The following is a 142229-nucleotide window of genomic DNA, read 5'->3' on the forward strand; positions in this document are numbered from 1 at the left end:
ACGTGGGTGGGGGGCGTGGGAGGGCGGGGGGGAGAACCAGTTCGGTGATGTCATATCTCACCGCTACTGGCTCGGCCGAACCAGACTGAACCGGGAGGAACCCACCACTGGTTAGAGTGCAGTCCTGCAGGCTACTTCAGCTGACTGCTAGCTGCCATTCAGCAATTCAAATCCCACCAGGCTCAAGGTTGCATGTGACTCTAATAACTTTGAGGACAGTTGTAAGTAGCTTTTTAAAAGTCCATCATAATTTAAAATAACAGCCACGGTGGTGCAGTGGTTAGAGTAGAGGCTACTTCTGCTGCCTGCCGGCTCCCTGCAATCTCACCAGGCTCAAGGTTAACTCAGCCTTCCATCCTTCTGAGGTGAGTAAAATGAGGACCCAGATTGTTGAGGGCAATATGCTGACTCTGTAAACTGCTTAGAGAGGGCTGTAAAAGCACTAAGAAGCAGTATATAAGTGCTATTGCTATATTCTAATTATCATAAATTGTCATAAATTTGCATTGCCTCCATTTATAGGTTAGCTAGGTTAATTCCAGTTCTATAAATAAATAATGGAAATATGGACTGGTCTCCACTTTTAAATGAACTCTTTAGAAAACCTGTAAGATTAATTTCTTGTAGAAACTTTCCTTTCTCCAGGATCAGTTATTTTCTGTTAGTTTAAAATGGGTAACTTGAGATGTTATGCCCGTGTTATATATTACAATGAACTGTGTTATTCATTTTCCAACCACTGAGATGAAAGCCTGACTTTAAAAAAAGATTTTTATCATGTATCTTTTACTTAAAATATACGGCTTCATACGCAACCTTATTTTAATATGGTGAGGTATATAAAAAAGCAAAATAATAAAAATATACGGTCATATTTTCTATTAGTTCTAATTGTCAACCCTAAAGTTGGCCGAACTATGGCCATTTTCTTTTTTGTAATTATCTCTAGGGAGGTTTCTCTTCTCACTGCTTCAGGGCTGACGCAGCTTGGAGTGAAGGGCCCAGGGAGGGGGGTATAGAGATAGCTGGATGTTGGTGCAGGTGTTCGAAAGGTGGAGACTGAGGTCACCTAGCAACTGGGCTGTATGCTGATTGGACCATGTGACTGGAGACTCTGTGGGGAAGTGACAAAGTTTTACGTTTAATTGTGTGAAAAACTGGTGGCAACTTAAAGCCGGTTTTCCACCAGGAATATGCCAATTTGATATGTCCTGATAAAATATTCTTTGAGGAACTTGCCTGCCTCAGAATTCTTATCAAAAAAGATGTATTATTTGGAACCCTGACACTAATATTTGTTAAATTAATCAAAGAGTTAATCTTAATTAAGTTAAATTCCATACAGACTATATTACAGAGGTGCTCTATTAGTGCCCTTACCATAGCTCAGGGGTCTGCAACCTTAAACACTCAAAGAGCCATTTGGACCAGTTTCCCACAGAAAAGAAAACACCGGGAACCACAAAACCCTTCCCATCCCTGACTATTTCTTGAGCGGCCACAAAACTAGCATGTGTAGTTGAATTAAACGTTCTGTTTTCTTCTGAAACTTTTCTCTTCTTGGATTTATCCATGATTGGCCTACCCGGGGTTGAAAAGCTCAATAAATCATGTGCCGGTGGGTGTCACACATTGGCGGCTGTGACGCATATTTTGAGTGACAAGGAGACGCAGCAGAGGTGTGAAAGAGCCACATGCAGCTCCAGAGCCACAGGTTGCTGATCCCTGCCATAGCTAATAAATCTCTAATACCCAGGAAGCCTCCAATCAAAGTATTAACTAGAGCCCATTGTGCTATATTCTTATTTCTTTCAATATCACTTATATCTTCATTAATAGAGTATCTTCTACATTGTAATAATAGCAATGTGTTCATTCATCTGTTTGTCCCTTAATTTTCACAGATACGGATGATTGTTTGCCATGTCCAGAAGGACAGTATCCAAATAAAAACCATGACTCATGTCTTCCAAAACATACAGTTTTCTGGTCTTATGAAGACACCTTAGGCATCAGTTTGGCCACTGCAGCAATTGTATTTGCTTGCATTGCCACTGTAGTGCTTGGGATCTTCATCAAATACCAGGACACTCCCATAGTCAAGGCCAACAACCGAAACATCACCTACCTTCTCCTCGTCTCCCTTGTGCTCTCATTCCTTTGCAATTTGTTATTCATTGGACAACCTGAAAAGGTGACCTGCCTTTTGCGACAAACTGTTTTTGGGATCATCTTCTCAGTAGCCATTTCTTGTATATTGGCCAAAACCATCATTGTGATTTTAGTTTTCATGGCTTCAGTGCCAGGATCCAAGATGAGGCGATGGCTGGGTAAACCATTGGATAATTACATTGTTGTTTCTTGTTCCCTTGTTCAAGTCACTGTTTGCATTATATGGCTTGTAACCTCACCCCCATACCCAGATGCTGATATAAACTTAGTGGCAGATGAAATCATCCTGGGATGTAATGAAGGCTCTACTCTCATGTTTAATTGTGTCTTACTCTACCTGCTTTTCCTTGCCATTGTTGGTTTCTGTGTGGCTTTCCAAGCTCGGCATTTACCAGACAGTTTTAATGAGACCAAGTTCATCTTCTTCAGTATGCTATGGTTTTGCAATGTCTGGTTGTCCTTTTTTCCAACATATCTGAGCACCAAGGGGAAATACATGGTGGCTGTGGAGATCTTTTCCATTCTCTCTTCCAGTGCAGGGTTAATGAATTGCATCTTTTCCCCCAAATGCTTTGTCATTCTACTCAAGCCCAATTTGAATAATAAAAAACAGCTGATGAGTGGCAAGAAATACATTATAATTCCATAGTATTGCTTCAGTGAAAGATACATTCTCTGAAGAACATTCAGAAATTCAAACTGGTTCAAAAGGAAGTTGTCACAACTGATGTTAATCCACCAATCTCTTCCAATTGTTCCAGGCACCCTCCAAAGTCCCCTCCATTGGTCCCCACCTAAGATAGTCACCCCAACTCTAATAAACAGAATATAAACAGTGAATGTCCTATTATTCTGACATTCTTATTTTCATTGTCTTTCCTTTCTTGTCATATTTAAGTGTAATAATTTTTATAGTAGATTGACATGCTGAACTTTGGCAGCACTGAGAAAAAAATGACCTCAATACTAAAATTCCAGTATCATATTTGTTGATATCCAATTTCTGTTTGGCCTGTTTTTCCCCTAAGCCATTCCTAATAATAACACTTTTGAGAAAAGGCTCAGGCCTATGGGTAGCTGAAGGTCCAGGTGTCCAGGTGTGCACTATCAGCCTTGAAAGAGACATACCTTTCGTACCCTCAATCCTATCAATCATTTGTACAACCTATCCGCTATGGATATAGTTAGACAGTCTTGGATATTTAAGACCGTGACTTCGGATCCTGAAGCTTCAATAGCTAATTTCAGATGCTCTTGAAAATTTCTTTTATGTTCTTTACATTTCTCCACTTCGTATTGGGATGTATCTACCTAGTGATAGGTGTTCAATCTCTTGGGCATTCTACAGTTTAATGAACAATTAGCCATAAGGAATTTCTATGGTTTCCTCAAATCTTCTAGCATGATTTGAAGAAGAAAGGGGAAATATAATCCTGTTGTGTTGTATTGTGTTGTGTTGTATTGTGTTGTGTTGTGTTGTGTTGCGTTGCATTGCATTGCGTTGCATTGCGAATGATAGACAAATGGTACTTGTTTAGCCACTGCCTCATTTGGTATTTTCTTTCTCTTGCACAAAATTCTAAAAGGTATAACTTTCACTTTGGATACAAAGATATTACTTTCACTTTTCAACAAGGAAGGCCTGAAGGTTGTCTAGCAGTGGGAACTTGATGTAAAGAAGTCAATTTTCACACAGTATTAAGGAAAGAAAAGTCTTTTATTTCTGCATATAAGCTGAACAGGGTGCCTCTGGGTTTTCTACCTAAGGAACACACCAGAACTTGTATATAACTTGCCATAACAAATAAAATTAAGAGTATTGCTGATTGGATATAAAGTTACATGACAGTTATGCATGCATTTGAGGCAAAGCCATCCCATAATATTCTATTAACTAGTTACTCCTACTTCATTATCAAATAACCTCTGGCTAGGTGGCTCAGTGGTTAAGATGCTGAGCTTGTTGATCAGAAAGGTCGGCAGTTTGGCGGTTCGAATCCCTAGTACAGGTCTCCTGTATGATCGGGGGTTGGACTAGATGACCTTCAAGGTCCCTTCCAACTCTGTTATTGTTATTACTGTTATTATTATTATAACCAAACAACAAAAATGTTTGAAAGAATGGTAATCTTAAACCACTTAGAGCGGGCTGTAAAGCACTGTGAAGCAGTATGTACCAGTAAGTCTAAATGGTATTGTATATGGATGTTTTGTTGAAAGAAAAAAAAAAAGATCAAATTTAATATTTCTAGAATTGAGGAATAAAATCGCCAAAGAGGATGGGAAAAAAAATGAGATGTTAATTCGTCAATAGAAAGATGCACAGGAGGGATTCGACTGGAAGCGTTGCAGCGAGACAGTCGGAGACTAGTGGCTCTGATGAGTCTCGTGAAATTCCAGGTTGACGAACCGCAGAGGGGTCTTTGGACCAGATCTGTCCTGCAGGGACAGAGCAGAAAGAGAGGCACCTCGAAAGACCGAGAGGAACAAGCAAGTTCCACGGAGGTCAGAGGAAATTCTCTCTGACTCTGCAGCAGGGGATGGCGGGGCAACTGGATTAAGAGATGTGCAAGAGCGGAAAACTGAGTGGAATATTGCTGCCGGGTGAGTGATATCTAACTCATAGGCAGAAAAGAAAAAAGAAAAAAAAGGATTTTTAAAATCACTGTAAATGTCCTGGTGACAGAATAGCGGCTAATAGGATGGAAGAAGAAGATTAAGGCGGAAGTTATAAAGTAACAGAACCCGTTTGTTTGTTTTGGATTTAAAATACTTGGAGAATTTTAAGAAAAAAAATTAGAAAAGCCAAGAACCCAAAAAGATTCTTTTTCAATTTGGAAAATTTAAAGGGAGTTAAAAGAAAATAATGAAGAAAAGTCTGTAATAGAAGGACTGGTTAATGACTCTAAATTTAAACTTAATTGGAATGTAACGCGGAATTTGGACTATATAAAGTTGGACTGAATTTCAAATTTTAGATTTAGATTTAGATTTTATTATACTTCTATACTGCCCTTCTCCCGAAGGACTCAGGGTGGTGTACAGCCATCTTAAAACACATATACACTTACAAAATTTAAAAACAATTTAAAAACAAATATATAAAAATTTGGCCCACAAAATTAAAAGCTAACAGACACCCAATTTAAAATTCCTATTAGGCCAGCCCGGCTTGTTGGAATAAAAGAGTCTTCAGGGCGCGGCAAAAGGTACGCAGGTCGGGGATCATATTTACTTATATGGCAAAATTGATTTGCCAAATAAGTAAAAACTGTTAAAAAAGACTGCAACTAAAATAGATGCCTTTTAAGTTCGTCAATTGTAATTGTGGACTGTAGAGAGCCATCTTCAGGAGGAAAAAAATATCATTATAACAAGAAAGATGCACAGGAGATATAACTCCCCCCACTTCCTTGTCATTCATGTTCTCTTTCTTACTTTCACACAAACACATACACAAGTATGCAACAGAGAATTCTTTCAAAGAAACAGATTGGGAAGATGCCAACTGAGGTGTCATCAACATGAGTTCTGAAACTTTTTGAGAGATCACCGAATTCAAAATTGATAAATATTCCCTGTCTCATTGTAATTATGAAATAACCATGATTAATACTGTATTGTAACTTCCTGGTTCATGAACATTCCCTTAGGAGAGGAGGATAAGTGAAAAGTCAAGTGTACTAATATCTCATGTTTTATTGATATGAACAATGATCTCCTGTTTATTTTTGTGAAGGATGAGACAGGCAGAACTACACTGCTAGGTTTATTGGTAGTTGATTCTGTATGATTCTGGCTTTCAATCAGCTGTGTGAAGCCACATGAATCACCAATATTTAAAAAAAAATCAATGAAGGGTCAAACTATTGCTGGAAGAAGATAGACTCTCAGTTAACATCATGTTATATTTGGCACTGATGATAGTTCTAGCAGTTGAACTTTATGGCCAGAGAAAGATTCCTCTGGTTAAATGTCCTATTAAGATACTTCTCCCAGTTCCCCTTAAGTATTACCAGCCTGGGGATTTTATCATTGCTACCATTACCTCTCAAATCTACATTTTCTCAAGTCCAGTAACATTTCAGAAACCGCCTTCTGAGGAAACTGTTGATGACCTTTTGTAAGTACCTTAGGCTGAAATCAAATATATTTTCTAATTAGCTTCATGTAGGGGTTTCATCTAAAGCTCCAACTTGGAGATAAGAAGAAAAGTATAGGATGGCACGAACAAAGCTTTTATTCAACACTTTTACAATATAAAAATGTCCATGTTCTTATCTTTGTTGAAAATTGCAAATTGCAAAAGATATAAGAGCATAACCAGCATTCAGACGCTTCCTATAATTATCTGTAGTAAGATGAGTAGCCAATAAATTTAATAAAACAAAAATAAAACATTAATAAATCTCATGACATGAATGTAAACATAATCACTAATCTTGTAAAATTTATCTTCTAATCTGAAAGACTGAAAATAAATAAAAGGAAAGGAAACTACTAAAATACATCTACAGGGCGGGGGGAAAGATACAGCTCTTTACACTATAAAAATGTCCATGTTCTTATCTTTATTGCAAATTGCAAATTGCAAAAGATATTATAGCATAACCAGCATTCAGAAGCTCCCTATAATTATCTGTGGTAATATGAGTAGCCAAGACATTTAATAAAACATAAATAAATCTAATGACATGAATGTAAAACATAATCACTAATCTTTTAAAATTTAACTTCTAATCTGAAAGACTGAAAATAACTACTAAATTGCATCTACAGGGGGGCAAAAAAGATACTCTGAAGAAATTTTTATCAATGTACATTTATATCTATCTATCTGTCTGTCTGTCTTGTCTTTGTCTATCTATCTATCTATCTATCTATCTATCTATCTATCTATCTATCTATCTATCTATCATCTACATAAGTTTGTGTGTGTCTGTGTGTCTGCGTGTTAATTGATAACATAATATACATAATAACACATGCAGATATCCCTGCAAACACAATATATTAAAATGGAAAAAAAGTTGGGCAAAACAAGTTTCACAACATTAAAACAAAAAAAGAAAATAATCAGAAAAGAAAGCAAAGGAAGAAAAAAAATATTATACTTCTGACTTCCCATTTTTTAATTTAAGTTAATTAAATGTTAATTTTCAGTATATTATAAAATTGTTCTTCATTTTTATTTGAAGCATAGGTAGAAGCCAGAATGACTGTTTTGTCTGTTCTTCTTTTCACATTTTTAAGACTAATATCCTCCCTGTTCCCTTTCAATGAATCCAATTTTTTTCAGGCGAGCTGGTATAAATTACTATTTCAATTTTTACTCTGTATTGCAGCTATATATTCTTTTCCCAAATTCTTGTGTGTGTGTGTGTGTGTGTGTGTGTGTGTGTGTGTACTTCATTCAAGAAAACAATACCTACATTTTGTCTTTTCAATATATGGAACATTTTGCTGTATTATTATGGAGAATATCAAACACTGACATGGATTTATATTATTAATGTATACCATACATATTAAAGAATAGCATGTTTCAAACTTATTCCATATAATAAAGTTCCTATTTTCCAGCAAGAAATTACAATAATGATGCTATCAATATAGAATTATTAATAAGATATAAAGAATGTGGTAATCTGGAACCTATTGTTCATAATTTAGGATGTTCACTCAGAATTACCAGCACATCCTGGCCTTGGTATTTGCTGTGAAGGAACTCAATGAGAATACCCAACTCTTACCCAATGTCAGTTTGGGCTTCCATATCTTAAATAGCTATTTTTCACCAATATGGACCTATCTTGGCTCAATGGAATTTCTATCAACTCAGGACAAATTCATCCCTAACTACAAATGTGATATTCAGAATACGATTATGGGAGTCATTGGGGGACCTACTTCTGAAGTCTCTCTCCACATAACAAACATCTTGAGCACCTACAAGATTCCACAGGTAAAACTGGTTTGAAATATTGAGTGTCATATTTAAGATATTTTTGTAAATGGGAGTTAGAAAATGGAAATTTTATTAGTTGATAGATGATGTGTTTCTGAAACATTGAAAACATAGTTGATCAATTTACAGGTGTTGAAAAAGCTGGCACAAACTTTTGTGTTCATAATACATTAGAATACAAGTAGTCTTCAAATTATGACTTTAATGGATTCTGGAATTTTTTTGTCCTAAGTAACAACAGGTGTACAGTGGTGGGTTCTAAAATGTTCACTACCAGTTCTGTGGGTGTGGCTAGGTGTGGGGGGGGAGATGACTGAGTGGGTGTGGCCAACTTGATGTAATTTAGCAGTCACTCACATGACACCCTCCCACCAAGCCATGCCCACTGAAATGGTGGCAAAAAATTTTTGGACTTTTTGACACTTTTTTTTTGACATTCTGGCCCCATATTCAGGTCGAGATGCAGTGGGGTGGCAGTGGTCATCTTGGCTTTCCCTCTGTTGCCCTTCCTGGCTGAAAAGTGCCCCTTCTTGCCTCTGACGGGCCTTCCCCATGGTTATATTATATATTTATATTTATATTTATATTTTAAATTTATATACTGCCCTTCTCCCTGAGGACTCAGGGCGGTGTACAGCCAGAATTAAAAAACATAAAATACAAATATTAAAAAACAATTAAAATATGTATAAATTTGGCCCAAAATTAAAAATACAAACCAATTAAAACATTTAAAATTTCTTCTTAAGCCAGCCCGGCTTGCTGGAAAAAGTGGGTTTTAAGGGTACGGCGGAAAGCACTAAGGTCTTGGATTCTCCTTATCTCTGGGTTGAAGCCGGTTGAAGCCAGAGCACCCCACTCCTGCTGGCGTGCTGAGTCAGGCCAGCCAGGTCCCATCTGCGAGATGAGCGTGGAGAAGAAAGGCTTCCCTCTGGACCTCGGGGTTGGCTTCACCAAGGATGTGCCCAGGCCCCCAGTCATGAGGATGACCCTGTTTCTGCGGCCCACCAGCCATGGCTTTTCAGCCATGAAGGACAATGGAGGGAAAGCACAAAGCAGCTTCCTTCTCACTGGCCGACTTTTTCATGTTGTTGCCGAGCTCCTGGAGAGCTAGCCTACATGAGCATGGAGCTAGCTGGGGGCAAGCCAAGCAGGCCAGTGGCGATGGCAACGGCAGTGTCCAGCACTTGGGGAGGGTTATCCCCAATAACAAGGTTATCATGCTCCCATCCACGCCCTGCATGGCCTCTGCCGGCTCAGGGCAGCGGATTCAGCTGCAGCCCAGATGAGCTTAGGAACTGCGGGGAGCATCCTGCATGTTGCACCCCCCCTCCCATTCTTCACTGGTGCCTCCGGGCCATTTTTGGACACCAGCTTACTGGGCTGCCCCTGTCCCTGTCGCGGCTCAAATGGCGGTGGCTTTGGGAGACATTGGCGGCACAGAGATGTGGACGAAGGCTGGGAGAGGGGTTCAACACGCAGGAGGCTCCCCAGAATTCCTTGGCTCATCTGAGCTGCAGCTGAGCCCGCTGCCCTGAGCCAGCAGACAGAGACACCCCTTCCCAGCCAGATCTTTCTGGATTTGACTTAGAGGAGAAGCGCAGCTCATGGCTGCTACATTTCACTGTGCTGCACTAGCGAAGGGGAAAAAACAGCCAGTGGAGAGCACACAGAGCTGCTTCAGTCCACTTGTTCAACAAGGTTACAGTCATACAGTCATAAGTGGGAGGCGATTGGTGATAGGAATGATGAGAAGATTAATAGTAGTGGAGATTTAGTAAATAGTTTTACAGTGTTGAGGGAATTATTTGTTTAGCAGAGTGATGGCGTTCAGGGAAACACTGTTCTTGTGTCTAGTTGTTTTGGTGTGCAGTGCTCTATAGCATCATTTTGAGGGTAGGAGTTGAAACAATTTATGTCCAGGATGTGAGGGGTCTATAAATATTTACACAGACCTCTTTTTGACTCATTCTCAATGGAAGGCAGGTTGGCGGTAATTGTTTTTTCTGCAGTTCTAATTATCCTCTGAAGTCTGTGTCTGTCTTGCTGGGTTGCAGAACCAAACCAGACAGTTATAGAGGTGCAGATGACAGACTCAATAATTCCTCTGTAGAACTATATCAGCAACTCCTTGGGCAGTTTGACCTTTCTGAATTGGCGCAGAAAGAACATTCTTGTTGTGCTTTTTTGATGATGTTTTTGATGTTAGGTGTCCGTTTTAGATCTTGAGATATGGAGAACCTAGAAATTTGAAATTACTGTTGATATTGTGTTGTCTAGTATTGTAAGAGGTGGTAGTAGGGTTTATCTTAAAGTCTACCACCATTTCTACAGTTTTGAGTGTGTTCAGTTCCAGATTGTTCCGGTTGCACCATGAGGCTAGTTGTTCAACCTCCCGTCTGTGTGCGGATTCATCATTGTCTCGAATGAGACCAATCACTGTTGTGTCATCTGTGAAGTAGTTTAACAGATGGATTGTTTGTAATGTAGTCATTGGTATATAGAGAGGAGAAGTGGAGAGAGCACATAGCCTTGGGGGGGAGGTGGCTGTGCTAATTGTACAGGTATCTGATGTGATTCTGCTTAGCTTCACCTCCTGATTCCTGTCTGTTAAGAAGCTTATGATCCACTTACAAGTGTGTTCAGGTACCGCTAGCTGGTTTAGCTTAGTTAGAAGAATGTCTGGAATGATGGTGTTGAATGCTGAACTAAAGTCTACGAAGAGGACCCTTGCCTAGGTCTTTGGAGATTCAAGATGTTGTAGGATGTAGTGCAGAGCCATATTAACAGCATCATCTGTTGATCTATTTGCTTTGGAAAGCTCTGGAAAGTCCAAATTTATACAAAAAATTGCAGTCAATGCTGTTCGAAAACAAAACGTTTTAAGAATACACAATATTTCCTGAAATATCTGTGGCATCCAAAATATATTGCTTTGGAGATTTGTCATAAGAAATATTAAGTGATCAGAAAAGTATATAAGATAAAAATATGAAATAGAAAAAATGAAATGAGTTCTAATAGTTTGTCTTTCTCCTGAACATATGACAAGATATGGGATATAAGATCAAGACTCATTTCTCCTATTTCCCAGAGATTTCCTGGTTCACCTGATATGTTCAGCCTTTATTTCCTACTCCAGGATGCAGACCCCAATATAACTCTAAAAGTGGCAATTTTTTTTGCTGCAATGGTGGCTGGAAAAAAAAGGGAAAAGAGACGGGTAAGCCCGACAGCAGAGGATCACTAGTATTGACAGTACAGATTGTATTTGAGGCAGCAGATGGTGTACTGTCCCATGATCTATCCATATTTGTAAAATACGCTCCCTTTCTTTGTCTATTTTAATTTGGTCTCTGACCGCAATAAAAGCTTACTTACTACTACTATGACAAGATACATTTTGATTTTTTCTGTCCTCTTCCCATGAATTTTTTCCCCAAGATCTTATATGGGTCTTCTCCAACAATAAATGACAAAACCAAAGAAGATTATTTTCACCAGATGTTTCCCAATGTGATCCACCACTATTTGGGCATTCTTGAGTTGCTACTGCATTTCAAATGGACCTGGATTGGTGTGATTGTGTATGATAATGACAATGGAGATGTCTTTATACAGCATGTCCTTCCCTTATATTCTGAGAAGGGAGTCTGTGTGGACTTCTTAGAAACAATGCCCAGAATATCTTTTTCCAGTAACATTGCTGAAAGTGGAATGGAATGGTTTGCAAGTTCACGTGTTGTCACAGGAAGTACTGTCAATACTGTTATTGTGCAAGGCGAAATAGAAACTGTTAGTGTCTTACGAATAGCTTTCCAATTCTTGCAATTTTATGATGTAAAGATGGAAAGCCGAGTGTTGATTATGACTGCTGAGATGGATTTTGCATCTGTTGGACTTCAAAGAGATTGGGACATCAGTTTTTTCCACGGAGCACTCTCATTTGCTGTTCATACAAATTACCCTCGGGGATTCCAGAAATTTCTGAACAGAAGAAACCCCCTTTCAGAAAATAAAGACGGCTTTATCAGAATCTTCTGGAAAAATGCATTTAATTGTGATTTCCCAAATTCCATTCCAAAAAAGAGAGATGTGCACATTTGCACTGGAGAGGAAAAACTGGAAAGTCTACCTCTGACCCTGTTTGACACAAACATGTCTGGCCACAGCTATAGCATCTACAATGCAGTTTACATTATAGCACATGCTTTGTGTGGAACAACTTCATCCATGTCAAAAGAAAGAGCAAAGATAAAAAACACAAGACAAGCAAAAGCCTGGCAGGTATCTTCCAAAGCAATGTTGAACAAAAACAGAATAATAAAGTTGAAAGAGAACTTGGAAGTTTTCTAGTCCACCCCCCTACTCTAGCAGGAAGGAAATAGTGTAGATCAGGGGTCTCCAACCTTGGCAACTTTCCGACCTGTGGACTTTAACTCCCAGCACATGCTGGCTGAGGAATTCTGGGAGTTGAAGTCCACAGGTTGGAAAGTTGCCAAGGTTGGAGACCCCTGATCCTCAAGATGTTGACATTCAATTTTGCAATCTCATGTTTGACCACATCCAGCTTACCTTGATTCATAAATCTTATATTGCAGGTTCCTATGCAATATTGTTCTTTACAGCATAGGACTTTCCTTTCACCACCAGACATGTGCACAGCTGAGGATCCTATGTCTTTCTGTTAACATATGATAAACATTCTCTATCAATATATTATTAGTTTTGAATTGTAAAGTTTCCATTGCCCAAACTGGATGGAAAATAGCTCATTTTGGTTGCATGTTTGAAACCCTAAGGAAGAGGGAAAGACAGCACACTTGAACAGAACAGTTTCTAGTACATTAAAAACCATTAGTCTCTCAAATATGTCTACAAAACATTTCAGATGGTGTCACCACTCTGCCTTCTCTTTTTCTCGATTTCTCCTTCTCTTTTTCCATTCTTTGTTAGATTTCCTCCCTCAAAATCATTCATCTTAGTTTTAAAGTGTGTTAGGATTGTTCTGAAGGTTCTCCTGGAATAATTTTCCCTCTTTCCAATTTAGCTCCACAAGTTTATAAGAAGTACATCCTTTATAAACAATGCTGGAGAAAATATTTCCTTTGATGACAAAGGGCATATAATCGCTGGATTTGATATTTTCAACTGGGTCACCTATGCAAATAACACATTTACAAAAGTCAAAGTTGGATGGATAGAACCCAGCTCTTCCTCTTCACTCAACATTCATGAAGACTCCGTTGTATGGCCTATAAGGTTTAACCAGGTACATATTTTGCACAGCTTTGGGAATGGTTTAATCTACATTCTGAATATACAAAAATGGGTCCTTTTTCTTCTACTGAAGTAGTGTACAATTATCCGGGTATTGTACTTGCATTGTGAATTGGGAGATGCTACATAGTTCATGATGATAGTATCTTGACACCTTCTGAATAAATTCAGAAGGGAGTTATGCTGCTTGCTTCTTTCTCACCAAAACTGGTCAACATTCTAAAGGACCCCACTGTATAGACTGGAAAATTTAACCAGATATTTGCAATATTTTGCATATATTTGAGGATAATTTAATCCACATTCCAAATACAGTTTGTTCTTGACTTACTATCACAATTGGGTCTGGAATAAATTGGTAGTAAATCCTTGTAATCCTAAGGAAAAGCACCACACAACCAGATTTGATTTAATTACAATTTTACAATGGAAGTAAAGCATGTTGATGCAATAATAAAGCAAGTCATGTGGTGGTTAAGCAAATACAAAACATCCAATAGCCATATTTTATCAGAAATCTAGAGGAAACTTCAGAAACTAGTAAAAAGAAACCCACAAAAATTTTGGTCATGTGACCACAGGATCCTGTAACTGGTTGCAGGTGGGCCAAAAATGAAACCATGTGACTGTGGAGTGGGGGCAGATGTTATAACTTTGAGGACAGTCATAACAGTGGTGAAATGCTACCGGTTCGCACCAGTGCGGGCAAACCAGTAAGGATAAAAACTACCAGTTTGGGCAAACCGGTAGTAAAAAAAAACATAACCTACTTGTTCAAAGGAACCAGTATTTCCAATAATCAGCTGTGCCACATGATTTAAAATCACTAGAAAGCAGGAATCCTGCTTTATATTTATATTGTTTTATTTGTTTCCTAGTATGATTTGGCTACTTATTAGTAACCTATTACTATCACTAAATGTTGTACCTTATGATTCTTGATGAATGTATTTTATTTTTTCTTTATGTACACTGAGAGCATGTGCACCAAAGACAAATTTCTTGTTGCCCAAACCCACATGGCCAATATTCTATTCTATTCTATTCTATTCTATTCTATTCTATTCTATTCTATTCTATTCTATTCTATTCTATTCTATTCTATTCTATTCTATTCTATTCCATTCCATTCCATTCCATTCCATTCCATTCTATTCTATCAATATTATAGTTATCTGAAAATGTATCATTCTGAGGTTCTCCCCAGGCAATGCATACAGAATATCTGTCTGTGTTTGAGTAAAACCAATGCCCCTGAGCATGCCAAAAGAACCAAACTGATCTTTCTTTTTTTTATCCTCTTTATTCAGAAAAGACCACGTTCCCTGTGTAATCACAATTGTCACCCTGGTTCTAGTAGGGCCAAAATAGAAGGAAAGCCATTTTGCTGCTATAAGTGTCATATATGTCCAGAAGGAATGATTACAAGTCAGAAAGGTAAGGCTGCTTCACTTTATAAATATTAACCTTTCCATGAAAACCTCTGTAGAATAAATTCAGTATTTATGTACCACTGTACACATTATGAGCAAAACGAAGGAAGATATTTTATCTCCTCCCTAATTACCTTCCCAGGATCAATGAACCTTGTCATCTCAGCCTTCAGACACCTAGCCAATTAATGTTGATTAAAAACCAGGCAAATACCAAGAGGAAGGCATAGACTCTCCAAACTAAAGCAAGTTAAACTGTAGGTCTAGTACGATATTAAATTCACGAAATACTGTCTACTTGTTCTTTAAAAACCAGCATTGCCTTTGTAGTTCTCTTCTAACTTTCTCATTAGAGGCCTGATGTTCTTCCCTCTCGAATGAAAAACTCTTCTGCTCTACCCAATCACATGCATTGTCATAAATATGCATCTCCTCTATTTACAGGTGAGCCAGGCTAACTACAGTTCTATAACTAAAGAATGAAATTGTAGTCTTATCGACACTGTCAAATGAACTCTTTTAGCACTTAGCACTTACTGTATATACAATTTAATGGTGCTTTACAGCCCCTGGTAGGCAGTTAACAGAATCAGCATATTGCTCCCAACAATCTGGGTCCTCATTTTACTGACCTCTAAAGGATGGAAAGCTGAATCAATCTTGAGCCAGTGGCAATCGAACTGCTGGAAGTTGGCAGAATCAGCTGCAATACTGCATTCTAACCACTGTGCCACCATGGCACCTTTAGGGAATACTTGAGATGAAGTTATTCCACTAACTTTTGTCCCCCATCATCTCCTTTTCTGTTATTTTGAAAATGATAATACAGTATCTTCTACATTGTAATAATAATATGTTCATTCAACTGTTCATCATTTATTTCTACAGATATGGATGATTGTTTGCCATGCCCAGAAGGACAGTATCCAAACAACAACCATGACTCGTGTCTTCCAAAATATATAGATTTTTTGTCTTATGGAGACACCTTAGGCATCAGTTTGGCCACTACTGCAATTGTCTTTGCTTGCATTGCCACTGTGATTCTTTGGATCTTCATCAAATACCAGGACACTCCCATAGTCAAGGCCAACAACCGGAACATCACCTACCTTCTCCTCATCTCCCTTGTGCTCTCATTCCTTTGCAGTTTATTGTTCATTGGAAAACCTGACAAGGTGACCTGCCTTTTGCGACAAACTGCTTTTGGAATCATCTTCTCAGTGGCCATTTCTTGTATATTGGCCAAAACCATCATTGTGATTTTAGCTTTCATGGCTTCAGTGCCAGGATCGAAGATGAGGCGATGGCTGGGTAAACCATTGGATAATTACATTGTTGTTTCTTGTTCCCTCGTTCAAGTCACTGTTTGCATTATATGGCTTGTAACCTCACCCCCATACCCAGATGCTGATATGAACTTAGTGGCAGATGAAATCATTCTGGGATGTAATGAAGGCTCTACTCTCATGTTTTACTGTGTCTTACTCTACCTGCTTTTCCTTGCTATTGTTGGCTTCAATGTGGCTTTCCAAGCTCGGCATTTACCAGACAGTTTTAATGAGACCAAGTTTATTTCCTTTAGCTTGTTATGGTTTTGCAATGTCTGGTTGTCCTTTTTTCCAACATATCTGAGCACCAAGGGGAAATACATGGTGGCTGTGGAGATCTTTTCCATTCTCTCTTCCAGTGCAGGGTTAATGAGTTGCATCTTTTTCCCCAAATGCTTTGTTATCATACTAAGGCCTAATCTGAATAATAAAAAACAGTTAATGAGAGGCAAGAAATACAGTATAATTCCATAATATTGCTTCAGCGAATGATACATTCCCTGAAGAATATTCAGAAACTGAAACTTGTTCAAAAAGTTGTCACAACTGATGTTAATCCACCAATTCCTTCCCATTGTTCCAGGCATCCTCCGAAGTCCCCTCCAATGGACCCCATCTGAGATTGTCACCCCAACTCTAATAAACAGAATATAAACAGTGAACCTCCTATTATTCTGAAATAGTTATTTTCATTGTCTTTTCTTCCTTATCATATTTAAGTGTAATAAAAAGGGGGGGGAATTTGTAATTGAAAACTTTTTCAATAAAAAAAAAACATGCTGAACTTTGGTAGCATTGAGAGAGGAAAAAAACTTCGATACTAAAATTCCAGTGTCATATTTGTGACATCCTATTGCGTTTGGCCTGTTTTCCCCCAAACCATTCCTAATAATAACACTCTTGAGAAAAGCCTCAAGCCTATCTGTAGCTAAAGATCCAGGTGTGCCCCTTGAAAAAGACATATCTTTCATACCCTTAATCCTATCAACCACTTGTAAAACCTATCCGCTATGGATATGGTTAGACAGTCTTGGATATTTAAGACCATGACTTCAGATCCTGAAGCTTCAACAGTAATCGTTTTTCAGATGCTCTTGAAAATTTCTTTTATGTTATTTACCTTTCTCCACTTTGTATTGGGATGTATCTGCCTATTGATAGGTATTCAATCTCTTGGGCATTCTACAGTTTAATGAACAACTAGCTCTAAGGAATTTCTATGCTTTCCTCAAATCGTCTAGCATGATTTGAAGAAGAAGGGGGAAATATAATCTTGTTGTGTTGTGTTGTGAGAGATAGACAAATGGTATTTGTTTAGCCACTGCCTCATCTGGTATTTTCTTTCTCTTGCACAAAATTCTAAAAGGTATATAAAGGTATTACTTTCACTTTCCAACAAGGAAGGCCCGAAAATTGTCTAGCAGTGGGAACTTGATGTAAAGAAAGCAATTTTCACACAGCATTAAAGAAAGAAAAAAAATATTTCTGTATACAAACTGAGGATGGTGCTGTTCTGTCCCACACGCACACATACCAACAGGCGTCCAAGAGTTAAAAACTAAACCAGCCAACAAAATCCTTTTCCTTATGATAACAGAACTTGGCAGCAACCTAGTGGCTGCCTGCCAAGAGTTTATTAGTTTATTACTTACGAAGGGAAGAGATAACTATCGTCACCTCCGCTCTCCAAACTTTTGGCCTCTGTGCATCCCATTTTCAGCCTCCTCGCACCTCATTTTCAGCCTCCTCGTATCTCATTTTTGGCCCATTCCATCTATCCCCACCAAAAGGCTGAAAATGGGGCACATAGAGGCCGAAAACAGGATGTGTAAAGGCCAAAAACGAAGCACATGAAGGCGGTGATAGGTGGCAGCAGTGATGGGAGGTGATGATCCCCACAGCCTGGAACAGCTGATAGGAGGTATTCTGGGAGGCAGATCCAACCACCAATCAGCTGCTCCTACTAAAACAGGCTGTACTGAAGATGACCACACTGTTTGCTGTTTGCTGCAAGGAGGCAAATTGCTGGGAGGCAAAGGCTAAAGGGCGGAGGCCAGTGGGTGGGCGGGGCATCAGCAACATTTGCTGTATAAGACGCACAGACATTTCCACCCACTTTTTGGGGGAGAAAAAGTGTGTCTTATACTCCGAAAAATACAGTAAGTCTAAATGGTATTTTATATGGATGTTTTGTTGAAAAAAAAAGAGATCAAATTTAATATTTCTAGAATTGAGGAATAAAATCGCCAAAGAGGATAAAAAAAATGAGTTGGTAATTCGATTGATGCAAACATACAAAAATCAACAGAGTTGTGGACATCCAAAACTGGGGAGTAACCTCATTACAGAAGCCAACAATGCAACTGAGAATTCTTTGAAAGAAATAGATTGGGAAGATGCCAACTGAGGTGTCATCAACATGAGTTCTGAAACTTTTTGAGAAAACAAGGAATTCAAAATTGGTAAATATTCCCTGTCTCATTGTAATTATGAAATAACCATGATTAATACTGTACTGTAGCTTCCTGGTTCATGAACATTCCCTTAGGAGAGGAGGATAAGTGAAAAGTCAAGTGTACTAATATCTCATGTTTTATTGATATGAACAATGATCTCCTGTTTATTTTTGTGAAGGATGAGACAGACAGAAGTACACTGCTAGGTTTATTGGTAGTTGATTCTGTATGATTCTGGCTTTCAATCAGCTGAGTGAGGCCATGTGAATCACCAATATTTAAAAAAATCAATGAGGGGTCAAACTATTGCTGGAAGAAGATAGACTCTCAGTTAACATCATGTTATATTTGGCACTGATGATAGTCCTAGCAGTTGAACTTTATGGCCAGAGAAAGATTCCTCTGGCTAAGTGTCCTATTAAGACACTACTTCCAGTTCCCCTTAAGTATCACCAGCCTGGGGATTTTATCATTGCTACCATTACCTCTCAAATCTACATTTTCTCAAGTCCAGTAACATTTCAGAAGCCACCTTCAGAGGAAACTGTTGATGGCCTTTTGTAAGTACCTTTGGCTGAAAAATCAAATATATTTTCTAATTAGCTTCATGTAGGGGTTTCATCTAAAGCTCCAACTTGGAGATAAGAAGAAAAGTATAGGATGGCACGAACAAAGCTTTTATTCAACCCTTTACACTATAAAAATGTCCGTGTTCTTATTTTTATGGAAAATTGCAAAAGATATAATAGCATAACCAGCATTCAGACGCTTCCTTTAATTATCTGTAGTAAGATGAGTAGCCAATAAATTTAATAAAACAAAAATAAAACTTTAATAAAACTCATGATATGAATGTGAAACATAATCACTAATCTTGTAAAATTTATCTTCTAATCTGAAAGACTGAAAATAAATAAAAGGAAAGGAAACTACTAAAATGCATCTCCAGCAGGGGAAAAAGATACTCTGAAGAAATTTTTATCTATGTACATTTCTATCTATCTATCATCTATCTCTCATCTTTCTTTCTTTCTTTCTTTCTTTCTTTCTTTCTTTCTTTCTTTCTTTCTTTCTTTCTTTCTTTCTTCCTTCCTTCCTTCCTTCCTTCCTTCCTTCCTTCCTTCCTTCCTTTCTTTCTTCTATCTCTCTATGTGTCTGTGTCTGCGTGCCTCTGTGTCTGTGTGTCTATGTTAATTAATAACATAATAACACCTGCAGATATCCCTGCAAATACAATATATTAAAATGGAAAAAAGTTTGGCCAAAACAAGTTTCACGACATTAAAACACAGACAGATAATAATCAGAAAAGAAAGCAAAGAAAGAAAAAAAGAAAAAAGTATTATACTTCTGACTTGCCCATTTTTAATTTATGTTAATTAAATGTTAATTTTCAGTATATTATAAAATTGTTCTTCACTTTTATTTGAAGCATATGTAGAAGCCAGTATGACTGTTTTGTCTGTTCTTCTTTTCACATATATCCTCTCTGTTCCCTTTCAATGAATCCAATTTTTTTCAGGCGAGCTGGTATAAATTACTATTTCAATTTTTACTCTGTATCGCAGCTATATATTCTTTTCCCAAATTCTTGTGTGTGTGTGTGTGTGTGTGTGTGTGTGTGTGTGTGTGTGTGTGTGTATACTTCATTCAAGCAAACAATATCTACATTTTGTCTTTTCAATATATGGAACATTTTGTTGTGTTATTATGGAGAATATAATATTAACAATATTATATTGTTAATGTATACCATACATATTAAAGAATAGCATGTTTCAAACTTATTCCATATAATAAAGTTTCTATTTTCCAGCAGGAAATTACAACAATGATGCTATCAATATAGAATTATTAATAAGATATAAAGAATGTGGTAATCTGGAACCTATTGTTCATAATTTAGGATGTTCACTCAGAATTACCAGCACATCTTGGCCTTGGTGTTTGCTGTGAAGGAACTCAATGAGAATACCCAACTCTTACCCAATGTCAGCTTGGGCTTCCATATCTTAAATAGCTATTTTTCACCAATATGGACCTATCTTGGCTCAATGGAATTTCTATCAACTCAGGACAAATTCATCCCTAATTACAAATGTGATATTCAGAACACAATTATGGGAGTCATTGGGGGACCTACTTCTGAAGTCTCTCTCCACATGACAAACATCTTGAGCACCTACAAGATTCCACAGGTAAAACTGGTTTGAAATATTGAGCGTCATTATATTTAAGGTATTTTTTTAAATGGGAGATAGAAAATGGAAATTTTATTAGTTGATAGATGATGTGTTTCTGAAACATTGAAAACGTAGTTGATCAATCTACAGGTGTTGAAAAAGCTGGCACACACTTTTGTGTTCATAATACATTAGAATACAAGTAGTCCTCAAATTATGACTTTAATGGATTCTGGAATTTTTTTGTCCTAAGTAACAACAGGTGTACAGTGGTGGGTTCTAAAATGTTTACTACCGGTTCTGTGGGTGTGGCTAGGTGTGGGGGGAAGATGACTGAGTGGGCATGGCCAACTTGATGTAACTCTGTCACATGATACCCCCACCAAGCCACGCACACTGAAATGGTGGCGAAATATTTTTTTGCTTTTTGACACTTTTTTTTTTTTTTTGACATTCCGGCCCCATATCCAGGTCGAGATGCAGTGGGATGGCAGTGGTTGTCTTGGCTTTCCCTCTGTTGACCTTCCTGGCTGAAAAGCGCCCCTTCTCGCCTCTGATGGGCCTTCCACGTGGTTGCAGCCAGAGCACCCCACTCCTGCTGGCACGCTGAGTCAGGCCAGCCAGGTCCCATCTGCGAGATGAGCGTGGAGGAGAAAGGCTTCCCTGTGGACCTCGGGGGCAGCTTCACCAAGGACACGCCCAGGCCCCCAGTCATGAGGATGACCCTGTTTCCACAGCCCACCAGCCACAGCTTTTCAGCCAGGAAGGACAACAGAGGGAAAGCACGAAGCAGCTTCCTTCTCACCGGCCAACTGGAGAACTTATTGGCATTGGTTTTTTTTTTTGTTTGTTTGTTTTATTAAAAAGTTTTATCAAGAATTACAACAATTTTTCCCATCCCTCCTCCCCCCAATCCCTCCTCCACCCCTCCCCATCCCTCATCCCCCCTCTCCCTTCACTACTTTTAATGTCCATTCTTCAATAGTAGGTAAATCTTCCTTCTTTCAATACTGTGCCACCAAAAGTCTGGCTGCTGTTATTAAATTTAAAATCAATTTAGTCTCTATGACCGTACAATCTGTAATTATACCCAACAAAAAGAACTGTGGAGTAAATTTTATCTTCTTTTTGAGAATGTTTTGGATAATCCACCATATTTTTGTCCAAAATGCCTTAATTTTTTTACATGTCCACCATATATGATAATACGTGGCATCATCACATTCACATCTCCAACACTTAGGTTGCAAACTTGGATACATACAGGCTAGCTTTTTAGGATCTAGATGCCATCTATAAAACATTTTATAAAAATTCTCTCTTAAGTTTTGGGCTTGCGTAAACTTTACATTTCTAACCCATATTTTTTTCCATGTTTCCATCATTATTGGTTCTTCAATATTTTGTGCCCATTTTATCATACAGTCCTTAACTAGCTCTGTTTCTGAATCTATTTCTACCAATGCATTATAGAACCTTTTTATATGCATTTGACTTTGGTCCCTAATTTGTTTTACCAAGTTCTCCTCATTTTGCAAGATACCAATTTCTGATCTTCTGTCCATCTAGCTTGCAGCTGTCCATACTGAAACCATGTTTGAATTATCCTTTCTTCTCTTAATTTATTCAAAGATTTTAGTTGTAGTATATACCTCTTTCCTTATTAAGAAGCTCTTTATAAGTAGTCACATCTTGTTTTTGCTCTACACTTATATTCTCTATCGCGTGTCTAGGTATTGCCCACATTGGTAAAGTCTACAAAGAGGACCCTTGCCTAGGTCTTTGGAGATTCAAGATGTTGTAGGGTGTAGCGCAGAGCCATATTAACAGCATCATCTTTATTTTATTTATTTATTATTAAATTTATATACCGCCCTACTCCCGAAAGGACTCAGGGCAATGAACAGCCAAAAGATAAAATACACATAGTACAAACATTAAAAAACCATTTAAAATACATTAAATACTTTGGCCCAAAACAAATTTAAAACACCCCAATGTATAAGACAAATTTAAAAAGCAATTTAAAAGAGAAGTTAGGCCAGGCCATCCTGCTGGAATAAAAATGTGTTGAGGGCATGGCGGAAAGTGCGCAGATCCAGGATCTTCTGTATCTCCAGGGGGAGCTCATTCCAGATGGCAGGTGCCCCCACAGAGAAGGCTTTCCCCTGGGCGCCGCCAGTCGACATTGTTTGACTGACAGCACCCTGAGAAGCCCCTCTCTATGGGAGCGTACTGGTCGGTGACAGGCTACTGGTGGCAGAAGGCGGTCTCATAGATACCCCGGTCCTAAACCATGGAGCGCTCTAAAGGTGGTAACCAAAACCTTGAAGCGCACTCGGAAGACCACTGGGTGCCAGTGCAGCTCGCCCAGGAGGGGAGTCACATGGGAGTGCACGTCGCTCCCATAACCACCCACGTGGCCGCATTCTTGACCAGCTGGAGCCTCCGGGTGCTCCTCAAGGGGAGTCCCATGTAGAGAGCATTGCCGTAGTCCAGGCGGGAAGTGACGAGGGCATGAGTGACCGTACTTAACAGTCTGTGGATCTATTATGACTGGGAGAGGTAGATATGGCAGGAGCCAAGGGCTAGGCCACTCTCGGGGAAGTAGGACTCCCTGCCTCAAAGCAATTACTTGTTCCGTCCCCTCTGGTTTTGGCTCACCTTGTATACCTGGCGACTTGGGATGTCAGGGCCCTGGCCTCAGGCTGTTGCTGTTTAATGCCAGGTCTGTAGTTAACAAGGCCTCCCTCATTTGGGACTTAATCCTGGAAGAAGGAGCTGACCTTGCAGATATAACTGAGACCTGGCTGGGCCAGGAAGGGGTGGGGGTTCCCCTCTCAGAAATGTGCCCAGATGGGTTTCACATATTGCATCAGCCGTGATTCCAGGGAAGGGGTGGAGGAGTGGCAGCTATTGTCCGGAAGAGCCTTTGTCCTCACAGGATCCCTGCCCCGGAGATTGTTGGATGTGAGTCTCTCCTCTTGAGGTTGGACTCAAGGGTTCAGTTGGGCTTGTTGTTGACGCACCTGCCTCCCAGCTGCATGACAACAGCCTTGCCTGTGCTGTAGAGTCAGTAGCCAGGTTGGTGGTGGAGTTCCCTAGGCTTATGGTACTGGGGTTCTTCAACCTACCGTCACTTGGCGAATCCTCAGAGGGCTCAGGAGTTCATGGCTTCTATGACAACCATGGACCTGACCCAAGTAGTTCAGGGTCCGACCCATGAGGGGGGATACACGATCGACCTGGTATTTCTCTCGGGGCAGTGGAGATATGATCTGGAATTAAGGGGTATAGAGGTCTTGCCCTTGTAATGGTCAGATCATTTCCTGTTGAGGCTGGACTTTAAGACGCCACTCCTCCATTGCAGGGAGGTGGAGCCGATTAAGTGGTTCCGCCCCAGATGCCTAATGGACCCTGACGGGTTTCAGAAGGAGTTGGGGAGATACCTGACTCCCTTGTCCACAGTCCGGCCGAGACCCTAGTGGCTGCCTGGCATAAGGCGGCGTCTGGGGCATTGGACTGGATTGCACCTTTGCGGCCTCTCAATGGCAGCGGATCCAGGAAAGCTCCCAGGTTTCCTGAGGAGCTCCGGGAGATGAAGCACCAGAAGAGATAGGTAGAGCGACGCTGGAGGACCAGTAAATCCGAATCCGACCGAACACTTTTAAGAGCCTTTGTTAGTACTTATTTAGTGGCAATACGGGTGGCAAAATGTTCACATTTTTCTGCACTTATTGCATCCGCTGATTCTTGCCCAACCGCCCTATTTAGGGTAACTCACTCACTCCTTAAGGTTGGGGGAACGGAGGAGTCCTTGCAGGGTAGAGCTGAGGAATTTGTACAGTTTCTGTTGGATAAAGTCGTTCATATTTGGATGGACCTGGACTCTGATTGGGCAATACCGACTGAGATGACGGGGCGGGTCTTAGTCCTATTGTGTGGGAGGAGTTTGAGCCAGTGACTCCTGAGGAAGTGGACAAGGCTGTAGGGGCGATGAGTTCCTCCACATGTTTGTTGGACCTGTGCCCCTCCTGGCTGGTTTCAGCCAGCAGGAAGATGACATGAGGCTGGCTCCAGGCTTTAGTTAACGCGTCCTTGAGGGAGGGGGTCCTTCCCACAGCCCTTAAGGGAAGCAGTTGTAAGGCCCCTCCTCAAGACGCCTTCCCTGGACCCAGCAGAATTAAAAAAAACTTTCATCCAGTCTCCAACCTACCCTTTGTGGGAAAGGTTGTAGAGAAGGTGGTGGCACTTTAGCTCCTGCGGTCATTGGATGAAATGGATTATCTGGGCCCTTTTCAGTCTGGTTTCAAATCTGGCTATAGCACAGAAACTGCCTTGGTCACGCTGATGAATGATTTCTGGTGAGTCTGAGATGGGGGTCATTCCTCTGTCTTGGTGCTACTTGACCTCTCAGCAGCTTTCGATATCATTGACCATGGTATCCTTCTGGGGTGACTAAGGGAGCTAGGAGTGGGAGGCACCGTGTTGCAGTGGTTCACCTCCTATCTCTCTGGTTGATCACAGTCGGTGCTGGTAGGAGGATAGAGGTCAACCCCTAGGCCCCTCGTCTGTGGGGTGCCTCAGGGCTCGGTCCTCTCTCCCCTCCTATTTAACATCTACATGAAACCACTGGGTGAAAGCATCCAACAACACCGAGTGGGATATTAGCAATATGCTGATGATACCCAGCTGAATATCTCCACCCCTCGTCAGTTCAGTGAGGCGGTAGATGTGATGTGCCAGTGCCTGGAGGCTGTGAGGATCTAGATGAGAGTCAACAGGCTCAGACTTAACCCAGACAAGACCGAATGGCTCTGGGTATTGCCCCCTAAAGACTATGTTGATTGTCCATCCTTGGTTCTGGGGGGTGAGAAAGTGACCCCCTCAGAACGGGCTCACAATTTTTTTTTTATTTGATTTATATGCCGCCCTTCTCCGGAGACTCAGGGTGGCTTACAGTACATTAAGCAATAGCCTTCATACTTTTGTATATTTATACAAAGTCAGCTTATTGCCCCCACAAACTGGGTCCTCAATTTACCTACCTTAGAAAGGATGGAAGGCTGAGTCAACCTTGAGCCTGGCGAGATTCGAACTTACAGTAATTGCAGACAGCTGGTGTTAAATTACAGTGCTTCTGTCTGTTGAGCTAAACCAGGCTCCTTTGGGTGTCCTTCTAGACTCACAGCTGAGACTGGAACAACATCTGACATCTGTAGCTAGGGGAACCTTTGCACAGGTTCATCTGGTTCACCAATTGCAACCCTACTTGGATCAGGAGGCTCTCCTCACAGTCATTCAAGCCCTTGTCACCTCACGGTTGGATTATTGCAATGCGCTCTACATGGGGCTATCCTTGAAAAGTGTTCAGAGACTACAGTTTGTCCAGAATGCAGCCGCACGAGTTTTAGTGGGTGCACCTAGATACACGCACATTACACCAATTCTCCACGAGCTGCACTGGCTCCCTATTATTCTCCAGGTGCAATTCAAGGTGTTGGTCATTACCTTTAAAGCCCTACATGGCTCAGGGCCATGTTATCTTCGAGACCGCCTTCTACCACATAGCTCCCAGCGACCGGTAAGATCCCGCAGAGTTGGTCTCCTCTGGGTCCCATCAGCTAAACAATGTCAACTGGCGTGCCCGCAGGGGAGGGACTTCTCTGTGGCTGCCCCGGGTCTCTGGAACCAATTACCGCCTGAGGTCCAGACCGCCCCCACCCTATTGGCCTTCCACAAAGCGGTGAAGACCTGGCTCTTCTGGCAGGCCTGGGGCCATTGATCTCATTATAATGATCTTGCGAGACCCGGCCACGAATTGGAGTGCATGTGTTTTAACGTTTTTAATGTTTTAATGTTTTTCTTTTAAACATTTTTTATGGGATTGTTCGCATTGTTTTATTCTTTGTTGTAGGCCACCCAGAGTCCCTTGGGAGTTGGGCGGCATAGAAATGCGACAAAATAAATGAACAAAATAATAATAAATATTTGTTTTGGAAAGCTCTGGAAAGTCCAAATTTATACATAAAATCACAGTCAATGCTATTCGAAAACAAAATATCTTAAGAATACATAATATTTCCTGAAATATCTGTGGCATCCAAAATATATTGCTTTGGAGATTTGTCATAAGAAATATTAAGTGATCAGAAAAGTATATAAGATAAAAATATGAAGTAGAAAAAATGAAATGAGTTCTAATAGTTTGTCTTTCTACTGAACGTACAACAAGATACATTTTGTTTTGTCTGTCCTCTTCCCATGTTGTTTTTCTCCAAGATCTTATATGGGTCTTCTCTAACAATAAATGACAAAACCAAAGAAGATTATTTTCACCAAATGTTTCCCAATGTGATCCACCACTATTTGGGCATTCTTGAGTTGCTACTGCATTTCAAATGGACCTGGATTGGTGTGATTGTGTATGATAATGACAATGGAGATGTCTTTATACAGCATGTCCTTCCCTTATATTCTGAGAAGGGTGTCTGTGTGGACTTCTTAGAAACAATACCCAGAATATCTTTTTCCAGTAACACTGCTGTAAATGGAATGGAATGGTTTGCAAGTTCACGTGTTGTCACAGGAAATACTGTCAATACTGTTATTGTGCAAGGCGAAATAGAAACTGTTAGTGTCTTACGAATAGCTTTCCAATTCTTGCAATTTTATGATGTAAAGATGGAAAGCCGAGTGTTGATTATGACTGCCGAGATGGATTTTGCATCTGTTGGAATTCAAAGAGATTGGGACATACATTTTTTCCATGGAGCACTCCCATTTGCTGTTCATACAAATTACCCTCGGGGATTCCAGAAATTTCTGAACAGAAGAAACCCCCTTTCAGAAAATAAAGACGGCTTTATCAGAATCTTCTGGAAAAATGCATTTAATTGTGATTTCCCAAATTCCATTCCAAAAAAGAGAGATGTGCACATTTGTACTGGAGAGGAAAAACTGGAAAGTCTACCTCTGACCCTGTTTGACACAAACATGTCTGGCCACAGCTATAGCATCTACAATGCAGTTTACATTATGGCACATGCTTTGTGTGCAACAACTTCATCCACGTCAAAAGAAAGAGCAAAGATAAAAAACACAAGACAAGCAAAAGCCTGGCAGGTATCTTCCAAAGCAATGTTGAACAAAAACAGAATAATAAAGTTGGAAGAGATCTTGGAAGTTTTCTAGTCCACCCCACTACTCTAGCAGGAAGGAAATAGTGTAGATCAGGGGTCTCCAACCTAGGCAACTTTACAACTTGAGGACTTCAACTCCCAGAATTCCTCAGCCAGCATGTGCTGGGAGTTAAAGTCCACAGGTCGGAAAGTTGCCAAGGTCCTGATCCTCAAGATGTTGACATTCAATTTTGCCATCTCATGTTTGACCAGATCCAGCTAACCTTGATTCATAGATCTTATATTGCAGGTTCCTATGCAATATTGTTCTTTACAGCATAGGACTTTCCTTTCACCACCAGACATATGCACAGCTGAGGATCCTATGTCTTTCTGTTAACATATGATAAACATTCTCTATCAATATATTATTAGTTTTGAATTATAAAGTTTCCATTGCCAAAACTGGATAGAAAATAGCTCATTTTGGTTGCATGTTTTAAAACCTAAGGAAGAGGGAAAGACAGCACACTTGAACAGAACAGTTTCTAGTACATTAAAAACCATTAGTCTCTCAAATATGTCTACAAAACATTTCTGTTGGTGTCACTACTCTGTCTAGGCAACTGACTTCAATGATTTCTCCTTCTCTTTTTCCATTCTTCATTAGATTTCCTCCCTCAAAATCATTCATCTTAGTTTTAAAGTGTGTTAGGATTGTTCTGAAGGTTCTCCTGGAATAATTTTTTTTCTCTCCAATTTAGCTTCACAAGTTTATAAGAAGTGCATCCTTTATAAACAGTGCTGGAGAAAATATTTCCTTTGATGACAAAGGGCATTTAATCACTGGATTTGATATTTTCAACTGGGTCACCTATGCAAATAACACATTTACAAAAGTCAAAGTTGGATGGATAGAACCCAACTCTTCCTCTTCACTCAACATTCATGAAGACTCCATTGTATGGCCTATAAGGTTTAACCAGGTACATATTTTGCACAGCTTTGGGAATGGTTTAATCTACATTCTGAATATACAAAAATGGGACCTTTTTCTTCTACTGAAGTAGTGTACAATTATCCGGGTATTGTACTTGCATTGTGAATTGAGAGATGCTCCATAGTTCAGTGTGCAATTAGCTGATAATATCTTGACACCTTCTGAATAAGTTCAGAAAAAGAGTTATGCTGCTTATGTCTTTCTCACCAAAATTGCTCAACATTCTAAAGTACTTCATTGTATGTCCAAGAAGATTTAACCAGATATGAAGTATTTTGCATAGATTTGAGGATAATTTAATCCACATTAGGAATACCGATAGCCCTTCACTTGCAACCATAACGGGGTCTGCAATTTTGGTAGTAAATCCTTGTAGTTCTAAGGAGAAACACCATGTTACTGGGTTTGATATTATAACCATTTTTATGATGTAAATGAAGTAGGTTAATATTATCACAGAGGAAATCATTTGATTGTTAACTGACTACAACACACCCAATAGGCATTTTTACCAAAACTAACCTGAAACATCAGAAATCAGTGAAAAAGTCACATATTTCGGTCGAGACTACAGGATTCTGCAACTGGTTATAGGTGAGCATGTTGCCAATCAACCAAAGTGGAATTAGTACAAGGGGAGCAGCAGCAATAATTTAGGAGATAGTCATAAGTAGCTTTTAAAAAGTTTGTAATAATTTCAAAAGGCCATTAAATGAATAGTTTCAAATCAAGGGCTCTCTGTATTCTGGGGGATAACTTACTGTTTCTACTGTAACATCAATATCCATAGTCAGAATGTGAAGTCATGCTTTGAACTGAAATTGCTATGAATTGTATGTGATTAGAAGACTAATTGAGAATTGGAATAGCTGTATAAGTTAAAATTCCAAGGATTAAGCTAGGTTGGTTTCAAAAAATCCTGGAAAACAATAGTAAAACACTTCCATGGTAAATTGTCAGTGACGTGAGCTTCATATTAAGTAGAATGAGGCTATTGCCTAGAATAAGTGACCAATGTATGCATTAAATTGAGCCAAATTGCTACCTGTTGGATACAACTCATTGCTTAGTAGAGTTCTTTCATTTCATTGGTCAACATTCTAAAGGACCCCATTGTATAGACTAGAAAATTTAACCAGATATTTGCAATATCTTGCATAGATTTGAGGATAATTTAATCCACATTCTGAATAAATTTCATTCTTGACTTACTATCACAATTGGGTCTAGAATAAATTGATAGTAAATCCTTGTAATCCTAAAGAAAGGCACCATACAACCAGATGTGATTTCATGACAACTTTATAATAGAAGTAAAGCAAGTCAATGCAATAATAAAACAAGTCATGTGATTGTTAAGCAAATACAAAACATCCAACAGGCATATTTTATCAAAAATGTACAAGAAACATCAGAAACTAATGGAAAAAAAATACAAAAATGTTGGTTATGTGACCACACGATCCTGCAACTGGTTTCAGGTGAGCCAAAAATGAAATCATGTGACTATGGAAAGGGGGCAGATCAGTGTTGAAATGTAAAATTTGTTGCTACCAGTTCTGTGGTCATGGGGGGGGGGGTCATGTGACTGGGTGGGCATAGCCAACTTTTTTTTCTTTTTTAAAGTATTTTTTAAATTACCTATTGCTGGAACCGGTAGTAAAAAAATGCTTTAAAAAGAGGGGGGAAGGTTCTGATGATTGCGCAGCACAGCTGTGATCGTCGGAACCTTTTTTTTTTTACTTTTTAAAAGCATTTCTTTACTTATTTACCAGAACCAGTAATAAAAAAAATGCTTTAAAAAAGTAAAAAAAAAGTTTCAACAATCGCGTGGCACAGCTGATTGACAATCAGCTGTGCCACACAATCATCGGAACCCTTTTTATTAACCTTTTTAAAGTATTTTTTACTACCGGTTCGCCCAATAAGTAAGTCATAAGTAGCTTTTTAAAAGTCCATCATAAGTTAAAATTGTCATTAAGTGACTGGTTTTAGCTCAAAGACTTCCTGTATTCCCAGGGATGACCTAATGTTTCTATTATAACATCAATAGCCCTATTCAGAAATGGAAGTCATATTTTGATTGAAATTGCTCTAAGGGGTGATATGTGATTACAAGGCTTATTGAGAACTGGAATGGCTTTGTAACTAAAAACTCCAAGAAGTAGGCTAGGTTGGTACAAAAGTATCCTATACGACAACAGTTGAATACTTCCATTCTTTGTCAAGGAGTTGAGCTTGCTATTAAGAAGAATGTGGGTATTGTTGTGACCCAGGCCCAAGTAGGTATTATCAGACGCAATCAGTTCGAAACAGACTTTATTAGAACAACTGAGAATTAATTTATCCTCAGCATAGTCCAAACTAATTCAAAACAAATTCTTCATATCACAATTCTTCAGCCTTATCACCAACCTTGGTCTAATTAGGCAACCTGCCAAAGGCTTTTCTTGGCAAAAGTTCAGAAGCAGAAGACGCCGACAAGAAATAAATGCAGCAAGACAAGAAATCAATCTATCAATGTTGTTTTCTCACAAAGAGCCTAAGAGCTGTTCCTGGTCTTTTAAGCCTTATGGGAGGAGCCAATCATCTCTTGGCCTTACTCCCGAGTCATCCTTTTTGCTTTAGCTGCTCTTGCCTTCTGGCAGCTCTTCTCATGCGTGCACTAGGAACAGGTTCCTTCTGTTCCTCTGTCTCTCTGCTGTCAGCCTTATGGAGGCTCTGGAATCAGCACATCACTCCCAAGTGGCCCTGGCCCCATCTCTGCCTCCAACTCAGAGCCCTCATCCGGGCTTCCCCCAGCCTCCAGTACTGGCCCATGTTCTTCCTCAGCCTCCTCATTGTTCGATTCTGCTGCCAGGTCCACAGGCTGCTGGCAGACTACAACAGCTATTGCCTTGGATAAGTGACCAACATATGGTTTAAATTGAACCCAGTCTCCTGTACCCTTGCCAGGTGGCCACTATTTGAGTGGACAGTCCGCTTTTTTCACATTATGTTCACTATTTTTTTTCACAAAATAGTGGACATTTTTTTTATTCAAAAGCTTTACGATGAAATGGTACGTAATCTAAAGCTGTACAGTCTAAGAGAATAAGGATAGGAGAATCGTGTTTTCTCTTTTTTTTCATAAGTTAGAATGAGACAAAGATCAAATATGCATTGAACTCAATTCTCCGAAAAAATTAATGATGAGATTAAAATAAAAATATATTATAAAATTATGTACAGTTCACATTTTTAAAATGGATTGTAGCTTGTGTCGACTGACCTAAAATGGCATCGAGTGATGAGAGTGACAGCAGCGAGATTTCGAATTCTTTAAAACGAAAGAGACGAGTGTGCAAATACACCAAAGACTGGGAAGCTACTTTTGCATGGATTACCAACAACAAAACCGACAGAACAAATACGACGGCCAACTGTAAATTGTGTCAGAAATTGTTCATAATTGAATATAATGGTATAAAAGCTGTCACACAGCATACAAGCACAAAAAATCATTTAGATAAGGAGAAAATAGCTTCCAGCAACAAGCGAATCAATTCGTTTTTCATTGTTAAAGACTCCTCTTTCAGTGAGAAAGTAACTGTAGCTGAAATGGCTGAAACTTACCATGGGATCAAACACCATATTTCTTTCCTGGCTCAAGATTGCGGTATTAAGTTAATGAAGCAAATTTTTGATGATTCAGAAATTGTAAAAAAGATGTCTTGTGGAAGAACCAAATCATCAGCTATTGTCAATGAAGTTTTGTATCCTTTTTCTATTGAGTTGGTTCTCAATGATCTTAAAACTGGAATTCCATTTTCTCTCTCCACTGTCACATCAAACAAGGGAAATCGCAAAATGTATCCCGTTGTTGCACAATATTTTACTTGTGAAGAAGGACTGTGTGTGAAAATTTTAGACTTTTATGAGGATTCTTTCAAAGATTCTACATCAATAAAAAATCAGCTGTGTCAAGTTCTTAGTGATAACGAATTGGAAATAAATAATGTTTCAGCTTACTCAGCAGATAATGCATCGGTCAATTATGGAGTGAACAAATCTGTTTACCAAAAATTATTGCTGGAAAATGACAATATTATAGCTGCTCATTGCAATAATCACATTTTACACAACAGCGCAAAAATGCATTAAAGCAGTTATCTTTTGATATCGAAAATGTAGTGCTGAAGGTTTTTGCCGAATTTTCAAATTCTGAGAAGAAACGAGAAGAGTTGACATCATTTTTGAGTTTTGCGAGTCAGAATTCCATGAAGTTTTGCACCATGTTCCAACACGTTGGTTAAGTTTGTTTAAAGCGGTCGAAAGACTTCTTTTAAACTGGATACCTCTAAAATCGTATTTTATTTCTCTTGGCTCTGATGAGAACCATAAGGTTATCTGGAACCTTATTTCGGATCAGGAAAATGAACTCGTAAAGGACGATGAACCAACAATTTCAGAATTGTATTTATATTTCACGCACTTCTTCATGTCAATAATGCAAGACACCCTACTGAAGCTGGAAAGCAAGAAAATTCTTGCATGTGATCTTCACATTATCATGTGTAAGCTGCGTGTTTCTTTGCAAAAAAAATACGATGAGCAGTTTTTTGGAATGAAAGTTTTATTTGCCTTACGAAAAAAACATTTGCCTGAGAATGCTGTGCAAAAGTTCAAGAAAGAAGCCATCAACATGTATCAAAGAGCCATTGCATACCTAGAAAAGTGGTTTAATTTCACCGATTCAGTATATGAGACTCTAAGTTGTTTCAATCTAATTGATCGCAATAATCCTCCAACTTTAGAAGAAATGACAAACATCTGGTTATTATCACCATGGCGAGAAGAACTTCCACCCAACACTCTCTTCGATGAAATTTCTGCCTTAGAAGAAGTTTATGTTCATCTGCAGGGTGATTCGTCCCTTGATAAGTGGGCGTACTTTTTCAAGAAAGAGCCAGCTCCGAGTTTACTGAAACTGTTCCAGTATTGTGCATCAATTCTGGTATCAAATACAAACATTGAACGAATTTTCAGCGTCATGGGAAATTTGTGGACTGACGAACGTAACTGACTGCTTGTACCATCAGTTCGAAGTGAACTTTGTATATTTTTTAATATTTCTCAACATTGTACTGAAATTAAAGAATTATTCCTTAAATACAAAGAATTGATCAAAGCTGCGCAGTCAAATAAAAAATACACACAACAGCAAAGTAAAATGTAATTTAATATTTTACATATTATTATACTATATTTGATGTTTTGAATTTTAAGTAAAGTTTTGAAGTGATTATTTTAATACGTGTTAAAATGTTTTTAAGAAAATTTAATTGTAATTTTTTTTTATTTTTTTACTACTTAACCCCTCCCCCCCCCGCTTGTCTGCTATTTTTGGGAAGCAGACCTGGCAACCCTAGTCTCCTGTCTGTTGCATACAACTCATTGCTTAGTAGATATCTTGCATTACATCTAAGATGCACAACACCCTGTAAATGCTTGCCATGATACCTAAGCAAAATGTTACCAACATAGATATCTACAGACCTCTCACATCCTGGACATAAATTGTTTGAACTTCTACCCTCAAAATGACGCTATAGGGCACTGTACATCAGAACAACTAGACACAAGGACAGCTTTTTCCTGAATGCCATCTCAGCTAAACAAATAATTCCCACAACACTGTCAAATCATTTACTAAGACTATATTACTATTAGTCTTCTCATCCTTCCTAGTACTCGTTCTTCCCACTTATAACTATAACCATGTTTCTTGTATCTTTACAATTTATATTGTTTTATGTGTTTCCTAGTTCAATTTGATTGCTTATTAGTAACCTATGACTATCACTAAGTGTTGTACCTTATGATTCTTGATGAATGTATTTTATTTTTTCTTTATGTACACTGAAAGCATATGCACCAAAGACAAATTCCTTATGTGTCCAATAACACTTGGCCAATAAAGAATTCTATTCTATTCTATTCTATTCTATTCTATTCTATTCTATTCTATTCTATTCTATTCTATTCTATTCTATTCTATTCTATTCTATTCTATTCTATTCTGTTCTATTCTATTCTTTATCTGAAAATGTATCACCCTGAGGTTCTCCTCAGGCAATGCATGCAGAGTATCTGTCTGTGTTTGAGTAAAACCAATGCCCCTGAGCATGCCAAAAGTACCAAATTGACCTTTTTTTTAATCCTCTTTATTCAGAAGAGACCACGTTCCATGTGTAATGACAATTGTCACCCTGGTTCTAGTAGGGCCAAAATAGAAGGAAAGCCATTTTGCTGCTATAAGTGTCATAAATGTCCAGAAGGGATGATTACAAGTCAGAAAGGTAAGGTTTCTTCAGTTTATAAATATTAACCTTTCCATGAAAACCTGTGTAGAATAAATTCAGTATTTATGTACCACTGTACACATTATGTGCTGTCGGAGATAATTTAAGGATGTTGGGATGAGTAAAACGAAGGAAAATATTTTATCTCCTCCCTAATTAACTTCCCAGGAACAATGAACCTTGTCATCTCAGCCTTCAGACACCTAGCCAATTAATGCTGATTAAAAATCAGACAAATACCAAGAGGAAAGCATAGACTCTCCAACCTAAAGGAAGTTAAACAGTACATCTATAAAGATATTAAATTTACTAATTACTGTCAACTTGTTCTCTAAAAACCAACATTGCCTTTGTAGCTCTACCCTAACTTCCTCAATAGAGGCCTGATGTTCTTCTCTATTGAATGAAAAACTCTTCTTCTCTATCCAATCACATGCATTGTCATGAATATGCATCTCCTCTATTTACAGATTAGTTCTGTAACTAAAGAATAGAATAGAATAGAATAGAATAGAATAGAATAGAATAGAATAGAATAGAATAGAATAGAATAGAATAGAATAGAATAGAATAGAATAGAAAAAATTTTATTGGCCAAGTGTGATTGGACATACAAGGAATTTGTCTTTGGTGGATATGCTCTCAGTGTACATAAAAAAGACAAGATACATTCATCAAGAATCTACATTAGTCAAGAATTATAAGGTACAACAATGATAATCATAGGGTACAAGTAAGCAATCAGGAAACAATCAATATAAATATAAAATAAAAGGGTACAAGCAACAAAGTTATACAGTCATAAGTAGGAGGAGATGGGTGATAGGAACGATGAGAAGACTAATAGTAATAGTAATGGAGCCTTACTGAATAGTTTGACAATGTTGAGGGAATTATTTGTTTAGCAGAGTAATGGCATTTGGGGAAAAAAACTGTTCTTGTGTTTAGTTGTCTTTGTGTGCAGTTCTCTATAAAGTAATTTTGAGGGTAGGAGTTGAAACAATTTATGTCCAGGATCTGATGGGTCTGTAAATAGTTTCACAGCCCTCTTTTTGACTCGTATAGTATACAGGTCCTTAATGGAAGGCAGGTTGATCGTAATTGTTTTTTCTGCAGTTCTAATTATCCTCTGAGGTCTGTGTCTGTCTTGTTGGGTTGCAGAACCAAACCAGATAGTTATAGAGATGCAGATGACAAACTCAATAATTCCTCTGTAGAACTGTATCAGCAGCTCCTTGGGCAGTTTGAGCTCCCTGAGTTGGCGCAGAAAGAACATTTTTGGTGTGCTTTTTTTATGATGTTTTTAATGTTAGGTGTCTATTTTAGGTCTTGAGATATGATAGAACCTAGAAATTTGAAGGTCTCTATTGTTTTACACTTAAATGAACTCTTTTAGACTTAGCACTTATTGTATATACCACTTCATAGTGCTTTACAGTTCCCTCTAAGCAATTTAAAGAATCATCATATTGCTCCCAACAATCTGGGTCCTCATTTTACCGACCTCTAAAGAAGGGAAGGCTGAGTCAATCTTGAGCCAGTGGGAATCGAACTGCTTGAGTTTGCAGAATTAGCTGCAATACTACATTCTAACCACTGTGAATCTTTGAGTTGAATTTCTTCCACTAACTTTCATCCCCCAGAATCTTCTTTTCTGTTATTTTGAAAATGATAATAGAGTATTTTCTACATTGTAATAATAAGAATGTGTTAATTCATCTGTTCATCATTCATTTCTACAGATATGGATGATTGTTTGTCATGCCCAGAAGGACAGTATCCAAATAACAACCATGATTCATGCCTTCCAAAACACATAGTTTTTCTCTCTTATGAAGACCCATTAGGGACCAGTTTGGCTACTACTGCAATTGTCTTTGCTTGCATTGCCACTATGGTGCTTGGGATCTTCATCAAATACCAGGACACTCCCATAGTCAAGGCCAACAACCGGAACATCACCTACCTTCTCCTCATCTCCCTTGTGCTCTCATTTCTTTGCAGTTTATTGTTCATTGGAAAACCTGAAAAAGTAACCTGTCTTTTGAGACAAACTGCTTTTGGGATTGTCTTCTCAGTAGCCATTTCTTGTATATTGGCCAAAACCATCATTGTGATTTTAGTTTTCATGGCTTCAGTGCCAGGTTCACAGATGAGGCAATGGCTGGGAAAACCATTGGATAATTACATTGTTCTTTCTTGTTCCCTCATTCAAATCATTGTTTGCAATGTATGGCTTGTAACCTCACCCCCATACCCAGATGCTGATATGAACTTAGTGGCAGATGAAATCATCCTGGGATGTAATGAAGGCTCTACACTCATGTTTTATTGTGTCTTGTTCTACCTGCTTTTCCTTGCCATTGTTGGTTTCTGTGTGGCTTTCCAAGCCCGGCATTTACCAGACAGTTTTAATGAGGCCAAGTTTATCTTCTTTAGCCTGTTGTGCTTTTGCAGTGTCTGGTTATCCTTTATTCCAACATATCTGAGTACCAAGGGGAAATATATGGTGGCTGTGGAGATCTTTTCTATTCTGTCTTCCAGTGCAGGGTTACTGGGCTGCATCTTTTCCCCCAAATGCTTTGTTATTCTATTAAGACCTGATCTGAATACTAAAAAACAGTTAATGAGAGGCAAGAAAGATGGAATATAGTTCCACGACTGTTCAATGAATGATACATTCACTGAAGATTACTTAGAAACTTAGAACTAGTTCTGCATGAAGCCATTGCAACTCATGGGGTTTTAATTTGTTTGAGCCAAATTGTTTAATTCGATTTTACTTTGTTTTTAAATTTTGTATCTATGTATTTTTACTGTTTGGCTGTTCACTGCCCTGAGTCCTTCGGGAGTAGGGCTGTATATAAATAAATTAATAATAATAATAATAATAATAATAATAATAATAATAATAATAATAATAGTCTTACTACTTCTGAGTGCTTTAGCAACATATCTTTTGAGCACAGAGAAGAAGATATAAGATTCTTTATTGGTCAAGTGTGATTGGACACACACAGGGAATTTGTCTCTGGTGCATATGTTCTCAGTGTACACACAAGCAACAAGTAATAATCAGAATCATAAATTACAATCATCATAAATCATAGATGCAACACTCAGTGATAGTCATAGGATACGAAAGCAATCAACATAAATCATGAGATACAACAACAAGTTATAGTCATAAGAATTTATGGAAATAAATAATAGGACAGATGAGAAGGATAATAAGTAACATAGTCATATTAGGTGGCTTGACTAGGGCATAGACAGTGTTATGGGAATTAATTATTTAACAGAGTGATAACATGGAAGAAAAACTGTCTTTGTGTCTGATTGCTTTGGTGTGCAATGTCCTATAGCAGACATGTCAAACTCAAGCCATGTGGGTCAGATCCCACTGCCTCAGACCCAGCCCACCACAACTAGGTGTTCCCCTGGGTGCATGCATAGGAAGAGGCAAGCGTGCAGGGGCTGATATGCCCAGTGAAAGGGAAGCGCTCATGGGCTGTTGGGCCACTGAGGTGTTGTGGTAGGTGTGGCACTGCTCCTGGGGCTCTAGATGCTGATCTACAACAACTTCATGGCAGCCACCCAGGCCAGAATGTGATCAGCCTTCCAGCCCTAGTAGCTGTCACAAAGTTGTTGTAGATCAGTGCCTAGAGCCCCAGCAGCAGCACTGCACCTGTCACCAGCACCTCCATGGCCCTGCAGCCCACAATAACTTTCCTTTCACCAGGATGGCCCCCATCCCGCCTCACACCCCTGCATGGGAAAGCCATAGCAACCGGCACCGCTGCCTTCCCTCTATCTCCCCTTATTCATTCCTGGGAGTGGAGGGAGGGAGGGAGGGAGGAAGGGAGGGAGGGAGGGAGGAAGGAAGGAAGGAAGGAAGGAAGGAAGGAAGGAAGGAAGGAAGGAAGGAAGGAAGGAAAGGAGGGAGGAAGGAGGGAGAGTGGAATGAGAGGGAGGGAGGGTTTGAGGGAAGTCCTGTCTTAGCACTTGGCCACCAGCAGCCCTGCTGCCCTTTTGCCATCCCCTCCTCCTGACCTCTCCTGGTGGTCTCCCATCCTATTATTAAGGGTGCTTTGCTTAAAAAGTCAACTATCTTTGCATGGATTGGGAGTGGGCCTTTCTCTGACCCATGCACTTTCGTCTCCTGAACTCACCATGAACAACCTGGCCAAGGAGAGTAAGCACAGCAGCAGTGTCATCCTCCATCTCCTGCTTTTTTGGGAGGTGACATTGCACAAGGAAATGACAATGATGTCTGGAATTGGAAGAAGAATGTCTCATTTGGTGTGTTTGTGCACATGCACAAACGCAAGCACACACAAGTTTGGAGACTTTTATCCACATCTGAGATTGCAAACTTGCAATTATGCCTGGGTTTGGGGAGAAGGCCCTCTCCTTCCTCTGTGGATAAAATTTCCCAAATTTAGAATGTGGTGTGTATAAGTGTGTGCACTTGCATGCACTTGACTGCCAGCAGTTTGGGGAGGAGATGAGTTTGTGGGGCACTGAATTGTCCCCATGTAAAGTTAGCTAGTGCGACTTGTTCCATCCCTACCTAGCCGACCCAAATCAGCAGTGCCCAGCAGTGCCTCAATGGCATTGAGCCAGCCATGCCAACCCAGCCACACCTACCTAGTCACGGCAACCCACCTGTGACTACCCAGCCATACCTACCCAGCCACACCAATCTGGCCCCTGTGAGTCATCATAATCTTACATCAACTGACCCTTTGAGGACAACCATAATGCTGATGTGGCCCTCAATAAAATTGAGTATGATACCCCTGTCCTATAGCATCATCTTGAGGGAGAAGTTGAAACAGTTTCTGTTCAGGATGTAAGGGGTCTGTAGATATTTTCACAGCCCACTTTCTGGCTTGTGCATTGTACAGATACTCAGTGGAAGGCAGCCTGTTTGCAACTATTTTTTTCTGCAGTCCTAATTCTCTGTTGAAATTTGTGTCTGTCTTGTTTGGTTGCTGTGCCAAACCAGACAGTTATAGAGGTACAAATGACAGACTCTGTAATTCCTTTCTAGAACTGTATTAGCAGCTTCTTGGACAGTTGAGCTTTCTGAGTTGGTGCAGGAAAAACACTTTTTGTTGTGCTTTTTTGATGATGCTTTTGATGTTAGGTGTCCATTTTAAGTCCTGAAATATTATAGAACCTAGAAACTTGAAGTTCTCTTCTGTTGATACTGTGTTGTCTAGTAGTGTAAGAGGTGGTAGAATAGGAGGGTATCTTGTAAAATCTACTATCATCTCTACAGTTTTGAGTGTGTTCAGTTCAAGATTGTTCTGACTGCACCACAGGATTTTAAGATATTTTTTAAAGATCATATTCTTTCCATTCCCACACATAGCATTTCGGACCCATCTCCCTGATGGTGGCTCTTCAATCTCTTGGGCATGCTATAGTTTAATGAAGCCATAAGGAACTTCTTTGAAGAAGAAATATAATTGGTGCAATTGGAAATTTTCCACTTGTTTTACGATGCCTGTAGTGGTATATCAATTATATGGGGATAGGGAAAAGTATGAGATGGTAAATAGAAAAAAGTGCAGAGGACATAACTGTGTTTTCTTCCATTGTCATACATTTTCTCTTTCATATTTTATTTTATTTTGTATATTGTACAGTATGAATAGACACTGTTTTTTGTGTGTGTGAGGAGTGAGTGCATACACACACACAAAGAAACAAACATGCAGGAGTCAGTTGCATACATACTATTATTACTTTACTTCATTGTCATTGCATTTTGTACAACAAAATTAAATGCCATCTTCAGTGTAATAGTGTAATATAATATAATTATATTATATATATACATATATATATATATATATATATATATATATATATATATATATATATATATATATAAATTATATACAGTATATAATTTATAAAATTATAAAATATATAAAATTATATATTTTATATATAAAATATAAATATATATTTATAATAATATAAAAATAAAACACAAACACATCCTTCACATTCAATACAATTGAATTGAAAACCCCTGATATTGCATTAATATTGCACTATACAGTAGAATTCAATATACAAAAATCAACAGATTTGGGGATGTCCAAAACTTGAGAGTAACTTCATTACAGAGGGCAGGCAGTGCTACAGAGAATTCTTTCGAAGAAATAGATTGGGAAGATGCCAGCTGAGATGTCATCAACATCAATATGTTGAGCTCTGAAACATTTTGAGAAAACAAAGAATTCAAAATTGCTAAATATTCCTCGTCTCAGTGTAATTATGAAATAACCACAATTATTACTGTACAGTAACTTCCTGGTTCATGAACATTCCCTTAGGACAGGAGGATAAGTGAAAAGTCAAGTATACTAATATCTCATGTTTTATTGATATGAACAATGATCTCATGTTCCTTTTTGTGAAGGATGAGACAGGAGCTACACTGCTAGGATTATGGGTAGCTGATTCTATACGATTCTGGCTTTCAATCAACTGAATGATGCCATGTGAATTATCAATATTAAAACAAAATCAATAAACGGTCAAACTATTTGGAATAAAGCAAAAAGACTCTCAGTTGAAGTCATGTTGTTTTGGGCACTGATTATAGTCCTAGCAGTTGAACTTTATGGCCAGAGAAAGATTCCTCTGGCTAAGTGTCCTATTAAGGCATCTGTGCCTATTCTTCACAAGTATTACCAGCCTGGGGATTTCATCATTGCTAGCATTACCTCTCAAGTCTATGTTTTCTCAAGCCCAGTAACATTTCAGAAGCCGCCTTCTGACGAAACTTTTGATGACCTTTTGTAAGTACCTTAGAATGAAAAAGCAACTACATCTTTTATGTGGCCAGATAGTTTTCATGCTAGTTAGCTCCATGTAAGGGTTTCATCTAAAGCTCCAACTGAGACATGAAAAGAAGTGAAGACGGCAGATTTTATTCCACACTTTAGTATATAAAAATTCCCATGTGTTTATTTTTTAATTGAAAATTGAAAATTGCAAAAATATAATAGAAGCTTCCTGTAGTCATCTTCCATCATGAATGTCAGGCAAATCACCTACTGTATAAAAAAATATCTTCTATATTGTAAGACTGAAAATTACTAAAATGACCACTATTAAAGTGCACCAGCATCTATGTACCATGTTTTCCCGAAAATAAGACTCTGTCTTATATATATATATATATATTTAACCCTGAAATAAGTGCTTGGTCTTATTGCCGTACGTTCAAAAGCCCAATTTGGCTTATTATAAGGGGATGTCTTATTTTGGGGAAGACAGAGTATCTATCTATCGTCTGTCCATCCCTTTATCTATCTATCTATCTATCTATCTATCTATCTATCTATCTATCTATCTATCTATCTATCGATCTATCATCTAACTATCTATCTACTGTAGCTATCGTTATTTAATTTTTGCCTGTATATATGTATACATTAAATTAGAATATAATATTCAAAATAATAAGTACAGATATCTCTGCACATGTATACATTGCACATATAATAGTGCATTTTAAAAGGGAAAAAGAGTTGGCAAAGCAAGTTTAACAATATTAAAATACTGTACCAAGAGATAATAATCAGAAAAGAAAGCAAAGAAAGGGGAAACAATGCATTACATTCCCCCCCCCATTTTTTAAATATTTGCTAATTTACAATATATTATAACATTCATTTTTATTTGGAGCATATGTAGATTCCAGCATGATTGCTTTACTTCTTTTTACTTTCATATTTTTAGATTAATATCCTCCTTGCTCTCTTTCGATTAATCCAAATCTTCCAGGGCAGACAGTTTGATATAAATTACTATTTCACTATATTTTTTTACTCTGTACAGCAGCTGTATATTTTTGTCTCAATTTCCATTGCTTTAACAGAAACTTGTGCCCTGTTGTTTATATATATATATATATATGTTTCTTGGAGGCAAAAAATATCTGCATTTTGTCTTTCCAATTTATGGAATATTTTGCTATGTAATGATGGTGACTTTAATCCATTGGGGTGGATTTATGCTGTTAATGTATACATAATGTATACTACCAAGAGCCTTGGTAGTACAGTGGTCTAAGGCACCCTGTTATTAAGCTGGTTATTAAGACCAGCTGCCTGCAATTACTGCAGGTTCGAATCTCGCCAAGGCTCAAGGTTGACTCAGCCTTCCATCCTTTCTAAGGTAGGTAAATTGAGGACCCAGTTGTGGGGGCAATAAGCTGACTTTGTATAAATATACAAAAGGATGAAGGTGATTGCTGAGCACATTGTAAGCTGCCCTGAGTCTCTGGAGAAGGGCGGCATATAAATCAAATTAAAAAAAAATAGTAAGCCTCCTATTTTCAAGGGGCAATTATGAGAATATTCATGTCAAAATAGAATTAGTAATAAGATCTAAAGATTGTGGTAACCTGGAACCTATTGCTCATAACATAGGATGTTTACTCAGAATTACCAGCACATCCTGGCCTTGGTATTTGCTGTGAAGCAAATAAATGAGAATCTCCAAATCTTACCCAATGTCAGTTTGGGCTTCCACATCTTAAACAGCTATTTTTTGGCAAGGTGGATCTATCGTGCCTCAATGGAACTTCTATCCACTCCGGACAAGCTCATCCCTAACTACAAATGTGATATTCAGAACAAGATTGTGGGAGTCATTGGGGGACCCAATTCTCAAGTTTGTGTCTACATGATGAACATCTTGAGTGCCTACAAGATTCCACAGGTAAAAAAAAAAAAGATATAAAATATACAAGTTCATTATGTTTAAGGTACTTTGATAAATTGGGGATAGAAAATAGAAATCTTATTAGTTTAATGAGTAATGTATTTATTAACCACTGAAATGGTAGTTGATCAATCTATCGTTAGATGTTGAAAAGATTGCCACACTTTATTGTACTTATAAATTAAAATACAGGTAGTCCTTGACTTATTGCTGGAATTTCTGTTGTAAGTTATAGAAAATGTAGGTTGTGGCACTTAAGTGACTGGCCAGTTTCCAGTAAGGAGCATTGTAAATTGTGTCATGTGATTGCAGAATGCTGCAATCAGCTATAAAATTGAGCTGGTTGTCCAATGCTGGAAATGCAGTCATGTGACTGTGGAGGCAGTGACACCATCGGAATAGCAAAACTGAGTTGTAAGTATTTTTGTCTTGCGTGTTGCATCACAGCTATCTCTATTTTTCAACAATCCATCTGTATGTCACTATATATAGGACAGAACAGAACAGAACAGAATTCCTTATTGGCTAAGTGTAATTGGACAGATAAAGAATTTGTCTCCGGTGCATAAGCTCTCAATGTACATACAAACAACAAAGTGATAAGTCATAGATCATAAATCATAAGATACAAAAACAATTGATAAATCATCTACCTACCAACCTACCTACCTACCTACTTTATCTATCTATCTATCTATCTATCTATCTATCTATCTATCTATCTATCTATCTATCATCTATCTATCTATCTATCTATCTATCTATCTATCTATCTATCTATCATCTATCTATCATCTATCTATCTATCTATCTATCTATCTATCTATCTATCTATCTATCTATCATCTATCATCTCTTCTCTCTTTCAATCATCTCTTATCTATATCTATATCTATATCTATATCTATATCTATATCTATATCTATATCTATATCTATATCTATATCTATATCTATATCTATATCATCATCTCTGTTTGTCTGTCTGCCTGCCTGCCTGCCTGCCTACCTGCCTGCCTGCCTACCTATTATCTATCTATCTATCTATCTATCTATCTATCTATCTATCTATCTGTATTTTTCAACAATCCATCTGTATGTCACTATATATAGAACAGAACAGAACAGAACAGAACAGAACAGAACAGAACAGAATTCCTTATTGGCCAAGTGTGATTGGATATACAAGGAATTTGTCTCTGGTGCATAAACTCTCAGTGTACATACAAACAACAAAGTGATAAGTCATAGACCATAAATCATGAGATACAAAAACAATTGATAAATCATAATATACCAGTAGGACAAGGAAAGATGAGAGGTGAGAAAGATGAGAAGGATGAGAAGGTGACAACGATAATAGCAATACAACTTACTATATAGGTAAATATTTTTGCCCAGAAGACAGTGCTGTAGGAATAAAGTATTTAGCAGAGTGATGGCATGGGGGAAGAAACTATATTTGTGTCTAGTTGTTTTGGCATGCAATGTCCTATAGTGGCATCTTGAGGGGAGAAGTTGAGACAGTTTATGTCCAGGATGTAAGGGGTCTGTAATTTTCTCAGCCTCTTTCTGGTTCATGCAGTATACTGGTCTTCAATGGAATGCAGTTATTTTTTCTGCACTCCTAACTATCCGTTGAACTCTGTACCTGTCCTGTTTGGTTGGTATGCCAAACCAGACAGTTATAGAGGGTTGATATGGTTGATATTGTGTTGTCTGATACTGTAAAAGGGGGTAGAATAGGAGGGCTTCTCCTAATTAATTAATTAATTTTATTTATATATTTATTTTGTCAAGCATGTATTAGATAACAGATATAAGTATAAACATGATTATGAATACATGAAATGGATACGAATAAATGGGGGACAGTAGGACAGGGATGGTAGGCACGTAGGTGCGCTTATGCATGCCCCTTATAGACCTCTTAGGAATGGGGTGAGATTGACAGTAGACAGTCTAAGGTTAAAGTTTTGGGGATTTGGGGAAGAAACCACAGAGTCAGGTAGTGCATTCCAGGCATTGACCACTCTGTTGCTGAAGTCGTATTTTCTGCAATCAAGTTTGGAGAGGTTTACCTTAAATTTATATCTATTGTGTACTCATGTGTTGTTGCAGTTGAAGCTGAAGTAGTCATTGACAGGTAGGACATTGTAGCAGATAATTTTATGTACTACGCTTAGGTCAGACCAAAGGCGGCGTAGTTCTAAAATGTCTAAACCCAAAATTTTAAGCCTGGTGGCATAAGGTATTCTGTTGCAATCAGAGGAGTGGAGGACTCTTCTCTTGAAATATCTCTGGACTCTCTCAATTGTATTAATGTCCGATAAGCAGTGCGGGTTCTGGACAGATGAGCTGTATCTCTACAGTTTTAAAAGCGTTCAGCTCCAGATTGTTCAACTGCACCAGAGGGTCAGTTGTTCTATCTCCCATCTGATGCTTCCCATATGTTAGCAAGCTTATGATCCATCTGCAAGAATGATCAGGCTGAGAAACATTGATTTGGATTTTTTGAAAACATTTTGGAAAGTCCAAACCTGTGTGCAAAATTGCAGCTGAGGCTGTTCAATTGCAAAATGTCTTACAAAATCATAAAATTTCCTGAAATACCTGTGGTCTAGAAAGATATATTGCTTTGGATATTTAATATTTAAGAAAAATTTAAATGTTCAGAAAAAGTATATAAGATACAAATCTGAAAACAGAAAGGAACCAAGCCACTTCTAACGGTTTGTCTTTCTATTAAAAGTATGTGAAGTTTCATTTTGATTAGGTCTGACTTCTTTTCTTGTCCTCCCCCGCCCTCCAAGGTTTTATATGGGTTTTCCCCAATAATAAATGACAAAAATGAAGAAATATTTTTTCATCGTATGTTTCCCAGTGCAACCCATCACTATATGGGCATTCTTGAGTTGCTACTGCATTTCAAGTGGACCTGGATTGGTGTGCTTTCTTATGATAACGACAATGGAGATGTATTCGTACAGCATGTCCTTCCCTTTTATTCTCAGAAGGGTGTCTGTGTTGACTTCTTAGAAACAGTGCCACAAATGTCTTTTTCAGGCGATGTTGCTGCAATTGCATCAAAATGGTTTGCAAGTTCACGTATTGTCACGGGAAGTACTGCCAACACGGTTATCATTCAAGGTGAAATACATACTATAAGTGTCTTAAGAACCATTTTCCAATACTCGCAATTTTATGATGTAAGAATTGAAAGCCGAGTGTGGATTATGACTGCCCAGATGGATTTTGCATCTCCTGGTTTTTTAAAAGATTGTGACATACATTTCCTCCATGGGACTCTATCATTTGCTGTTCATACAAATTACCCTAGAGGATTCCAGAAATTTCTGAAGGGACGAAACCCCCTCTCAAAAAATAAAGACGGGTTTATCAGAATCTTCTGGAAAGATGCATTTAATTGTCATTTCTCAAATCCGAGTCTACCGCAGAGAGATGAGAAGATCTGCACTGGGGAAGAAAAATTGGATAGTCTACCTGGAACCCTGTTTGATACCAGGATGTCTGGCCACAGTTATAGTATTTACAATGCAGTTTACATTATGGCACATGCTTTGTATGCCTTAACTTCATCCAAGTCAAAAGAAAGAGCAAAGATAAAAAACATGGGACAAAAGTATCTACTTGAAACAGCCTGGCAGGTATCCTCCAAAGCAATGTAGAAGGAGACATAGTTAAATATTATGGCAATAATAGAATATGGAGACAAGATGTTGCCCAGAAATGCAAAGAAAGAGAAATAAAAGAAACAAAAATATACTTCTATTCATACTTCATAGTTTTGTATGTAATTCATTATCAAAACTCCCAAGATACCATTTATTTATTTATTTATTTATTTATTTATTTATTTATTTATTTATTCATTTATTCATTTATTTATTTATTTATTTATTTATATTAGGACAGGGACGGTAGGCACGTAGGTGCTCTTATGCACACCCCTTACAAACCTCTTAGGAATGGGGTAAGGTCAACAGTAGACAGTCTAAGTTTAAAATTTTGGGGTTTGGGGATGAAACCACAGAGTCAGGTAGTATATTTCCTGTTGCTGAAATCTTATTTTCTGCAATTGAGTTTAGAGGGGTTCACTTTAGGTTTGTATCTATTGTATGCTCGTGTATTGTTGTGGTTGAAGCTGAAGTAGTCATTGACAGGTAGGACATTGTAGCAGATAATTTTATGAGCTATGCTTAGGTCATACCGAAGACACTGTAGTTCTAAGTTTTAAAGATAACCATGATGGCTATCTTTTTAAGGAAATTACATCAATTATATATTACTTTTAAAAAGGAATAAGTTGCTCTCTGTTTTGTTTAATTTTTTCCTCTTTAAATATGATGAATATGTAATACACATCTAGAATATAGGAAATGTGTTTTGGTTCAATCACTAAGTTGTGCCCGACCCCCTGCGATTCCATGGACCACACCATGCCAGGGTCCATGTCCTCTACTATCTTCCAGAGTCTAACAAAACCAATGCCCACTGCATTGATAACACTATCAATCTATTTCATTCTCTGTTGTCCCCTTCTCCTTTTGTCTTCAATCTTTCCCAACATCAGGTTCTTTTCCCAATGACTTTTCACTTCTTACTTGGTGGCCAATGTGTTCGAGCTTCAGTTTCATTATCTAAACATCCAAAGGACAGTCATGGTTGATTTCCTTTCTTTGATTTGATCTCCTTATAGTCCAAGGGACTCTCTAGAGTCTTCTTCAACATTACAATTTGAAAGCATCAGTTATTTCATGCTCAACTTTCTTTATGATGCAACACTCAGAGCTGTACATGGGGAAACCATAGCTTTGATTATATGGACCTTTGTTGGCAAAGTGATGTCTCTGCATTTTAATACACTGTCTAGGTTTGCCATAGCTTTTCTCCCAAGGAGCAAATGTCTTTTAACTTCATGTCACCATCTGCAGTGATCTTGGAGCCCAAGAAAATAAAATCCGTCACTGCTTCCATTTTTTCCCAATCTATTTGCCAGAAATGGAACCGGATGCCATGATCTTAGTTATTATTTTTTAATGTTGAGTTTGAAGTTAACACTCTTGTGTTTGCACTCTTGTCTTTCTCCAAGGTCTTTAGTTCCTTTTCACTTTCTTCCATTAGAGTAGTATCATCTGCATGTCTGAGGTTGTTGATATTTCTTCTGGCAATCTTAATTCTGGATTGTCCTTCATCCAGTCCAGAATTTTGCATGATTTTGCATAATTTGCAAATAAGTTAAATAAGAAGGGTGACAATATACAACCTTTTCATACTCCTTTCCCTATTTTGAATTTATCAGTTGTTCTTTGTCTCATTCTAACTGTTGCTTCTTGACCTGCACTCGGGTTCCTTAGGAGACTCAGAATGCGGTATGGTAGTCTCCTCTTTTTAAGAATTTGCCACAGTTTGTTGTGTTCTTCACAATCAGACACTTTAGTGTAGTCAATATTCCCTTGCTTTCTCCATAATCCAGCAAGTGTTGGCAATTAAATCTCTAGTTTCTCTGCCTGTATGAAACCCAACTTGTACTTCTAGTAGTTTTTGATTTATATACTGTATTGCTAAAGCCTAGGTTGTATGATTTTAACCATGAACTTGTTAGCTTGTGAAATGAGTGCAATTGTATGATAATTTGAATATCTTTTGACATAGCCCTTTTTTGGGATTGGGGCATACACTGACCTTTTCCAAACCTGTGGCCACTGTTGAGTGTTCCAAATTTACTAGCGTATTGCAACACTTTAACAGCATCATCTTTTAAGAGTTTAAAGAGCTCAGTTAGAAGCCTATCACCTCAGCTAGCTTTGTTGTTGGTAATCCTTTCTAAGGCCCACTTGATATTGCAATAGACACTGTCTGGCTTGAGGCCAGCAATCACACCAATGTGGTTATCAGGGACATTAAAATCTTCCTTGTACAATATAGTTCTTTTGTATATTATTGCCACCTCTTCTTAATCTCTTCTGCTTCTCTTAAGTCTCTACCATTTTTGTCCTTTATTGTGCCATCTTTGCAGAAAATGGTCCCTTGATACCAGTGGTGGGTTCCTCCTGGTTCGATCCAGTTCAGCCGAGCCGGTAGCGGTGACGATATGACGTCACCGAACCGGTTCTCCCCCCGCACCCTCCCACCCCCCCCACCCCCCACGTTATTCTTACCTTTTATTTGGTCCCACCCCCAATCTTTTGCTGCCTCCTGAATCCCAGCTGATGACTAGAGGGAAAAAAACTGTTTAAACTCTTGCCGTGGGGCTTCAAAGGGCCGTCCTACAGCCGATCAGTGTTAAAAGCAAACAAATGAGTCAGGTCGTAAGTGCGAGGACTGGTCGTAAGTGCGAGGACCTTCCAGAAATGACTCTGACCAGCTAGCCACGCCCACCTAGTCACATGACCTCCAAGCCACACCCACAAAATAAGCCATGCCCACAGAACCAGTAGTAAAAAAATTTAGAACCCACCCCTGCTTGATACCTCCCATTTCCTTGAAGAGATCTCTAGTCTTGCCCATTCTATTGTCTTCTATTTCTTTGCATTGTTCATTTAAGAAGACCTTCTTATCTAATGTTGCTTTTTCCTGGAAATCTATATTCAATTGGGTATATATTTCCCTTTCTCCTTTCCCTTTCGCTTTTCTTCTTTCCTCAGTTATTTATAAGGCCACTGTGTTCCATTGCATTTCTTTTTCTTAGGGATGGTGTTAGTTGCTGCCTCCTGTACATTCATCCATAGTACTTGTCTACCGGATCCAATCCCATAAATCTAGTCATCACCTCCACTCTATACTCAAAGGTATACTCATTGCCGATTCCCTTCCACTTTAGTTCATTGATTCTTAAGATGTTGTTATTCAATTTTGCCATCTCATGCTTGACCATGTTCAGCTTATGTTGATTCATAGATCTTACACTTCAGCTTCCTGTACAAAATTGCTCTTTACAGCATCCAACTTTTGTTTCACCACTAGACATATCCACAACTGAGTGTCCTTTCGGCTTTGTCCCAGTCTCTTTACTTTTTATGGAGCTACTTGTAATTGCTCTCAAGTCTTCCCCAGTAGCATATTGGACATCTTCCAACCTGACGAACTAATCTTCTGGTATCATAACTTTCAGACTTTTGATACTGTCATAAAAATATCCCAATAAATGTAACAGGAGACAGCAATACAATAAACAATTCTTACTTTAAGATTCAGAGGTTTATTATATGAGCAATTTGGAACATGAACAGCCATCATAACACAACTTACATCAATAACCCATTGCAATGAGGTCCAGAGACAATAGCTAGGTCCAGCAAGGAATAGCTATAGCCAGTGACCTCAATCTGAGGCCCATTTCCTCCTTCTATACTTTTCTTCTGACAGCCCCTTAGCAAATAGAATTTTACTGAAGTTACTTCCTTATACCCTCATACTGACCATCAGTTAGCACATGCTTGCGTGTACATGTGAAATCTCCTGCCATTTGCTATTTTCAGTTCCTTATTTCCCATCATTTCTTAATGCTCTTAGTCCAAAATAGCTTCTGAAACTATCTACTTAGCAAATAAATGTTATACAATTGCACTAGCATAGCAAATTACAAATATCTCTTTACTCTGAGGAAATCATTCTAGGTGGCACTTTAATATATAGCAATTCATTTGAGGCCTACTATGATCTTGAGGCCTATATATATATTTGGTTAAATCACACCCCAGTTGTCCTTTTCTCACAATACTGTCCATGGGGTTTTCTTGGCAGGGATACAGGAATGGATTGCCATTTCCTTTTCCAGTAGACTACATTTTGCCAGAACTCTCCACTATGATTTGTACTGAATGGCTTCACTCATAGCTTCTTTGTGCTGTGCAAACCACTTTGCCATGACAAAGAAGGAGATGAAATCTGTAGATACTGTATGTAATCTTTTTATTTTGCTATTTTGTTTATTTTATTTTTAATGTGTTTGTACATATGTGTTTCTGTTAACGTCCTGTAAACTTTCTGTCTCAATATGTGATTATTTTTTAATTGTAGCTTACACTTCCAATATCGGATAGAAAATAGCTCATTTTGGTAGCATGTTTCAAACCATGAGGAAAAAAGCAACACAGCACACTTGAACAGAACAGTTTCTAATAAATTAAAAATAATTCATCTCCCAAATATGTGTCCCATACCTCTCAGGTGATATCACTACTCTGCCCAGAAAGCTCATTTGAATGATTTCTCCTTCTTCTGCTTCAGTAGATTTCCCTCCTCAAAATCATTCATCTTAGTTTTAAATTGTTTTAGGATTATTATGAAGGTTCTCCTAGAATCATTTTCTCTCTCTCCAATTTAGCTCCACAACTTCATAAGAAATACTTCCTTTAGAAATAGTGCTGGAGAATTTTTTTCCTTTGATGACAAAGGGCATCTAATTGGTGGATTTGATATTTTCAACTGGGTCACATATTCAAATAACACATTTACAAAAGTCAAAGTTGGATGGGTAGAGCCAAACTTTTTCTCTTCCAAATCACTCAACATTTATGAAGACTCCATTGTATGGCCTACAAGATTTAAACAGGTATGTATTATATCCAGATTTGGAAACAGTTTAATCTATATTTGAACAGTCAAAAAATGTGACACTTTTTGTCTATTGTAGCAATATTGGTATTATTCAGGTATTGTACCTGCATTTTGAGTTGGGATGTTGTCTACATTTTAGTGTGCAATTAGATGATAGTAACTTGACAACCTTCTGAACAACTACCAAAGAAGTGTGTTATGCTGCTTAAGTCTTTTCATCAAAACTGGTCAACATTTTAAAGGACTTCATTGTATGATCCAGAAGATAATGTCAGACATACTGTATAAAGCATTTTGCATAGATTTCAGGATAACTTAATCCACATAACAAGTACAGATAGTCCTCAACTGACAAACCCAATAGATCTGGAGTTTTGGTATTAATTCCTTGCATTTCTAAGGGGAGGCATCACATGGACAGATTTGATTTTATGACCATTTTTATAGTGGAAGTAAAGCATGTCAATGCCATCATAAATCAAATACATGTCCAAAGGCATTTTTTACCAGAACCCTAAAAGAAATATCCAAAACCAGTGAAAAGGGTACAAATTTGGTCCTGTAACCAGAGGATGCTGCAACTGGTTGTAGGTAAACAAGTTGCCAATCAACCAAAATTAGATGTGACTCTAATAACTTTGAGGACAGTTGTAAGTAGCCCATCATAACTTAAAATGGTCATCAAGTCACCAGTTTTAAGTCAAGGACTCTGTATTCTGGTGGATGACCTACTGTTTCTATGGTAACATCAATAGCCCTATTCAGAAAGTGTTTTGAATTGAAATTGTTCCAAAGTGTAGTATGTGATTACAAGGAAAATTGAGAATTGGAATAGCTGTATAAATGAGAACTTCAGGAATTAGGCTAGGTTGGTATCAAAAAAAGATCCTGGAGAACAACAGTAAAATATTTCCATGCTGTTGTCAAAGAGCTAAGCTTGATATGAAGTAGAATGAGGCTATTGACTTTGATAAGTGACCAATGTATAAATTGAATCTAAATCCCTCTCCACTGCACTTCAGTTCATTGTTTAGTAGATAACTTTCATTACATCCAAGATGCACAAGTACCCTGTAAATCCTTGCCATGAGAACTAAGAACCATATAGACACTGATAAATACTATCGTTATCTGAAAATGTCTCATTCTCAAGTAATGCATTGATATTATGTTTCTGTATTTCTGTAAGAGAAATGCAAGGCAAAACTACCAAACTGATTCCTTTATTTTTCATCTCCTTCACTCAGAAAAGACCTCATTCTTTGTGTAATGACAAATGTCATTCTGGTTCAAGTAGGGCCAAAATAGAAGGAAAGCCATTTTGCTGCTATAAGTGTTTTCCATGTCCAGAAGGGAAGATTACAAGTCAGAAAGGTAAGGTTTCTTCAGTTTAAAAATATTAACCATTCCATGAAAATCCGTGTGAGATAAATTCAGTATTTAGGTACTACTATATACATCATGTGCTGTCAGAGATAATTTAATTATGTTGGGATGAGTGAAATCATTGGTGGGATCCTCCCGGTTTAACAACCGGTTCAGTGATCGTGCGCTTTGCACATGTGCACGCACAAATCTTTACTTCCACCTTTCTTTGGAGGAGAAACACAGCTGAGGCGCGGCAATCTGCTGAGAAGATAAAGGTAGGAAAATAGCACGGAAGGGCAGGTGGGCCCAACTGATCATCGGGGTGAACCGGTTCGCTCCAAGCTGATCATTGGAGCTACCGGTTCGCCTGAACCGGCCCGAACCAGTAGAATTTCACCCCTGAGTGAAATGAAGGAAAGTATTTTATTTCCTCCCTAATTAACTTCCCAGGAGCAATGAACCTTGTCATCTCCGCCCCAAGACATCCAGCGAATTAACGTTGATTAAAAACCAGACAAATACCAGGAAGAAAGCATGGACTCTGTCAACTAAAGGAAGTTCAATGTTAGCTCTAGATAGAAATTACATTCATGAAATATTGTCTATTTGTTTCTCTCAAAATCAACATTGCCTTTGCAGCTCTGAGCAGTCAAAACTGTGCTGCTCTATCCAATAAATATGCTTATTCTGATTTGCATACATTTATATTAAAGGCTTGCATCTTCTCTATTTATATGTTAGCCAGGCTAACTTCAGTTTTGTAAATAAACAATGAAACTGTGGACCGCTCTCTATTTTTAAACTTCAGAAAACCTGTGATATGAATTTTCTTAGTTGCTTTCCTTGCCCTAGAAGCTGTTCTTTTCTGCTAGTTTGAAAATGACACCTTGAGATAATATGTCTGTGATATATACTCCCTCCCTCCCTCCCCCTATCTCTCCCCCCCCCCTCTCAAACTTGTGGCTCAGAGGTTAATACAACTGCCTAATATGCAGGCAGCCCAAGTTCGAATCTGAGTAAGGGTATGGCTAGCTGATGAGAGCTAAATAGCTTGAAATAGATCTATACTAGTCTCCCTTTATTTCTGTATCAGCAGAATATAAATTTGGTATAAAATGGTTTCTCATGAATGCGACTGCTTGAGGGCTCCTGGATTGGAGCTGAAAGGTGAAAGGGATGCTCCCTCCCACATGTTGGGGTAGACCAGATATCTCGATAGAAAACACACACACACACACACACATACATATATGCAGTAGAGGAAATTTTGAGCAGTTCAGAGAACCGGTAGCAGACATTTTGAGTAGTTCGGGGAACCGGCAAATACCACCTCTGGCTGGTGCCAGAGTGGAGTAGGAATGGAGATTTTGAAGTATCCTTCCCCCAGGAGTGGGGAGGAAATGAGGATTTTGCAGTATCCTTCCCCTGCCATGCCCACCAAACCATGCCCACAGAACTGGTAGTAAAAAAAATTGGATTTCACCACTCTCTGTGTGTATGTGTGTGTGTTACTTTCACTATGCTCCTAATATCTATGACTTCATGTGCCACCTTATTTTAATATTTTTCACTATGCAAATAAGCAAAATATTAAAAAATAGTATGGTCCTATTTTGCATGAGTTCTAATGTTTACTAGATTAACTAAGGAGTTTGTTCATTCATTCATTCATTTATTCGTTCGTTCATTCATTCATTCATTCATTTTCACAGATATGGATGATTGTTTGCCATGCCCAGAAGGACAATATCCAAACAACAAGCATGATTCATGCCTTCCAAAAAAGATAGTTTTCTTGTCTTATGAAGACCACTTAGGCATCAGTTTGGCCACTACTGCAATTGTCTTTGCTTGCATTGCCACTATGGTGCTTGGGATCTTCATCAAATACCAGGACACTCCCATAGTCAAGGCCAACAACCGGAACGTCACCTACCTTCTCCTCATCTCCCTTGTGCTCTCATTCCTTTGCAGTTTATTGTTCATTGGAAAACCCGAAAAAGTAACCTGTCTTTTGCAACAAACTGCTTTTGGGATTGTCTTCTCAGTAGCCATTTCTTGTATATTGGCCAAAACCATCATTGTGATTTTAGTTTTCATGGCTTCAGTGCCAGGTTCACAGATGAGGCAATGGCTGGGAAAACCATTAGATAATTACACTGTTGTTTCTTGTTCCCTCATTCAAATCACTATTTGTGCTATATGGCTTGTAACCTCACCCCCATATCCAGATGCTGATATGAATTTAGTGGCAGATGAAATCATCCTGGGATGTAATGAAGGCTCTACTCTCATGTTTTATTCTGTTTTACTCTACCTGCTTTTCCTTGCCATTGTTGGTTTCTGTGTGGCTTTCCAAGCTCGGCATTTACCAGACAGTTTTAATGAGGCCAAGTTTATCTTTTTCAGCCTGTTGTGTTTCTGCAATGTCTGGTTGTCCTTTTTTCCAACATATTTGAGTACCAAGGGGAAATATATGGTGGCTGTGGAGATCTTTTCTATTCTGTCTTCCAGTGCAGGGTTACTGGGCTGCATCTTTTTCCCCAAATGCTTTGTCATTCTACTAAGGCCTGATCTGAATACTAAAAAACACTTAATGAGAGGCAAGAAAGAAGGAATATAATTCCATGACTGGTTCAGTAAATGATGCATTGATGGGAAACCACTCAGAAAATGGAACTGGTGCAGAATGAAGCCATTGCAAATCATGGGAATTTTTTTTATTATTTCTGAGTGCTTTAGGCACTTATCAATTTCTCCTACCCTGGTTCCCCAAACAAATTAATGAAACAAATTATGACCTCAGAAATATCCAACCTTACTCTAATAAATGTGGCGGCACTGTGGCTCAGTGGTTAAGATTCTGGGCTTGTCAGCAAAAAGCCGGCAGCCGAGATTTGAGACCAGAGCTCCATGCATTTGGGTTAGTCATGTCCTCCTGCCAACCTAGCAGTTCAAAAGGATGCAAATGCAAGTAGATAAATAGGTACCACTATGGTGGGAAGGAACGGTGCTCCATGATGTCATGACTGTGGAAATGTCTTCAGACAGCATTGGCTCAATGGCCTTGAAATGGAGATGAGCACCACCTCATATAGATGGCAATGACTAGCAAAGTAAAATCCACAGGGACTCCTTTATCATTTTTTTTTACCCTAATAAATGGAATATAAACAATGAAACGCCTATTCCCTTCCTTCTAAATGGCTAAATGGCTTAGGACCCGGTTACTTACGAGACCACCTTCTGCCTTCAATAACCTCCCGCCGGCCAACACGCTCCCACAGAGAGGCCCTCCTCAGGGTGCCGTCTGTCAGGCAATGTCGGCTGGCGACCCCCCGGGGAAGAGCCTTCTCTGTGGGGGCACCCGCCCTCTGGAATGAGCTACCCCCAGGGATACGACTAATCCCGGACCTCCGGACCTTCTGCCGGGCCCTGAAGAATTTTTTATTTCAGCAAGCCGGGCTGGGTTAAAAATCTTTTAATTGGGGAATTTTATGGGCAAGGGGTATTAAATTGGAGAAGCCAAAGATAATTTAATTTTGTTTTAATGTATTTTAATATTTGTATCGTGTGTTTTTAATTTTGGCTGTTCACCGCCCCGAGTCCTTTGGGAGAGGGGGCGGTATAAAAATTAAATAAATAAATAAATAAATAAATAAATAAATGGTTTTATGGAATAATATGGAAAATACCTTAATATGCTGAACTGTAGGAACTCTGAGAAAAATTACCACAATACTCAAATTACATTTTCATATTCCTAATCATCCCATTGGTTTTTGCTCTGTGTTTACCCAAACTACCACTAATCATGGGAATTATGGGTAAAGGAAGTGGTCTATAGATAATTGAAGATCCAGATGCAAGCCCACCCAGTGCTTAACTCCAGATTCTCCATAAACATTGTTCATAGACATACACACCATATCTACATATGGTGTATCTGCTAATTTTGATCTGGGCTCTGTCCCAATCCATAAACCAATACAGGAAAGCAAATATGACCAATCTATTCTACCTCCATGTAACTTCCCCAGTGTTGTGATAGTAACTGATAATCATTTTCCACTTGATTAGAAAGTTGGTCTTTATCTTCTCACAATAGTACATGGTGAAAAATAGTGAATATTATGAGGACCAGATACTTTTACCTTTTTGAAACATTTTATGATGTTGGTATCCTATTTGTTATCTCACTGAAATGGGGAGTTAAATGTAAACCATTTCACATATTTTATGTGACCTTGATAAAGCAGATGCTCAATGGATACATGATAGTCACAAATGTGCATGAGGCAAAGTCATCCCATAATACTCTATTAACTAGTTTCTCCTACTTCATTACCATAACAACTAACAACTAGGCTAAAGACTAATACATATAGAGTGTAACTACCAACCTGGGACAGGGGTTGCTCCTCTGTCCTGGTCCTATTAGATCTCTCAGCGGCTTTTGATACCATCGACCATGGTATCATGCTGCAACAGTAGAGGGGGTTAGGAATAGGGGGGCACCATCCTGCGGTGGTTCTCCTCCTTCCTCTCCGACCGTTCGCAGTTTGTGTTGGCAGGGGTGCAGAGGTCGACCTTGAGGCGCCATGCATGGGGAGTGCCGCAAGGGTCGGTCCTCTCACCCCTTCTGTTCAATATTTATGTGAAGCCACTGGGTGAGATCATCCATGGTTTTGGGGTGAGAGTCCATCAGTACGCTGATGACACTCAGCTGTACATCTCCACCCCAGACGACCCCAACAATTCCCTTGATGTGATGTCTCGCAGCCTGGAGGCCGTGCGGGTCTGGATGGGGAAAAATAGGCTCAGACTCAACTCTTCCAAGACCGAGTGGCTGTGGCTTCCAGCGTCCCGATATAGTCAGCTGGTACCATTGCTGACTATTGGGGCTGAATCTCTGCCCCCCACGGAGAGGGCTCGCAATCTGGGTGTCCTCCTGGATGCATGGCTGTCTTTAGAAGAGCATATGATGGCCGTGGCCAGGGGGGCTTTTTATCAGGTTCGCCTGATTTGCCAGTTGCAGCCCTTTCTGGACCGGGATGCCTTGCGCATGGTCACTCACGCCCTTGTCACTTCCCGACTGGACTACTGTAATGCTCTCTACATGGGGCTACCCTTGAAGAGCACTCGGAGGCTCCAACTGGTCCAGAATGAGGCCACGCGGGTGGTTATGGGTGCAACCCGTTGTGCCCACGTGAAGCCCCTCCTGCACGAGCTGCACTGGCTCCCAGTGGTCTTCCGGGTGAGATTCAAGGTGCTGGTCACCACCTTTAAAGCGCTCCATGGCATAGGACCCGGGTACCTTCGAGACCGACTTCTGCCACCAATAGCCTCCCACCGGCCAGTTCGCTCCCACAGAGAGGGTCTCCTCAGGGTGCCATAGGCCAAGTTATGTCGGCTGGCAACACTCAGGGGGAGGGCCTTCTCTGTGGGAGCCCCTGCCCTGTGGAATGAACTGCTCCCGGAAATGCATAAGATTTCCGACCTCCATGTATTTCGCTGTGCCCTCAAGACCCTGCTGTTCCGCCAGGCCGGGCTATCAATGTAATGATTTTAAATTGGGTGTTTTAAATTTTGGGGGTTTTAAATCTGAGCCAAAATTATTTAATAATTTTAATTATTTTTAATTGATGTCTGTCTTTGTGCTTTTAATAGGCTGTACACATCCCTGAGTCCTTTGGGAGAAGGGCGGTATAGAAATAAAATTATTTATTTATTTTATTTATTTATCTATTTTGTTTGATAATGTGCTCCTTAGAGCCAGAGGTGGGTTTCAGTAGGTTCTGACCAGTTCTGAAGAACCGGTAGTGGAAATTTTGAGTAGTTCAGAGAACTGACTGGCCCCACCCCCATCTATTCTCTGCCTCCCAAGTCCCAGCTGATCGGGAGGAAATGGGGATTTTGCAGTAACCTTCCCCTGGATTGGAGAAGGAATGGAGATTTTACAGTATCCTTCCCCTGCCACGCCAACCAAGCCATGCTCACCAAGCCACACCCACAGAACTGGTAGTAAAATTTTTTGAAACCCACCACTGCTTAGAGCCCAAAGTGGATTATAGGAAGCAAGAGTTAATACTCTACCAAACCAGGAGGTGAGAAACTGCTGTGTCAACATTGCAAAAGAAACTTTGTTAAAGCATTCTATCCCAGATAGTATTGTAGCTTGGGTCAATTTTCAACATTTCAGCTTCTTTTCTTTGAGACCAGGCAACAGAATTTCATTTTTTAATGTGTGTTCACAGAAAAAAAGTGACAAAAAATCTTCTAATTTCTTCTCTTCTCCTCTCCTCTCCTCTTCTCTCAGCTCATCCCATCCCAGCTCATCCGATCCCATCCCATTTTATCTCACTTTATTCTATCCTATCCTGTGTTGTCCTGTCCCATCCTGTCCCATCCCATCCCATCCCATCCCATCCCACTTCACCATATCTCATCTCATCTCATCTCATCTCATCTCATCTCATCTCATCTCATCTCATCTCATCTCATCTCATCTCATCTCATCATCTCATTTCATTTCATTTCCTTTCCTTTCATCTCATCTCATCTCATCTCAAATCATCTCATCTCATCTCATCTCATCTCATCTCATCTCATCTCATCTCATCTCATCTCATCATCTCATCTCATCTCATCTCATCTCATCTCATCTCATCTCATCTCATCTCATCTCATCTCATCTCATCTCATCTCAGTTGATTACTCTAGGAATAGCTTTGCTTGCAATGTATCTTACCTGAGTCTTAAAGATGTATCTTGTCCACTACTGTTTAAGAGACTTTTTAGTCAGCCTATGGAGTGTTTGTGGGCAACTTTTCTAACTCTTTCTGGCAGGTATTAAAGAAATGTTACTACTTGCAAGATTTCTGGAACTGAGGAATAAAAAGGCCAGAGAGAATGGTGAACAGTATGAGATGTTAATTACTCAAGAGAAAGAAGCACAGAAGACATAGCTATGTTTGCTTCCCTTTTCATTCAGTTTTTTTCCTCACTTTTAAACTCTGTTTATTTTGTTTTTATATTATACTGAATGCATACTGCAATGGTGTGAGTGCGGGTACACCAGTGGTGGATTGCCCCAGGTTTGGACCAGTTCACAAGAACCAGTAGTAAAACCAACGGGAGGCTCTGCCCACTGCCCCGGATGTTGTCATAGGAGATCTTCGCATGCGCAGAAGCTCAGCGCGCGCACGAGCGAAACAAGTACACTCAGGCAATCCCAATGTGAACTGGTAGTAAAGGTAAGTAGAACCCACCCCTGGGGTACACACACACACACACACACATACACACAGAGACAGATGTATACATACAAAAATCAACAGAACTGTGGACATTCAAAACTTGGAAGTAACCTCATTACAGAGGGCAGGCAGTGCTACAGAGAATTTTTTTCAAAGAGATAGATTGAGAAGATGTCAGCTGAGGTGCCACAAATATCAACATGTTGAGCTCTGGAACTTTTTGAGAGTACATAGAATTCAAAATTGGTAAATATTCCCCGATCACACTGTATTTGTGAAATAACTGTAATTAATGTTTCATGAACATTGTCTCAGGGTAGCAGGATAAGTGAATAGACAAGTGAATTAATATCTCATATTATATTGATATGAACAATGATCTCACATTCCTTTTCACGAAGGATGAGACAGGCAGAAGTACACTACTAGGTTTATTGGTAGATGATTCTGTATGATTCTGGTTTTTAATCAGCTGAGTGTTGCCATGTGAGTTACCAATATTTTTTTAAAAAAATTCAATGAGGAGTTAGACTAAGTGGAATAAAGCAGGAAGACTTTAAGTTAACATCATGTTATATTTGGCACTCACAATAGTCCTACCTGTTGTACTTTATGGTCAGAGAAAGATTCCTCTGGCTAAGTGTCCTATTAAGGCATCTGTGCCTATTCTTCACAAGTATTACCAGCCTGGGGATTTCATCATTGCTAGCATTACCTCTCAAGTCTACATTTTCTCAAGCCCAGTAACATATCAGAAACCACCTTCTGATGAAACTTTTGATGGCCTTTTGTAAGTACCTTAGGCTGAAAAATCAAATACTTCTATCTTCTATGTGGCCAGATAGTTTTCATGGCAGCTATCTTCATGTTAGGGTTTCATCCGGGCAGGTGGTTTGATATACTGTAAATTACTATTTCACCTTTTTAAAAAATTCTGTTCAGCAAATATATATTTTTGTCCCAATTTCCATTGCTTTAACAAAAACTTGTGTTTTGTTTTTTTCATATATGTTTCATATATATATATATATATATATATATATATATATATATATATATATATATGAAACATATATGTTTCTTTATATTATGTTTCTATATATATATACTTTTTATTTTTTAAAACAAGACATAACAAACACAAACATAGAATATATATTCCTTCTTTACAACAGTTTCATAACAGTAATCCTCTATTATTTATATTTTCCCCTCTACTTTTTTATTATACTTATCTTTTTGTCCCATTATCCCTTGTTTCTATATATATTCCATCACACCTTATAATTATATATGTTTTTATATATATATATATATATATTAATTTGATTTATATGCCGCCCTTCTCCAGAGACTCAGGGCGGCTTACAGTGCATTAAGCAATAGCCTTCATACTTTTGTATATTTTATACAAAGTCAGCTTATTGCCCCAACAAACTGGGTCCTCATTTCACCTACCTTAGAAAGGATGGAAGGCTGAGTCAACCTTGAGCCTTGGAGAGATTCGAACCAGCAGAAATTGCAGGCAGCTGTGTTAATAACAGGGTGCATTAAACCACTGTACTATCAAGGCTCTTTTTATATATGTTTCTTGAAGGACACACAATATCTGGATTTTATCTTCACAAGTTAAGGAATACTTTGTTAAATTTTTATTGAACATTTTATCTATTTGCACTGTTAATGTATACCATTCAAAATATGTTTCAAACATATTCCATAATATCAGTCTGAAGGGGCCAATTATGAGAATGACCATGTCAAGTTAGAATTAATAATAAGATCTAAAATATGTGTTAACCTGGAACCTATTGCTCATAACATAGGATGTTTACTCAGAATTACCAGCATATCCTGGCCTTGGTATTTGCTGTGAAGGAAATAAATGAGAATACCCAACTCTTACCCAATGTCAGTTTGGGCTTCCATATCTTAAATAGCTATTTTTTGGCAAGGTGGACCTATCTTGCCTCAATGGAACTTCTATCCACTCAGGACAAGCTCATCCCTAACTACAAATGTGATATTCAGAACAAGATTGTGGGAGTCATTGGGGGACCTACTTCTGAAGTCTGTCTCCACATGACAAACATCTTGAGCACCTACAAGATTCCACAGGTAAAAAAAAAAAGATATAAAATATTCTGGTTCATTATGTTTAAGGTACTTTTGTAAGTTGGAGATGGAAATCTGATTAGTTTGATAAGTGATGTATTTATGAAGCATTGAAACAATAGTTGATCAACCTATTCTTGGGCGTTGAAAAAGTTGTATAAATTAGAATATGGTTGCACTCAAATTACACAGTAACTGTATGAATTCTGGAATTTCTGTCATGAGTCATGATATGTGTAAATTAAGGGTTATATGTGACAGGCAGATTTCCAGCAAAGAATATTGTAAATTTTGCCATGTGATCCCAGAATGCTGCAATCAGCTGAAAAGGTGAATTGATTGCCAAAAGTCTGAAATGTGACTACAGAGTGGGTGTATCAGAATTCCAGAATTTGAGTGGTAAGTATCTTTGGAATGGGGGAGTCTATAGTAACTTAACCTTGTTAAGGAAGGATTATCTGTATTTTGCAATAATCATTTGTATGTCATTATATATTCTATATGTGCTGAGAACATTGATTGAGAATTTTTTATAAAAAAAAACCTTTGGAAAGTCCAAACGTATGGGTAAAGATTGCAGTTAATACAATATAATTCTTTATTGGCCAAATATGATTGGACATACAAGGAATTTGTCTTACGTGTATATGCTCTCAGTATACATAAGGAGAATAAAATACATTCATCAAGAATCATACCGTACAACACTTAGTGATAGTCAAGGTTACTAATAAGCTATCAAATCATACTAGGAAACAAATAAAAACAATATAATTGAAAGATACAAGCAACATGGTTATAGTAATAAGTGGGAAGAGACAGATATTAATAAGGAAGAGAAGAATAATAGTAATACAGTCTTAGTAAATTATTTGATAGTGTTGTGGGAATGAGCTGTTAAGCAGAGTGATGGCATTCGGGAAATAACTGTCCTTGTGTCTAGTTATTTAGCAACGTATTTTGATATATTCATAATATTTCCTGAAATATCTGTGCCCTAGAAAAATAGATTGCTTTCAAGATTTGGCATAAGAAATATTTAAATGATCAGACAAATATATAAGATAAAAATATAAAACCAAAAATGAATGAAACTGGTTATAATAGTTTGGCTTTTTACTAAAAGTATGAGAAGATTCATTTTGATTGTGTTTGACCTCTTCTCGTCCCCCCCCAAAGATCTTATATGGGTCTTCTCCACTAATAAATGACAAAACCAAAGAAGATTATTTTCACCAGATGTTTCCCAATGAGACCCACCAGTACTTGGGCATTCTTGAGTTGCTACTGCATTTCCGGTGGATCTGGATTGGTGTAATTGTTTATCATTATGAGAGTGGAGACGTCTTTATACAGCATGTCCTTCCCTTATATTCTCAGAAGGGTGTCTGTGTGGATTTCATAGAAACAACGCCCAAAATAACTTTTTCCAGTAACGTTGTTGAAAGTGCAACAGAATGGTTTGCAACTTCACGTATTGTCACAGGAAGTAGTGCTAATACTGTTATTGTACAAGGCGAAATACACACTATGAGCGTCTTAAAAACAATTTTCCAATACTCGCAATTTTATGATGTAAGAATTGAAAGCCGAGTGTGGATTATGACAGCCCAGATGGAGTTTGCTTCTCCTGGTTTAACGAGAGACTGGGATGTACATTTCCTCCATGGAGCTCTATCACTTGCCGTTCATACAAATTACCCTATTGGATTCCAGAAATTTCTGAAGGAAAGAAGCCCTCTCTCAGAAAATAGCGATGGCTTTATACGAATCTTCTGGAAAAGTGTATTTAATTGTGATTTCTCCATTTCTACTGTAGAAGTGAAAGATGAGGAGATCTGCACGGGAGAAGAAAAATTAGAGACTCTACCTGTCACCCTGTTTAACACAAGCATGTCTGGTCACAGTTATAGTATCTATAATGCAGTTTACATTATGGCATATGCTTTGTATGCCATAACTTCATCCAGGTCAGAAGAGAGGTCAAAGATAAAAAACATGAGACAAGAGTATCTACTTGAAAAAGCCTGGCAGGTATCTTCCAAAGCAATGTAGAAGGAGACAGAGTAGATGGTTAAATACTATGGCAATAATAGTATAGGAGGACAAGATGCTACCTAGAAGTGCCAGGAAATAAAAATTAAAAAAACCAACAACCTGTAATTCTTCTTATACCTAATAAATATCTATGTAATTTATTATCAAAGCTCACAAGTTATAATGATGGCTATCTTTTGAGGAAAATTACACATCCCATTTAAATAATTTTTAAAAAGTTGTTCTCTATTTTTTTCCCATTCCTCCTCTTTAAATATATAGTTGTTTAATATATAATACACATTTGGAAAGTTAAGAATAGATGAAATATGTTGCTGTTGTTATTTAGTCACTAAGTCATACCCGACTCCCTGCAACCCCATGGATCACAGCAGAGTAGGCTCCATTGTCCTCCATTATATCACAGAGTCTTCCCATGCCCAGTATGTCAATGACACTATCTAACCATCTTGTCCTTTGCTGTTCCCTTGACTGCATTTGATGTCTGCACTGATCTTGGAGTCCAAGAAAATAAAATCTGTCACTGCTTCCATTTTTTCCCCTTCTATTTGCTAGGAATTGATGGAACCGGATGCCATGATCTTAATTTTTCTTCTTTTTTTTTTTTAATGTTCAAGCCAACTTTTGCATTCTCCACTTTCACCCTCATCAAGCAGCTTTTTAAAATTCCTCTTCACTTTCTGCCATTAGAATGGTATCATCTGTATATCCGAGGTTGTTGATATTTCTTCTGGCAATCTTAATTCTGCCTTGTGATTCATCCAACTGGCATTTTGCATGAAGTACTCTGCATATAAATTAAATACATAAGGTGACAATATACTGTACAGCCTTGCCATACTTCTTTCCCTAATTTGATCTTGTCTGGTTCTAAGGGTTGTTTCTTAACCTGCATACTGATTTCTCAGGAGACAAGTGAGGTGGTCTGGCATTCTCATCTTTTTAAGAACTTGCAACAGTTTTTGTGATCTACACAATCAAAGGATTTAGCATAGTCAATGAATCAGAACTAGATTTTTTCTGGAACTCACTGGTCCTCTCCATAATCCAGTGAATGTTGGGGTATGATTTATACCATATTTGAATGGCCTAGTGGTTTTTCCTACTTTATTCAATTTAAGCCTGAATTTTGCAATAAGAACCTCATGATCTGAGTCACAATGAGTTCCAGGTCTTGTTTTTTTCTGAGTTTATAGAGCTTCTCCATCTTTGGCTGAAAAGTACATAATCAATCTAATTTCAGTATTTATGATCTGGTGATGTCCATTTATATAGTTGCCACTTGGCTTGTTGGAAAGAGGGTGTTTGTTATGACCAGTGTTTTTCTTTTGACAAAACTCTGCTAGCCTCTGCCCTGTTTCTTTTTCTTTTCTTTTTTTTTTGCACCAAGGCCAAACTTGCCTGTTATTTCTGTTACCTCTTGACTTCCTACTTTAGCATTCCAATATGCTATGATGAATAGACAGCTTTTTTGGTGTTAATTCTAGAAGATGGTGTAGGTCTTCATAGACTAGTCAACTTCAGTCTCTGCAGCATAAGTGGTTGGGTTATAGACTTGGATTACTGTAATGTTGAATGGTTTGCTTTAAGTAGAATTGACCATGAGCGTTTCTCCATTTTTTAATAAGGGATTCTTGCTGACAGTAGTAGATACAATAGTAATGTAAATTTATTTATTTATTTATTTATTTATTTTAAATTTTTATACCGCCCTCTCTCCCGAAGGACTTATTTTTGAATTGTAAAGTATGCATTGCCAAAATTGGATGGAAAATAATTTATTTTGGTTGCATGTTTTAAACTATAAGGAAGAGAGAAAAACAGCACACTTGAACAGAACAGTTTCAAGAACATTAAAAGTAATTAGTCTCCCAAATATTCTACAAAAATTATCCAGGTGGTGTCATTACTCTGCCCAGACAACCAACCTGAATGATTTCTCCTATTCCTTTTTAAGTTTCAATAGATGTTCCCCCTCAAAATCACTTACAGTATCTTGGTTTTAAATTGTGTTAGGATTATTATGAAGGTTCTCCTAGAATCATGTTCTCTCTACCTTCTCTCCAACTTAGCTCCACAAGTTTATAAGAAGTACTTCCTTTAGAAACAGTGCTGGGGAAAATATTTCCTTTGATGACAAAGGGCATATAATTGCTGGATTTTATATTTTCAACTGGGTCACATATGCAAATAAAACATTTACAAAAGTCAAAGTTGGATGGGTAGAACCAAACTCTCTTTCTTCCAAATCACTCAACATTCATGAAGACTCCATTGTATGGCCTATAAGATTTAACCAGGTATATATTTTGTACAGATTTGGGAATGATGTGATCTACATTCTGAATATTCACAAAATGTGACTTTTTCATCTATTGAAGTGTTATAGATTTATTTAGGTATTGTATTTGCATTTTGAATTGGGACGTGCTCTATAGTTTAATGTGCAATTAGTTGACAGCATCTTGACAACCTTTTGAAGAACTTCAGAATATGAGTATTATGCTGCTTAGGTCTTTTTCACCAAAATTGCTCAACATTCTAAATGACTTCATTTAGTCCAAGAAGATTTAACCAGATATACAGTATTTTAATGAGCCATGGGGGCACAGTGGTTAGAGTGCAGTACTACAGGCTACTTCTGCTGTCTGCCGGCAGCCTGCAATTTGACCGTTCAAATTTCATCAGGCTCAAGGTTGACTCAGCCTTCCATCTGAGGACCCAAATTGTTGAGGGCAATATTCTGACTCTGTAAACCGCTTAGAGAGAGCTGTAAAGCACTATAAAGCAGTATATAAGTCTAAGTGCTATTACTATTGCTGTTTTGCATAGAATTGAGGATAATTTAATCCACATTAGGAATACAGTTAGTCCTCCACTTGCAACCATAATGGGGTCTGCAATTTTGGTAGTAAATCCTAGTTCTAAGGAGAAATACAATGTTATTGGATTTGATATTATAACCATTTTTATGATCCAAACAAAGTAGGTTAATGTAATCACAAAGCAAATCATATGATTGTTAACTGACTACAAGATACCCAATAGGCATTTTTACTGTTAGGTAAAAACCTAAAAGAAACATCAGAAATCAATGAAAAAGTCACATATTTTGGTCGAGACTACAGGATGCTGCAATTGGTTATAGGTGAGCAAGTTGCCAATCAACCAAAGTGGAATTATGTAACTGTAGAAGGGGAGCAGCAGCAATAACGTAGGGGACAGTCGTAAGTAGGTTTTATTATTATTATTATTATTATTATTATTATTATTATTATTATTATTATTGTTATTGTTATTGTTATTGTTATTGTTATGTTATTGTTATGTTATTGTTATTATTATTTATTGAATTTCTATACCGCCCTTCTGCCGAAGGACTCAGGGCGGTGAACAGAATAAGATTTCATATACATATAATATTTTTTTTTTTATAAACAGTAAATAATAAATTGAGTCAACTTAGTGTATCTGCTAAGACCTTGGCATAGAATTTAGATGTTTATGCTAGCCCTGCTTGTTGAAACAGAAAGGTCTTCAGGGCATGTCAGAAAGTGCGAAGATCTGGGATTATTCGTATTCCAGGGGGTATTTTGTTCCAAAAAGTAGGTGCCCTCACAGAGAAGGCTCTCTCCCTTGGAACTACTAGATGACATTGTTTTAATGATGGTACTATGAGTAGGTCTACTCTGTGAGAGCGTATTGGTTGGTGGGAGGTTATCAGGTTAAACTTTTAAAAGTTTGTAATAATTTCAAATGGTCATTAAATGAATAGTTTCAAATCATGGACTCTCTGTATTATGAGGGTTAACCTACTGCAACATCAATAACCATAGCCAGAATCTGAAGTCATGTTTTGAACTGAAATTCTTATAAATGAGCCTTGGTGGCACAGCAGACTAAAGCACTGTTAAGTAACACCAGCTACCTGCAATTACTGCAAGTTCAAAACTCACCAGGCTCAAGGTTGACTCAGCCTTCCATCCTTTCAAGGTAGGTAAAATGAGGACCCAGTTTGTGGGGGCAATAAGCTGACTTTGTATAAAAAAGAACACCGCTTGGGGGGGGGTCGAAAGCCCTACTAAGCAGGTATATACAAAAGTATGAAGGCTATTGCTTAACACATTGTAAGCCTCCCTGAGTCTCCGGAAAAGGATGGTATATAAATTGAACCAATAAATAAATAAATAAATAAATAAATAAATAAATAAATAAATAAATAAATAAATAAATAAAATAAAGTATGGTATGTGATTACAAGGCTAATTGAGAATTAGAATAGCAATAGCACTTAGACTTATATACCTCTTTACAGTGCTTTACATCCCCCTCATAGCAGTTTAGAGAGTCAGCATATTGCCCCCAACAATTTGGGTCTTCATTTTACCCATCTCGGAAGGATGGAAGGCTGAGTCAAATTTGAGCCTGGTGAGATTTGAACTGCCAAATTGCAGGTAGCTGGCAGTTAGCAGAAGTAGCCTAGAGTATTGCACTCTAACCACTGCACCACTCTGGGTCATAGCTGTATAAATTAACTGCAGGGATTAGGCTAGGTTGGCTTTGAAAAATCCTGGACAACAATAGTAAAACACTTCCATGGTAAATTGTCAAAGAGGTGATCTTGATATTAAGTAGAATGAGGCTATTCCCTTGGATAAGTGACAATGTATGAATTAAATTGAATCAAACTCCTATCTGTTGCATACAACTCGTTGCTTAGTAGATGTCTTTCATTACATCCAAAATTCACACCATCCTGTAAATGCTTGCCATGACACTGTAGACAGTGATCAATATTATGTCTCTTTCTGATGGTCCCTCAGGTTATGGATTTAGAATATGTATTCCAGTAAGAATGCCCCCAAACATGGCAATGCTACCAAACTGATTCCTTTATTTTTCATCTCCTTCACTCAGAAAAGACCTCATTCTTTGTGTAATGACAAATGTCATTCTGGTTCAAGTAGGGCCAAAATAGAAGGAAAGCCATTTTGCTGCTATAAGTGTTTTCCATGTCCAGAAGGGAAGATTACAAGTCAGAAAGGTAAGGTTTCCTCAGTTTAAAAATATTAATGAAAACCCGTGTGGGATAAATTCAGTATTTATGTACTACTGTATACATTATGTGCTGTCAGAGATATTTTAAGGATTTTGGGATGAGTAAAATGAAGGAAACTATTTTATTTCCTCCCTAATTAGCTTCTCAGGAACAATGAGCCTTATCATCTGAGCCTTAAGACACCTAGCTAATTATTATTGATAAAAACCAGACAATTACCAAGAGGAAAACAGAATCTGTATACTAAAGGAAGTTTCAGAGTAGGTCTAGAACAGGGGTGTCAAACTCAATTTCATTGGGGATCACATTAGGGTTTGACTTGTGGGGCTGGGGGGGGTGGCCAGGGTGGGCATGGCCATCTCAACATCACTCTTGTCAGGGGGTGCCTGTGGTGGCTCTGCCATTGAAAACAGGCTCCAAAGTTCCATCATGCGGCCCTCCTGAGCTCTATTTTCACTGGCAGAGGGTTGCAGGAGGCCGTGGCAGCCAAAAATGGAGCTCAGGAGCCCATTTTCGTTGGCAGAGGCACCACGAGCCAGTCCTTTGCTGTTTCCAGGGCAACCCCGTGGGCCATATCTAAGTACCACATGGGCCAGATCCAGCCTCCAGGCCTTGAGTTTGACACCCCTGGTCTAGAAAGATATTAAATTCATGAAATACTGCTTACTTGTTCTCTCAAAATCAGCATCGTCTTTGTAGTTCTGCCCTAAATTTCTCACTGGATGCTTGATATGCTTCTCTATCCAATCAACAACTGTGCTGTTTTATCCAATCACATGCATATTCTAATTTTCATAAATGTTCATCTCATCTGTTTACATGTTAGTCATCCTAATGACAGTTTTGTAAATAAACAATGAAATTGTGGACTGGTCTCCACATTTAAATGAACTCTTTAGAAAACCTGTGAGATTACTTTTTTTAGTTACTTTCCTCTGCCCAGAATTGGTACTTTTCTGCTATTTTAAAATGATACCGTGAGATATTATACCTGTGATATATATTTACAATGAGCTATGGATTCATTTTCCAACCACTGAGATGAAAGACGCAATTTATTTTCACTGTGCACATTTTGTATAGAATAGAATAGAATAGAATAGAATAGAATAGAATAGAATAGAATAGAATAGAATAGAATAGAACATTGGCAATTAAAGAGAAGGAAGAATCGGAGTATTATAATATATGGTGGACAATTTTATCATTGGATAGAAAATGAATATAGACAAAAAGTGGTATAAAATTAAGAAAAAATGGAAAGAAAAGGTTCTAATAGGAGATATATTAAATTGAAATGTAAAAGCAAAGATATATATATTTTAAGAAAATGGTGGTAAGTATTAAATATGATGACACAAAAATTTTCGTACACAAATGACACACTGATTGATTAACAATGTAATGTTTGTTTTTTTTAAAAAAACCTTTTCATAACAAAAAATATAGAACAGAACAGAACAGAACAGAACAGAACAGATCAAAGCTGGAAGGGATCTTGCAGGTGTTGTAGTCCAAACCCCTGCTCAAGCAGGAGACTCTATCATTTCAGACAAGTTGCTGTCGAGTCTCTTCTTAAAAGCCTCCAGTAAAGAAGCACACACAACCTCTGAAGGCGGGTTCTAAAAGTCTAATATATATGGCATCATGTGCCACCTTATTTTAATATTTTTAACTTTTGCAAATAAGCAAACAATAGTTTGGTCATATTTTTATCAGTTCTAAAATTTGGTGGATTAATCAAAGAGTTAATCTGACCTAAATTCAATTCTATATAATTTCATTGACTTATTAAAGAGGTGGTCTATTATAACTCTATAACACCCAAGGAGTCTTCAACTGAAGCATCAACCAGGGCCCATTATACTGTACTCTTATTTCTTTCAATAGTGCTTATGTCTTAATTGAACAGTTTTCTTCGTTTTGTTTTTACTGCTTAATAAAAACTACTTAAAAATAGTGCTTATGTCTTAATTAATAGAATATATTATAAATTGTAGTAATAGAAATATATTCATTCATTCATTCCTTCATTCATTCATCTGTTCATCATTCATTTCTGCAGATATGGATGATTGTTTGCCATGCCCACAAGGACAGTATCCAAACAACAAGCATGATTCATGCCTTCCAAAACAAATAGTTTTTCTCTCTTATAAAGACCTATTAGGGACCAGTTTGGCCACTACTGCAATTGTCTTTGCCTGCATTGCCACCGTGGTGCTGGGGATCTTCATCAAATACCAGGACACTCCCATAGTCAAGGCCAACAACCGGAATATCACCTACCTTCTCCTTGTCTCCCTTGTCCTCTCATTCCTTTGCAGTTTATTGTTCATTGGAAAACCTGAAAAAATAACCTGTCTTTTGCGACAAACTGCTTTTGGGATTGTCTTCTCGGTAGCCATTTCTTGTGTATTGGCCAAAACCATCATTGTGATTTTAGTTTTCATGGCTTCAGTGCCAGGATCAAAGTTGAGGCGATGGTTGGGCAAGCCATTAGATAATTACATTGTTGTTTCTTGTTCCCTCGTTCAAGTCACTGTTTGCTCTATATGGCTTGTAACCTCACCCCCATACCCAGATGCTGATATGAATTTAGTGGCAGATGAAATCATCCTGGGATGTAATGAAGGCTCTACTCTTATGTTTTATTCTGTCTTACTCTACCTGCTTTTCCTTGCCATTGTTGGTTTCTGTGTGGCTTTCCAAGCTCGGCATTTACCAGACAGTTTTAATGAGGCCAAGTTTATCTTTTTCAGCCTATTGTGCTTTTGCAATGTCTGGTTCTCATTTTTTCCAACATATTTGAGCACCAAGGGGAAATACATGGTGGCTGTGGAGATCTTTTCCATTCTCTCTTCCAGTGCAGGGTTACTGGGCTGCATCTTTTTCCCCAAATGCTTTGTCATTCTACTAAGGCCTGATCTGAATACTAAAAAACAATTAATGAGAGGCAAGAAAGAAGAAATATAATTCCATGACTAGTTCAGTGAAAAATAATTTCACCGAAGACCACTTAGAAACTGGAACTGATCCAGCATGGAGCCATTGCAAGTCATAGAAATCTTCTTCCTTTTTAGCACTTTAGACAGTTATTCATTTCTCCTACTTTGGACCCTCAAGCAAACTAGTGAAACAAATTATGACCTCAAGGATATCCACCTTTACTCTAATAAATGGAATATAAACAATGAACCTCCTATTCCATTGAAACAATATTTCATCTCTTTCCTTCCTTCTAAATGGTTTTATGGAATAATATGGAGAAGATATTAACATGGTGAACTGTAGGAGCTTTGAAAAAAATGAGCTCAATATTCAAATTACATTGGCAAATTCCTGGTCATCGCATTGGTGTTTGCTCTGTTTTTACCCTAGCCACATCTACTCATAGGAATTATTGGGCACACATGCACATCATTTCTACATCCTACTAATCCTTTATCCAGGGTCTGTCCCCAAAGACTAAAACCAACACAGAAAATCAAGGCTATATGACCAATCTATTCTTCCTTCATGCAAGTTCATCAATGTTATGATAATAGCTCAGAATTATTTTCCTTTTGATTAGAAAGTCAGTCTTCATCTTCTCACAATAGCTCATGATGAAAAATAGTAAATATTATGAGGACCAGGTACTTTTTCCTTTTTTAAACATTTTGTGATGTTTATACATCTTGTTTCTTTTATAAGACCATAGTTATTAGTGACATGGGGAGTTAATTGTGAACAATTTCACACATTTTATGTGACCTTGATAAATCAGATACTTATCTTTACTCCAGGAAGACTGAGATGAAAAGTAAAGGTAGAGGTTCCCCTAGCACATATGTGCTAATCGTTCCTGACTCTAGGGGGCGGTGCTCATCTCTGTTTCAAAGTCAAAGAGCCAGTGCTTTCTGACGACGTCTCCATGGTCATGTGGCTGGCATGACTAAATGCCAAAGGCACACAAAACACTGTTACCTTCCCACCAAAGGGGGTCCCTATGGCTCAGTGGCAAAGATGTTGAGCTTGTCGATTGAAAGGTCATCAGTTAAGCGATTCGAATCTCTAGTGCCACGTAACAGGGTGAGCCCCCGTTACTTGTCCCAGCTTCTGCCAACCTAGCAGTTCGAAAGCACGTAAAAAAATGCAAGTAGAAACTGAGATTACCCATATATTAAAAATTTGAAAATTCTCCTAAATTAAAACTCATCCAATTTTACCCAGTACTGCAAACTGAAATATTATTTATTCTGCAAGGTGGTAAGCCCTAAACGTCTTTTGTTCTTTATTTCATTTCCATTTTTCCTGGTTTTACTTTGTTGTGAGTCATAATACACCTTGTGCTTCTTTCTTCATCCTATTGTGAAAATATTTTAAAAAGGCTAGATTGGGAAGATGCCAGCTGAGGTGTCATTAACATCAACATGTGGAGTTCTGAAACTTTTCGAGAGAAATAGCAATCAAAATTGGTAAATATTCCCTCATCACACTGTAATTATGAAGTAACCATAATTAATGACATATAGGATCTTCCTGGTTTGTGAACATTCCCTCAGGATAGGACGATAAGTATACAGTCAAGATATTCTAATTTCTTGTTATTTTGATATGAACAATGATCTTGTGTTCCTTTTCATGAGGGATGAGACAGGAAGAACTACACTACTAGGATCATTGGTAGTTGATTCTGTACAATTCTGACTTTCAATCAGCTGAGTCTCACCATGTGAAATACCAATATTTTAAAAAAATCTGTGGGTGTCCATTTGAATAAAGCAAGAGTCATGTTATATTTGGCACTCATGATAATCCTAGCTGTTGTACTTTATGGTCAGAGAAAGATTCCTCTGGCTAAGTGTCCTATAAAGGCACCTGTGCCTATTCTTCACAAGTATTACCAGCCTGGGGATTTCATCATTGCTAGCATTACCTCTCAAGTCTACATTTTCTCAAGCCCGGTAACATTTCAGAAACCACCTTCTGATGAAACTTTTGATGGCCTTTTGTAAGTACCTTAGGCTGAAAAATCAAATACATCTTCTATATGTCTAGATAGGTAGATTTCATGCTAGTTACATTCATGTAGGGGTTTAATCCAGAGCTCCAAGTTAGATTAAAAAAAGAGAAGAGGATGGCGGATTTTATTCAGTACTTTGCAATATAAAAATTTATGTTTTTTTTATTTTTCTTGAAAATTGCAAGTTGCAAAGGTATGACAGTATCTTCAGCATTCAAAAGCTTCCTATTATCATCTCCTATCATGAATGTCAGACATAATCAGATATAATATAAAAATTATCTACTATTTTGAAAGACTGAAAACCACTAAAGAAAAGTCATCCATTGGCATGAATTTCTTACATAGTATGTTTCATACCTATTCCATACAAATAGTCTCCTATTTTCAAGCCAATTACGAGAATGATAATATCAAGATAGAATTAGTAATAGGATCTATTGTTCATAACCTAGGATGTTCACTCAGAATTACCAGCACATCCTGGCCTTGGTATATGCTGTGAAGGAACTCAATGAGAATACCCAACTCTTACCCAATGTCAGTTTGGGCTTCCATATCTTAAACAGCTATTTTTTGGCAAGGTGGACCTATCTTGCCTCAATGGAACTTCTAACCACTCAGAACAAGTTCATCCCCAATTACAAATGTGATATTCAGAATAATGTTGTGGGAGTCATTGGGGGACCTACTTCTGAAGTCTGTCTCCACATGACAAACATCTTGAGCACCTACAAGATTCCACAGGTAAACAAAAAAAGATATGAAAAATATAGGTTCATTACACTTAAGATATTTTTGTAAGTGGGAGATAGAAACTGGAAATTTTATTAGTTTTGTGGGTGATGTACTATATTTATGAAGCACTGAAAATACCGTGTTTTCCCAAAAATAAGACATCCCCTGATAATAAGCCCAATAGGGCTTTTGAGTGCATGCACTAAAATAAGCCCCCCCCGAAAATAAGCCCTTCCCAAAAATATTTAAATACATGCGCAGCCAGTTCCTGCCATTTCCTCTGGTTAGGGTTAGGCAGACAAAGGTGGAAATCAGGTAAGACGGCAAAAGAAGCCCCGTCTTGCTCCACATGCCCCAAAATAATAAGACCTCCCTGAAAATAAGCCAAGTGCTTATTTCAGGGTTCAAAAAAATATAAAACAGGGTCTTATTTTTGGGAAAACATGGTAGTTGGGTGCTCAATAAATTGGCATACTTTGATGCATTTGAAATACATACAGCATTAGAATACAGATAGACTTATGATTGTAAGGGATCCTGGAATTTTTATCCTTAGTCATGACAAGTGTAGCTGGAAGCACATATGTTGCCAGACAGTTTCCAAAATTGAAGTTCACAAATTGTGTTGTGTGATTGCAGATCACTGCAATCAGTTGAAATTGTGAGTTGCTTGCAAAATGCCTGAAATGCACTCATGTGACAACAGAGGGGGTGACACTGTCAGAAATCTAGAACTGAGAACTTTTCTTTTTTGGAGTGGGCATCGTAACTTAGCATTGTTAAGCAAGGATTGGCTGTATTTGGCAATTTCAAATTCAAATCTTTATTGACAGTGCACAACATATGCACAATGAGATTGGTTGAGCTCCCTCATAATCCATCCATATGTCACTAGAAATTCCATATTTGCTGAGAAGCACTGATTTGGAGTTTTTGAAAAAGCATTGGAAATTCCTATTGTATGCATAACGATTGCAATAAATGCTGTTTAATAGCAAAACATCTTAATATTTCCTGAAATACCCGTGGTTTACAAAATTGCATTGCGTGGGAAATTTGTCATAAGAAATATTTAAATGATCGGAAAATTAAATAAGATAAAAATATGAAGAAAAAAAAAGAGTGAAACCAGTTCTTTCTACAGCTTTGTCTGTAAAATAGAATAATAGTGTTGGAAGGGACCTTGGAGGTCTTCTAGTCCAACCCCCTGCTTAGGCAGGAAATCCTATACCACCTCAGACCAGGGGTGAAATCCAGCAGGTTCTGACAGGTTCTGGAGAACTGTTAGCAGAAATTTTGAGTAGTTCGGAGAACCAGCAAATACCATCTCTAGCTGGCCCCCGAGTGGGGTGGGAATGGAGATTTTGCAGTAGCCTTCCCCTGCCATGCCCACCAAGCCATGTCCACCAAGCCACACCACGCCCACCAAGCCACGCACACAAAACCAATAGTAAAAAATATAGAATTTCACCACTGCTTCAGACAAATGGTTATCCAACATCTTCTTAAAAACTTCCAGTGTTGGAGCATTCACAACTTCTGGAGGCAAGTTGTTCCACTGATTAATTGTTTCTACTAGGAGTATGTGAAGATTAATTTTAATTGTGACTGACTTCTTTCCATTCTCCCCCCCCCCCAAGATCTTGTATGGGTCTTCTTCAATCATAAAAGACAAAACCAAAGAAGATTTTTTTCACCAGATGTTTCCCAATGAGACCCACCACTATTTAGGCATTCTTGAGTTGCTACTGCATTTCCGGTGGATCTGGATTGGTGTGATTATTTCTGATGATGACAACGGAGATGGGTTTGTACAGCATGTCCTTCCCTTATATTCTCAGAAGGGTATTTGCATGGAATTCTTAGAAACAATGCCCAAAATAACTTTTTCAAGTAACATTGCTAAAAGTGCAACAGAATGGTTTGCAACTTCACGTATTGTCACAGGAAGCACTGCCAACACTGTCATCATTCAAGGTGAAATACACACTATGAGTGTCTTAAGAACAATTTTCCAATTCTCCCAATTTTATGAGGTAAGAATTGAAAGCCGAGTGTGGATTATGACAGCCCAGATGGAGTTTGCTTCTCCAGGTTTTCTAAGAGATTGTGACATACATTTCCTGCATGGAAGTCTGTCATTTGCTGTTCATACAAATTTCCCTAGTGGATTCCAGAAATTTTTGAAGGAAAGAAACCCCCTCTCAGAAAATAAAGATAACTTTATCCGAATCTTCTGGAAAAATGTGTTTAATTGTGATTTCTCAAATTCTACTCTAGAAGAAAAAGATGAGGAGATCTGCACTGGGGAGGAAAAATTAGAGACTCTACCTGTGACCCTGTTTGACACAAGAATGTCTGGCCACAGTTATAGTATCTACAATGCAGTTTACATTATGGCACATGCTTTGTATGCCATAACTTCATCCAAGTCAAAAGAGAGGACAAAAATCAAAAATATGGGACAAAAATATCTACCTGAAGAAGCCTGGCAGGTATCTTCCAAAGCAATGTAGGAGGAGACAAGAGTAAATAATTAAATATTATGGCAATAACAGAATATGGGAATGACATGTTACCTGGAAGTGCCAGGAAAGAAATATAAAACAAACAAAAATGTAGTTCTTCTTATATCTTTTAAATGCCTATGTAATTCATTATCACTCTATCCTACTCTATCCAGGCAATTGAATTCAATGATGTCTCGGTCTCTTTTTCCAGATTCAGTAGATGTTCTCCCTCAAAGATCATTCATCTTAGTTTTAAATTGTATTAGGACTATTATGAAGGTTCTCCTAGAATCATTTTCTCTCTACCTTCTCTCCAATTTAGCTTCACAAGTTTATAAGACGTACCTCATTTATAAATACTGCTGGAGAAAATATTTCCTTTGATGACAAAGGGCATATAATTGCTGGATTTGATATTTTCAACTGGGTCACATATTCAAATAACACATTTACAAAAGTCAGAGTTGGGTGGGTAGACCCAAACTCTCTCTCTTCCAAATCACTCAACATTCACGAAGACTCCATTGTATGGCCTATAAGATTTAACCAGGTATATATTTTGTGCAGATTTTGAAATGGTTTACCGTATTTTTCGGAGTATAAAACGCTCCGGACTATAAGACGCACCTACCTTTTTGGGGGAGGAAAAGAAGAAAAAAAAATCTGCCTCTGCCTCCCAGCAATTTGCCTCCTTGCAGCAAATAGCCCATTTCAATTTCAGCTTCAGCACAGTCTGATTAGCACAAGCAGCTGATTGTCAGTTGGATCGGCCTCCCGAAGATCAGCTGTTTCAGGCTGCAGGGATTGCCATAGCCTATTGCCGCCTCCGCACGCCCCATTTTCTGGGGGCCAGCGGGTGGGCAGAACTACATACGGTGTATAAGACACACCCACATTTTCACCCTCTTTAATGGGGGAAAAAGTGTGTCTTATACTCTGAAAAATATGATAATCTATATTCTGAACATTCAACAAATGTGACTTTTTCTTCTACTGCAGCAGTGTCAATTTATTCAGGTGTTGTACTAGCATTGTGAATTGGGATATGCTCCATAGTTCTGTGTGCAATTAGATGACCATATCTTGAGAATCTTCTGAATAGCTTCAAAAGAAGAACGTTATGCTGCTTAGATCTTTCTCATCAAAACTGGTCAACATTCTAACAATTCCATTGTATGACCTAGAATAGAGATTCCCAGCCCCAGACCGCAGCCCACTATCGGGCCATAGCCTGTTTTAAATCTGGCTTGTGAGCAATGGGCAAGAGCACATGCATGAAGCTTCAATCATGTAAGCATTGGATCCTTGCGCTCACGTGTGAAGCTCATGCGAGTCAAAGGTGCTTGAGCAGAGGCCTCTTGTGCTTGGGTGCAAAGCTCCACTCACACAAGTCGAGGGCACTCAGGTGTGAAGCTCCAATTGCACAAATGTAACTTCACACGCGAGCACTCTCCGCCCATGCAAATGGAGCTTCGTACGCAAGCACAATCACATTGTGCTCAAATGGCCTTTGCTCACGTGAGTGGAGCTTCACACATGAGCTCAAGCCCACCACTTGGATGTGAAGCTCCATTCATGCAAGTGGAGGGCATGCATGCACGCTATTCACACAAATGGAGCTGTGTGCACACACATGTGTCTGCCACTCACATGCCCCCCCCCATGCCAGGCCAGACTGCCAAGTTAGAAAAGTTGGGGATTTTTGACCTATAAGATAAATGATAGATATAGATAGATGATAGATAGATAGTAGATAGATAGATACCGTGTTTTTTTCGAAAATAAGACCCTGTCTTATATTTTTTGAACCCTGAAATAAGCACTTGGCCTTATTTTTGGGGAGGTCTTATTATTTTGGGGCACATGGAGCAAGATGGGGCTCCTCTTGCCATCTTACCTGATTTCCAGCTCTGTCTCCTTAACCATAACCAGAGGAAATGGCAGGGACTGGCTGCACATGTGTTTACATATTTTTGGGGAGGGCTTATTATCAGGAGATGTCTTATTGTCTTATTTTCGGTGAAACACAGTAGATAGATAAATAGATAGATAGATAGATAGATAGATAGATAGATAGATAGATAGATAGATAGATAACAGAAACCTAAAGAAACATCAGAAATCAGTGAAAAAAGTCACATATTTTGTTCATGTGACCATAGGATGCTGCAACTGGTTGTAGGTGAGCAAGTTGCCAATCACCCAAAATGGAATTATCTGATCGTGGAAGTGTGGGCAGCAGTAATAACTTTGCAGACAGTCATAAGTAGCTTTTTAAAAGCCCATCATAACTTCAAAAGGTGATTAAATGACCAGTTTTAAATCAAGGACTCTCCCTATTCTGGGGATGACTTGATGTTAAGTAGAATGAGGCTGAGCAATATATGAATTACATTGAACCCAAATCTGCTGCATGTCAACTCATTGTTCAGTAGGTATCTTTCATGATAACTGAGATGTACAGCATCCTGTAAATGTTTGTCATGATACCTACGCACCATGTAAAAGGTAATCAATATTATCTTTCATTCTGAGGGTCCCCACATTTAGAATATGTGTCTGTGTTTCAGTTAGCACAATGCTCCAGTAAGCATGAGCATGTCAAAACTACCAAACTGATTTTTTTAAAAAAAAATTTCTTCTCCTTCACTCAGAAAATACCTCATTCTCTATGTAATGACAATTGTTACTCTGGTTCTAGTAGGACCAAAATAGAAGGAAAGCCATTTTGCTGCTATGAGTGTCTTCCATGTCCAGAAGGGAAGATTACTACTCAGAATGGTAAGATTTCTTCAGTTTATAAATATTAATTATTCCATGAAAACCTGTGTGGAATACATTCAGTATTTACAGTATTTTTCGGAGTATAAGACATACTTTTTAACCCTAAAAGAGGCTGAAAATTTGGGTGCGTCTTATACTCCAAATGTAGCCCCGCCCACTCACCAGCCCCCACCCTTCGGCCTTCAAGTCACCTCTTCCTGCCTGCAGAGATTGCCACTGACAATGGCTTGTGTTTTTGGGCTCCATGCATCACGTTTCACTGGAGCTCCCTCTGACAATCAGCTGTGCTTTCGAAGCTGTTTTTTTCAGTCCTAACATGACGCTAGCAATCTTCCATGCTTTCCCTGCTTTTTTCATTGCTGTTCCCTCCGATGATCAGCTGTGCTTTAGAAGCTGTTTTTAAACTGCAATGTGCGTGCTCAAAACCAGCGAACTAATGTGCTGAAGCTGACCAGGCTAAGGACGCTAACCAGATGAATACCTGGTAGGCAGAATTTTTTTTCACTATTTTCCTTCCCAAACACTAAGGTGTGTCTTATACTCTGAAAAATATGGTATGTATTATTGAATATGTTATGTACTGTCAGAGATAACGTAAGGATGGTTATGTAATATCAGATATGGTTGGGATGAGTGAAATGAAGGAAACTATTTTATTCCCTCCCTAATTACCTTCCCAGGAATAATGAACCTTGTCATCTCACCCTTAAGACATCTAACCAATTAACTTTGATAAAAAGAAGATAAATACTGAGAGGAAGGCATAGTCTTTCCAAGCAAGTTAAAGAGTAGGTCTAGAACACGGGTGTCAAACTTGCAGCCCGCAGGCGGGATGTGTCACATGCTGGCCACACCCATGCTCAGTTTAGCGAACGGAGGAAAGATTATGATTCTTCACATGAAGATGCCATGATGACATGCGTTTGACACTCCTGGTTTAGAAACATATTAAATTCATGAAATACTGACTACTTGTTCTCTCAAAACCAGCATTGCCTTTTTAGTTCTACCCTAACTTCCTCATTAGAGGCCTGATGTGCTTCTCTATCTAATCAAATGCCTTCTGCTCTATCCAATCACATCCATATTCTAGATGTCATAGATTTGCACCTCCTTAATTTATATGTTAGCCAGGCTAACTACAGTTATGTAAATAAACAATGAAAGAGTGTACTGCTCTCCAATTTTAAATGAACACTTTAGAAAACCTGTGAGATGAATAATTTTCTTCTCACCAGAATCTATTCTTTTCTACTAATTTGAAAACGATAACTTGTGATATTATGCCTATGATATATGTTTACAACAAGCCAGTTTTTCATCTCAACCACTGAGATGGAAGACTGGTTTTTAAACACTTTACTTTTACCTTACCTTATTTACCTCTATTGCGTCATTTCTATGCCTTCATGTGCCACTTTATTTTAATATTTTGAATTATGCAAATAAAAGATAAAAGTAACTCCAGTCGAGTCCAACTTTGGGGTTTTGTGCTCATCTTCATTTCTTAATTGAGGAAGCCACTATTGTCCAAAGACATTTTCAAGGTCATGTGGCCAGTATAACTATATGCTGAGGCATCTTATCTTCCCACTGAAGTGCTACCTATTTATTTACTTGCATTTTTGTGCTTTCGAACACTATGTGGAGAGGAGCTGGGGCAAGTAACAGGAGCTTACCCTGTCATGTGGCACTTGAGTCTCAAAGCCTGGCTTTCAGTTTTCCAGCTCACAAGCTCAAGGTCTTTAACTGCTGAGCCACTATGCCCCCAATGCAAATAAGCAAAACAATATTAAAATAGTTAGATCATATTCTGTATGAAGGGATGGGTTGGTTCAGTGGCTAAGACCTGAGCTTGTCGATCGAAAGGTTGGCAGTTCAGCAGTTTGAATCCCTAGTGCCATGTAACAGGGTGAGCTCCCATTACTTGTTCCAGCTGCTGCCAACCTAGCAGTTTGAAAGCACATAAAAAAATGCAAGTAGAAAAATAGGGACCACCTTTAGTGAAAAGGTAAAATGTTGGCCAAATTATACAATTATTTATTAGAATACGATAGGGCAGAGGAGGTGGTTAAAAATCAAATGATTGTGTGGGCAAAGAACATTGGGCATAGTATAAATCTGAATGATTGGGAAACTATCTGGAATAAAAATTACAAATTGACTAGAGCAGTAGCGTATAAAGAAAATCAATATAAAATGCTATACAGGTGGCATTTAGCCCTGCAAGGTTAGCAAAAATTTACCCAAATGCAAATTCAAATTGTTGGAAATGTGGCCACCGCCAGGGTACCTTCTTCCATATGTGGTGGACATGCCCCGAAGCGATGAAATACTGGAAAAAGATTCGGAAATGAATACAAGAAATAATTGGAGAAGATATTGATTTGGCATTGGAAACATTTCTCCTGGGAATATTAAAAAAGGAATACGGGAAAGAAAAGAGGTATCTAATAATACACATTACTACAGCTACCAGACTGATATATGCACAATATTGGAAAGAAAAGGGATTACCACCAGAAGAGCGCATTATAAGCCGCCCTGAGTCTCCGGAGAAGGGCAGCATATAAATCAAATTAAAAAGAGAGAGAGAGAGAGAGCATATAATTAGAAAAGTATTTGAATGCGCGGAGATGAGCAAATTAACTTATGAGATAAATGAAGATGAAAATTTGGATTACTATACGGTATGGGAAGGGTGGTATAAATGGATGGATGATAAAATAAAGGAAGGAATAAGGGATGGTGTGATCACTAAAAGGAATAAGCAATTTAAGAGACACCATGTATATATCCTGTATATATGTACAAACACTGCTTAACCGATGCTAGTAGAATTGTAATATTATGTAACTTGATAAAATTAAAAAAATAATAATAAAAAAATGCAAGTAGAAAAATAGGGACCACCTTTGGTGGGAAGGTAACAGCGTTCCGTGGGCCTTTGACATTTAGTCATACTGGCCACATGACCACGGAGAGGTCTTCAGAGAGCACTGGCTCTTCAGCTCTGAAATGGAGATGAGCACCGCCCCCTAGAGTCGGGAACAACTAGCACATATGTGCGAGGGGAACCTTTACCTTTATTCTGTATGAGTTCTAATATTTGGTAGATTAAACAAAGAGTCAATCCGAGTTAAATTCAGTTCTAAACAGTTTCATTGACTGCATTAAAAAGGTTGTCTATGTGCCCTTATAATAGCTAATAATTATGACCAGAGGCCATTACACTATATTCTTATTTCTTTCAATATTGCATAAGTATTCATTAATACAGTATCTTCTACACTATAATAATAACAATGTATTCATTAATTCATTAGTTCATTCATTTGTTCGTTCATTCATTCATTCATTCATTCGTTCGTTCATTCATTCATTCATTCATTCATTCATTCATTCATTCATTTCCACAGATATGGATGATTGTTTGCCATGCCCAGAAGGACAGTATCCAAACAACAACCATAACTCGTGTCTTCCAAAACATACAATTTTCTTGTCTTATGAAGACCCCTTAGGCATCAGTTTGGCCACTGCCGCAATTGTCTTTGCTTGCATTGCCACTGTGGTGCTTGGGATCTTCATCAAATACCAGGACACTCCCATAGTCAAGGCCAACAACCGGAACATCACCTACCTTCTTCTCGTCTCCCTTGTGCTCTCATTCCTTTGCAGTTTATTATTCATTGGAAAACCTGAAAAGATGTCTTGCCTTTTGCGACAAACTGCTTTTGGGATTGTCTTCTCAGTAGCCATTTCTTGTATATTGGCTAAAACCACCATTGTCATTTTAGTCTTTATGGCTTCAATGCCAGGTTCAAAGTTGAGGAAATGGCTGGGGAAACCATTAGATAATTTCATTGTTGTTTCTTGTTCCCTCATTCAAGTCACTGTTTGCACTGTATGGCTTGTAACCTCACCCCCATACCCAGATGCTGATATGAACCTAGTGGCAGATGAAATCATCCTGGGATGTAACGAAGGCTCTACTGTCATGTTTTACTGTGTCTTGCTGTACCTGGTTTTCCTTGCCATTGTTGGCTTCAGTGTGGCTTTCCAAGCTCGGCATTTACCTGACAGTTTTAATGAGACCAAGTTTATCTCCTTTAGCTTGTTATGGTTTTGCAATGTCTGGTTGTCTTTTTTTCCAACCTATCTGAGCACCAAGGGGAAATACATGGTGGCTGTGGAGATCTTTTCCATTCTCTCTTCCAGTGCAGGGTTACTGGGCTGCATCTTTTTCCCCAAATGCTTTGTTATTGTACTAAGGCCTAATCTGAATAATAAAAAACAGTTAATGAAAGGCAAGAAATACAGTATAATTCCATAATATTGCTTCAATAAAAGATACTTCTCTGAAGAACATTCAGAAACTAAAATTTGGTTCAAAAAGATGCCATCAGAAGTCATGTCAATTCCCCTATCCCTTCTGATTGCTGTAGGCACTCACCAAAGTCTCTTCCTTTGTACTGTACTAGAAATAGCCACCCCAACTTTAATGTGGAGAATATAAGCAATGAGATACCTAACACTGAGGAAAAAAAAATACACCAATACTCAAATTTCAGTGTCATATTTGTGGTCATCCTGTTTGTGTTTGACATGTTTTCCCTCAAACGATTCCTATTAATAAAACTTTTGGTCAAAGGTTTAGGTCTTTGGGTAGCTAAAGGTCCAGGTGTGCCCAGTTCTTGACTATCAGCAACTTGAAAGAGTCATTTTTTTAAAAAAAAAAAATCACATAATCCTATCAAACACTTGAAAAAGTGGGATTTTGCTAACCTTCCATGGATCTCTTAAGAAAGTCTTGGATAGTTAACATCATGTCTTCTGATCTCAGAGCTTCAGTGCTGGGGATAACTGATTTTTTTCTTCCTTCTATTCCTCCATTCAGCATTATAATCCATCTGACCAATGTTTAATTGGTCTGCTGCTGTTTAATTTCTGGCCATTCTATAGTTTGATGAAGAAGTAAACAGTGATGGAATGTAGTAAGGAGCTGGATTCCCAAAAGGGAGGGGGTGCATTCCAGAGGAGTGAGAAGCAACTCAGTGCAGATATTACATTTGAGAAAAGAGGATGATGACCACTGTACTCTAATAGTTTACAGAGTACACTGTAGATGCATATAATGGAATGCTCAATCTGGCAAATTTCATGTCAGGTCCAAAACCTGACACCTGGTGATTCTTCCAAGAATGAGATGTGGTTATTGTTTTCAACCTATAGGCAAAATCTTGAGAGACTGAGCACTTTTCTATTTGCATCCACAATATACTCTGTGAACTATTATGGAGGAGCTTCCTTCACCCTCTTTTCTCAAACCTTCTGGAGATATGTCTTCAGCAGGGGTGGGTTCTATTTATCTCCACTACCAGTTTGCAACGGGCACATGCACACTTCTGTGCATGTGGAGATCGCCTGTGATGAAGTGCGGGTGGGTGGTATTGTGGTCCGCCCGCAGTCTGCGGAGCTGGCAGCAGAGTCGGACAGCGATGAGGCTGAAGAAGAACATGGGCCAGTCCTGAAGGCTGGGGAAGGCCGGATTGGGGAGTGATGTGCGGACTCCGGAGCCTCCAGAGGCTGACAGTAGAGAGGCAGAGGAACAGGAGTAGCCTGTTCCTATGCACGTATGAGAAGAGCTGCCAGAAGGCAAGAGCAGCTAAGGCAAAGAGGATGACTCAGGAGTAGGAACAAGAGATGATTGGCCCCTCCCATAAGGCTTAAAAGACCAGCAATAACTCTTGGGTTTTTGTCGGAAAACAACATTGATAAACTTGGTTCTTATCTTGCTCAGGGTCCTCTTCTTCTGAACTTTTGCCAAGAGAAGCCTTTGGCAGTTTGCCTAATTATACCAAGGTTGGTGATAAGACTTTACGAAGAATTTGTTTGATTTAGTTTGGACTATGCTGAGAATGAGTTAATTCTCAGCTGTTCTAATAAAGTCTGTTTGTTTTCAAACTGTTTGCATTTAATACTACCTACTTGGACCTGGGTCACAACAGGTGGACTCTCCCACCACTGTTACTACCGGTTCGCAAGAACTGGACCAAACCGGGAGAAATCCACCACTGGTCTTCAGTGAAATAATATAGAATAACAGAGATGGAAGAGACCTAGAAGGTCTTCTAGTCCAGCCCCCTGCTCAAGCAGGAAATCCTATACCATTTCAGACAAGTGACTCTCCAGTCTCTTCTTAAAAGCCTCCAATGATGAAGTATCCAGAACTTCTGGAGGCAGGTTGTTCCATTGATTACTTGTTCTCACTGTTAGGAAAGTTCTCCTTAGTTCTAGGTTGCTTCTCTCCTTGTTTAGTTTCCATCCATTGTTTCTTTTTCTGCTTTCAGAAAAAGAAACACAGCTTAGGTGTTTGAAAAATAGGTTGACCCCTTCTTCTTTGTGGCAGCCCCTCAAATATTGAAACACTGCTATCATGTCACTCCTAGTCCTTCTTTCTAGGCTTGATTCAACCATATCAATAAACTTACATTCCTAAATATCTCCTTGTGGTGTTGTTTATTTTTTTCTCACTAGCGTATGATCATAAGGGTAAGGAAGGAAAAACCTTCCAGCTACCTGCTTGAGAATATTAATAACTTGAAATACACTGTTGCAATATTTTCAGGATCAGACTCAATAATATTAGTGAGAGTTAAAGGTTTAAATATACTTCCTTTTATTTACAATAGGCATTCTATATTCACTGAATATTCACAGATAGAAGCGAGGAAAAGGGTGTAGGTGGCTCCTTATATATACAATGGGTGGAGCTATAAGTGGGAGTGGTGAATTATGAATACATTAAGAAGTGAAGAATAAGTTAACCCCTGATACCCCATTCATATACTATTTACACATTAGAGAATAAGGCATTTACATCTGACAAATCCCCCTCTAAATGCCGATTCGTTATACAACACCAATTACATTCAGATTCAGGACAATACAAGACATACAATTTAGATGTTAAATATTTGTGTTGCTTAGAAGGTAAAGGCTTTGTCAATATGTCAGCTAATTGTTCTGAAGTATCACAATGCACTGCTTTAATAAACCCATCCTGAGATAATTGCCTCACATGTTTAAATTTTATATCTATATGCCTGGACCTTTGTCCAATGGCATCAGATCTAGATATTTCAATGGCTGCTTTATTGTCTTCATGCATAACAAAAGGCAAAGCAGGTTTTTTCCAAACATCTGAAATTAAATCATTAAACCATACAAGGTTATTTGCAGCTTTGGATAAACAAACATATTCCGCTTCTGTCGTTGAAGTGGCTACTAGTTCTTGTTTTCCAGTATACCAGTAAACTGGACAGTCATTTAAGAGAAAAATATAACCAGATGTACTTTTTCTGCATGATGTGTCTCCAGCCCAGTCCGCATCTGCATAACATGCAAGCTTTGGTTCTTTATTATCACTAGGTTCTAATACTAAGCAAAAATCTAGTGTACTTTTCAGATATCTTAAAATTCTTTTAACAGCTTCCCAGTGATACATTGTTGGTTTGCTGACGTGTCTGGATAATAAATTGAGTGGTAAGGCGATATCTGGTCTAGTCCAATTAGATATATAAAGAAGTGAACCTATGATTGATCTATAAAACGTGTTATCCTTGAATTCAGGGGAAGATTCATCAGTATTTCTAAGAAAATCAGTTTGCATAGGAGTATCACAGGGTTTGGCATTGTTTAAATTGCATTTATTTAAAAGTTCTATAATCTTATCTCTCTGAGTAAGTTTGAATCCCCTTCTAGTCTTATTAATTTGAACACCAAGATATTTGTTCACTTTACCTAGAGATTTCAACGAGAAATGTTCATTTAACTTATTTACAAAAGTTTCTCTTCTCTCTTTGTGTTTTCCTATATACAAAATGTCATCTACATAAATCAACACAAATTCAATGTAATCATCACCCTTTTTGACAAAGAAACAGTTATCAGCAGTGGTAGCGTTGAAATCCATGGTCTTAAGTACTTTTACTAAACAATCATACCATCTTTTACCAGATTGTTTTAATCCGTATAAACTCTTGTTCAACAGCCAAATTTCATTTTTGTTGGTGTATTGACTGTGAGGTGCTCTTACGTATATTTCCTTATCTAGTTTTGCGTGTAGATACGCAGTCTGTATGTCATATTGAAATACATCAAGATTGAGTGCTGATGCTACCACTAGAGCTGTTTTGACACTCTCTGTTCTTACAGTGGGGGAATACGTGTCAGTATAGTCCTCCGGATATTTCTGTGCATAACCTTGTGCAACTAATCTAGCTTTATATAGAGTATTGCCTCCTTCTAAGTTCTTAATTTTATATATCCACCTGGTACCAATAATTGTTTTATCTTTAGGTGCAATTGCAGGTGTAAATACATTTAATCCTTGTAAACTTTCCATCTCTTTTTTCATAGCTAATTCCCATTTTTCTTTTTCTTCACGAGGGAGTTTTAACACTTCCTCATAAGTATTAGGTGTTATTGGCTCACCATCCATATGCATTATGTAATCTCTGTATTTATTTGGCATTTGATTTCTGTTGTTTCTAATGGCTCTTTCAGGTTTGCTATTGTTATCATGCAAATATCTTGCTTCTTTTTTTGTTAGTGTGTCTGTCTTTATTTTGTGTTGGCTATTTGTCCAAGTTTTGGTTTTGCTTTTATATTTGTTGATATTCTGTTTTTCTATGGTCCCTTTCTCATGAGATTTTGTATCTTTACATTTATTTGGGAATATTTCATTAAGATGTAATTTAGACCAGTTGGCCTGTTCATGGAACACAGCTGTTCTGGAAACTATAAATTTGTTATTATTATCAATGAATCTGTACCCTTTGGTGCCAGCTTCATATCCCATAAATCTGAGTCTTCTGGATACGTTTTCTCCCTTTCTTCTCAACTGCTTAGGTATATGTACGTCTGCAGTGACTCCAAATATGTGCATGTGTGCTAATTTTGGTTTCCTATTATACATTACTTCATATGGTGTCTTATTTACAATACTGGACCAGGTTCTATTTTGTGTGTAATTTGAATAATGTAAGGCTTCTGACCAAAATTGTTTGCTTAAGCCAGCATCCTCCAATGTGCATCTAATCATGGTTTGTAATGCGGAATTCTTTCTCTCTGCAATCCCGTTCTGAAACGCAGAAAATGGACTAGACGTGTAATGTAGCATTCCTCTATCCTTTAACCATTGGGAGAATTCTTTAGACATGAATTCACATCCCCTATCTGTCATAATTTGTTTTATTTTGATATTGTGTTGTGTTTCTATGCGTTTGTAAAATTCCTTAAACTTTTGAAAGGTTTCATCTTTGTGTTTTAATGTATAAACAAACCCATAACGGCTATAATCGTCTACTATTGTCAGGAAGTAACGTTTTCTATAGGTGATTGATGGAGTTAATGGGCCAACTAAGTCCATGTGTACTAAGTCAAAAATTTTGTTAGTTGATCTAGTAGATTTTCTTGGCCTGGGACTAGTTTTTAGTTTTGTAGATTTACATACTGAGCATTCCAAATAGTTTTCACAATTTTTTATTTTGACACCTTCTGCGTGTTCAGTCATTTTTTGTACTACAGGAAAACTGGCATGTCCTAACTTCCTATGTAAGATGTGAGCACACTCATCATGAATTGGTTTACCTATTTTTGGTTTTTTTTTATTGTGTGCATCTGCGTGATCATGAGATATTTTACATTCATCATTGTCACTGTTGCTAATATTTTCATCATCTGCTTCAATACAATCTTCCATATTTGAATCAATGTTATGCAACCATTTTTCCTTTGTTATCAGATAAGGTAGGCCTCCTTTAATCATCACAGTGCCTATATTTATTTTATTCTTCTCCAAAGTCGCTTTTCCCTTTGAGAAAACTATATTAATGTCAGAATCTCTACTTAGTTTTATGGCACTTAGTATGTTATGAGGTATTTCAGGTATTAACAATACCCCCTCTATTTTTCCTAGACCAGGCAAGGTTACATTTCCTCTGCCTAATACTTGAACCTTTTCTTGGTTAGCTACCTTTATTACAAATTTATCTTCTGTAAATGAAGACAATATATTTTTGTTATTAGTGGTGTGATTAGTTGCTCCAGAATCAATAAGCCAATTATTGTTCTCATTTTGCTGTATTTTAGTGTTGTCTTGTTTATTTAATCCATTCAGTGAACCAGATTTTCTATCCTTTGAATTATCTCTGCCCCCTCTATTCTCTTTGTAATTTGGTGGGCTTCTATATCTATGTATATCTATGGAAGACTGTCTATAATTGTATTTGTTCCTATATTCTGACCTATGTCTTTCCTTTGAAATTTTAGGACAATCTCTTCTATTGTGTTCCCTGGATCCACAATTGTGACATTTAAATGTTTCATTATATTTTTCTTGGAAAGCTACTTTCCTATAAGGTTTGTGTTCTGTGTGATTGCTAGAACGATTTCTTCTTGAATTGTCTTCTGCTATCAATTTATTGGATAGACTTTCTATGGATAAATATCCTAGATTGATAGTGTCTAAATGTGACATAAAACTGTCCCATGATGAATCAAGTGAGTTGATAATAACACTTTTCATAGTTTGGTCTGAAATCACCTCCCCCCTCAAATGCAGCTCAGCTCTTATTTTGTTTAAAGATATTAAATGCTCACTTATGGAAACCCCTGGTTTCACTCTAGATGAAAAGAAATCCTTAGACATTCTTGTGGTGGTAGCCACACTATCGCTGTGAAACAAATTAAACATGCATTGAATAATTTCTGAAACAGTCAGATTAGGTTTGATGCTATGATACATTGCAGGAGACACACTAGATATTATTAAGAAAAATGCTCTATGGTGTAAACAATCTATTTTTAAAGTCCAAGGTCTTTTTGGGGGACTAGTGATAAAAAATAGTAAATTTTCCTTCATAAAGACAACCTGGAGCTGTTGGTACCATTCTTGCAAATTAATGCCATCAACCCTTAGTTTTGGGAAGTCACTGGGTAAATTTCCGACATTATTTTGTCCATTACTTACGACCTGAGGTAGTCCGTGGTCTCGCAAGTGTAGAAAATTGCAAAACGGCATGGGGATGCTCGCAACGAGTCTGCGTGGTTCTCTCGCCAGTTCATGTCTTCCCGGACCGTCTGCGTAGTTTCGCGCATGCGCGTTGTCCATTTCTTCTTTGGAGTCGTCGTGGAAGGTTCTCTCCATTGCGGCTCGCTCGCTCTGCTCTGCTTCAGACGAGTCGGTCTCTGGTTCGACCTTGGGAGTTCTGACGACGGCGGCTGCTCTTCTTTTTCTTTTGGGGGCGTTGGCACTTGCTTCGGTCTGTGGTGTAGGGCGGAATCGACAAGGCTCTCTGGGTTCGGGCGTCGTCGCTTTCGAAGTCATGATGGGAGCGGGCAGGTCTTGAGGTATCGGCTTGCTCGCTCGCTTCTTCGGTGGCTCTTTGGTAATTTTTAGTTTTGGCCCAAATGCAGCAAAAAGTGTTTTCATTGCTGATTTTATTTGGGATTTTGTTGAGTCATCTTCACTTTCTGATTCTGATTCTTCTGAGGAGTTCGAATCTTCTTTTTCATTTTCGTTGTCTGATAACATTTTTCGCGCCAGAAATTTTGAATTGAGCATTTTGATTGGCTCTGCTTCGCTCACCTTGGAGGCCTGTTGAAACCAAGATGGCTGCCATTCAAAATTTCGCGCGGGATCACTGTTTTTCTTCTTCGTAATGACTTTCTCTGCAGTCATATCACTCACTATTTTTGGGTCTTTAGACTTCTCATTAGTGATGTTTTTCTCTCTCGCTGCTCCGCTGTTCTTCAGCATTTCTTGGAGGTTCGCGATGAGGCTTTCATCATTCTTCTGGCTTTTTAATAGTTTTAATATCTCTGACCTGAGTTCGTTATTCTCTATTTCGATTTCCTCCTGGTCATCATTTTCATCTATTATTTCTTCGTCTTCAGTGGTGTATTCTTCGGATTCTCTCGAAATTGCGTTTGTGGATTCGTTGATTATTTCTTGTTCTGTTTCCATTTCTTTGCTGTAGGCCCTGGTGTTGGGCCTATCTTTCTTAGACATTTTTAAGTTTTTATTGAGTCAATTAACCATCCTCTGCTACCAGCTTGTTGCAATATTTTCAGGATCAGACTCAATAATATTAGTGAGAGTTAAAGGTTTAAATATACTTCCTTTTATTTACAATAGGCATTCTATATTCACTGAATATTCACAGATAGAAGCGAGGAAAAGGGTGTAGGTGGCTCCTTATATATACAATGGGTGGAGCTATAAGTGGGAGTGGTGAATTATGAATACATTAAGAAGTGAAGAATAAGTTAACCCCTGATACCCCATTCATATACTATTTACACATTAGAGAATAAGGCATTTACATCTGACATACACTATGGTGGAGACCTGATAAAGGCATACAATGTTCTCCTAGTCTCTTTTCACTGCCTTGCAGAATCATCCCTTTGGGTCTCCATGGGAAAGGAGACATGGAGTGAGTAGGAGGAAACTGAACCATCAAGGCCAGATGCTTGTTTTATCACTTTATGATTTTTCTTATGTATTTATCAAATTTATATTACTGTCCATCTCATGGAAAGTGACCTTTGGCTGGTGTAAAACAATAAAATAAAATGTTAAATAAAATTATTATAAATCAAAACAGTAAAACTCTGAAAGTAGACCTAACAACAGTGGTGGGATTAAAATTTTTCTACTACCGGTTCTGTGAGCGTGGCTTGGTGGGCATGGCAGGGGAAGGATACTGTAAAATCTCTATTCCCTCCCCACTTCAGGGGAAGGATACCCATTTCCTCCCAATCAGCTGGGACTTGGGGGGCAGAGAATAGATGGGGGTGGGGCCAGTCAGAGGTGGTATTTGCCGGTTCTCCGAACTACTCAAAATTTACGCTACCAGTTCTCCAGAACTGGTCAGAATCTGCTGAATACCACCACTGCCTAACAAGAGAAGAAAAAATAATACATGGAGGGATAATAATAGTGGAGTCACCTTATGAGTTTTGGAACTCCTGCAGACCCCCGGCCTGCTGGCATAACCAGATCTTGAGAGACCTTCAAAGGCTCAAGACCTTTGACCAACCTCAGCACTTGGGGTTTCCAACAATGTAGGCATCATCGCAGAAAAGGCCAGCTGCCTAGGGCCTGCCAAATCTACTCAGGTTCATATCACCATACTAGTCTGCCTGACAATGCCGTAGATGTTCTGCCCTAGTGCCTGGAGGCTGTAAGGGTCTGCATGGGGTACAATGGGCTTCAACTCAACCCAAGGAAGACTGAGTGGCTTTTGATATTTGGACCTATTGAATAAGAAGGTTTTTTTGCTATTAGTCCTGGATGGGGTGACAATACCCAAGGGGACCTGGTGAAGAATCTGGAGGTCCTCTTAGACTTATGGATCCTGCTACAAGAGCATGTAACAGCTCTGCTCAGAAGGGCTTTGCACAGCTTAGGGTGGAGAACCAGTTGTGCCTGTTGCTCGATTGGGAGGCTTTGCTCATAGTGACTCATAACCTTCTGACTGCTTGTCTGGACTACTGCAATGCATTTTACATGGGGCTGCATTCAGAAGTTATATCTGGTACAGATTTTGGCTCTATGGTACTAAAAGGTGTCAGATATTCAATACAGGTAACACCATTGCTTTGTGAGCTGCATTCTTCCAGTGTGTTTCTGGGTTCAATTCAAATTGCCAGTTATCACCTTTAAAGCTCTTCATGGTTTATGAACCATCTTCTTCCAATCGTTTCTACCTGTCCATTGGGTCAGATAGGTTGGAGATGTTGCAGTCCCGTCAACCAAGGAATATCAGCTGGTGGGAACTGAGAGAAGTGCTTTCTGTGCCATAGTCACTTGTTGAGATGCATGGCTATTGAAAGTAATTAATTAAATACATACATACATACATAATGCTTAGATACATACATGAATGCATTACATACATATTGCTATGAAAATCTGCTGAGAGATCAAATTAAGCAAGCAACTCATGCATCTCATTCTACACCATACATAGCAGAAGCCATCCCAAAAATTGGGATCTATTTCTCTTTATGAGACCAAATAAATAGTTTCCCAAATGTTCAGCTAAACATAAAAAAAAGACATGCAGAAGTCTTGAGGCAATATAATTCATGAAATATCTATGTTTACAGGAAGATTATTAATATAGTCCACCTGAGATTCAAAAATATGCCAAAATTGAAAATGGCCCTAAACTGGAAACTGCCAAGGAAAAATTGAAATAAATGAATGAATAAATAAATAATTCTTTTTCATAGCTCTTTCAAAAGTCTTATTCAGTTATTCAATTATTCACCCAGAGTCCCTTGGGAGTTGGGCGGCATGGAAATATGATTAATTAAATTATTGTTTCTTTTTTTTTCCCATAAGGATATTATATACCTGATACACTCTTATGTTCCCAAAGTAAGATAGCAGCTGAGCTGTGAGAAACATTAATGGGTCGCCCTTTGATAACATTATGGTGAATTTAGAATTTCAAGTTGATCATTATTTCCCCATCAGGTCATAATTATGAAATAACTGTGTTTAATGCTGTCTCGTCCTAGCATAGCTGGTACACATTCCCCTTGGGATGGGAAGATACTTAACTGTACTAATACCTCATGTCTTGCATAGAGTTGAAGCTAATGACAGGAAGATTTTTACACCTTTGATAATTGATAGTAAATATTATACAGTTCTGGCTTTAGATGGTTTTGCCTCTTGACTCAATAGTATTCAAGTGTCAATGAAGGAACAGACACTTCGGAAGAAGGCAGGAAATTTTTCAGACAAGGTGATATTTTTTGTGGCCCTAATGATAGGCATATGGACTCTGCCTCATGCCTTAAGTAAGGTTTCTATTGCTAAGTGTCCAGTTGGTAAACCTCTTTTTATTCTCCACAAGTATTACGAGCCAGGCGACTTCATCATTGCAGGCATTTTCTCTCAGATCTACATTTTTTCAAGTCCAATCAGCTTTCAAATACCACCTTCTGAGGAAGGTTTTGATGACCTTGTGTAAGTAGCTTAGGTTTAATACATTATAAGCATGTTATGTTTGACCAGATAAAGTGCTCAAGTTATAGAGTTCACCTAAAGCTACAATCTGGGGGCAAGAAAAGAAAAAAGAAAAAAAAATGAGGGGAAATATTATAAGGAATTTTTCCAACTTTTCATGCAAATCAATCAATCATAATAGAACTGGAAGGGACAGGTCTTCGGTCTGACTGTAGAAGACTGGAGGTCTTCTAGTCTAACCCTCTAAGCAGGAGACCCTACACCATTTCAGATAAGTGTCTGTCTAGTCTCTTCCTAAAAACCTCCAGTGATGAAGCATCCACAACTTCTGAAGGCAAACTGTTCCACTGGTTTCTTATCCTCGCTGTTAGGAATTTTCTTCTTAATCCCAGGTTGCTTCTCTCCTTGATTAGTTTCCATCCATTGTTTCTTGTCCTGCTATTTGGTTCTTTGGAAAATAAATTGATCCTCTCCTCTTTGGGGCAGCCTCTCAAATATTGGAATACTGCTATCATATTCCCCCCTAGTCCTTCTTTTCTCTAGATTAGCAAAACACAACTCCTGCAACCTTTCTTCATGCGTTTTAGTCTCGAGGCCTTTAATCATCTTGGTTGGTCTTCCTTGCACTTTCTCCAGAGTCTCAAATCATGTATATGCTTTTGTCTTCATCTACTAATTTTCATTTCTTAAACTTTGCTAGAGTGGTTCTCAAGATGCTCAGAGATGGAAGCCCCTATATGGATGTAAAGGTATAAAATGCAAGAATACCATAATGCCCTACTTCATGGAAATTTATATTTAAATAGATTATATTTTATTTCTTGCTTAGAATCACCACAGTGAAATGGGTTGCATTTTACTTAGTAGTAAATAAAATCAATGGTATGGGTAGATATCAAATATTGTAAATATATAAATAAGACAAGATCTTGCAATAGCTCCTAACGTTTTCATGTTTCATCTTTCGGTAATATCCCTAAAGAAAATACAGTATGTTTCAAACTGGTTTCTGAAACTGTATGAGTAATTCCTTAGTTTTGTGTGTGAAAATAACTTCATAATTTCCAAAACGTGTTCTATGCAGTTGAGTTGAAGTTCCTTGTATGCCATAGATCAATTTTTTTATAGCAGTCTAAGTAGATTGAGCATTGCCATCTAGAAAACAGATTTAACCTGAAACTATTTTTTAATATAGGATGTTCACTCAGAATTACCAGCACATTCTTGCCTTGGCATTTGCTGTGAAGGAAATCAATGAGAATGCCCAACTCTTACCCAATATCAGTTTTGGCTTCCACATTTTAAACAGCCATTTCTTTGCAAGATGGACTTATCTTGCCTCAATGGAACTACTATCTACAAAGGACAAATTCATCCCCAACTATAAATGTGATATTCACAATAACATTCTGGGAGTCATTGGGGGACCCAATTCTCAAGTCTGTCTGCACATGACAAATATCCTGAGCACCTACAAAGTACCACAAGTAAGTTGTAGGCATTGAAATAGAATGAGGAAGAACTGCATTCCTTAATTTTAAATATGATCTTGTGTATGCATGCCAGAAAAGGGATATCTCATTTTAAAGATGCATAACCCTTTTTCTTTTCTGAAGAACCAACTTGGTGAATGTTTAATCTGTGTTTGCATGTAAAGAATCAGCACGATGAATTAATGAATTAAACTCATTCTGTATCCACTCATCACTATGTCAACCATGCAGATTTATTTATTTATTTATTTATTTATTTATTTATTTATTTATTTATTTATTTATTTATTTATTTATTTATTTATTTATTGGTTCGATTTATATGCTGCCCTTCTCCGGAGACTCAGGGTAGCTTACAATACATTAAGCAATAGCCTTCATACTTTTGTATATACCTGCTTAGTAGGGCTTTTGCCCCCCCCCCCACCTAAACAGTGTTCTTTTTTTATACAAAGTCAGCTTATTGCCCCCACAATCCGGGTCCTCATTTTACCTACCTCGAAAGGATGGAACGCTGAGTCAACTTGAGCCTGGTGAGATTTGAACTTGCAGTAATTGCAGGCAGCTAATGCTAGTTAACAGCACTTTAGTCTACTGCGCCACCAAGGCTCATGTGCTTAGCAGCTTTAATTGAAGGACTTTGAAAATTGTAGTATTTCTTTGCCATACTTAGGTGAATCAGAAAGTAAGATAGTTCAAATTACCACAGGTTTATTGTATGCTAACTCACTCTACAAAAATCAGAACAACTAACAGCAAAACAAATTGGTGGTAGATAAAAGTAATCAGGATTCAAGGTGGGCTGGATTTAGATCTTTTGTGGGTATGAAGGGACTCAGCCTGGTCATCTGCTATAATACTAATATTGAAGAAAGATATTTGCAAATAGAATGTTTGATTTTACACTCTTATAATAAGAAATATGTCAAACAAATGCAAAATAAAGGTGAATGGAGAACCTTTTTTTCCATGGCCTTACCTTTCAACTGAATCTATCATAAGATTGATTGTCATGATGTATCATCTTCTCCCATGTCTTTCCTAAGATCATTTACGGGTCATCTCCAATAATAGAAGACAAAACCAAAGAAGATTTCTTCCACCAGATGTTTCCAAATGGGACCCATCAGTATATGGGGATTCTTGAGTTGCTGCTGCATTTCAAGTGGACCTGGATTGGTGTAGTTGCATATAATGATGACAATGGAGAAATATTTAAGCAGAATATACTTCCCATTTATTCTCAGCATGGTATCTGTGTGGACTTCTTAGAAACAATGCCCAAAATGTCCTTTTCAGGTGATGTTGCTAAAGCAGCAATGGAATGGTTTTCAACTTCACATCTTGTCACAGGAAGTAGTGCCAATACTGTTATTATACAAGGTGAACTGCATACTATTAGTGTCTTAAGATCAATTTTCCACTTTGCACAGTTTTATGATATCGCAATTGAGAGCTGAGTGTGGATCATGACAGCTCAGATGGATTTTGCTTCTCCTGGTTTTCTAAGAGACTGGGACATACATTGCCTCCATGGAGGTCTGTCTTTTGCAATTCACACCAATTATCCTAGAGGATTTCAGAACTTTCTGCAAAAAAGAAATCCCGTTTCAGAAAATAGAGATGACTTTATCAGAGTCTTGTGGAAAGATGCATTTAATTGCGATTTCTCAAATTCCCCTCTAGAAGAGAAAGATGAGGAGATCTGCACTGGGGAGGAAAAGTTGGAGAATCTACCTGTGACCCTCTTTGACACAAGCATGTCTGGTCACAGTTATAGCATTTACAATGCAGTATACATTATGGCTCATGCGTTGCAAGCAATAACTTCATCCAAGACAAAACTGAGAGCAAAGGTGAAAGAAAGAGTGCAAGATCAATTAAATCAAGAGCCATGGCAGGTATTTTGCAGAACAATGTAGAAGAATTTCAATCAATCATTCTTTCTCCTAAATAATATTTTGGGGTTTCCCCCCCCCCTGCTTGGGCATGTTTTTGTCTTACCATAAAGAAATAGAGATTCAAAGACATTTTTTTTTCTTCCTGCTAATCTTCTATACTATGTGTGGGTGTATGGCTACAAAATTTGCCTCACATCAATATGAGGCAGTAGAGCCAGTTGAGTCAAGTGATTAAGGCACCAGGCTAGAAAGCAAGAGACTATGAGTGGAAGTCCCACCTGAGCCACAAAAGCCAGCTGGTGGACTTGGGTTAATCACTCTCTCTCTCAGCCCAACTAACCTCACAGAGTAGTTGTGGGAAAAATACAAAAAGGAAAGTGTGTTGGACTAGAGTTCACCTCCTTGAGTTGTTTGTACAAATAATAAAAATTGTGTGTATGTTTGTGTGTGTGTATAGTGTTTGTGTGTGTGTGTATACACACACACATACACAAATACACACTTACACACACATACCCACACATACATGAAGACATACAGACAGACAGATCAGTCTTGGCCACATTAAAGATACCTACTTATTCAAATGTGTCACCTCAACTTTTCTTGTTAATGTCATCATACTGCCACAACAGCTCACTGAAAATGTCTTCTCCTTCTTCGCCTCCTCCTCCTCCTCCTTCTCCTCCTCCTCCTCCTTTCCCTTCCCCTTCCCCTTCCCCTTCCCCTTCTTTGAATGGAAATGAGTGCCATTAGAGTATCCTGCATGTTTAGTATTGATCTCTGCGGCAATATCTTTTTTTCCTAGACCATTACCCAGGGTTTTTAACTGTGAACAGTGTCTCATGTCATCATTTTCTCTCCACTTTTCCCCCTATTTAGTTCCACAGGTTTATAAGAAGTACTTTCTTTGAAAACAGTGCTGGTGAAAATATTTCCTTTGATAACAAGGGACATATAATTGCTGGGTTCGATATTTTCAACTGGGTCACATATTCAAATAACACATTCACAAAAGTTAAAGTTGGATGGATAGACCCAGACCCTTCCTCTTCTAAATCACTCAGTGTTGATGATGATTCTATTAAATGGCCCACAAGATTTTACCAGGTGCGTATTTTGTACAGATCTGGAGATAGTTTAACCTACATTCTGAATATTCAAAAATTGTTGACTTGTATTTTGAACTGTGTTTTTGTACTCTTTAGATTTGTGTTTAATTAGATGGCAGATACTATATTTTTCGGACTATAAGATGCACCATAGTATAAGACACACTAAGATTTTGAAGAGGAAAAAAAAAAGTTTTTGGCCTCTGCGTGTCTGGTTTTTGACCTCCCTGGCCCCCAAGAGCACTCTGCAGGCCTCCCAAACCCTCTGCGTGTCCTGTTTTTGCAAAAAATGGGCCTGTTTTTGGCCTCCCAAACTCCCCCCCCATGCATCGTGTTTTTGCCCTCCCCAGCCCCCAGGAGCACTCTGCAGGCCCCCCAAACTCTCTGCACATCCTGTTTTTGTGAAAAATGGGCCTGTTTTTGGCCTCCCAAACTCCCCCCCCCCCATGCATCGTGTTTTTGCCCTCCCCAGCCCCCAGGAGCACTCTGCAGGCCCCCCAAACTCTCTGCACATCCTGTTTTTGTGAAAAATGGGCCTGTTTTTGGCCTCCCAAACTCCCCCCCCCCATGCATCGTGCTTTTGCCCTCCCCAGCCCCCAGGAGCACTCTGCAGGCCCCCCAAACTCTCTGCACATCCTGTTTTTGTGAAAAATGGGCCTGTTTTTGGCCTCCCAAACTCCCCCCCCCCATGCATCGTGCTTTTGCCCTCCCCAGCCCCCAGGAGCACTCTGCAGGCCCCCCAAACTCTCTGCACATCCTGTTTTTGTGAAAAATGGGCCTGTTTTTGGCAAAAATGGGACACATGGGGCAGAGTTTTGGGAGGCCCAAAATGGCTGTATTTGGTCTATAAGATGCACTAACATTTCCACCCTCTTTTTGGGGGGGGGGGAGTGCATCTTATACTCTGAAAAGTACGGTAATTGGTGACCTTTAAAAGGTAATTAATACCATTCTGGACAAATGAAGACTAAAATACAGAATAATAGAGTGGGAAGTCACCTTGGAGGACTTCTAGTCCAACCCCCTGCTCAAGCAAGAGACCCTATACCATTTCAGACAAATGGCTATCCAACCTCTTCTTAAAAACCCTCAGTGTTGGGCCCACAACAACTTCTGGAGGCAAGTTGTTCCACTGATTAATCGCTCTAACTGTCAGGAAATAAAAACCAGGAAGATCACCATGCATCTTTGCCTGATACATTTTTTTTTTTTTTTAAATTTTCAGAAGCACTGGTGAAATGGCCCAGATGGACAGGGATAAATAAATAAAATAAAATCCTTAATGTTTGTGGTTTATGGTATTGGGAAGTTTATTTGAATTAAATATTTTGTTAGCTTAATGAAGCGTGCTTAGTTGCTCAAAAATTCATTATTGGATAAAGCAAATTAATCAAATTGGCCTCCCAAGTCCTTATCATATTGCTTAAGTACATTGGCATCCTTCAGTCTCAAGAGACTATGGTATCGTGCTCTGGAAAGCATCTAGTGTGACTAAAAAGGCCAATTCGAGAGTGGCAATCCCTTCCACACTGAGGGCAGATACATTCTGTCCCCTGCCCAGCCCCCAGATTTTGCTGGTTCCGGGACTGCCTCTTTGCCTCAGCCTAAGCTTAAGTACAATCATAGCACAAAATCAAAATAGCCTATTTATTTATTTATTTATTTATTTTATTTATTTATTTATTGGTTCAATTTATATGCCGCCCTTCTCCAGAGACTCAGGGCGGCTTACAATGTGTTAAGCAATAGCTTTCATACTTTTGTATATACCTGCTTAGTAGGGCTTTCGGGGCCCCCTAAGCAGTGTTCTTTTTTATACAAAGTCAGCTTATTGCCCCCACAAACCGGGTCCTCATTTTACCTACCTCGGAAGGATGGAAGGCTGAGTCAACCTATTTGAGAACTTATAATATTTGGATTTTATCCACTACCTTTGTTAAAAGAATAGCTGTCAATAAAGTATTACTTCAATAAAAGTAAACTTCCTTTTGCTAGGATATATTGGAAAGCAAAAATAATTAAAAAGAGAAAGAACCAATTATATGGTAACCAAAAGCACTTAAAAGTAAATACAAATTTATACATTAAACCTACATGTCTTTTAATGAATTAATTAATTAATTTAAAAAAGCAAAACTTAAAGCCATGGAATTTTTCCATAGGTGTATACACTCTGATGGGATTCAGTGGCTCAGTGGCTAAAATGCTGAGTTTGTCGATCGAAAGTTCAGCAGTTCAGCGGTTCAAATCCCTAGTGCCACGTAACGGGGTGAGCTCCTGTTACTTATCCCAGCTTCTGCCAACCTAGCAGTTCGAAAGCATGTAAAATAAAAAATGCAAGTAGAAAAATAGGGACCACCTTTAGTGGGAAGGTAACAGCGTTCCGTGCGCCTTTGGCGTTTAGTCATTCCAGCCACATGACCATGGAGACGTCTTCGGACAGTGCTGGCTCTTCGGCTTAGAAACGGAGATGAGTACCACCCCCTAGAGTCAGGAATGACTAGCATGCATGTGCGGGGGAACCTTATACACTCTGATTGAAAGAAACTTTTTTTATTGCTTTGGGTGAACCTTATTTGAAAGACCAAAATGGTCATAGTATATATTTTAAAAAAACAGATTGAGTCCTCATTTTATTCATCTCTATTTACAGAAAAGACCACATTCCCTGTGTAACGACCATTGTGCTTCAGGTTCAAGTAGGAGTGAAATTGAAGGAAAGCCATTTTGCTGCTATAAGTGCTTTCCATGTCCAGAAGGGAAGATGGCAAGTGAGAAAGGTAAGGCATACAGCATTATCTGTATAGAAGCAACCATTTTGTATAAGGAGTTCCAGTTCTGTACAGAAGATAAAGATAAGGTGCTGATTTAGATGAGTGAAATATTTTTCCATCTACTTTCTAATTACCTTCCCAGAAACTTGGAAAAGAAAGAACCTTGTCAGCTCAATGATAATAGTAATAGCACTTACCATAATATACCACACCATAATGCTTTACAGCCCTCTCTAAGTGGTTTACAGAGTCAGCATATTGCCCCTGGACAATTGACTCATATTGACTCATTTTACTGATCTTGGAAGGATTGACGACTTAGTCAATCTTGAGTCCAGTCAGGATTGAACTGCAGTAGTGGTGAAATTCAATTTTTTTTTTACCGGTTCTGTGGGCATGGTGTGGCTTGGTGGGCATGGCTTGGTTGGTGTGGTAGGGGAAGGATACTGCAAAATCGCCATTCCCTCCCCACTCCTGGGGGAAGGATATTGCAAAATCTCCATTCCCACCCCACTCTGGGGCCAGCCAGAGGTAGTATTTGTGGTTCTCTGAACTACTCAAAATTTCTGCTACCGGTTCTCCAGAATCTGTCAGAACCTGCTGAATTTCATCCCTGAACTGCAGGCTATGGGCAGAGATAGCCTGCAATACTGTATTCTAACTACTGCACCAACAGCTAAAGGTACAAGAATTTTGGGGAAAAAAGGAAAAGATCCTATGAGCAATCACTGGTTTTTAGAATGAAGGCTTTACCTCAATAAATCTGGGATGGGTTGCTATATTTAAATTGAATTAAATCCTTTGCTTGGATATTAGCTGTCTCCCATTACATATACATTCTAATTAATATAATCTCTTTTATATAGTTTATATAATATCTATAGTTTCCTTGACCATATTACAGAAGTGGTTTATTAGTGCCTTCAGTCTGCCCAGTAGCTTTATAAATCTCAGGCAGTCTCCTATTGAAACATTAAGAAGTGGTACAACATATACTTCAGTTAATACTGTACCTTGATTAACGCAGAATCTTCTACATACAATAACAGCATTTTCTTTTGCAGATATGGATGATTGCATACCATGTCCGGAAGGACAATATCCAAATAACAACCATGATTCATGCCTTCCAAAACACATAGTTTTTCTCTCTTATGAAGACCCATTAGGGACCAGTTTAGCCACTACTGCAATTGTCTTTGCTTGCATTGCCACTGTGGTGCTTGGGATCTTCATCAAATACCAGGACACTCCCATAGTCAAGGCCAACAACCGGAACATCACCTACCTTCTCCTTGTCTCCCTTGTGCTCTCATTCCTTTGCAGTTTGTTATTCATTGGAAAACCTGAAAAGGTGACCTGCCTTTTGCGACAAACTGCTTTTGGGATTGTCTTCTCAGTAGCCATTTCTTGTATGTTGGCAAAAACCATCATTGTGATTTTAGCTTTCATGGCTTCAGTACCAGGATCCAAGATGAGGAGATGGCTGGGCAAACGATTAGATAATTACATCGTTGTTTCCTGTTTCCTCGTTCAAGTTGTTATTTGCATTGTATGGCTTGTAACCTCACCCCCATACTCAGATGCTGATATGAACCTAGTACCAGATGAAATCATTCTGGGATGTAACGAAGGCTCTACTGTCATGTTTTACTGTGTTTTATTCTACCTGCTTTTCCTTGCCATTGTTGGTTTTAATGTGGCTTTCCAAGCCCGGCATTTACCAGACAGTTTTAATGAAACCAAGTTCATCTCCTTCAGCCTGTTGTGCTTTTGCAGTGTCTGGTTGTCTTTTTTTCCAACATATCTGAGCACCAAGGGGAAATACATGGTGGCTGTGGAGATCTTTTCCATTCTCTCTTCCAGTGCAGGGTTACTGGGCTGCATTTTTTTCCCCAAATGCTTTGTCATTCTACTAAGGCCTGATCTGAATGATAAAAAGCAGTTGATGAGAGGAAAGAAAGAAGAACTATAATTCCATATTTTTTTCAGTTTTAAAAAGAATACATTGTGATACGTATTCACTAAAGACCACTCAAAACTGGAACTGCTTCAAAATGAAGCCCTTGCAAGTCATGGGAAACTTATCCGTTCTGATTGCTCCAGGCATTGTAAGAACTTTGAGAAAACCCCGAGAGGTGGCATGTGGCGAAGAGGGGGTTGAGGGGTTTTTTATATAAATTTTAGTGAAATTTTTAAGGGGTTCCGGGGGGGAGGGTTGGATTAGTATTAGGGTTGTGGGTGTGGGGGATAACCCACTGAGGAGGAGGCCTGGGCGGGCTGAGGGGTGCGGCATGGAGGGTGTCTGACTCGGGGTCAAGGAGGGGGTTGGAGCCTGTTCCGTTGATGGAATTTCCATCAGTACTGTGGGTGGGAGGGGCAGGTATGGCAGGAGCAGGGGGCCATATCATGTTATGGGAGCGCACGCTTGCTGTCTTCAAGCGGTGGCGTGCTCTGGCCCCCAATGCTCTGCTCGTTCCCTGAGTTGCACAGATCCTCAGGGCCTGGGCCTTCAGCTGATGTTATGCAACACCACGTCCCTGGTAAATAAAGGCCCCCTCATCTGTGATCTTATTCAGGAGGGGGGAGCAGACCTGGCAGGTATTATGGAGACCTGGTTGGGCCAGGAGGTCCCCCTCGCTGAAATGTGCCCACCCAGTTTTCACGCATTTCATCAGCCAAGGTCACAGGGGAGGGATGGGGGGGTTGCGGTTGTCATTAACTAATGTCTTAGGCTGAGGGAGGCCACTGTTCCTCAGACTATCGGATGTGAGTCCCTCCTTGTGAAGTGGGGTCATGGGGTACAGGTGGGCTTGCTGATCATGTACCTAGCTCCCTGCCACATGGCAGCAGCCCTGTCTGAGCTGCTCAATGTTATAGCCGTGGTGGCGGTTGATACCCCCAGATTTATGGTCATAGGGGATTTTAACTTGCCATTCGTCGGTGAGATGTCTGAGTCGGCTCGGGAGTTCATGGCTTCCATGATGGCTAAGGACCTGACTCAGTTAGTTCATGGCCCTACTCACACAGGGGGAAACAAGCTGGACCTGGTTTTTGTCTCTGGTCAGTGGTTGAGTGATCTTGAGATAGGGGATATAACGATTGAGCCCTTGTCATGGTCGGATCACTCCCTCCTACACTTCGACCTCCAAAACTGCCACACCCCACCACAGGGAGGTGGAACCGATGAGATGGTTCCGCCCCAGGTGCCTGATGGAGCCTGAGAGGTTCCAGACGGAGCTTGGGCCATTCCCTGAGGCTCTGGCTCACGCCTCGACTGAAGACCTAGTGGCCGCCTGGGATAGGGCAGCCACTGGAGCTTTGGATCGGGTCGTGCCTTTGTGGCCTCTGACCCGGTGCTGGTCTCACCTGGCTCCTTGGTTCATCGGGGAGCTGAGGGAGATGAAGCGCCGGAAAAGACACCTGGAGAGCTGTTGGAGGGCCAGCCTTTCTGAATCTGACCGAACACTGGTAAGATCTCCTAGTGGTGAAAAAAGCGGAAAAATGTAACTACTTTGCCGCTCTTATTGAGTCATCAGATAATCGCCCGGCCGCCCTGTTTAGGGTGACCCGCTCCCTGCTCCATCAGGGAGTGCAGGAGGACCCCTTGGAGGGTAGAGCCGAGGACTTTGTCCAAAATCTGTATGACAAAATTGCCCAGATTCGGGAAGACTTGGACTCTGACTGGGTAGATTCAGGAGGGATATGGAGGCAGGTCTTGAGAACGTTATCTGGGAAGAGTTTGACTCTGTGACTCCCGAAGATGTGGACAGGATTCTGGGTAGACTGAATGCAGCCACATGTTTATTGGACCTGTGTCCCTCCTGGTTGGTGCTGGCTTCTCGGGAGGTGACACAAGGCTGGCTCCAGGGGATTATAAATGCTTTGTTGAGTGAGGGTGACTTTCCCGCCGCCTTGAAAGAGGCAGTGGTGAGGCCTCTCCTCAAGAAGCCTTCCCTGGACCCAGCAATGTTAGAAAATTATCGTCCAGTCTCCAACCTTCGCTTTGTGGAGAATGTTGTTGAGAGTGTGGTCACGCGACAGCTTCCCCAGTACCTGAATGAAACGGTTTATCTGGATCCGTTCCAGTCAGGCTTCAGGCCTGGGTATAGCATGGAAACGGCATTGGTTGATGATCTCTGGAGTGCTCGGGACAGGAGTTGTTCCTCTATCCTGGTCCTATTAGATCTCTCAGTGGCTTTTGATACAATGGACCATGGTATCATGCTGCACTGGTTTGAAGAGTGGGGGGTGGGAGGCACTGTGTTGAGATGGTTCTCCTCCTTTCTCTCTGACCGGTCGCAGTCTGTGTTGGCAGGGGGCAGAGATCGACCCCGAGGCGCCTTATATGTGGGTGCCACAGGGGTCAGTCCTCTCGCCCCTTCTGTTCAACATTTATGTGAAGCCAGTGGGTGAGATCATCCGTGGTTTCGGGGTGAAGTACCATCAGTACACTGATGACACTCCGCTGTACATCTCCACCCCAGACCACCCCAATGATGCCCTTGAAGTGATGTCCCGGTGCCTGGAGGCCGTGCAGAGCTGGATGGGGAGAAACAGACTCAGGCTAAACCCATCCAAGACCGAATGGCTGTGGATTCCAGTGTCCCGATATAGTCAGTTGGTGCCATCACTGACTATTGGGGGCGAGTCGTTGGCCCCCACAGAGAGGGCTCGCAACTTGGGTGTCCTCCTGGATTCGCAGTTGTCTTTAGAAGAGCACTTGACAGCCGTGGCCGGGAGGACTTTCTATCAGGTTCGCCTGATCTGCCAGTTTCCGCCCTTTCTGAATCGGGACTCCTTACTCACAATCACTCATGCCCTCGTCACTTCCCGCCTGGACTACTGCAATGCTTTCTACATGGGGCTCTCCTTGAGGAGCACCCGGAGGCTCCAACTGATCCCAATATTGGACAGATCTATAGATAAATGCAAATCCAGATCCAAGCACATCCACTGCTTCATTCCAGATTCTCCACAAACCTGGTTCATATACATGCACAGCCTGACCCTAAATCCAAGCTTTGTCCCCAACCCTAATGGCTATACTAGGGGTCTGCAATGTAAAACATGTTAAATACCCTTTTCCCACAAAAAAGAAAACAGCGAAAGCCACAAAATCTGGGTGGGCATGGCCAACTCGATGTCACTCACTCCCACCCAGTCTGATGACCCCCCCACACACACCTACCCAGGTTTTGTGGCTCCCAGTATTTTCTTTTCTCTGGGAAACAGGTATCTCTCGCTGTCTCTCTCTTTCTCTCTCATCTCACTTTCTCTTTCTCTCTCATCTCTCTCTCTCTCAGGGGCAAGGGCCAGGGCCAGCCAGTGGTGGGTTCAGCCGACAGGGGGCAACATCAGGGAATGAAAGAGCCACATGTGGCTCTGGAGCTGCGGGATGCCGACACTTGGGCTATACAGAGAAGCAAGGCTAGTCCGTTCTTCCTCCATGTAACTTCATCAGTGTTGTTATTCTAGTTCGTAATCATTTTCCACCTGATTAGAGAGGCCATTCCTTATCTTCTCACAAAAGTACATGATGAAAATCCCTAAATATTATGAGGACCACATATACCTTTCTTTATGTTTTAATTTTATGATTTTTGTATGCCCATTTCTTTCATAAGATTACAGTTATTTTACTGAAAAAGGGAGCTCACACGAATCATTTGATATGCCTATTCATTATGATAAATGAGATAATTATTGTAAATCTACATTAGGATAACTGATATTCCCCACATATTGCAAGTGTAAAAATTGTCCTAGTTTAGAAGTTGCCAAACTTTCATCACCTTCTCCAAATTAAATTTCCATTCCTTCAGCAAGGAATATATATATTTTTGCTCTTTTTCCTTTTCCTTTCTGGATTTACATTGTTATGAATAATAATACACTTGATGGTTCTTTGATGCCTATTGTTTGCCTTGAAAAAAAGATAAAAATTGTAAATTATCCATCAGCAATACAGAACCATCACAGGAAAGGAATTGAAGGACACTCCTTTATGTAGTTCAGTACATGAATATGAGTTTATTAGATATGAATGTTCTCCAATTTCAACAGTCTTATCAGCTTCCTCTTAATAAAGATGCACAGTCAGTAGCATCTATTGTAAAATGTGAATAATAAGAATGGATGTTTTATCACGCTTGGTGAATGTGTAGTAAGCTAGATATTTTTCTTTATAAAATTCCTTATTACATTTTTATATTTTATATAGCCAATATATTGTTCTCATTGTTTCAGGTCATTGTTGCTCTCTGTCTGTCTGTCTGTCCATCCGTATGTCTGTCTATCTATCTATCTATCTATCTATCTATCTATCTATCTATCTATCTATCTATCTATCTATCATCTATTTTGTTATGCACATATATTTATGTTTATGTATATTTATGTTTATATACATATATATCTCCCTTTTCTTGAATGCTTTTTATATTTATTTTTTCTTTTCTGAATTTACTTCAGTGAAGGAAATTACATATATGATATTTCTCATGAGTTCAGAAATTAAGATTATACTGGTTGAGCTGTGATAAACATCAACATGTTGACTTCAGAAAAGATTATTATAAACTCATCATTCCAAATTGGACATTATTCCCCAATTTGACCATAATTATTAAATAAGTGTGATCTCTACCTAGTCCATGAACATCCCCTTGGGACAGGAGGGAAATACAAAGGTTAACTATATTAATATTCCATGCTTCAAGCAAAACTGGAGCAAGTGACTGGCAAAGCTATACTACTGCCATTACTGGAAATATACATTGCATAGATCTGGCTTTAGAGAAGCTGAGCATTGCCATTGGTATGAAAAGCATTTTAATATCAATAAGGGAGCAAGCATGCTGGAAGAAGGCAGGAACACTCTCAGACAAAGTGGCAGTATTTGTGGCTCTGATGATAGTTATAGAAGCTCTGCTTCATGCTCCACACAAACTCCCTGATGTTAAGTGTCCTGTTGGTGAACCTCTTTCTATTCTCTACAAATACTACCAGCCAGGCCATTTCATTATTGGAGGCATTTTCTCTCAGATCTACATTTTTTCGAGTCCAATCAGTTATGAAATGCCGCCTTCTGAAGAAAGTTTTGAAGACCTTGTGTAAGCAGCTTGGGTTTAAGACATGAAATGCAATGAAGTTCTCAAGTAATTCAACTTAGTTGTAGGGTTCTCATGTATAGCTGCAACCTGGAGGGGAAAAAGCTAGAGAATGCAATGAGAAATCTTTTCAGTCTTTTAGACAATGTAAATGTATCTTTTTGTCTCTGTCTTCTAATTCATGTCTTATTTTTCAAGGAAAAAGGGATAAGTTTCTGGATAGAAAAATAGTATTAGTTGCTTTTTATTTTCTTATGAAGTTTGTCAATTGGTGAATGTATGCTAGGTAGAGGTGCGAAAGAGAAATAGAAATGAGGAAGAAAATTTTCAATGATTTTACAAGAACTCTGGTACCCATAATTATAATGGTAACTCTACATCTCACTAAACCCAATGGGGTTAATTGAAGCATGGGAAGTTACAGAGGATATAGATTTTGAGGAAAGAGCCAGTTTGGTGCAGTGGTTAAAGCACCAGGCTAGAAACTAGGAGACCCTGAGTTCAACTCCAATCTTAGGCATGAAATCAAGTGGCTGGCTCCCCCCCCCCCTTCAGCCTTAGGAAGGAAGCAATGGCAAACCATTTCTGAAAAACCTTGCCAAGAAAATGCAGCGAATTCTCCAAGCAGTTGCCAAAAGTCAATACTGACTCAATGTAATAAAAAAAAGCAAAACAAAATATTATGAGAGATGATAGGACACCTGAAAAGTATGATAGTAAAACACATCCTAATAGAAGGTGTTTAATGGAAGTACAAGAACATCATTGTTCCCCTAAATTATAGATATTCTCTATGTTAAAGAATAGAAAATAGAACAGAACAGAACAGAACAGAACAGAACAGAACAGAACAGAACAGAACAGAACAGAACAGAATAGAATTCTTTATTGGCTAAGTTTGGACACTTGGACACACAAAGAATTTTTTTTTGGTTCATATGCTCTCAGTGTACATAAAAGGACAAGATACATTCATCAAGAATCATAAGGTACAACATTTAATGATAGTCATAGGGTACAAATAAGCAATCAAATCATACTAGGAAACAATCAAAATAAATTGTGAAGCAGTTTGACTGCTCTGGTTATGTTGTTCGAAGCTTGCAAAAAAAAATGAAAGAGGTTACTTCTCTTAGCTCATGTTTTCATATTTAGTAATTATCACTATAAAATCTGTAAAGAAAATGCAGACACTTATAAATTGGTTTTCGAAATTGACCAGGTGTATCCATGAGAGTGACACTGTTATTTAATAATTTTCAAACCTCATTTGCTTTGAGAAAATATTTTTATAATTGATCCATGCAGTTAACATGAAGTGCTGTGTTTTCCATGGATGGGTTGTTGTTGTTATGGTAATGTTGAAATAAAATATGCATTCAAAACTGTGACCTAACCGAAAACAATTTCCTGTGACATAGGATGCTTACTCAGAATTATCAGCACATTCTGGCCTTGGCATTTGCTGTGAAGGAAATCAATGAGAATGCCCAACTCTTACCCAATGTGAGTTTAGGCTTCCACATTTTAAACAGCCATTTCCTTGCAAGATGGACCTATCTTGCCTCTCTGGAACTACTTTCCACAAAGGACAAATTCATTCCTAGCTACAAATGTGATATTCACAATAATATTGTGGGAGTCATTGGGGGACCTAATTCTGAAGTCTGTCTCCACATGACAAACATCCTGAGCATCTACAAAATTCCACAGGTAAGTGGTAATCATGGAATAACAGTTAGGAAGAACAAGTGTCTAAAGTTTAAGAACGGTTTTGTTCATGGATGTTAGAATATGGAAATCTCTTTACTAACTGGTGGGGCTTTTTTTTTTTTTTTTGAAGAATTTGTATGGTGGTGCTTTTGTACTGGTATGTGAAGGCTACAGAATTAAGAGTTTAATAAAATTGAAACAATAACTTTACTAATTTAAGCAATTATTATAATTGAAACAATCACTTTATTGATTAGTTATTAAGCCATAATCTATTTCACATGAGCTCAATCTCAATCTAAGTATTCAGACATCAATTCATCCTCTTGGCTAAGAGCTTTCTTGAGGGACTTTGAAAATCTTAAACTTTTCTGTCATAGCGGTATTCAAAAAAAGTTTCTGTATTTCTTTTTAAAAGTTCAACAAAAAAAGTCTAAACACTGAGGAAACCAAAACAGTCCCAGGAACCTACCTTTTAACCAAGAGTATATCAAATTTATTATCCATGCTCTTTTTCACAAAAACCTTGTGAAAGATTTTTGTTGTTGTTGTTAAACGTTTTAAACACAATAATAATCGATAATATAAACCAAAAGGAAGAATAGAGAAAAAAGAAGAAGAAAAAGATGCAGGAAAGTAAAAAAGAAAATAATAGAAAGAGAGGAGGTAAAAAAATAAAATTAACAAATATAAACAATTTCCCTCTCTCTTTACCTACTTGTAATTAACAAATATAAAAATCTTCATCCCACTACTCAACTCTTAACTAGAAGCAGATAAAATAAATAAGTCCCAATCCAGGTGTCAACAAAAACTCCAAGCAGAGCACTAGAATAATCATATTAACCAACAAATATAAAAATCATCATTAACTGTTAGCAAATCTAATAACTGACATCTTTTCCAGTCCAGATGTTGCCAAATTTAAAAATAACTCCCTCAGAGTTAGACATGTATCATTTTAACCCCTACCAAATAAGCCAGTTTTATATTCTTTTTTTTTTTTTACAAAAAATCAATCTTGCTCTTTAATTCATTTGAATGCCCATTATCATTTGACTTGAATTTCTTCAAAACTTTAATCTTCTTTTGTAGATCTAGCAAGAAGAGATTATTCCACATAGTTCCTAGAACTGACATTTCTATTTCCTTCTTATTTTTTTAGACTCCTGTCTGTTTTTTTATACATATACACAGTCATATATTCTTCTTTAGATTTCTCTCAATAATTATTTCAGATAAGGATTTTTTTTCCAAAACTTTGTCTATAACAACTTTGTTTGCTAGTTCTCCTGTTAGAGAAGATGTACATTAAAAGGCACAACATAGTTGACAATGTTAAGTCAAAGTCCCATTGAAATTCCTCAACAATGTCTCTGAACATCATTATAGGTTCCTTATCTTGTTAAATCTTTGGTATCAATTTTTTTTCCCCACAAAATGCATTTTGCCTTCTCCTCACAAGAAGCAACTATATGGAGCACTACCTGAATGATTTCACTTCCTCTCTTTCTCCAGAGAGAGTCAGAGATGCTCTGCAATATGCAAAATTGTCTTCAGTCTCCCATTTTTTCCCAAGAGGTCCCTCAACCATCTTCTAACAGACGTTTACCATATCTGAGTTTCATAATCCAGGAACCAGTAGGTTGTAACAAAAACAGAGAAAATCATCTTTTGCTCCATCAGCTGTTTGCCTAGAATTGGTATTGTAGTGCCATGTCTGGTGACATCTCAGCAACACCACCAGAAATGTTCATGTTCCATACAGAATGATTATTTTACAGAAAAAGAACAAAACAAAACAAATTTAAAAATAAATAAAAAAGCAAAAACTGGCATCAGATCTACTACTGAATTAAAAGGATAAAATTAAACCTTGTCTTTGCTTTCAATATTTCAGAAAGTAGAATAGATTGCATATGATTTGTATTATTTCTATTTCAAGGGTGGGTTCTAAATTTTTTTACTACCAGTTCTCTGGGTGTGGCTTATTTTGTGGGCATGGCTTGATGGTCATGTGACAATTATTTAGGATTTAGCAGAGGTACTGGTCTACCAGGCTTTTAACTGCTTGCAGAGCTATACTGATTTACCCATTTATTTTTGCAGGCACTGATCTACTCATTTATTTATTTATTTATTTATTTATTTATTTATTTATTTATTTATTTACTTATTCATTCATTCATTCAATTTATATGCCGCCCTTTTTCGGAAACTCAGGGAGGCTTACAATGCATTAATCAGTAGCCTTCATACTTTGGTATATACCTGCTTAGTAGGGCTTTCACCCCCCCCACCCCCCCCATGGTGTTCTTTTTTATACAAAGTCATCTTATTACCCCCACAAACCGGGTCCTCATTTTACCTACCTCGAAAGGATGGAAGGCTGAGTCAACCTTGAGCCTGGTGAGATTTGAACTTGCAGTAATTTTATTTATTTTATTTATTTATTTCGAATTTATGTACCGCCCTTCTCCCGAAGGACTCAGGGCGGTGTAAAGCCACAAATAAGAAGCATAAAATGCAAACATTAAAAACAATTAAAAGAATATATATCTATTTGGCCCCATAATTTAAAAAGTGACAAACCAATTAAAAAACATTTAAAAAAAAAAATTTAAGCCAGTCCGGCTTTCTGGAAAAAAAAAAGTTTTAAGGGCACGGCAGAAGGCACCGAGGTCTTGGATTCTCCTTATCTCTGGGGGCAGCTGATTCCAGAGGTGACCCCTGGGGGTCACCAGCCTACATTATTTGGCTGATGGCACCCGAGAAGGCCCTCTCTGTGGGAGCGCACAGGTCGATGGGAGGTCATTGGTAGCAGCAGGCGGTCTCGAAGATAACTAGGTCCTGTGCCATGGAGCGCTTTAAAGGTGGTAACCAAAACCTTGAAGTGCACCGGAAGACCACTGGGAGCCAGTGCAGCTCACGCAGGAGAGGTGTTATGTGGGAGCGCCATGCAGCTCCCGTAACTACCCGCGCGGCCGCCTTCTGGACCAGTTGGAGCCTCCGGGTGCTCTTCAAGGGGAGCCCCATGTAGAGAGCGTTACAGTAGTCCAGGCGAGAGGTGACGAGGGCGTGAGTGACTGTGCACAAGGAATCCCGATCAAGAAAGGGCCGCAACTGGCAGATCAGGCAAACCTGACAAAAGGTCCCCCTGGCTACAGCCATCAGATGTTCCTCCAAGGACAGCTGCGTATCCAGGAGGACTCCCAGATTGTGAGCCCTCTCCACGCCCCCAATAGTCAGTGATGGAGTCAACTGACTATATCGGGATGCCGGGAACCACAGCCACTCAGTCTTGGAAGGGTTGAGCTTGAGCCTGTTCCTCCCCATCCAGACCTACACAGCCTCCAGGCAGTGGGACATCACTTCAAGGGCATTGTTGGTGTGGCCTGGGGTGGAGATGTACATCTGGGTATCATCAGCGTACTGGTGGTACTTCACCCCAAAGCCACGGATGATGTCACCCAGCGGCTTCACATAAATGTTGAACAAAAGGGGTGAGAGGATCGACCCCTGAGGCACTCCACAAATGAGAGGCCTCGAGGTCGACCTCTGCCCCCCTTCTAACACGAACTGCGACCGGTCTGAGAGAAAGGAGGAGAACCACTGTAACACGGTGCCCCCCATCTCCAACTCTTCCAACCGGTGCAGCATGATACCATGGTTGATGGTATCAAAAGCCGCTGAGAGGTCTAACAGGGCCAGAACAGAGGAGCAACCCCTGTCCCGAGCCCTCCAGAGATCTTCTACCAACGCGACCAATGCCGTTTCCGTGCTGTGCCCAGACCTGAAACCCAACTGGAATGGATCTAGATAAGATGTTTCCTCCAGGAATTGTGGAAACTATCGGAAATTGCAGGCAGCTGGTGTTACTTAACAGTGCTTTAGTCTGCTGCGCCACCAAGGCTCATGTATTTTTCAGGCACTGGTCTGCCCATTTATTTTTTCAGGCACTGATCTACTCATGTATTTTTGCAGGCACTGGTCTACCCATTTATTTTTGCAGGCACCGGTCTACTCATTTGTTTTCTTTTAACACTGATCAGCTGTAGGGCGGCCCTTTGAAGCCCGGCGGCAAGAGTTTAAACAGTTTTTTTTCCCTCTAGCCATCAGCTGGGACTCAGGAGGCAGCAATAGATTGTGGGTGGGGCCAAATAAAAGGTAAGAATAACACAGGGGCAGAACCAGTTCGGTGACATTATATTGTCACCGCTATCAGCTCAAGGGAACCGGGCCGAACCATGAGAAACCCACCACTGCTCTATTTCATTTTTCACTTAGTCCAGTACAATCCATATATCCAAAGGTAAGGATTTAAAGAATGCGTACAGTTAGTCAGCAAAGAATTTTTGTATGGCAAATTTATGTAGCAAAGCAGCCAGTACAGGTGACCCTCAACATACAATAGTTCAATTAGTGAACATTCAAAGTTACAACAGCATTGAAAAAAGTGACTTATCACTATTTTTCACATTTATGGCCATTGCAGCAGCCCCATGGCCACTTGATCAAAATTCAGATGCTTGGCAACTGACTCATATGATGATGGTCTTGGGTTTAGGTGAACATATTTTGTGACTTTAATAATATGAAGCCATATTCATCTAACTGAGAAGTGTCAAACTCAAGGCCCACGGACCGGATCTGGCCCATGGGGTGCTTAAATCTGGCCCATGGGGCTGCCCTGGAAACAGCGAAGGGCCGGCCTGTGGGGCCTCTACAAGAAAAAGTGGAGCTGGGCCCTCCTGGGCCCCATTTTCACTGGCAGAGGGCTGCAGGAGGCTGTCATAGCTGAAAACTGATGTTGAGCTGGCCACACCCACTCTGGCCATGCCCCCATCCCCCCGAAGGTCAAAGACAACCCTGATGCAGCCCTCAATGAAATCGAGTTTCACAAACCTGATCTAACTTAACATGCTAAATTAACAAATGTGGCAAGAAAGATCATAAAATGGGGCAAAACTCAGTTAACAAATGTCTCACTTAGCAACAGAAATTTTGGGCTCAATTGTGGCGATACGTTGAGGACTACCTTTACCTTTCAAATGAGTGCATCGTATGATTTATTGTCATGATTCTCATCTTCCATGTGTTCTATCTCAAGATCTTATATGGTTCAACGCCAATGATAAATGACAAGACCAAAGAAGATTTCTTCCACCAGATGTTTCCAGATGGGACCGTTCAGTATATGGGGATTCTTGAGCTGTTGTTGTATTTCAATTGGATCTGGATTGGTGTAGTTGCTTCTGATGATGACAATGGAGAGATATTTGTACAGAATATTCTTCCCAAATATTCTCAGCATGGTATCTGTGTGGATTTCTTAGAAGCAATGCCCAAAATGACTTTTTCAGGTGACTTTGCTGAAATAGTAACAAAATGGTTTGCAACATCACATATTGTCACAGGAAGCACGGCTAATACTGTTATTATACAAGGCGAAATACATACTATTGGTGTTTTAAGATTAATTTTTCATGTCACAAAATTTTATGATACAGCAATTGAGAGTCGAGTCTGGATCATGACAGCCCAGATGGATTTTGCATCTCCTGGTTTTCTAAGAGATTCTGATGTAAATTGCCTCCATGGAGCTCTGTCCTTTGCAATTCACACAAACTCACCTAGAGGATTCCAGAGCTTTCTGAAAGAGAGAAATCCTGTTTTAGAGAATAGAGATGCCTTTGTCAGAGTCTTGTGGAAAGAAGCATTTAATTGTGATTTTTCAGATACTACTCTAGAAGAGAAAGATGTGAAGATCTGCACTGGGGAGGAAAAGCTGGAGAATTTACCTGTGAGCCTCTTTGATACAAGCATGTCCGGTCACAGTTATAGCATCTACAATGCAGTTTATATTATGGCATATGCTTTGCATTCAGTAACTTCATCCAAGCCAAAACAGAGAGCAAAGATGAAACCAATAGGACAAATTCGATTAAATTGGGAACCATGGCAGGTATTTTGCAAACAATATAGAAGAGTTATTTTGAATGGAGAATACAGTGCCAGACCTAGTGAAAGCAATAGAACAACGTGAACAGAGATAGTCAGACCTCCACAGAAAAGCATTTGGGATAATTGATCTGAGGATCATCACTAGCTAGATTTGAGGATCATATTTTTTCAGAGTATTGATAGCTATTACTGGAATGCTAAAGATAGGTGTATAGGTGTATAAAAGAATCACGTAGAGTAAAAGGTTAGGTTCTGAAGATTTTTCCCCTTTTGTTTAGCCACTGTGCTCTCAATATTTTATTATGTTTTTATTGTTAAGTTTCCACTGAGTAAATTTGATGAAAACATTATGTTTTGATTGTATGGTTTCTGATTTAAAGAGGGTTAAGGGCAGGGTTGGTCACATTTTTGCTATATGAAATGCAACTACTTTTTCAAATATGACACTCTGCCATCACACTATTTTACAACTCACTTAGACACAGCCCCCTCCATCCTCCTAACTACTACTACTAGTAGCAATTGTAATGAGTACCATCAATGTAAACATATCTCTAGCGTGTTGAATTCTTGTTCTCTTCAGCAATGTGTTTTCTCCATTACTCATAGTTTTTAACTGTGATAGGATTGTTCTAAACCGTACAGTATTTTGTGACATCATGTCTTTCTACCATCTCCCCAATTTAGCTCCACAAGTTTCTGAGAAGTACTTTCCTTAAAAACAGTGCTGGAGAAAATATTTCTTTTGATAAACATGGACATATAATTGCTGAATTTGATATTTTCAACTGGGTCACGTATTCAAATAACACATTTTCAAAAGTCAAAGTTGGATGGATAGACCCAAATTCATTCTCATCTAAATTGCTCAACATTCATGAAGACTCCATTGTATGGCCCACTAGATTTAACCAGGTATATATTTTGTACAGATATTGAAATGGTTTATTTCAATTTTTGAATGTTGTGAATGGTTCCTTGTTCATATGTTGTGTAGAGATATTCAGATATTGTACTTGTGTTTTGAACTGGAATGTGCTCTACATTTTGGTGTACAATTATATGAATGTCTTTGATAACTTTATAAATATCTTCAAAAAAGGGGTTATTATGCTGTGTAGTCCAAAGACTCAAATTCCTACTAGAACAGCAGTGATAATGGTTAAAATATATCCTTGTTAAGGTCAATGCATTTCATTCTAATTACTAGCTAATAATAAGAGAAAGAAGTGTGTCTCATATGTGAAGGGAGATAATATAAGATTTGGTTTAGTGGACATAATTGAAACAAGAGATTTTGGTACTAAGATTAACATCCAATACTGTATACTTAGACACATTATTGTTGTTGCTTATACTATCAGTAGGTATTCCAGTAAAAAATAGAATTCTCCAGGTGATCAAAGTAAAAAAAAAAAATCTGTTTCAAATCAAAGACTGTTAGAGAAAATTTATTTCTCTATAGCTGTGTCAATAAATTGCTTTTGGAATGGACAGATACATAAACCAATCAGAGGGCAGCTAATATGTTTGAATCTCCCGGGTGCTACCCTAACTGTCATAGTTAGCAGTATAAAAGGAGATTCTTGTCAGAAACTCTTTGGCTCTTTGATCTTCACTCTTCTTAGCTATTTGGTCTTAGGTCTTAGGTCTTAACTCTTCTAGGATCTTCCGTTAAACAACTGTGAGCAGTTTGGAAGTCTGTTAAAAGAGCAGTTCTGGTGGTTTATAATAATATTTCTTCTGAGGAAGAATAGTCATAGATAACATAGCTTAGAGAGAATAGATATAGATATATAGCTGACAGGATAATTAATTATAGTAATTAAGTGCTGTTTATTAATTGTATAGATATTGTTATGTTTTTATTATGTAAATAAAAACATTTACTGTTAAATGATTTAAAGGCTCCTTTGTTAAAGTAGAAATTCATAGAGACAAAGGTTCAAGCTTCATTGATTCTATTAACCTCCACAACAATTGGTAGCAGAGGATGGTTGTTTGAACCTTATCTCTATCTACTTAACAAATATGCACACACTAAGGTCTATTAGGAAAGCAAGGGTCTCATCCAGAGCCTTCACCAGGTGAATGGTAACCAAAAGCAGATTAAAAAGAGCCTTGGTAGTACAGTGGTCTAAAGCACCCTGTTATTAAGACCAGATGCCTGCAATAACTGCAGGTTCGAATCTCGCCAGGCTCAAGGTTGACTCAGCCTTCCATCCTTTCTAAGGTAGGTAAATTGAGGACCCAGTTGTGGGGGCAATAAGCTGACTTTGTATGAATATACAAAAGTATGAAGGCTATTGCTTAGCACATTGTAAGCCGCCCTGAGTCTCCGGAGAAGGGCGGCATATAAATCAAATAAAAAAAATAAATAAAAAAAAACAGAACCAAGGGTCAGGGTGAATTTGACTGAAGCGTGTAATGCTTCTATAACTCAGGAGGCTAGGATAATGACAGATTCTAAAGAAAATATGCTGGCTCTAGAAAGCTTCGCCGTCACGAGTGACAGCAATCTGACTGCAGATGTTGAGAGAAAAATGACGCCACTTCTGGCATCAAATTTTAATTCTGTAGAGAGGGAAGAAATGAAATCTGCAATATTACAAGCATTCAGCTTGCAGGCAGCAAGCAAAGACCCGGTGGCAGATCTCACTGCACCACTTCAAATAACAAAAATGGCCAGTTCCTAATTGAAACTGGACAAAATAAAATGGCATCACATGTCAAACTGTCAGCTACCGGCAACCCGCAATGGCAAACGGGCACTGGCATCAAAGACACACAATTGGCAGCATATAATGCTGTGGTGACACAAAGCAACCAGCCAGCTGAAGAGCTAGCTCCGCCGACACCACTGGTCCCAGCCGTGCCGAGCATGACACCGGCACTGGCCAAATGGTCCGCGCCCAGGCGACCAGTCCGGTTGGGGTGGCCCAAGCAAAAATGACAAGAAGCTCGCCTACCGAGCTTGAGATAGAAGAGGCAGTCAAAATATTGACAGCAGCCTTCGGATACAACTTCCAGTTCACTCACAACTAGAATGCGAAAGCGGCCTGATCCGACACCCTTCCGATGACTACGGCCCACTACTTACCTACTTCCATGATGGCGGACTCTTCTGCAGCATATCCAGTCTTTGGGGCCATTTCCGGGACTACTACAGCCGAGACTGAAGTCCCAGAGGCAGGCCTGAGACCTTCTGCTGAGGAGCAGACAAAGAGATCTTCACTCTTTGGCATCCCAAAGAAAATGAGCTGCGTGCCTGCGCAGTTCAATGTCTCAACCACTCCCACAAAGGAGGAGCAACTGTCAAACAGCAGGCCAATGGGATTCAAGCCGGCTGCTTCTATATCCATGCTGTTCTGTTCCTTTAAAGAATTGAAGCACAATGGACAGCAACAGCTGTCTTCCAGTGTCTGCAAATACAAGTGTATTGCTACCTGATTTTAAAAGATTAAATTTAAACGGAAAGAATTTAAAGGAATGGGTGAAAGGGGTACAAGTAATTCTAATGAAAGAAAATATATTGTCTTTATTATTAGAACTTCCCCCTAAGCCATGGACTCTGGAAATTGATTTGTTGCATCATGTATTTTATTACTAACTATTGACCCAGCATTGTATCCTAGTGTTCCACATAATTTAACTATAAGTGAAGTATGGGAAAAATTATTTAATTTGTTTTGTTGTAAGAATTCTAATACAACTAGCAGGATTTCCAGAGAATTCCATTCTGCTAAATTGAGGGCAGGGGTGGATATGAACGAGCATCTTTGTGAGCTCAATAAAATGAGGAAGAAATTAATTTTAAGAGGGGAGCCTGTGTCAGAACAGAGCTTAATAAGCATAATTATTAATTCATTAGACTCTAGCTGGAATAATTTTATTTCTCAATTGGATAACACCAGCTATGAGCGTATGTCCCTGGAAGTCCTGTCTGGTAAATTTATTGCAGAAGACAATCTGAGAAAAGACAGGGCGGCCTTCCACAAGAAAGAAAGATCAACAAGGAGGTCTAATAGTCCTGAATGGATAAACACTGTTGATGAATGTTTTAATTGTGGGTCCAGGGGTCATTACAAAAGAGACTGCCCGCATAATGCCAATGCCAGGGCACGTCAAAGGACATATTCTGGTGACAGGTACAGAAGGAGATCACCTACACCACATAGACAGACATAAGATAAACCTTCCAGCCAGAGAAGGGGTAAATGGTCAAAGTAAAAAGGGACAGATTCAGCCTTAATGATAATTTTGCTACTGTGATAGAGACTGCCGAATCAAAAATATCAAAGAAACAATGTGAACAACTGTGGCTGTTGGACAGTGGGGCTAGTAAACACATTGTGAGTGACAGAAAACTGTTTTGTGAATTAAAAAATCATAATTCTATGGTCAAGGTTGCAAATGGCATAAGGGCTAAGGTAACTGGATTTGGAAAGGTATTCATCCCCGACATTGGGGAAGTAAATGCCATTCTATATGTACCTGAAATTAATTATAATTTGCTCAGCACAGTAAAAATAAGCGAAAACTCTAAGGTAGAAGTACTATTTACAAAAGGTACTGCCATTGTCACAAATGATAAGAGAGTAATTGGGGAAGTTTTAAAAATTAATGGTCTGCCTTACTACTCACCAATTATAAGAGATAATTGATATGATGCCAGCAACCAGGTCACTGATTCTAATAGTGATGATGGATCTAAGCCTGAATCAGATGATGAGACTGAGTGTACCCAAGAAAAGAGGGGTTACAGATACAATGGCAAAAATGATTCAAAATGTAAAAAGTGTATAAACTTCAATCTGAAGCAAGGTAATGAAAGGCCCGAGGATGCCAATGCAATCTATATTGGCAAGCCACTACATGATGAGTGTGCTCCCCTCATGCATTGCAGGATGGGTCATTTGTGTTTCCCTGTGGTGCAGAAAGCGCCTGAGTGCTCGAAGGGGATAAATATTAAAGCTGTAATATTTTTTTAGATTGTTCAATTTGCAGTAAAAAAAAATCTGTTTCAAATAAAAGACAAACAGAACAGCTGCTGGGTGGGGATTAAAATATGCTAATATGTGTGTTTTGTAGTGTTTGTTATTGGTAGTTTGAGCTTTAAAGAAGAGGACTATGCCTTCTTGGATTAAATATATTAATCCACTTGCCTTTACTGATTTTTAGTGCAAGGGTTGAGCATAGCAATCAGTCAGTTGTAGTATATCATCAAAACAATTACTTCAACAGCCTGTAATTCGACCCTACATTAGATACAGAATGTAGTAAAGTTTTAGTTGGGAAAAAAAATGAACTCCATTCTTGCACATAGGAAAGCAGAATAATTAAAACAAGAAACAGCAGCTCGGATGTCATCCATCGTATTTAAAAGTAAATAAGTATTGCTGAAGTTACTGTGCACAAAAACATAATGAGTTATACACCATTTTAAAATCAAACATGAAAGTATTTTCAAGAAATCTTCAGAATATGCTAGAAAATAAGTTAGTGGTTTTTTCCCACATTTCTTTTATGTGTGTCATAGAATGTCACATTGATTCTTAATCCAGTCATCTTCATCATTCAGAAAAGACCCCATTCACTGTGTAATGATCATTGTCATTCAGGTTCGAGTAAGACCAAGATAGAAGGGAAACAGTTTTGCTGCTATGAGTGCCATTCGTGTCCAGAAGGGAAGATTGCAAATCAGGAAGGTAGGTTGCATTCAGTTTATAACATTAAATCCTTCTTAGGCCCAGTACTTTTCAATATCTTCATAAATGATTTAGATGAGGGAATAGAAGAGGAACTTACCAAATTTTCAGATGTTACTAAGCTGGCAGGAATAGCTAACACCCTAAAAAACAGGCTCAAAATCCACATGGATCTTGACAGACTTGAATACTGGGCCCTATCTAACAAAATGAAATTCAATGTAGAAAAAAGTGAAGTCCTACACTTAAGTAAGAAAAACCTAAAGTACACATATAAACTGGGTGAAACCAGGCTTAATAGCAGTGACTGTGGGATGGATCTTGGAGTGTTAGTGGAGAACCAACTAAATATGAGCCAGCATTTTTCAACCATGCACGGTTGGTTTCTAAAAATTTCCTTTCATCATCCGTCTTTCCCATATCTCAATAAGAAACTTCTGTGGCTTGGTATACTGCCATAATTAATCTGGGGAAATTTTCATTGAATTACAACAATTACAATATTTCTTGGTCCAATTATTTGTCAGTACAAATATACAGTAGATTAATCAAGGAGGGGGGAAGGTAAAAATACATTTGACTTAAGTCTAATTCTATCCACATTCATTGATTGTGTTACAGAAGTGGTTGATTAGGGTCTACAGTCCAGCAATAGCTCTGTAACTACCAGGCAGCTTCCCACTGAAGCATTAAACTGGGCTGACTGTGCTAAAATTCTTATTTATGTTAGTATTAACCTTGTCTTCATTGACGCAGAATCTTCTACGCTGTAATAATAGAATTTTCTTTTGCAGACATGGATGATTGTTTACCATGCCCAGAAGGACAGTATCCAAATAACAACCATGACTCGTGCCTTCCAAAACATATAACTTTCCTATCTTATGAAGACCCGTTAGGGACCAGTTTGGCCATTACAGCAATTGCCTTTGCTTGCATTGCCACTGTGGTGCTTGGGATCTTCATCAAATACCAGGACACTCCCATAGTCAAGGCCAACAACCGGAATATCACCTACCTTCTCCTCATCTCCCTTGTGCTATCATTCCTTTGCAGTTTGTTATTCATTGGACAACCTCAAAAGGTGACCTGCCTTTTGCGACAAGCTGCTTTTGGGATTGTCTTCTCAGTAGCCATTTCTTGTATATTGGCCAAAACCATCATTGTGATTTTAGCTTTCATAGCTTCAATGCCAGGATCCAAGATGAGGAGATGGCTGGGCAAACGATTAGATAATTACATCGTTGTTTCCTGTTTCCTCGTTCAAGTTGTTATTTGCATTGTATGGCTTGTAACCTCACCCCCATACTCAGATGCTGATATGAACTTAGTGGCAGATGAAATCATTCTGGGATGTAACGAAGGCTCTACTGTCATGTTTTACTGTGTTTTATTCTACCTGCTTTTCCTTGCCATTGTTGGTTTTAGTGTGGCTTTCCAAGCCCGGCATTTACCAGACAGTTTTAATGAAACCAAGTTCATCTCCTTCAGCCTGTTGTGCTTTTGCAGTGTCTGGTTGTCCTTTTTTCCAACCTATCTGAGCACCAAGGGGAAATACATGGTGGCTGTGGAGATCTTTTCCATTCTCTCTTCCAGTGCAGGGTTACTGGGCTGCATTTTTTTCCCCAAATGCTTTGTTATTCTACTAAGGCCTGATCTGAATGATAAAAAGCAGTTGATGAGGGGAAAGAAAGAAGAACTATAATTCCATATTTTTTCAATAAAAAAATACATTGTCATACATATTCATTGAAGACCACTCAAAACTGGAACTGCTTCAAAATGAAGCCATTGCAAGTCATGGGAAACTTATCCTTTCTGATTGCTGGTACCTATCAATATCACCTAACATGGACTTCCAAACATATTGATGAAAAAAATATGAGCCCAGAGATATCCACCTGCATTCTAACAAATAAAATATTAACAACAATGTACCTATTCCCTTGAAATAATATTTTCATTTTCTTTCCTTCCTTCTAATTTTTATGTGAAATAATATTGAGATACATTAACATGCTGAACTAAAGGAACTTTTTAAAAAATGGTCTTAGTACTCCAATTACATTATCATATAGATAAATGCAAGTCCAGATCTAAGCACACCCACTGATTCTTTCCAGATTCTTCACAAGCCTTGTTCATATACATGCAGAGCATGTCTGCACTCAGCCTGACCCTTGATCCAGGGTTTGTCTCTAACCCTAATGGCTATACATGGGGTATGCAACATTAAACACTCAAAGAGCCATTTGGGCCCATTTCCCACAGAAAAGAAAACACTGAGAGCCACAAAACCTGGGTGGACATGGCCAACTTGATCTCACTCACTCCCACCCAGTCACATGACCCCACCCAGCCACACCTACCCATATTTTGTAACTCCCAGTATTTTCTTTTCTCTGGGAAGCAGGTATCTCTCTCTCTCTCTCCCTCTCTCTCTCATCTCACTTTCTCTTTCTCTCTCATCTCTCTCTCTCTCAGGGGCAAGGGCCAGGGCCAGCCAGTGGTGGGTTCAGCCGACAGGGAGCCACATCAGGGAATGAAAGAGCCACATGTGGCTCTGGAGCTGCGGGATGCCGACACTTGGGCTATACAGAGAAGCAAGGCTAGTCCGTTCTTCCTCCATGTAACTTCATAATAATAATAATAATAATAATTTTATTTCTATACCGCCCTTCTCCCGAAGGACTCAGGGCGGTGTACAGCCTATTTAAAAACACAAAAAACACGACAACAATTAAAATTTAAAATCATTAAATAATTAGGCTCCAATTAAAATCCCAGAAATTTAAAATACCCCAATTTAAAACATTATGTTAATAGCCCTGCCTGGCGGAACAACAGGGTCTTCAGAGCGCAGCGAAACACCCGGAGGTCGGAAATCTTTCGTATTTCGGGGGGCAATTCATTCCACAGGGCTGGAGCTCCCACAGAGAAGGCCCTCCCCCTGGGTGTCGCCAGCCGACATAACTTGGCTGATGGCACCCGGAGGAGACCCTCTCTGTGGGAGCGTACCGGCCGGTGGGAGGCTATTGGTGGCAGAAGTCGGTCTCGAAGGTACCCGGGTCCTATGCCATGGAGCGCTTTAAAGGTGGTAACCAACACCTTGAATCGCACCCGGAAGACCACTGGGAGCCAGTGCAGCTCGCGCAGGAGGGGTGTCACATGGGCACAACGGGTTGCACCCATAACCACCCGCGCGGCCGCATTCTGGACCAGTTGGAGCCTCCGAGTGCTCTTCAAGGGGAGCCCCATGTAGAGAGCATTACAATAGTCCAACCGGGAGGTGACAAGGGCGTGAGTGACCGTGCGCAAGGCGTCCCGATCCAGAAAGGGCTGCAACTGGCGAATCAGGCGAACCTGATAAAAGGCCCCCCTGGCCACGGCCGTCATATGCTCTTCTAAAGACAGCCGTGCGTCCAGGAGGACACCCAGATTGCGAGCCCTCTCTGTGGGGGGCAAAGATTCACCCCCAATAGTCAGCGATGGCACCTGCTGACCATATCGGGGCGCCGGAAGCCACAGCCACTCGGTCTTGGAGGGGTTGAGTCTGAGCCTGTTCCTCCCCATCCAGGCCCGCACGGCCTCCAGGCAGCGGGACATCACATCAAGGGCATCGTTGGGGTGGTCTGGGGTGGAGATGTACTTCATCAGTGTTGTTATTCTAGTTCGTAATCATTTTCCACCTGATTAGAGAGGCCATTCCTTATCTTCTCACAAAAGTACATGATGAAAATCCCTAAATATTATGAAGACCACATATACCTTTCTTTATGTTTTAATTTTATGATTTTTGTATGCCCATTTCTTTCATAAGATTACAATTATTTTACTGAAAAAGGGAGCTCACACAAATCATTTGATATGCCTCATTCATTATGATAAATGAGATAATTATTGTAAATCTACATTAGGATAACTGATATTCCCCACATATTGCAAGTGTAAAAATTGTCCTAGTTTAGAAGTTGCCAAACTTTCATCACCTTCTCCAAATTAAATTTCCATTCCTTCAGCAAGGAATATATATATTTTTGCTCTTTTTCCTTTTCCTTTCTGGATTTACATTGTTATGAATAATAATACACTTGATGGTTCTTTGATGCCTATTGTTTGCCTTGAAAAAAAGATAAAAATTGTAAATTATCCATCAGCAATACAGAACCATCACAGGAAAGGAGTTGAAGGACACTCCTTTATAGTTCAGTACATGAATATGAGTTTATTAGATATGAATGTTCTCCAATTTCAAAAGTCTTATCAGCTTCCTCTTAATAAAGATGCACAGTCAGTAGCATCTATTGTAAAATGTGAATAATAAGAATGGATGTTTTATCACGCTTGGTGAATGTGTAGTAAGCTAGATATTTTTTTTTATAAAATTCCTTATTACATTTTTATATTTTATATAGCCAATATATTGTTCTCATTGTTTCTGATCATTGTTGCTCTCTGTCTGTCTGTCCATCTGTCTGTCTGTCTGTCTATCTATCTATCTATCTATCTATCTATCTATCTATCTATCTATCTATCATCTATTTTGTTATGCACATATATTTATGTTTATGTATATTTATGTTTATATACATATATATCTCCCTTTTCTTGAATGCTTTTTATACTTATTTTTTCTTTTCTGAATCTACTTCAGTGAAGGAAATTACATATATATTACATACAGGGGTTTAGTGCACCCTGTTATTAACACAGCTGCCTGCAATTTCTGCTGGTTCGAATCTCTCCAAGGCTCAAGGTTGACTCAGCCTTCCATCCTTTCTAAGGTAGGTGAAATGAGGACCCAGTTTGTGGGGGCAATAAGCTGACTTTGTATAAAATATACAAAAGTATGAAGGCTATTGCTTAACGCATTGTAAGCCGCCCTGAGTCTCCGGAGAAGGGCGGCATATAAATCAAATAAAATATATATATATATATATATATATATATATATATATATATATATATATATATATATATATATATATATATATATATATATATATATATATATATATATATGGTATTTCTCATGAGTTCAGAAATTAAGATTATACTGGTTGAGCTGTGATAAACATCAACATGTTGACTTCAGAAAAGATTATTATAAACTCATCATTCCAAATTGGACATTATTCCCCAATTTGACCATAATTATTAAATAAGTGTGATCTCTACCTGGTCCATGAACATCCCCTTGGGACAGGAGGGAAATACAAAGGTTAACTGTATTAATATTCCATGCTTCAAGCAAAACTGGAGCAAGTGACTGGCAAAGCTATACTACTGCCATTACTGGAAATAGGTATTGCATAGATCTGGCTTTAGAGAAGCTGAGCATTGCCACTGGTATGAAAAGCATTTTAATATCAACAAGGGAGCAAGCATGCTGGAAGAAGGCAGGAACACTCTCAGACAAAGTGGCAGTATTTGTGGCTCTGATGATAGCTATAGAAGCTCTGCTTCATGCTCCACACAAAGTCTCTGATGCTAAGTGTCCTGTTGGTGAACCTCTTTCTATTCTCCACAAGTATTACCAGCCAGGCCATTTCATTATTGGAGGCATTTTTTCTCAGATCTTCATTTTTTCGAGTCCAATCAGTTATGAAATGCCGCCTTCTGAAGAAAGTTTTGAAGACCTTGTGTAAGCAGCTTGGGTTTAAGACATGAAATTCTCAAGTAATTCAACTTATTTATAGGGTTCTCATGTAATTATAATAGTAACTCTACATCTCACTAAACCCAATGGAGATAATCAAAGCATGGCAAAATACAGAGGAAATAGGTTTTGGGGAAAGAGCCAGTTTGGTGCAATGTTTAAAGCACCAGGCTTAAAACTAGGAGACCCTGAGTTCCACTCCAATCTTAGGCATGAAATCAAGCGGCTGACTTTGGGCCCCTCTCTCTCTCTCAGCCTTAGGAAGGAAGCAACTGCAAACCACTTCTGAAAAATCTTGCCAAGAAAATGCAGTGACTTGCCAAAAGTCAACACTGACTCAATGTAATAAAAAAAAGCAAAAAAAAAATAAATTAAAAATGATTTATTTTGTCAAGCACGTATTAGATAACAGATATAAGTATAAACATGGTTATTAATACATGAAATGGATATGAATAAAAGGGGACATTAGGACAGGTCTCAGTGTACATAAAAGGACAAGATACATTCATCAAGAATGATAAGGTACAACACTTAATGATAGTCATAGGTACAAATAAGCAATCAAATCATACTAGGAAACAATCAAAATAAATTGTGAAGCAGTTTGACTGCTCTGGTTATATTGTTCAAAGCTTGCAAAAAATGAAAGGGGTTACTTCTCTTTAGCTCATGTTTTCATATTTAGTAACTATCACTATAAAATCTATAAAGAAAATACAGACACTTATAAATTGGTTTTCGAAATTGACCAGGTGTATCCATGAGAGTGACACTGTTATTTAATAATTTTCAAACCTCATTTGCTTTGAGAAAATATTTTTTTATAATTGATCCATGCAGTTAACATGAAGTGCTGTGTTTTCCATGGATGGGTTGTTCTTGATATGGTAATGTTGAAATAAAATATGCATTCAAAACTGTGACCTAACCGAAAACAATTTCCTGTGACATAGGATGCTTACTCAGAATTATCAGCACATTCTGGCCTTGGCATTTGCTGTGAAGGAAATCAATGAGAATGCCCAACTCTTACCCAATGTGAGTTTAGGCTTCCACATTTTAAACAGCCATTTCCTTGCAAGATGGACCTATCTTGCCTCTCTGGAACTACTTTCCACAAAGGACAAATTCATTCCTAGCTACAAATGTGATATTCACAATAATATTGTGGGAGTCATTGGGGGATCTAATTCTGAAGTCTGTCTCCACATGACAAACATCCTGAGCATCTACAAAATTCCACAGGTAAGTGGTAATCATGGAACAACAGTTAGGAAGAACAAGAGTCTAAAGTTTAAGAACGGTTTTGTTCATGGATGTTAGAATATGGAAATCTCCTTACTAACTGGTGGGACTTTTTTTTTTTTTTTTGAAGAATTTGTATGGTGGTACTTTTGTACTGGTATGTGAAGGCTGCAGAATGAAGAGTTTAATAAAATTGAAACAATCACTTTACTAATTTAAGCAATTATTATAATTGAAACAATCACTTTATTGATTAGTTATTAAGCCATAATCTATTTTACATGAGCTTAATCTCAATCTAAGTATTCAGACATCAATTCATCCTCTTGGCTAAGAGCTTTCTTGAGGGACTTTGAAAATCTTAAACTTTCCTGTCATAGCGGTATTCAAAAAAAGTTTCTGTATTTCTTTTTAAAAGTTCAACAAAAAAAGTCTAAACACTGAGGAAACCAAAACAGTCCCAGGAACCTACCTTTTAACCAAGAGTATATCAAATTTATTATCCATGCTCTTTTTCACAAAAACCTTGTGAAAGATTTTTGTTGTTGTTGTTAAACGTTTTAAACACAATAATAATCGATAATATAAACCAAAAGGAAGAATAGAGAAAAAAGAAGAAGAAAAAGATGCAGGAAAGTAAAAAAGAAAATAATAGAAAGAGAGGAGGTAAAAAAATAAAATTAACAAATATAAACAATTTCCCTCTCTCTTTACCTACTTGTAATTAACAAATATAAAAATCTTCATCCCACTACTCAACTCTTAACTAGAAGCAGATAAAATAAATAAGTCCCAATCCAGGTGTCAACAAAAACTCCAAGCAGAGCACTAGAATAATCATATTAACCAGCAAATATAAAAATCATCATTAACTGTGAGCAAATCTAATAAGTGACATCTTTTCCAGTCCAGATGTTGCCAAATTTAAAAATAACTCCCTCAGAGTTAGACATGTATCATTTTAACCCCTACCAAATAAGCCAGTTTTATATTCTTTCTTTTTACAAAAATCAATCTTGCTCTTTAATTCATTTTTTCATTCATTCATCTTTTCCACAAAATGCATTTTGCCTTCTCCTCACAAGAAGCAACTATATGGAGCACTACCTGAATGATTTCACTTCCTCTCTTTCTTCAGAGAGAGTCAGAGATGTTCTGCAATATGCAGAGCTGTCTTCAGTCTCCCATTTTTGTCCCAAGAGATCCCTCAACCATCTCACCTAAAGTTCTAACAGAGGTTTACCATATCTGAGCTTCATAATCCAAGCAACCAGTAGGTTGCAGCAAAAACAGAATGATTGTTTTATTTATTTGTTTATTATTATTTATTTATTTTATTTGTCAAGCATGTATGAGATACCAGATATAAGTATAAACATGATTATGAATACAGGAAATGGACACAGATAAATGAGGACAGTAGGACAGGGATGGTAGGCACGTTGATGCGCTTATGCTCGCCCCTTACAGACCTCTTAGGAATTGGGTGCGGTCAACAGTAAACAGTCTAAGTTTAAAGTTTTTGGGGTTTGGGGATAAAACCACAGAGTCAGGTAGTGCATTCCAGGCATTGACCACTCTGTTGCTGAAGTCATATTTTCTTCAATCGAGTTTGGAGCAGTTTACCTTACGTTTGTATCTATTGTATGCTCATGTATTGTTGCAGTTGCAGTTGAAGTAGTCATTGACAGGTAGGACATTGTAGCAAATAATTTTCTGTGTCATGCTTAGGTCAGACCGAAGGCTGACATAAGCCTTCTAAATTGTCTAACCCAAAATTTCAAGCCTGGTGGTATAAGGTATTCTGTTGTGAGCAGAAAAGTGGAATATCTCATGAAATATCTCTGGACTTGCTCAATTGTATTAATGTCTGATATGCAGTGTGGGTTCCAGACAGATAAACTGTATTCAGGAATTGGTTTAGCAAAGGTTTTATATGCCATAGTTTGCAATACAATAATCCCAGAGAAGAAGCTTCGCAAGATTAGGTTAACAACTCTTAATGCCTTTTTGGCAATGCTGTTACGGTGAGCTCTGGCACTTAGATCATTAGAAATGAGTACTCCAAGGTCCTTGACAGAGTGAGGGTCATCTACGAGGTTGTATCCCCCAGCTTGTATTTGGTGTTTTGATTTTTTTTTTTTTTTTTTTTTTTGCCAATGTGTAAGACAGAGCATTTGTTGGTTGAGATTTGGAGTTGCCAATCCTTTGACCATTCTGACACATAGTGAAAGTCTCTTTGTAGGGCAGCAGCATTATTATTTTACAGAAAAAGAACAAAATAAATAAAAAATAAATAAAAAAACAAAGACTGGGATCAGATCTACTACTGAATTAAAAGGGTAAAATTAAACCTCAGCTTTGCTTTCAATATTTCAGAAAGTAGAATAGATTGCATATGATTTGTATTATCTCTGTTTCATTTTGCACTTAGTCCAATACAATCCATATATTCAAAGGTGAGGATTTAAAGAATGCATACAGTTAATCAGCAAGAATTTTTGTATGGCAAATTTATGTAGCAAAGCAGCCGGTACAGGTGACCCTCAACATACTGAAATTGTCAGAACCCTCCTACTGTCGTGGGAGGACAGTAGAGATACCAATGGTACATCAATGAACAAATGGCCCCATGATACATTTTGAGACCCCTGATTAAGTTCCCTTCCTCCATCGCTGCACTTGGAGATGTACACAACTGTGGATCTTCTTGCGCTGCGAGATTCCCCCCTCTCGCAGATGTGGCCCTCTTCGTTATTGAGGGCCCACCTCAATGATGGGCTTTGGGACCCAGAGAGGTGGCATGTGAAAACTAGGGGGCTGAGGGCTTTTTTATCAAATTTTTTAGTTAAATTTTTAAGGGGTCCCAGGGAGGGGGAGGGTCAAATTAGAACTCAGGTTGTGGGTTTGGGGGAAAACCCACAAGGGGGAGGGTCAGGGTCAGGTCTGGCCGTGAATTGCGGTGGGGGTGGGTGGGCCCGGGATCGAGGGGGGGGTTAGAGCTCATCCGGATAGTGTTTTGAATATCAATACTGTGGGTGGGGGGGTAGATATGGCGGGAGCAGGGGGCCATATCATGTTAGGGGAGCACGCACTTGCTGTTTACGAGCGATGACGTGCTCCAGCCCCCAAGGCTCCACCCATCTCCCAGGTTGCATAGAACCTCAGGGCCCGGGCCTTCGGCTGATGCTATGCAATGCCAGGTCCGTAGTAAATAAAGCCCCCCTCATTTGTGAACTTATTCAGGAGGGGGGTGCAGACCTGGCAGGTATTACGGAGACCTGGTTGGGCCAGGAGGGGGGGTTCCCCTCATTGAAATGTGCCCACCAGGTTTCCTTGCTTTTCATCAGCCGAGGTCACAGGGGAGGGGCGGGGGGGGTAGCGGTTATCATTAAGGAAGGTCTGAAACCGAGGGAGGCCACTGTTCCTCAGACAACCGGCTGTGAATCCCTCCTTGTGAAATGGGGCCACAGGGTTCAGACGGGTTTGCTGATCACAAACCTGGCTCCCTGCCACGTGGCAGCAGCCCTGCCCGAGCTACTCAACGTCATCGCCACGGTGGCGGTTGATACCCCCAGGCTTATGGTCATGGGGGATTTCAACCTACCGTCTGTGGGCGAGGCGTCTGAGGTGGCTCGGGAGTTCATGGCTTCCATGACAGCTATGGACCTGACCCAGTTAATTCATGGCCCTACCCACATGGGGGGAAACACGCTGGATCTGGTTTTTGTCTCTGGACAGTGGTTGAGTGAACTCGAGATAGGGGATATGGTCACCAAGCCCTTGTCATGGTCTGATAACTCTCTCCTTCGTCTCGACCTTCGAACCGCTACACCCCGCCGCAGGGAGGCGGAGCCAGTAAGATGGTTCCGCCCCAGGCGCCTGATGGAGCCTGACAGGTTCCAGATGGAGCTTGGGCCATTTCCTGAGGCTCTGGCACACGCCTTGACTGGAGACCTAGTGGCCGCCTGGGATAGGGCAGCCACTGGAGCTCTGGACCGGGTCGTGCCTTTGCGGCCTCTGCCCCGGCGCCGATCTCATTTAGCTCCTTGGTTCACTGAGATGCTGAGGGAGTTGAAGCACCGGAAAAGATGCCTAGAGAGTAGTTGGAGGGCCAGTCTTTCTGAAACTGACCGGACACTGGTAAGATCTCATATTAGGAATTACCTAGTGGCGATAAAAGCAGCGAAATGTAGCTATTTTGCTGCTCTTATTGTATCATCAGATAATCGCCCGGCCGCCCTTTTTAGGGTGACCCGCTCCCTGCTCCACCAGGAAGCACGGGAGGACCCCTTGGAGGGTAGAGCCAAGGATTTTGTTCAATATCTGTATGACAAAATCACTCAGATTCCGGAAGATGTGGACTCCGACTGGGTAGTCTCAGGGGGAGGGACTGGGGCAGGTCTTGAGAATGTTATCTGGGATGAGTTTGATCCTGTGACCCCTGAGGACGTGGACAGGATTCTGGGTAGACTGAATGCAACCACTTGTTTATTGGACCCGTGTCCCTCCTGGTTAGTGCTGGCTTCTCGGGAGTTGATGATGGTTGATGATCTCTGGAGGGCTCAGGAAAGGGGGTGCTCCTCTGTCCTGGTCCTGTTAGATCTCTCAGCGGCTTTTGATACCATCAACCATGGTATCATGCTGCACCGGTTGGAAGAGTTAGGGGTGGGAGGCACTGTGTTGCGGTGGTTCTCCTCCTTTCTCTCTGACCGGTCGCAGTCTGTGTTGACAGGGGGACAGAGGTCGACCCCGAGGCCCCTCATATGTGGGGTGCCGCAAGGGTTGGTCCTCTCGCCTCTCCTGTTCAACATTTATGTGAAGCGCTGGGCAAGATCATCCGTGGTTTCGGGGTGGAGTACCATCAGTACGCTGACGACACCTAGCTGTACATCTCCACCCCGGATCACCCCAACGATGCCCTTGAAGTGGTGTCCCGGTGCCTGGAGGCCGTACGGATCTGGATGGGGAGGAACAGGCTCAGGCTCAACCCATCCAAGACCGAGTGGCTGTGGTTTCCGACGTCCCGATATAGTCAGTTGGCGCCATCACTGACTATTGGGGGTGAATCATTGGCCCCCACGGAGAGGGCTCGCAACTTGGGCATCCTCCTGGATTCACGGCTGTCTTTAGAAGAGCACTTGACTGCCATGACCGGGAGGATTTTTCATCAGGTTCGCCTGATTCGCCAGTTGCGTCCCTTTCTGGATCGGAACTCGTTACGCACGGTCACTCATGCTCTCGTCACCTCCCGCCTGAACTATTGCAATGCTCTCTACATGGGGCTCCCCTTGAGGAGCACCCGGAGGCTCCAACTGGCACAGAGTGTGGCCACGCGGGTAGTAATGGCAGCGACATGGTGCTCTCATGTAACACCTCTCCTGCGCGAGCTGCACTGGCTCCCGGTGGTCTTCCAGGTGCGCTTCAAGGTTTTGGTTACCACCTTTAAAGCGCTCCATGGCTTAGGATCTGGTTATTTACGGGACCGCCTACTACCACCAATAGCCTCCCACCGGCCAGTACGCTCTCATAGAGAGGGACTCCTCCGGGTGCCGTCAGCCAAACAGTGTTGACTGGCGGCCCCTAGGGGGAGAGCCTTCTCTGTGGGGGCACCTACCGTCTGGAATGAGCTCCCCCCAGAGATACGGAGGATCCCGGATCTGAGCACCTTCAGCCGTGCTGTGAAGACCTTTTTATTCCACCAGGCGGGCTTGGCCTAATCTCTTCCCTCTTTTTAATATGTAAATTTTAATCTGTTTTTAAATTATTGGGGTGTTTTAATCTGTCTGGGCCAAAATGATTTAATTTGATTTTATCTGGTTTTTAATTTTTTTGTATCTATGTATTTTATTGTTTGGCTGTTCACTGCCCTGAGTCCTTCGGGAGTAGGGCGGTATACAAATCAAATAAACTAAACTAAACTAAACTAAACATACAACAGTTCAATTAGTGAACATTCAAAATTACAACAGCCTTGAAAAAAGTGACTTATCACTATTTTTCACATTTATGGCCATTGCAGCAGCCCCATGGCCACTTAATCAAAATTCAGATGCTTGGCAACTGACTCATATGATGATGGTCTTGGGTTTATCTGAACATCTTTTGTGACCTTAATAATATGAAGCCATATTCATCTAACTGAGGAGTGTCAAACTCAAGGCCCACGGACCGGATTTGGCCCATGGGATGCTTACATCTGACCCATGGGGCCACCCTGGAAACAGCAAAGGGCCGGCCTGTGGGGCCTCTGCCAGAATAAATGGAACTGGGCCCTCCTGAGCCCCATTTTCACCAATAAGGGCTGCAGGAGGCCGTCACAGCCAAAAATAGAGCCCGGGAGGCCGCATGCGGCCCTCTGAGCTCTGTTTTCTCCGGCAGACAACTTCAGGATGCCGTCGCAGCTGAAAATTGATGTTGAGCTGGCCACACCCACTCTGGCCATGCCCCTATCCCCCCAAAGGTCAAACACAACCCTGATGTGTCCCTCAATGAAATCAAGTTTGACAACCTTGATCTAATTTAACATGCTAAATTAACAAAGGTGGCAAGAAAGGTCATAAAATGGGGCAAAACTCAGTTAACAAATGTCTCACTTAGCAACAGAAATTTTGGGCTCAATTGTGGTGATACGTTGAGGACTACCTTTACCTTTCAAATGAGTGCATCGTATGATTTATCGTCATGATTCTCATCTTCCATGTGTTCTATCTCAAGATCTTATATGGTTCAACACCAATGATAAATGACAAGACCAAAGAAGATTTCTTCCACCAGATGTTTCCAGATGGGACCGTTCAGTATATGGGGATTCTTGAGCTGTTGCTGTATTTCAATTGGATCTGGATTGGTGTAGTTGCTTCTGATGATGACAACGGAGAGATATTTGTACAGAATATTCTTCCCAAATATTCTCAGCATGGTATCTGTGTGGATTTCTTAGAAGCAATGCCCAAAATGACTTTTTCAGGTGACTTGACTGAAATAGTAACAAAATGGTTTGCAACATCACATATTGTCACAGGAAGCACGGCTAATACTGTTATTATACAAGGCGAAATACATACTATTGGTGTTTTAAGATTAATTTTTCACGTCGCAAAATTTTATGATACAGCAATTGAGAGTCGAGTCTGGATCATGACAGCCCAGATGGAATTTGCATCTCCTGGTTTTCTAAGAGATTCTGATGTAAATTGCCTCCATGGAGCTCTGTCCTTTGCAATTCACACAAACTCACCCAGAGGATTCCAGAGGTTTCTGAAAGAAAGCAATCCTGTTTCAGAGAATGGAGATGGCTTTATCAGAGTCTTATGGAAAGAAGTATTTAATTGTGATTTCTCAGATTCTACTCTAGAAGAGAAAAATGTGGAGATCTGCACTGGGGAGGAAAAGCTTGAGAATCTACCTATGACCCTCTTTGATACAAGCATGTCTGGTCACAGTTATAGCATCTATAATGCAGTTTACATTGTGGCGCATGCTTTGCACACAATAACTTCATCCAAGAGAAGACAGAGAGCAAAGATGAAACAAAAAGGACAAGATCAATTAAATCGTGAACCATGGCAGGTATTTTGTAAAACAATATACAGTAGAAGAGTTCTCTTGAATAGAGAATACAGTGCCAGATCTAGTAACTAATTCCCACAACACTGTCAAATAATTTACTAAAACTGTATTACTATTATTGTTCTCTTCCTTACTAGTATCTATCTCTTCCCACTTATTAATATAACCATGTTGCTTGTATCTTTCAATTATATTGTTTTTATTTGTTTCCTAGTACGATTTGATAGCTTATTAGTAAACTTGACTATCACTAAGTGTTGTATCTTTTTATTCTTGATGAATGTATTTTATTCTCCTTATGTACACTGAGAGCGTATGCACCAAAGACAAATTCCTTGTGTGTCCAATCACACTTGGCCAATAAAGAATTCTATTCTATTCTATTCTATTCTATTCTATTCTATTCTATTCTATTCTATTATTCTATTCTATTCTAGTGAAAGCAATAGAACAATATGAACAGAGAATATCCACTGTACCGTAAGTGCCAGGAAATAAATTTAAGACTGATCCAAAAGAAAAACAGTTGAGTTCATAATTGATCTGAGGAGCATCACTAGGTAGAATTTTAAGATTATATTTTTTCAGAAAATGTATAGATATTACTGGTATGTTAAAGATAGATGTATAGATGTGTAAAAGAATCAGATTGAATATTTCAATATTTCTGTCCCCAAAAGAGTTCCTTTTCTTAACTTTTTTCTTTGAATTGTATGTTACAATATAAAAGTGTCAAAGTTCAGACTGAGAATTATTTCCTCTCATTTAGTCCCTGTGGACGAATATCTTAATATTTTTTTGTATTGTTAAGTTTCTGCTGAGTGAATTTGATGAAAACATTATTGTTTTGAAACTATGGTTTCCAACTTAGAGAGAGTAAACTTTTCTGAACAAATACATTTTTATTATATTAATAAATATAATATAAATATATTAAATGCAACTACTTTTCCAAATATGACACCCTGTCATCACATTACCTGGACAGCTCACCTGGACACTGCTCCCCTCCTTCCCTCCCTTCCTCCTCTTCTTCCTCCTCCTCCTCCTCCTCCTCCTCCTCCTCCTCCTCCTCCTCCTCCTCCTCCTCCTCCTCCTCCTCCTCCTCCTCCTCCTCCTAATTGGAATAAGTTTCATGAATATAAACCTATCTCTAAAATGTTTAATTCTTGTCATCTGCAGCAATGTGCTTTCTCCATTACCCATAGTTTTCAACTTTGATAGGACTATTCTAAACATTACAGTATTTTGTGATATCATGTCTCACCACCATCTCCCCAATTTAGCTCCACAAGTTCCTGAGGAGTACTTTCTTTAAAAACAGTGCTGGAGAAAACATTTCTTTTGATGATGATGGACATATAATTGCTGAATTTGATATTTTCAACTGGGTCACCTATTCAAATAACTCATTTACAAAAGTCAAAGTTGGATGGATAGACCCAAATTCATTCTCTTCTAAATTGCTCAACATTCATGAAGACGCCATCGTATGGCCCACTAGATTTAACCAGGTATATATTTTGTACAGATCTGGGGATACTTTAGTTCACATTTTGAATGTTCAGAGTGTTCCTTTTCATAAGCTTTTCATAAGCTGGTTTATTGATCTTAATTAAAACAAGAGGTTTTGGTAATAACATTATGCTGAGACAAGTTATTGTTGTTACTTATATGATCACTATGTATTCCAGTCAAAGTAGAATTCTCCAGATGATCAAAGTGAAGAAACAATTTCTGTTTCAATCAAATGAAAGACAAAAGCAAACAGCTGCTGAGTGGGCATTAAAATATAGTAATATTTGTGCTTTCTTGTGTTTAGAAATTGTAGTTTGTGCTTTAAAGAAGAGGACTTTAATATGCCTTGTTGGGTGAGGCATATTAATCAAATTGTCTTTTCTGGTTTTTACTATAATGATTGAATATAGCATCCAGTCACTTGTAGTTCATCATCAATTACAATTATGCAGAAGTGTGTTTCAGCATGTTCTGACAAGTTCTGGAGAACCAGTAGCGGAAATTTTGAGTAGTTTGGAGAACCAGTAGTAAAAATTCTGACTGGCTCCACCTCCCAAGTCCCAGCTGATCGGGAGGAAATGGGGATTTTGCAGTAACCTTCCCCAGGATTGGGGTGGGAATGGAGATTTTACAGTATCCTTCCCCTGCCATGCCCACCAAGCCACACCCACAGAACTGGTAGTAAAATTTTTTGAAACCCACCACTGCAATTACCTCATTACACATACAATTACTTCAAAAACCCATAATATGTCAGCTTTGGAAGCCATATTAGTACCAGAAGCTTCCATGCTGCCACCTTCTTGTGTGTGGGAAAGTAGGAGGGGGGATTTAGTAGAGGGAAAGTAGTCAGAAAAAATAGCATTCTTCTTATTGGTCAAGGTCATCAGTCCTGCAGCTGGAGAAGGAGTGGTTGGAGTGATGTCTCAAGATGGGACGGATGGTGATTGGACCATGTGATGGAATGATAGGTGCAGGGGGTGGATTTGGAGGTTTTGATTTACTGAGGGAAAACCCAGAACTCTCTGATTCAGATTTTCCCAGATGTGCCAGTATACCTACTCTAATAAATGAGCAGGGAGTTGGACTAGATGACCTCCAAGGTTCCTTCCAACTCTGTTACTGTTACTAAAATGGAACTTTGAGAAAATGCTTGACTTGGAGTTTTTAATTGGAGTTGGGTTTTTCTGGAATGCTGACATAATATATGGATTCAACCCATTTGATGTAGAAACTAGTAGATAAAGCTTTGTTTGAAAAAAAAAATCAACTCCATTCTTGTGCATAGGAAAGCAGAAATAATTAATATAAGAAACAGCAGCTTAGATGTCATCCATCTTCGTTTAAAAGTAAATACCGTAAGTATTGCTGACGTTATTGTGCACAAAAATTTAATGAGTTACACCCAATTAAAAAACAAACAAATATGGAAGTATTTTCCAAAAATCTTCACAATATGCTAGAAAAGAAGTTAGTTATTTTTTCACATTTTATTTATATGTGTCTTGTTTACAAGAACAAATATCGTCATGGAATGGCAAATTGATTCTTAATCCATTCATGTTCATTTCAGAAAAGACCCCATTCACTGTGCAATGACAATTGTCATTCAGGTTCAAGTAAGACCAAGATAGAAGGGAAACCCTTTTGCTGCTATAGGTGCCATTCATGTCCAGAGGGGAAGATCGCAAATCAGAAAGGTAGGTTATATTCAGCTTATAATATCAAACATTCCTTGGTAACCTGGGTGGAAGGTAAGTCAATGGAATTTATTCATTCATATACATTTCACGACGTAAAAAAGATGTTGAGACTCTAGAAAGAGCGCAGAGAAGAACAACAAAGATGATTAGGGGACTGGAGGCTACAACATA

The 142229-nt window shown here is 39.0% G+C and overlaps 2 protein-coding genes across 2 annotated transcripts; both read left to right on the top strand.

The window, feature by feature from the left end:
- Positions 1-75279: 75279 nt before the first annotated feature.
- Positions 75280-85862, top strand: LOC139324455 (vomeronasal type-2 receptor 26-like). The gene is made up of 5 exons (XM_070954166.1): positions 75280-75482; positions 75950-76241; positions 77873-78744; positions 81444-81523; positions 84946-85862. The coding sequence occupies exons 1-5, from the start codon at positions 75280-75282 to the stop codon at positions 85860-85862; spliced, it is 2364 nt and encodes a 787-aa protein (XP_070810267.1).
- A 9087-nt stretch (positions 85863-94949) lies between these two features.
- LOC139324456 (vomeronasal type-2 receptor 26-like) lies at positions 94950-105836 on the top strand. The gene is made up of 8 exons (XM_070954167.1): positions 94950-95186; positions 96469-96581; positions 97777-98068; positions 99121-99457; positions 99761-99975; positions 100858-101085; positions 103741-103867; positions 104926-105836. Exons 1-8 carry the CDS (start codon positions 94950-94952, stop codon positions 105834-105836), a joined length of 2460 nt encoding a protein of 819 aa, XP_070810268.1.
- Positions 105837-142229: the final 36393 nt, after the last annotated feature.

The sequence above is a fragment of the Pituophis catenifer genome, unplaced genomic scaffold, assembly GCF_029215685.1.
Source record: "Pituophis catenifer annectens isolate HBS135680 unplaced genomic scaffold, rPitCat1.0.hap2 SCAF_15, whole genome shotgun sequence".
NCBI classification, from domain to species: Eukaryota; Metazoa; Chordata; class Lepidosauria; order Squamata; family Colubridae; genus Pituophis; species Pituophis catenifer.

Bases quoted from the DNA above. Each gene is read 5' to 3' on its own strand.
- LOC139324455 (XM_070954166.1), top strand. From the start codon at position 75,280: ATGATAATCCTAGCTGTTGTACTTTATGGTCAGAGAAAGATTCCTCTG. The intron at 76,242-77,872 runs GTAAACAAAAAA...CCCCCCCCCAAG, and splicing joins GCACCTACAAGATTCCACAG to ATCTTGTATGGGTCTTCTTC. The intron at 78,745-81,443 runs GTAGGAGGAGAC...CTCTGGTTCTAG, and splicing joins CAGGTATCTTCCAAAGCAAT to TAGGACCAAAATAGAAGGAA.
- LOC139324456 (XM_070954167.1), top strand. From the start codon at position 94,950: ATGGATCCTGCTACAAGAGCATGTAACAGCTCTGCTCAGAAGGGCTTT. The intron at 95,187-96,468 runs GTAACACCATTG...ATTCTCCACAAG, and splicing joins GTGTCAGATATTCAATACAG to TATTACGAGCCAGGCGACTT. The intron at 96,582-97,776 runs GTAAGTAGCTTA...TTTTTAATATAG, and splicing joins GAAGGTTTTGATGACCTTGT to GATGTTCACTCAGAATTACC.